Source organism: Aulonocara sp. 'chitande type north' Nkhata Bay, linkage group LG4 (genome assembly GCF_057382095.1).
Source record: "Aulonocara sp. 'chitande type north' Nkhata Bay isolate Kocher_YH1m ecotype deep benthic linkage group LG4, A_spYH_male_GT1.1, whole genome shotgun sequence".
Taxonomy (NCBI): Eukaryota; Metazoa; Chordata; class Actinopteri; order Cichliformes; family Cichlidae; genus Aulonocara; species Aulonocara sp. 'chitande type north' Nkhata Bay.
In genome coordinates, this window is record NC_141347.1 from 9040280 (window position 1) to 9184458 (window position 144179).

General features: G+C 40.6%; 3 protein-coding genes across 5 annotated transcripts; 2 read left to right on the forward strand and 1 right to left on the reverse strand.

The window, feature by feature from the left end:
- The first annotated feature begins 2802 nt into the window (after nt 1-2802).
- On the forward strand, nt 2803-24461 carry LOC147331928 (zeta-crystallin-like). 2 transcript variants are annotated; one of them, XM_086290534.1, is made up of 8 exons: nt 2803-3014; nt 8944-9096; nt 9327-9490; nt 9954-10005; nt 16347-16496; nt 16580-16681; nt 23762-23884; nt 24202-24461. In XM_086290534.1, exons 1-8 carry the CDS (start codon nt 2907-2909, stop codon nt 24361-24363), a joined length of 1014 nt encoding a protein of 337 aa, XP_086146660.1. In that variant the 5' UTR covers nt 2803-2906; the 3' UTR covers nt 24364-24461. The 2 variants fall into 2 exon arrangements, with proteins under 2 accessions (XP_086146660.1, XP_086146661.1); XM_086290535.1 differs by having other exon boundaries at nt 2804-3014; nt 23762-23857.
- A 4817-nt stretch (nt 24462-29278) lies between these two features.
- On the forward strand, nt 29279-37961 carry LOC147331929 (uncharacterized). The gene is made up of 8 exons (XM_086290536.1): nt 29279-31399; nt 31476-31604; nt 32938-33036; nt 33878-34053; nt 34638-34801; nt 34908-35097; nt 35191-35383; nt 35604-37961. Exons 1-8 carry the CDS (start codon nt 31393-31395, stop codon nt 37856-37858), a joined length of 3213 nt encoding a protein of 1070 aa, XP_086146662.1. The 5' UTR covers nt 29279-31392; the 3' UTR covers nt 37859-37961.
- An 8974-nt stretch (nt 37962-46935) lies between these two features.
- Nucleotides 46936-110173, reverse strand: LOC147331930 (thymocyte selection-associated high mobility group box protein TOX-like). 2 transcript variants are annotated; one of them, XM_086288260.1, is made up of 10 exons: nt 109555-110173; nt 80115-80180; nt 73821-73922; nt 66540-66824; nt 59079-59324; nt 56151-56375; nt 54331-54411; nt 53740-54228; nt 49569-49696; nt 46936-48259 (listed from the first exon to the last, which is right to left on the reverse strand). In XM_086288260.1, the coding sequence occupies exons 1-10, from the start codon at nt 109657-109659 to the stop codon at nt 48223-48225; spliced, it is 1764 nt and encodes a 587-aa protein (XP_086144386.1). In that variant the 5' UTR covers nt 109660-110173; the 3' UTR covers nt 46936-48222. The 2 variants fall into 2 exon arrangements, with proteins under 2 accessions (XP_086144386.1, XP_086144385.1); XM_086288259.1 differs by having other exon boundaries at nt 49569-49729; nt 109555-110171.
- Between the last annotated feature and the right edge of the window lie 34006 nt (nt 110174-144179).

The following is a 144179-nucleotide window of genomic DNA, read 5'->3' on the forward strand; positions in this document are numbered from 1 at the left end:
TAAAATAAATATACAATAAGATAAAAATAGAATACAAATACAAATACTATATACAACTGAGTAAAAATACAACGATGACAGAAAGGATTATTGCACTTAGTATTATTGCATATGTATGGATGTGTGTGCTTGATCAGTTAAAGTCTTTATTATGGAGTCTGACAGCAGTGGGGAGGAAAGACCTGCGAAATCTCTCCGTCCCACACCATGGGTGCCGCAGTCTCCCACTGAAGGAGCTGCTCAGTGCTGTCACAGTCTGCTGCATGGGGTGGGAGATGTTGTCCATCAGGGATGACAGCTTAGCCGCCATTCTCCTGTCACTCACCACCTCCACTGGGTCCAGAGGGCATCCTAGAACAGAGCTGGCCCTTCGGATCACCCTGTTCAGTCTCTTCCTGTCCCCAGCAGAGATGCTGCCGCCCCAGCAGACCACGCCATAAAAGATAGCAGAAGCCACAACAGAGTCATAGAATTTCTTCAGGAGTGGGCCCTCCACTCCAAATGGTTATGGTTATTTATGAAGTCAGATGACACAAATACGACATGTCTTATAGGCATAAAGGCCTGGACAAACTCTAATTTTCTGCTTCGAATTCAGACAAAACTAACCCTAAAATTCTTAAAAACATGGCATCTAACCAGATACTTACCATGGACGGCATTACCTTGGCCTGTAGTGACACTATGAAGATTTTTGATCAGCCAAAATGATTGACACCACACAAGGACTGTCACGGCGAGTGCGATGAGCCGTGTGGGAAATAAAGGAGGATCCAAAAGCAGGCACTTGTAAAGGGGTGAGGGTGGTTTATTAAATACAAAATAAATATAGACAAACAGCAAATAGAGCACGAACTAAACTAGACTGGAAACAACTAAACTACCGAGCACAAACCTGGACAAGAATGAGAACAAGCAGAGGAGAATGACGATGGACAGCAGGGAGAACACACGGGTGAGACATGGTGGATACACAGAGAAACACAGGGGAATTACACACAGGTGGTGGACACAGCTGGGAATAATCAACAAGACGAGACAGAGGTAAAACTGAACACACTCACATGAGACGCAGACCTTCACAATAAAACAGGAACAAGAAACCATCACACTAAGACGCAGACTCGACATAGAGAGAATGACACATGGAACTAAACTAAACCTGCAAAAACATGACAACTCAAAATACTGGGTCAAACTGACCCAGAACCGTGACAAGGACACCACAAAAGATGGACATCACACATTAGTTGCACAAAAAGCTAATTTATAAAAAAATAAATAAATAAAACAACAACAAAAAAAGCCCAACAAAAGTCAAATATGTTGTCAGTTCAGTGGTAATGCGTAGTGTGTGTTCCTGTGCTGTGTAAAGCAAACAACATTCAAATAAGCCCGAATGGCCTAAAGGCTGAGAGAGGCCAACTAATACTCCCCTAATCCAAGTAGCCAATGGTGGTCCTAGCCTGTTTGGTGCCCTGGGCGAACACCCCCTCTGGCTGAGCACCTGATGGCTTTGACCTTTTCTTGTCCACCTTCCATTGGTTTTAATTTTGCACTGTAGAACACCCATCCCCCAACACGAGGATCACCACAACATAACCTAACAGACCTACACCTTAGTTCACAGATTCGCTTTGTCTAGGGTTTATTTCTGGGATTTCGCACAGCCCAGGATTCAAATCATGAATACATAATGGGCTTGGATTTACAACATTATGAATGAAATGTGCTCTATTTGGAAGCAGCCGGCCCCTTCCCCTTTCAACAAGTTGAGTGAGACTTTAAATCATCAAACAGTAAATTATAAATGTTAAATTGTTATTGATCCCTTTACCCCGGTCCTAAATTGTATATTTATTTTCTTACTCTTCTTATATATAATGTTTGTTTACTTGCACTGCTGTAACTGGAGCCTCGTCGTCTCGTCTCTCTATATACTGGACTGTATGTAGCGGAGATGACAATAAAGTTTATTTTGACTTCAGCAGCGAGCAGGCGCACCGAGGGCTCTCGCGCTCACTTTTCACGTATAGAATTTCGAAAAAACATCGGTGCAAATTATAAGTCTGTATCATGTCTGGTGTTTTCGTGTTTGTTGGTTTGTTTATATTTTGTTTTATTTTGTGAGTTGGTTATTAGATGCTGCTCCAGCCAGCCAGAGAATCCCCCGCCGCCCCGCCCTCTCCTCCGCACCTCGCAAACGGAGGGCGCCCTTACTCCCAGCAAACGGGCGATGGAAAACCGATCGGTGCCCATAGTCATCGCCAAAATGCGCTGGCTGACGTCGGGGCAGCATGAGTACGAGCAACTTTTTTTTGTTGCCCGTGATGCCGCCCCCACCACGATGCGGCCCTGGGCAACCGCCCAGTATGTTCCTCTGACAGTGCTCCACTTTTACAGTTTCAAATCCGAAAATTTCAGATTTGAAAATGAGCAGAGTAAATTTTCCTGACACACATACAACACAGATGAATGCCACATTAAGAACTGGACTTACTGTGCTGACGTGCACTGAAATTAGTGGAAAAGGATCCAGCTAACAACTGTGATCAGTGTCGAGTATCAGACAGACTTTGCATAATAATTCCAGTGTGATGTGTAAATATTGTGTGGTATTTAAAAAAAAAAGTACTGCTAAATGTAACACATAATACTTGTGCAGCTGTGCTGGAGTATCCCACAGAATTACAAAGTAAAAGCCGTGTGCGCTCAGTGTTGGCCTGGACTGCAGATGTAGTCGACGGAGCACTTCCCCAGCCGCACAGGAGAGGGCGACAATACAGAAAACCTTCAACAAATGCCCCAAAACGTAGAAGAAGCAGCGCAATTTGACGCAGTGTGGAAGTCCTGAAGAGTACGACGTCCGAGTTTCAAGGTTGATTTATCTGAGCGCATGTGCGGGCATGTCAGGCAGCAGGTTGATGAGAGCCATTAGAGTGAGTGAGTTCGGAGCTCCGTCAGTCCTCAGACTGCGCTCTGACGTGACTGTCCCTCAGCCCGGGCGCACACAGGTGAGACCCACGCAGCTGGACTACGCCGTGCAAAGGGCACACAGCAGCAGCTGCACGTCACAGTAAAATCACGCGTGATGTTTGAAACACACTCACTGCTAATGCTTATGATCTGCGTATAGAGTTTCATGAAATCATAAACCTGCATTACGGTGTGTTTGATTTTGGTGCTTGGCCTTCTGCATTACTTCTTTATTGTCTGATCATTTCCTGATAACATTTAAATTTACAGCAATTGATTACAGAGCAGTGGGGAGTAGATTTCATCACAGTGGACGTCTTTCTGAATGTGCTGCAACTAAGTTTAAGAATATAATCCACCCACTGACCGTCTTCAATGCCCTGTACCAACACACAGCAGAGCCGCTACCTGAACGCTACTCCAACAGAGGTTGATTATCTTGTTAATAATTTAACCTCACTATGAGTGACTCTGGATACTGTAGCTCCTGTAGGCCTCAAATCAGAAGTACTTGACTCCCTGGTATAATTCTCAAACACGTAGCCTAAAGCAAATAACTCATAAGTTGGAGAGGAAGTGGTGTATCACACATTTAGAAGATCATCATTTAGCCTGGAGAAATAGTTTGCTGCTTTGTAAGAAAGCCCTGCTACTGCTAAGCAGAAGACACCAAACTTGCGTTTTATCTGGCTTCACAAATTTATCTGTTCATGAAGCCAGATAACACACACCAATTAGTTAAACTGCAGGAATGTCTTAAAGACATAAAGACCTGGATGGCCGCTAACTTTCTGCTTCTTAATTCAGATAAAACTGAGGTTATTGTACTCGGCCCTGAAAATCTTAGAAATATGGTATCTAACCAGATTCTTACTCTGGATGGCATTACCTTGGCCTCCAGTAACACTGCGCAATAGCTCTAAAAGTAGTAGTAGTCATTCATTATTATCAGGAAGTCCTAAAAACTCCCTGAAAAGCCTTCATTTAATCCAAAATGCTGCAGCAAGAGTCCTGACAGGGACTAGAAAGAGAGAGCAGATTTCTCCTGTGTTGGCTTCCTTTCATTGGCTCCCTGTTAAATCCAGAATTGAATTTAACAATCCTGCTCCTCACATTACAAGGTCTTAAATAATCAGGTCCCATCTTATCTTAATGACTTCCAGCTTCCAGTTTGGATTCAGGAGACAGACACTATCTCTACTTTTAAGATTAGGCTTCAAATTTTCCTTTTTGCTAAAGCATATAGTTAGGGCTGGACCAGGTGACCCTGGATCCTCCCTTAGTTATGCTGCAATAGGTGTAGGCTGCTGGGGGATTCCCATGATGCACTGAGTATTTCTTCTTCAGTCACCTTTCTCACTCACTATGGCTGTATCCCAATTCAGGGTCTGCAGCCTTAAAGTACGCAGCCTTAACGATCCACAAGGGCCGCGTACTCAAAGACCGCTAAGGCCAGAAGTGCGAGGCTCGTAAAATGGGACGGTCTAGCCTCCGTCGCGCTGCCCAGGTTGCCTAGCAACCATGATACTAACAGCTGGAAACGTTTCATACAGCTTTGTTTGACAGAAATGAAGGAGAAAATCTTTTGTTTGTTTCTTTCTACATGAGCTTTGATCATTCTCTGTAAGATTAAGGTCAGCTATTGAACGGTGTATATTTTAAAGTAAAGGCTTTAAAACCAAGTTAGTACAAACGTCACTAATGTCACATAACTTCGCCGACATGTTGCCAACAGTAATGTTTTAATGTTCTTCATTATTAAACATTCGCACATAAATAAGTGACATAATATTCAGTACTTACTTAAAGTTTACTCTTCGGGCGCCCCTCATCCGCCGTTTTTTTTCGGCAAAATTATCCACACCCACCACTGCGCTATGCATTCTGGGATATGTTGGGCCACGAAGTCTACACCGCCACATCCTTAAAATTCAAGAAAATGAAGGACGCATTTGAGGGCCGCATTTCGAGCAGCCTTTGAATTGGGACAGCCTTCGTCGCGTCGCTGTGACGCAATCGGCCTTAAAATGCGGCCTTTAAGGCTTCAGACCCTGAATTGGGATACAGCCATTGTGTTCATAGACCTCTTTGCACTGAATCATACTTGTTATTAATCTTTGGCTGTTCCACAGCATGTCTTCATCCTGTCTTCCTTCTCTCACCCCAACCGATCACAGCAGATGGCCCCGCCCCTCCTTGAGCCTGGTTCTGTTGGAGGTTTTTTCCTGTTAAAAGGGAGTTTTTCCTTCCCACTGTCACCTTGCTCATAGGGGGTCATATGATTGTTGGGTTTTTCTCTGTATGTATGTAGGGTCTACCTTACAATATAAAGCACCTTGAGACGACTGTTGTTGTGATTTGGTGCTGCACAAATAAAATTGAATTGAACTGAATATTTGTGGAAGTCAGATATTAAGAATACTACACTAACATTGAGATGTAAAGCTGCCTCTTTAATCATAGCCAAGTAACCACATGTGAACAATATCCGTGCTACAACTGGAAATGGTGGATCGAGCCAGATATCCATAGTATTGATACCAACGCTGGTATTGGTATCTGATTGATACATTGTAGTATGTAGCCCACTGAATTGTGTTAAATATTAATGAAAAATATGCCTCCTAACTTGAAAGACATGAAAATGTTTGAACCTTTTTGTGTTGACTGTAGGGCTGCCACGATTTGTCGACTAGTCACGATTACGTCGACTATCAAAATCGTCGACGACTGATTTAATAGTCGACGTGTTGTTTGAAGCTTTGTAAGATCGCAAAAGACGCAGGAATAATAGCAGGATTTAAGAGTGTAATAACGGACTGAAACAGAAGATGGCAGCACAGCATGTACAAGGATGCCAGCTGCCGTTAAACCCCGAAGAAGAAGAAGCAGCTGTGTCCCAGAATTCATAGCGCGGCCCAGCTTAGTTTCCAACAATGGCGGTAGCTAGTTAGTTTTAATATTACTCTTATTATTCTTTCTGGGTCACAAAATAAACGTTTAACATATTTTCAGGCGAGAATGTAGCTGTGTAAACCTCAAATATCGGCTCAGTTTAGCAGGACACCACATATTTTCAAAAGCGCTCCGACGTTTTCGGAGACGTCTGTTACCCACTAGCTCGATAGCTAGCCGGGGGCTAGGTCACTAGCGCCGTGAGAACACCGGACTCCCGGCAAATTGTTTTCAAACCCACCGCCGTCTTTCGCGACTCAGGTTAAATATATATGAGTCACTTAGATAAATTAAAAATGTTGTTGTTTGGCTTTTTTTTTTTTTTTGTATTTTATTTGTTCCTGAGTAAATCGGTTTGGCTGAGATTAAAGTTATAGTTTTTACACAGCTGAATAAACGTCAAGCAGACAGCTGATTATCAGAAGTGTGAGATGCTGGAGAATATACTCCGGTGTCCTGTTATATTTTAGATAGCAAGGAGTTTATTAAACTTCACCGAAACAATCTGCAAATTTCATTAAAATTGAATAAACTATCATCTTGTCTTTATTTTTAGTTAGCACCTTAAAAGCTTAAAGCTGTAAGCTAATGATAGTTATATAAGAGCAGATGCTGCTGGTGCAATAAGCTGTAGTTTTACGTCCAGTGGATGATGATCTGATTAGTCGACTAATCGCATAAATAATCGGTGACTAGTCGACTATCAAAATAATCGTTTGTGGCAGCCCTAGTTGACTGTCACGTGTATTTTATTTATACTAGGGATGCACCGATACCGAGTACGAGTACTTGCATTTCAGTACTCACCGATACAGAGTACTTAATAAAAACATGATTTAAATTTGCAGGTAACAGCTTTAGTCCTATAATTTAACAAAAAATAAACAAGGGACTAGTTTGGAATTAAGAACATTTATTTAAAATGAAAAGCATGTTGTATGTAACATATTAAAGAATAAATAATTATAAAAAAACAAAATTTAATTTTACATTTGTTCGTCTGTTTCTCTGTTTAGAAGTTTCATTAGCACAGTCACAGCTGGGATGACATCAGAGGCTAGTGCGTCGTAGCTGCTCACTTTTTTAGTTAAACTCTTTGTACTCGTTGTTGTGTTGGGATTTTAGGTGCTTGATTAAATTGCTTGTGTTAAATGCGCTACCTTTAGAGCCTCCTCTGGACAATTTCGCTGAGCACAATTTGCAGTCCACCTTTGTTTTCGCATCTTCATTCACTTTGAAATAGCTCCACTCAGCTGATATGTCTCGCCTCGCTTTCTCCCCGCTCTGAGCTGCAGCCGGGGTGGGCACTCGGGGCCTGGGGGCAGGCACTCGGCGCCTGTGATTAACCCCTTACATGCCGCTCAAACATAGACAGGTCTCAGACCGTGGTATCGGTCCTCGGTATCGGGGGACTTTTAACGAGTACGAGTACTTTAGAAAATGTGGTATCGAGGCCGATACTGGTATCGGTATCGGTGCATCCCTAATTTATATCCTACAGCACATTTAAATAACAGAGGTTCACCCAAGTGTTTTAGACACCATTACATTTACATTCCAGGTCTTCAAAAACAAAGTTTCAAAACACATGAAAAACTAAAACTGAGACACTTTGTCTCAAAACTCATGATACCCTGCTCTCCACTACATCCTTTTTTCAGTAAAAAGTATAAGTATTTGTAAAGTGGCACTGATACTTGGCATCAGATTAATACCAGATTCTGCAGTGTCGCAGAGCACTAGCTGCAAGCATAATAGAACAGAAAGGTATGACCATTAGGGAAGGGTGGAAAAGGAACGTGTACCAACAATGACCTGACAGCACTGCTACAAAACAAGTGCAAATTCATCTCCTGCTTCCTTTCAGTTAATAAAGCCCATAAAGTCATTTTTTAAATTGACTGTTGACAAAACAAATATACTTGCCTTTTTCTGAATGATGTTAATATTGAATTCTACATGTGAATGTAGAAGTCAAATCTAATTTAATTATTAGCAAACAGTAGTACAAGTAACACTTGTTCTGATGACAGATCCTGGATAGACTTCTGCACTGGTTATCCAGTTCTCAAAGAAATGTACTGAATCACACAGGAATAAATTGGCACTGAATGAGTGTTAAATTGTCAGTGCGCCCCAGGGCAGCTGTGGCTACAATGTAGCTTGCTATCGCCAGTGTGTGAATGTGTGTGTGAATGGGTGGATGACTGAATGTAGTGTAAAGCGCTTTGGGGTCCTATGGACTAGAAAAGCGCTATACAAATGCAGGCCATTTACCATTTAAATGTCTGTACAGTACTATCAAAGTGGCAAAAGGGTAAACCCCCACTTGCGTCAGAACATGCATCAAGTGTCATTGCAATTACATTTTTTTACTTGAAATAAAAAAGCTGTGAACATGTTTTAAAGTCAGAAATCTGATTTTGTTATAGTCAATAGCAAATAAATCAAGGGTAAAATCTGAGAAATGTATCCAGTAGTTGAAGTTTTGTAGTCAAGCAGCTGTTTCTTAAGCTTGAAATGACGGTCAAATTGAAACATTTAGAAATTTTAAAGATTGAAGTAGCTAAGATTAGAATTAATGGCCCGAGGTGGACAAACTTTTGTTGTTTAAATGGAAAATGGATTGGTTCTTATATGGCGCTTTTCTGAGCACTCTACACAACTTGTGCATTCACCCAAGCACATTTTTTTGTGCTTGTATGAATGCTTTCTAACTAACATTCACACATACACTCATACGGATGCAATTTGGGGTTAGTATCTTGCCCAAGGATATTTGGCATGCAGACTAGGGAAACCAGGAATTGAACCATCAACCTTCCGATCAGTAGATGACCTGCTCTGCCGCTTGAGCTACAGCCACCCCGAAACAGCCAGTGTTTTTAACCTGTGATTATTATTCAAGTTCAAGTGATTTAAATGAAATATTTGAGTAATAGTGTTTAAAATCTCCTAATCTCTCAGCCCACATGGCATAGTCCATCTGAAGTCTCTCTCTCTCTCATATAGGTGTTGATCCGTGTCCATGCCTGTGGAGTGAACCCTGTGGAAACTTACATCCGAGCTGGGACGTATGCAAGGAAACCCACCCTGCCTTACACACCTGGCTCTGATGTAGCAGGAGTGGTGGAATCAGTTGGAGAAGGAGTGACTGCAGTGAAGGTTAGAGTACAGACGACTGTATGGATGTGATAGCAGCTACATGTCAGTGCAGTTATATAATCATGTGGGATCAGTCCTCCATCTTCTGCTTAGCATCACTTAAAACTTGTGTAAATCCAAGTTCAAGTTCATCCTGTAGAAAATACACAGAGACAATGTGAGAAGGAACTCTTAAATAAGGAGATACAGGAGGTGTGCACAGTGTGTGAACATGTGTGTGTGTTTTCCAGGCAGGGGATCGTGTGTTCACCACAGCTACAGAGACTGGAGGCTATGCAGAGTACACTGTAGCAGCTGGCGACTCTGTTTACAAGCTGCCTGATGCTTTAGACTTCACACAGGGAGCAGCCATCGGGATCCCGTACTTCACCGCCTACAGAGCTCTGATCCACAAGTAAGACACACCTGTTCTAATCAGGGTGAGCTGTAGCAGGATTCCACCATCTGCAGATCTTAAAGAGCAAAGCAATGAAATTCAATATAATATTCAATTTAATATTTCTAATTCAAATTACAAGGTCCAGTAAAAATCTTTTAGTGGGCTTATATAACAATAGAAAGTGCTGAAAAAGTAATGTCAGCTAAAATATATTATAACAACAAGAAATACATGTATCTCTTCCTGCATATGACCAAGTCTACACAGCTGCGTGGTACTTATACTGCCCTCTGGTGGTCAAAACCTTGATCTTCTTCCTTCCACACTGACAAGTCCAGATATATGCATATCCCAACTCTGAACATACATCATGTTACAAAGGAAAGATCAATGTTTTTAATAGAGGGGGTGGTTAATTAGTAATGCAGCACCATACTGTTAACTTTCACCTTCTCTGTGGGTTTTTTGTGTTGTGCAGAGCGCACGCCAAGGCTGGAGAGACCGTTCTTATCCATGGAGCCAGTGGAGGGGTGAGACTCTTCTTCAGCTCTAGGAGATATAGCTCCAATTTCTAACAAGTCATCATTAGGCTGCCCTAGATCCCTAAAATATCCTGCAAGGATGCCAAAGTATAGTGACACCAATCCGATACATCTAAACATATTTTAGGAGCAGCTGTTGTATTAATCTGTTTTTAAAGCCCGAAAAAGATTTTGAACACTTGCAGTGCTTTCCTGATCTGTAGGTCACGCTAAAACTTGTTTTGCCTTTCTTTCCCTTCAAAAGTTGAAGTGTTATGTGTGTGAGTGGGTTAAGGGAGAGTATGATGGAGAATACAGTGGAACCCCGACTTACGAAATTCATTTGTTCCCGAGGGTCTTTCGTAAGTCGAAGATTTTCGTAAGTCGAAGCACCCATCGTGCCTTTTGAGTGAGGCGATGCTGAACGATAGACTATAGACTAATTGCTAACTAGAACAACAATACGTCGTTCAAGTGGAACAGCGAAGCGCAATTACGAAAGCCAAGGGGTTGTCACATGATTCGGAAGGCATTCTGGGCATTCTGGGCTCGGCCAATCAGAGCCAGCGGATTTCGTAAAATGGGCATTTTGCCGTAACACGGGCAGAAATATTGGCGTTCAGTGCCTTCGTAACTTGAATTTTTCGTTTAACAGGGTATTCGTAAGTCGGGATTCCACTGTATTACAAAGTTTGTCCTCGAGTCTAAATACTTCATTATGCATTATGAAAAATATTACAATATTGCACACAAAATACTAAAGGAATGAGCAAAATGTGTAGAAGGAAGAAAAGTAGTCCTGATACTGATCCCTGTGGGACCCCATATTTGATAGTTATACTTTGAGATTTTTACCATTTACACACACATATTGCTCCCTTTTCTTTAATTTAATTTGATTACAAATATCATTCACACCTAATGTAAGGGAGCTTGACTTCTGTTTTTATCTCTTGGTGTAAAAAGAAAGAGTTTTAAAAAATGGCTTTTGTTTATAAGTGACACACTGAAGAGGGCTAATAGTTATGGATAGATTTTCTTTTCTTGAGATAAAATATTTAATAAAACTGTTGGTAATATTTTCATGATGTGGAACATTTCTGGCATTTTACTCGACCCTGGTGTCATTGAGCATATTTGTAAGATGTGTGCTATACCTTCAAATCATACTGCCTGAAGGAAGCATGTACAGTAGGATGCAAAAGTTTGGGCAACCTTGTTAATAGTCATTATTCTCCTGTATAAATCGTTGGTTGTTACGATAAAAAAATTTCAGTTAAATATATCATATAGGAGACACACTCAGTGATATTTCAGAAGTGAAACGAAGTTTATTGGATTTACAGAAAGTGTGCAATAATTGTTTAAACAAAATCAGGCAGGTGCATTAATTTGGGGTCCACAAAAAAAGAAATGAAATCAATATTTAGTAGATCTGCCTTTTGCAGAAATTACAGCCTCGAAATGCTTCCTGTAGGTTCCAATGAGAGTCTGGATTGTGGTTGAAGGTATTTTGGACCATTCCTCTTTACAAAACATCTCTAGTTCATTCAGGTTTGATGGCTTCCGAGCATGGACAGCTCTTTAACTCACACCACAGATTTTCAATAATATTCAGGTCTGGGCTGAGATGGCCATTCCACAACGTTGTACTTGTTCCTCTGCATGAATGCCTTAGTGGATTTTGAGCAGTGTTTCGGGTCGTTGTCTTGTTGAAAGATCCAGCCCCGGCACAGTTTCAGCTTTGTCACTGATTCCTGGACATTGGTCTCCAGAATCTGCTGATACTGAGTGGAATCCATGTGTCCCTCAACTTTGACAAGATTCCCAGTCCCTGCACTGGCCACACAGCCCCACGGCATGATGAAACCACCACCATATTTCACTGTAGGTAGCAGGTGTTTTTCTTGGAATGCTGTGTTCTTTTTCCTCCATGCATAACGCCTCTTGTTATGCCCAAATAACTCAACTTTAGTTTCATCAGTCCACAGCACCTTATTCCGAATGAAGCTGGCTTGTCCAAATGTGCTTTAGCAAACCTCAAGCGTCTCTGTTTGTGCTGTGGGCGGAGAAAAGGCTTCCTCTGCATCACTCTCGCATACAGCATCTCCTTGTGTAAAGTGCACCGAATGGTAGAACGACGCACAGTGACTCCATCTGCTGCAAGATGATGTTGTAGGTCTTTGGTGCTGGTCTGTGGGTTGACTCTGACTGTTCTCACCATTCGTCGCTTCTGTCCATCCGAGATTTTTCTTGGTCTGCCACTTTGAGCCTTAACTTGAACTGAGCCTGTGGTCTATCATTTTCTCAATATGTTCCTACCTGTGGAAACAGATGGCTTAAATTTCTGAGACAGCTTTCTGTATCCTTCCCCTAAACCATGATGGTGAACAATCTTTGTCTTCGGGTCATTTGAGAGTTGTTTTGAGACCCCCATGTTGCTACTCTTCAGAGAAAATTAAAAGAGGAGGGAAACTTACAAGTGACCCCTTTAAATACTCTTACTCATTATTGGATTCACTTGTGTATGTAGGTCAGGGGTCACTGAGCTTACCAGGCCAATTTGAGTTCCAATAATTTGTTCTAAAGGTTTTGGAATCAATAAAATGACAACAGTGACCCAAATTATGCGCCTGCCTGATTGTGTTTAAACAATTATTGCACACTTTCTGTAAATCCAATAAACTTAGTTTCACTTCTCGAGTATCATTGTGTGTGTCTCCTATATGATATATTTAACTCACATTTTTTATTGTAACAACCAACGATTTATATAGCAAAATAATTGACTATTAACAAGGTTGCTCAAACTTTTGCATCCCACTGTATAATCTAAACAGAACTGGTCCTATCACAGAACCTTGTGGAACTCCATAATTAACTTTATTGTGGGAAAAGGATTCTCCATTTATATAAACAAATCGGAGTCTATTATATAGATATGATTCAAACCACTGCAGTATCTGATGTGTAAAAGATTTAAGACCATATTAGTAAACCTCCTGTCTAATAATCTTGACATCTAAAACCTAAGGATAAGGTAAAATACATAAATGCAGTACCTTATATATAGTATCTTGATTTAATGTACTTACTCTTATGGTAAAATTATGTTGTTTGACCTTTTCTGGCCTGATTGTGTATGTCACTGCTGTATAACTAACATGAAAACAACTAACCAGGGTAACTTTTTCCCCAGTTTTTTACACTTGTTTTTAATACAAGATTGTGTTAGTTTATGAACTAAAGAGTAGAGATGGACCGATCCGATATTACGTATCGGTATCGGTCCGATACTGACCTAAATTACTGGATCGGATATCGGAGAAAAATAAAAAATGTAATCCGATCCATTAAATATCACGAAAGCACCTCGCAAAACTTGCAACACGCCGTAACTCACCTCAGAACGTTAGCAGTCGGAGCAGTATGCATCACGTGATAGAGCGGCTGTGGCATGCCGGACCTGTCGGTGGTCTGGATAGCATGTGGAGCTTCGCTAGCAACCTGCCATTTCATCTCCGACAAAGTTATCCCCGAGAGAAGTAAAGCAAGTGTGTAAGTCCATCTCTGAATGTTTGTAAAGCATTCCCACGTTAAGCTTAACAAGCGACTGCCTCTCGCTCTCCGGCTGCTACTTCAATCGTGAAACTGCTTAAATGATCAGCTGATCGGCTTTTCTGTCTCTCGTTTGTTTTTGGTCCACTTTGCACCAGAAAGAGGAAACCAGCGGCTGAACAACAGCAGAACGTTTAAGCTTGATAAGCTGTTGTTAGAATTTATTTAATATTTCTTTCTACACCAGGATCTTTTTCTACGTAGCTGACGCTGGTAACTGTGCAGGGGCGGATCTAGCAAAGTTTAGCCAGGGGGGCCGATAGGGCATGAACAGGGAAAAGGGGGCACAAAGACATACTTTTCTTTCTTATTCTCATTTAAAATGTCGAGCTTTTAATAAATAATTATCTGACACCCAAAGTTTTAATTTGATGTAAAATGAATAGAAGTCAATTACTGTATATAGTAACTATTAAGTCTAATATATACCCTAGTAAGCTATAGTACTTTTTACTTTGGGAAGGTACCATCTGTGCAGTCTGCAATTTTGTTGAAGAAAGATGTTGAATCTATTTAATATTTCTTGAAAAATAATTGATTTCTGTGCATTTTTTTTCACACTGCATCAAATTAAGGTTGATTACGTCGATTAAGCATCATGAGGTGGCGCGTGAGGGGTGGTTCCTTATTTTTTATTTATTTATGTTTGTTGTTGCTGGGAGTTGGAACCCTATTAGTTAGGTTGCTTAATATTTACGCTAAGTACTCTTTAAAATACCAGAATAGGGAGGATGGTGTAGGTCTAAGTTTATTAGATTGATCAGTATTGCTGAACTATGAAATATTTTTTTTGTATACAGGTATAACAGAATAGCTTTAGTGTAGTTGTTGTTTTAAATGTGAGTATGAACTTGCAGACTTGCAAAATGCAGCAAGATATTTTAAAAAACAGTTTTGTTGATTAAAAAACACTATATCGGATTCATATCTGTATCGGCAGATATCCAAATTTATGATATCGGTATCGGTATCGGACATAAAAAAGTGGTATCGTGCCATCTCTACTAAAGAGATGCAGTTTTCTAGAACAAATTGTCTTTAATCAAATAATATAAACAGAAATGGAGTAAATAAATACTGTAAATGTGGGGCTTTTTGACTTTTTTACTGTTACATAAATACAGTGGCTTGCAAAAGTATTCGGCCCCTTGAACTTTTCCACATTTTGTCACATTACAGCCACAAACATGAATCAATTTTATTGGAATTCCACGTGAAAGACCAACACAACACGTGAGAAGTGGAACGAAAATCATACATGATTCCAAACATTTTTTACAAATAAATAACTGAAAAGTGGGGTGTGGGTAATTATTCAGCCCCCTGAGTCAATGCTTTGTAGAACCACCTTTTGCTGCAATTCCAGCTGCCAGTCTTTTAGGGTTTGTCTCTACCAGCTTTGCACATCTAGAGACTGAAATCCTTGCTCAGTCTTCTTTGCAAAACAGCTCCAGCTCAGTCAGATTAGATGGACAGCGTTTGTGAACAGCAGTTTCAGATCTTGCCACAGATTCTCGATTGGATTTAGACACCAGACAGGTCAGAGATAAAGTTATTGAGAAATTTAAAGCAGGCTTAGGCTACAAAAAGATTTCACAAGCCTTGAACATCCCACGGAGCACTGTTCAAGCGATCATTCAGAAATGGAAGGAGTATGGCACAACTGTAAACCTACCAAGACAAGGCCGTCCACCTAAACTCACAGGCCGAACAAGGAGAGCACTGAGAGGCCCATGGGGACTCTGGACGAGCTGCAGAGATCTACAGCTCAGGTGGGGGAATCTGTCCACAGGACAACTATTAGTCGTGCACTGCACAAAGTTGGCCTTTATGGAAGAGTGGCAAGAAGAAAGCCATTGTTAACAGAAAACCATAACAAGTCCCGTTTGCAGTTTGCCACAAGCCATGTGGGGGACACAGCAAACATGTGGAAGAAGGTGCTCTGGTCAGATGAGACCAACATGGAACTTTTTGGCCAAAATGCAAAACGCTATGTGTGGCAGAAAACTAACACTGCACATCACTCTGAACACACCATCCCCACTGTCCAAGAAAACCTCTTGGAGTCTGCAAAAGACTTGAGACCGGGGCGGAGGTTCACCTTCCAGCAGGACAACGACCCTAAACATAAAGCCAGGGCAACAATGGAATGGTTTAAAACAAAACATATCCATGTGTTAGAACGGCCCAGTCAAAGTCCAGATCTAAATCCAATCCAGAATCTGTGGCAAGATCTGAAACTGCTGTTCACAAACGCTGTCCATCTAATCTGACTGAGCTGGAGCTGTTTAGCAAAGAAGAATGAGCAAAGATTTCAGTCTCTAGATGTGCAAAGCTGGTAGAGACAGACCCTAAAAGACTGGCAGCTGGAATCGCAGCAAAAGGTGGTTCTACAAAGTATTGACTCAGGGGGCTGAATAATTACCCACACCCCACTTTGCAGTTATTTATTTGTAAAAAATGTTTGGAATCATGTATGATTTTCGTTCCACTTCTCACGTGTGCACCACTTTGTGTTGGTCTTTCACGTGGAATTCCAATAAAATTGATTCATGTTTGTGGCTGTAATGTGACAAAATGTGGAAAAGTTCAAGGGGCCGAATACTTTTGCAAGCCAGTGTATATTCTTGCATTACTTGTACTACCGTGGCTCATCAGCTTTAAATAAAAGTGACTAGAAATGTGTGTTAAATGAAATTTAGCTACAATCAAATACTTTCTTCATCCTATAGGTGGGCATTGCAGCCTGTCAGTTGTCCCGTGCTCTGGGTCTTCAGGTTTTTGGGACAGCAGGGACACCAGAGGGGATGAAGTTGGTCCTTAACAATGGAGCTCACCTGGCCTTTAATCACAGACAAGAAGAATACACAGACAAAATCACGGTATTCACTCACATAGAAGTCAAGTGGCAGGAAAAACTCGTTCTGACCTTCTGAAAAATGCTCTGTGTGTTTATGTATTCCAGGAAGCCACAAAGGGCCGAGGTGTAGATGTGATAGTGGAGATGCTGTCAAATGTCAACCTCAGTAAGGACCTCCAGATGCTGGCCTATGGAGGGCGAGTGATGGTAGGACTACAGTTTTTCTTTTTTTTTTATAGTATAGTCGTGGGATCTTTTACTGGTTTATCAGTTTACTACTCCTCAGAAATGTGTTGTTAACAATCCAGCTGTGGTGGACTAATAATAATTATAGTACAATATTAAAAACAGGACAGCTATAAGGAAACACTCACTTCACTCCACACAGGGAGTAGTCAGCTGTTGTTGACATATCAGGGTGTGATAAATACATCAGAGGGTTCCCCAGGCTAAAATGTCCTCTAGCAACAATCAACTACAAAGCAAGAGGTGAGAAGCAAATAACAGACAAAGCAAAATCTGTCCTATTTTTGACCTGAGTTGCTCACGTTCTGTTTCACTTAAGGAAGCCTCCCGCTGTACAGCCCGTGCTGCTTGTAACTGAACCGGTTGTAGGTTGTCAATGTAAAGTTGTTGATGCACCTCTATTACATCATTAACTGTACAAATGTCCATACCAACATAAGAAAAGCTGTCATGTTCTTCACGGCCCACAAGGAAGGTAGATTTCAGTACAGGAATGATATGAGTTGCAAAGTGACTTGAACCAGCCCAAAGGAAATCATCAACGTGACATGCAAGCACTCCTGTAACCTCAGATTGTTCATTCTGCCAATAGAACACTGCAGGATCAACCTGTGATATTTTACCACCAGTTTTGAGCATAATGTCTTTGACCTTATTGTACCAATAAAGTGAAGCATCTGCAAGTCCATAAACACACTTTTTCAGTTTCCATAGAACATTGTCCTTGCCAGCTTCAGGTGGGGGACGAAGATAGATGTCTCTTGACAGTTCCATTCCCTGCAAGAAGGCAGATTTAATGTCCATTGAATTTACTCTCCACTTGTTTTGACATATCACAGCTAGCACCAGTCTGAGGGACTCAGACGCACATGTTGGAGAGTCTTTCTGTAGTTCTTTAGTATTTGCCTCTTCAAACCCCCGTGCCACAAGTCGAGCCTTTGGGACAACACCATTAGTAGTTTCTTTGAGTGTACAGACCCATCTAGTAGACACACATTTTTGACCCAGGTCTTTCACTTCATCAAACACACCATTACTTTGCCAGCTCTCAATCTCCTGCTGCTTAGCAGAATCAAAGGAAATATCTTTTGTTATGAGTACATCTGCATCTCTGTTTTCAGCTTCAGTGCAAAGACCATCAACAAGTGACATGTCTACAGCTTTCTTTTCACCTTCACTACCATCATGCTCAAGATATTGCACATTGTACCAGTTTTTGTATTGCCCTTTTGCTTTTCCCGCTCTGCCTAGCACTCTGGCTGTGTGTTGAACACCGTTGTCTCTGTTGGTAAAAGCAATCAGCTGTCCTGATCTTAACTTTACATTTGCAGAGACGTGATCAGTGGGTGTAGAGGGCTCATTTGCAGTTTGTGTGACAGACATGTTTTCTGTAGTGTTGGTTTCTCTGTCAATAGTATTTAGTATTTATTTATTTATTGTCATTGTCAAGAACAATGAAATTGCGTTTGGGGCTTCCATACAACCCAAAAAAAAGAAGAAAATAATAAATACCCCTTAAAACCCAAGTGTACATATTTAACCCAGTGTGACTCCAATGCAATAAGACAATCCTTAGCAATAATGTTCGTAGAAATTCAGACAAAGACCTGAGAAACATGACAAAATACAACAATGCAACCCATTCAATATTATTGTACTGTGAGATATGATATCAGATATGATAGTTATCTATTTAAGAAAGAGGGGGGGGGGGCAGGAGGGGGAAGAGAATAAAGATATGATGCACCAATGCAGACCAGTTCATTGCTATTAAGAAGTTGGATATGGTTATTGTCCGTGAGAGGGGGGCAGAGAGTTCAGGAGCCTCACAGCCTGTGGATACAGGCTGTTGGCCAGTCTGGATGTTCTGGCCTGTATAGACCTGTACCTTCTCCCTGAGGGCAGCAGATGGAAAAGGTGGCGCGCAGGGTGATGTTGGTCCCGCAGGATACTGTGCACCCTCCTCAGACAGCGAGTGGGGAAGATATTACTGATCTCTGGCAGACTTGTTCCAATAATTCTGCCAGCTTCTTTCACCACCCGCTGGAGTGCTTGCTGATCGGCCTTGGTGCAGCTGGGGAACCACACTAGAAATCCATACGTCAGAACACTGCTGATGGCACAGTTGTAGAAGTTCAACATCAGAGATCTGGGAATGTGTGCGCTCCGCAGTCTCCTCAGGTAGTAGAGGCGCTGTTGGGCCTTCCGTGCAACTGAGGTGATATGGTTGCCCCAGGACAGGTCCTCGGTCACAGTTACCCCCAAGAATTTAAAACTGCTCACCCTCTCCACCGCCTCACTGCCAATGAAGAGAGGAAGATGGTTGTTATGACCCCTCTTCCGGAAATCTACAATGATCTCCTTGGTCTTTTTGGTGTTTAAGACCAAGTTATTGTCGTGGCACCATGACTCTAGTTGTTGCACCTCTGTCCTATAGTTTGTCTCATCATTGTTGGATATAAGTCCGAGCACTGTGGTGTCATCTGCAAACTTAACAATGAGATTGGACGCGCAGGAGGAAATACAGTCATGGGTGAAGAGAGTGTATAGCAGAGGGCTCAGAACACACCCCTGAGGGGCACCGGTGTTGACCACAAGGGTGGAAGAGGTGTTCTTACCCACTCTGACACTCTGTCTACGGTTAGTGAGGAAGTCCACAATCCAGTTGCACAGAGAGGAGTTAAGTCCCAGTTGGTGGAGTTTGGGACAGAGTTTGTATGGCCGGATGGTATTAAAAGCCGAGCTGTAGTCTACAAAGAGGAGCCGTGCATAGGTGTTCCTGTGTTCCAAGTGCTTCAGTAATGTGTGCAGCACTGTGGCGATCGCATCCTCGGTTGACCGGTTCTCCCTGTATGCAAACTGGTGCGAGTCCAGGGATGGTGGAAAAGCAGCTCTGATGTGTTTAATGACCAGTCTCTCCAGGCATTTGGCGGGAATGGGGGTGAGTGCCACAGGTCTGAAATCGTTCAGACATGTGACATTTGACTGTTTTGGGATGGGAACGATGGTTGCTGCTTTGAAACAGGATGGTACCAGTGAACAGGACAGCGAGGTGTTATATATAGAGGTGAAGACATCCGCCAGGTCCGCAGCACAGTCTTTTAGCACCCGGCCCAGCACTCCATCTGGCCCGGCCACCTTCCTGGTGTTAATGCTCCGGAACACACGCCTCAGCTCATGAGTGCTCAGGACCGGAGCAGGGTCGGTTGAGGGGAGAGGGGACAGGACAGGGTCGGTGTTCTCCCTATCAAAACGGGCATAAAAGAGATTTAGATCCTCAGCCAGAGTAGAACTGTCGGCTGAGGGTGATGGTGTTCTTCTTTTGTAGTCCGTGATAGCCCTGATGCCCTCCCAGACCTGCCTTGGGTTTGTGTTGTTCTCAAACCTGGCCTCGATACGCCTCCTGTGCTGCTGCTTGGCAGTCTTGATGCCTCTTCTCAGGTTGGCCCTGGCAGCACTGTATGCCTCCTGGTCCCCGGATTTGAAAGCGTTGTTCCTTGTTCGAATAAGTTGTTGAACTCCGTGTGTCATCCAGGGTGGATTATTAGGGAACACACGGAATCGTTTCCAAGTTGTTACATTGTCCACACAGAAACAGATGTAGTCCAAGACAGTGGAGGTGTAACTGTCCAATGCGACACGATTGTCAGTGTCCTGCACCTTGAATACATCCCAGTCTGTGCAGTGGAAACAGTCCTGAAGCATCGGAATAGCATCCTGCGGCCATGTTCTCACGGTTTTGGTTGTAATCCCAGTGCTCTTGATCTTTTGTGTGTATATTGGGTGTAGCAGAAGGGAGAGATGGTCTGACAGACCCAGGTGGGGATAAGCCTGGGCTCTGTACGCATTCGCCATGTTGGTGTACACCTGGTCCAACGTTCTATCTCCTCTGGTAGCACACTTCACATTACGGTGGAAATTGTGAAGTACAGATTTCAGGTCCGCGTGGTTAAAATCCCCAGCCGCAATAAAGACACTGTCCGGGTGTGCTACCAGGCTGTTATTGATGCTGCTGCTCAATTGTGCTAACGCTAGCTTAGCATTAGCATCTGGTGGAATGTAAACAGCGCAGATGTAAACGGCAGAAAATTCCCGAGGGAGATAGAATGGACGGCACTTTAACACCAACAGTTCTACCTCTGTACTTCACAGTCTTTCCGTTACCGTGACATTCGTGCACCAAAGGTTGTTAATATAGATGCACAGCCCCCCGCCAGTCTTCTTACCCGAGTCCGCAGACCTGTCGGCTCGATAGGCGGTGCGGCCTGCTAGATCGATAGCCGCATCGGGAATGGCGCTGTCCAGCCAGGTTTCAGTGAAAATCATGCACGAACAGTTATTAAAAGTCCGTCGAGTGGCGATCTGCAGTCGTATTTCATCCAGTTTGTAACGGATTGAACGGGCGTTGGAGAGGAATATGATCGGGAGTGGTGGTTTAAACGGACTAGTCTTTAGCCGTGCCCACAGGCCTCCCCGCTTGCCTCTCTTCTGCCTCCGATCGCAACGTCTCCTCCTGCGGCTTGCTGTTGCGGGTAGCCCAGCAAGCCGCAGGAGGAGACGTTGCGATCGGAGGCAGAAGAGAGTCAGTGTCATCATTTTCAACTGCGTCTTTGTTGTCATCATCAGTAGTACTGTGTGGTATTTGTTTATGTCCAGTCTGTGAATCCACTTTAGTCAATCTTGACTGGTGTACTCTTACAAGAGTCCCCCCATGTCTTACAAATACAACAGTTCCATCCTGCCCAATAACTACACCTCGACCCTTCCACTCTGTACAGTCGACTCATTTGTAGTATACTTTATCTCCTGCCTCATATTTGTCATCTGTAGGCCTAAGTTGTTTGCGTAGTGCTCTCCTGATCCTTTCTGAACACTCTGCCTCAGTAAATGCTTTCCTGGAAGCATGTAATCCTGAGATATGTTCAGCTACTCTTGCACTTACAGTTGTGCCCTCTAAGGCAGGTGGCTTATCCATCAACACAGAAGGAAGGTTGGGGTTTTGGCCAAACACAAGTTGATGTGGACTATAACCATGTACATTAAGCATACTGTTTTTGGCCATAAGGGCCCAGTCTAGCGCAGTGTGCCAGTCACATCCTCGTTCCTTTTTTACCTTCAGGAGGATTTCTGTAAGTGTCATGTTATGTCTCTCCAGTAGTCCGTTGCTCCAGGGACTATACCCCGCCGTTGTTTTTTCCTCAATGTTGAAGTTTTCCCGATTGTCTGTGTTGTTGAACTCTCCGCCGTTGTCTGTGTAGAGCCGTCTGGGGGCACCGTGAATGCTTATCCAGGTGTGAATGAAGGAGTTGACGATCTCTGCAGCTTTCTTTGTCTTTACTGTACTATGTAACTATCTAGCCACTTCTGACCACAAACTGTACGTGTACATGCAGTATCAATAATGGCTGACCCCAGTGCCTCAGTCAGGAAGATTTCAGAGTCTGTCATTGAGGCTTTAGTGTACAAAGTAATGTTACACTCCTCCACTTTCCCATCTTCAGTTAGCTTTACTTGGTCACCATTACGATGAGGACAGTCTTTCGCCCAGTGGTAAGTGCTCTGACAAATAGCACATCTTGTTCGCTTGCCAAACTTGTCAACTGGGTTGGTACCTTGTAGTGGTTGTCGCTGTCCACTCCATGACGAAGTACCGTTGTTTCGTTTGTATTTGGGACCTTTTTGTTCCGTAAGGAAAACTGCATCTTGGTTCAGTTGAATTCCGCTGAAAACTCCGGTTACTTTCCCTCCGAAAATCCGTTTCAGTGCAGACTTCATAGACGCAAACGTTAAGTCCGTGCACGCTGTCAGTGCAAGCTGTCGACTTTTCTCATCAAGACAAGCTGTATCTAGAAGCTTAAATGCTAGCACAGCGTCAGGCAGCGTCATGTTGTACTTTTTCATCCGGTTATAACGCTGTTCAAAGTCTTTAATGTAGTCTGCCATGGACACACTGTGGTTCTTTGCAATGGAGTCAAAACACGAGTAGGCTTCATAAGCGCGGTCTTTCTCTTCTCTCTGAAACACCGCGTCAAGTTTTGCAAGTAGTATTTCCATACCGTCATCTTTGTCCAAATCTTCCGCGGGTATCTCCATGGCCGTTTCTCTGGCTCTTCCCTCGAGCCCCAGCGCCACCGCGAGTGCCTGTTTCTTTTTATCCAGCTCCGTAACTCGTCTCCAGATATTGACTTCATTCTTCCAGCATTCGTATGGCCTGGCTTCATCAAACTTTGGTAGTACTTTGTAATTGGAAACCATCCTCTGCTACCAATGTTAACTCAAAAGACACGACGTCGTACTCTCATTCACAGCGCTTTATTCGTTCCGCCATTTTTCATACGGACCACAACAACAACACTTCGCGGGCAACAGTACTCTCGCGATAAAACAGAAAATAACAAGTTAACATTTCTTACCTTGGCCATGTCTCTGAGTATTGCACACCTTGTGCTTTTGGGCACTCCAGTGATGTTGCAGCTCTGAAATATGGCCAAACTGGTGGCAAGTGGCATCTTGGGGGCTGCACGCTTGACTTTTCTCAGTTCATGGGCAGTTATTTTGCGCCTTGGTTTTTCCACACGCTTCTTGCGACCCTGTTGACTATTTTGAATGAAACGCTTGATTGTTCGATGATCACGCTTCAGAAGCTTTGCAATTTTGAGACTGCTGCATCCCTCTGCAAGATATCTCACTATTTTTGACTTTTCTGAGCCTGTCAAGTCCTTCTTTTGACCCATTTTGCCAAAGGAAAGGACGTTGCCTAATAATTATGCACACCTGATATAGGGTGTTGATGTCATTAGACCACACCCCTTCTCATTACAGAGATGCACATCACCTAATATGCTTAATTGGTAGTAGGCTTTCAAGCCTATACAGCTTGGAGTAAGACAACATGCATGAAGAGGATGATGTGGACAAAATACTCATTTGCCTAATAATTCTGCACTCCCTGTATCTACCAGAAATGTTCTGATATACAGTTATATACAGTAGTTTACAAACACTCATTAATCATACCTCTACTTTGCTCTTTTTCTTTAGGTTGTTGGCTCCAGAGGATCTATAGAGATCAATCCCAGAGACACCATGATTAAAGAGAGCAGCATAGTGGGAGTGGCCCTTTTCTTTGCAACACCGGTACAAAATAACAGCATCACAAAATTTGTCAGTAATCTAATTTTTTTTAAATTTCATTTTAAAATTTTGTTTTTAATTCAGTTAAGCCTATTTTCCAGAGTAGGTTTGATTGTTATTATTTGAAAATGTTTAGTTTGTTAAGGTTAGTGTTCCGTGCTATTATTGTTATTATTTTTTATTTTATTTAGTTTTCCAAGTAAGCAAAATCATGCACATTGGTAATGCTACTGCCAAAACCTTTGGCTATGACTCCATACATGATACATGATAAATATGTACAGAATTCTTATTCCGTGCCCCACTTGGTGATTTGGACATCTTTCTTCTCCCCCTGCTCCTCTCAGGAGGAGTTGAAGGAGTGTGGAGCTCTACTGTATGCAGGGATGGAAGCTGGTTGGTTGCGTCCGGTCGTCGGTTCCCAGTATCCGCTTGAAAAAGCTGCCCAGGCCCACCATGATATCATTGAGTCTCCCGGGGCTGCTGGGAAGATGGTCCTGACTATGTGACGACCATGTAATGGGTCACAGGTCACCTTTACAGTTTTTACAGTTCAGGCTGTTTTTAAATGGGTGATACTTTAATAAAAATTTTCAGGAACAGTTAATGTTGTTGTTTGTTGCTTCTATGGCAAAAATCAGTTTGCTAGATCACAGAAAATAATGCAGAAAATCCTTAGGCTGGATTTGTTTTTACTTTACCATCATGGTGCGATTTACCAATTGGATGAAACCTTACTGTAGTGAAGTTATTTCTTTAGTTCGTGTTAATATACTTTTGTATTTCTAAAGCTGAATTTAATAGTTTTTTTTTTCCAGAATGATCAGAGTGTTTTTGCAGATCTCTTCATAAGGTCTGTTGTCACTGATTTTAGGTTTAGTTCTTGTGTAATTTGGCATATCTCACTCTTTTCTTCTTGTTACCCTTCCTTATGAAGGGCATCTTGACAGCCAGCCTTCGCCTGAGAGCATTTGTGATGAGGCTTCATTAAACAGTAGATGAATAAACTGAAGGACTCCATGCATATATCATGTCCTGTGTCACGTCTATTCTGGTGTCTTTCACCCTTTTACTTAAGGACATGACTGCTCATCTGCTGTAGATAGTTTTTTTTTTTTTAAGCCTCCCACTTTTCTTTTGTCCTTCACTTGTTCAGTTTCCTCACATTGTTTTAAGAACACACTACACACTGTGTCAAAATATGGGTTCAAGGTTCTTTATTATTTGTCACATGCATAGTTATACAAGTATAACACACAGTGAAATGTAGCCTGACACGCTCCTCGACATGTGCAAAAATTGGGGGGGGGGGGTGTATAGAGGAAGAACATTATATACATATATATATATATATATATATATATATATATATATATATATATATATATATATATATATAGTATATACACTGGGTGAATGTGCAGTAGTAGCAGCAAGCAGGTGAATTCTGTACATTTATATGAATAGATATCTGACTATTTTACAGGATAGACAATATAAACATATTTAAAATTAAAGGAATTGAAATGTACATTGTGCCTTGGTTTAGTGTCTGGAAGAGAGTCCTGTCTCAGTCAGTTATAGATGATGTGAGAGGGCGGGTGTGTGTGTTTAGGGCACGGATGGCTTGGGGATAGAAGCTCCTCTTGAGTCTCTCTGTCCTTGCCCGGAAGATGCGGAACCTTCTACCAGATTGCAGGTTTTGTCATCTACGGTTCATAACATCATCATAAGATAGACAGAAAATCTGGAGAAATCTCTGTGTGCAAGGGATAAGGCCAAAAATAAGTATTGTATATCTGTAATGTTTGGGCCCCTTGGTAAAATTACACGAAAAGCATGCATGATTCTGTCCTACCCTCAGGAACACTTCCTGAAATCATTGTCTGTGAACACAGTTCACCGTGCCTTCCACAAATGCAGATTAAAGCTCTGTTGTGCAAAAAGAAGCCATCCACCAAAAAAGCCACTGCCTTCTCTGGATTTAAGATAGCCTGTGACAAAGTGGAAAACACTTCTTTTTTAAGCCCTCAGTTCAAAAGCCTGAATCTCTAATGCCTACAGAACCGACAGCTTGCTCATCTGGAAAGGCACTATCAGTGCTGGAAGGTATAAGCATGTTGATGGGTTTGTCTAGCATAAACCTATTTGCTGGAACGTTCAAGACAATTCTACTACACAGCAAAGCAAGACACAAGTTGCCAAAGTTCTTTGTGTTACTCGTGCATGAGGGAGAGAACTGGACGAGCGCCGTTCCTTCACTTGACCCCAGTTGCTCTCGTCTGCTCCCTCGTAACACTGCACTTTATTGAGGTTACATGAATATGCGTAGGTTCATTACCATATGACATCTTACATCTTACATTTGTTTACATACATGTAAACAAAGAGTACCAGTCTGTGCATAGTGTAGGTGTGTTTGCCTGGAAGTCCAGCAGTTCATCTACACAAAAGGGACTTATACTAAAACAGATATAGAGTAGGTTTCCTATAGTATAAATCAGTAAGAGAAGGTATGACCTCTCTCATGACCTTAAGATGTGTGTGCATGCCAGAGTGCTGTGGAAGGCACACAGAGTCTTTGCAGACTGCTAAGGATCAGACATCCTGTAATTATGACCAACACCAACATATGCATGCAGATGACATCTTTTTAATGTTGTTACACCCCGGCCTAGGCAACCGGGGTGCAACGTAGAAAAAACAGAAATAAGGAAAATAAAACCACGAAGGCTCTCCACCAAAATCCCGAAACGAAAATATCCCATAACGAAAGTATTGACAAACCCATTCACAACTATTTACAACAAACTATTTATTTACAACACGGGGGGAGATCGCGACCATGACATACTGAAACACAAGGCTTAAATACATAGAAGGAGCAATAAGGGAAAGGACCACAGGAGGGAAACACAGCTGGGGCAAATTAGACCTGACGAGACAAGGAAACGTAACCTGAACACACTAAGATAACACAGACTTTCAAAGTAAAGCAGGAAATACATGACAGTCACGCAAAAACAAAACACTGACAACACCGAAACGTAACAATGTAAATAAACGAGATCAGCTGCATCTATTCCAATAGCACGGCTTTGTAGTAGGAGGATCCGGTGCTGAACTAGTCTGCCTACAGTTTGGATCTTTCCAGTTCAAAACATTCTATTTCTCATGAATGTAAAATATGGCAAATATTATATGGCAGACTCAGCACTTGAATCCAATATCAAACAAGAATGGGACAACAGTCCTCTCCCAGCAGCTGGTGTCTTCAGCTCCCAGATGTTTACATACTCTTCCTGTCCAAACTGTTTTAAAACATGTCATTGCCATCAAATTCAAAATCACCTTATTTTCTTTCTTAAAATAGCATGTTTTCTCAATTTAATTAGCCGATTGCTCATTTTGAAAAATGCACCATTTTTACCTCCTGGTAACTACTTTGTTTGCTGCTTAGCGACATTTAAAGAAAAAAAATCTGTATTTTTACTGGCATCACTTCCTGACATCAGTGAATGTCCTCCAGCTTTAAGTTGGTCTTTAGTTCCTAAATGGAAATTAGAGCATCTTTAAATGCAGTATAATGTAGCATATACATAGCAGAGAGAACCAGAATCTCAAGACTGGCTTTGATTCAGATGTAGCAGTTACAATGTGCTGAGTCCTGCGTTGTGAAAGTGTGCTGATCATGGAGCACTTATGCTTGCCATGGTCAAATTTGTGACATTCATTCCGGCAACCAACAGAAATGCAGAATGACAGGAAGAAGGTGCATATAGTACAAATAAAGACCATAAGTGGCCACACACAAAAAATGGTTAAACATCAATAGAAAATCCTCACTTTGAAAGCAAATAGTAATTATTATGTAAAACAATGCATCTTTTCAGTTGCAGTCACTCTAGACATCAGTGATACTTATACTTAGAATTAAGATAAACAAAACAAACAACGAAAAAACTAAGACAAAGTTTAAGGCTCTATTTCCAAGTCAGACATGACATCTGTTCCTCTCAGGTAACAGCCAGCTCTACTGAGCATGCTTCAGAGACGGCCAGGTAACCTGAGCTAGACCCACTCATATACACGGTACGTGTTGCAGCACTACAGCAACCAGTAAATGATGGCTCTACAGCAGACAAGCACTACAGGTCATTCTGATGGATCATGTGAGTGGAGTGCACCATATCAGGAGCAGGGTTAAAACACTTGGTTAGGAACAGGTAAGGAACCTGCTAATGTTTTTAATGGATTTCTATGATGACGATCTGACAATGATCTTTTTTAAAATTAATATTTAGATGTTCAGATTAAGAAACCAAGCTGTAGTAGATGACACTGGAATAAAGGTATACAATTTGGTATTTGGTAAATACCAAATTGTAATTGGGTCACTAATAAGCTCTGTTAAAAGCATATTTTCCAAATGTTGTAACTGTCTAGTGAGTTGCCGTGACGATGGTGGGTCAAACTTATCCAAGGAGTCAGTCAACTAATAAGATGGGAAAAGTTTGAACTGGACTGAAACCTAATATCCCATGGTTAACATGTGTGTACCCTGACCATCACACTATCATAAGGCCTGGCGTGCTTCAGTGAAAGTCTCACTAATGTAGTTTCCAGGCAAGTTCGTAGTTTCTTCCCAGCACTTCATTAACCAGTGCAGTTCATCAGGAAATCTAGGCTATATTACCAGCTGGTAATGCCATTTTCAACTTAAACCAGCATGAGGTTGGCTTTACCTCAGGAGGTAGAGCAAGTTAGGTACTAATTGTGACTTCCTAATAATGTACTAACTAATCCAAAGGTCAGTGGTTTGATCCCTGATTGTTTCAGTCTGCATGGTCAAATATCCTGGATAAGATACTAAACCCCAAATTGTGTTTGTTGAAGTGTGACTGTTGGATAGAAAGATGGTAAACAGTGCTTGTATGAATGGGTGAATGAGACATAGACTAGAAAAGTGCCACATAAGAACGAATCCATTCAGTATTACCACTGAAGCTATGTTTGGCTGCTCCCTTTAATCATAAGGAGCCACCACAGCAGGTAGCTGTTTTGACTTGGCTGATTTTTGTTCCTCACACAAACCCAAAGAGATCTGTGTGCCTCCTCGGGATTGAACTGAGGGACCTTCAGACTGTTTTGTGAATGTATGAACCACTACGCTGTGACGTTGCTCAGTGATGTTTTACTAACAGCAGGCAGAAAATCTCTAAAGCAGATATACTAGAAGCTGAACATCCTTAAAACAAAATAACACATCGACTTCAGGAGGCACAGACAGGCTCACTGCCCTCTCATTATAAATGGAGAATGAGTGGAATCTGTCTCCACCTTCAGGTTTCAGGGCGATCACATCTCCGCTGATCAAGTGCAGCAGCAGCTACACTTCCTCCTGAGGAAGAATAACATGGACCAGAAGCTGCTGCTGCTACTGTTCCTCAGTGTAGAGCAAGCTCTCCTACTGTGTGTTCTGATGTCTTATTATTTATATTTTGTTCCTGCACAGTAGATGTGGAGCATCCACAATTTCATTTTTTATGTACAAGGACAATAAAGGGCAGTTCTATTCTGTTCCACTACAAATGTATATTTGTCCTGGTCCTAGGTTCTTGCGTTTACTTATTATTACTGTTATTCTGTGCCTGAAGATTTAGATTACTATCTGATGATTGACTTTCTATCATACTGTTAATTCTGAGTGTCAGTTCTTGTTGTATTGTGTGAAGTCTGTTGGCTGTTTAGTTTCTATGAAATTTTGGCTACAAGTCTAGATTGCTTTACTGTTATGGTGTTCGGTCTGAGTTCTTTGTTTTCTGTCTCATCCACATGTGTCTTGTCAAGAGACAACAAAGAGACACAAAACAGCTTTAAAGAAATACAGTACACAAAAAAGAGATGCACCACAAAACAACTTTTTTTTTTGGCTGCTCCCTTTAAGTGTTGTCACAGCCGATCATCTGCCTCCATCTAACCCTATCCTCTATCAACAATTTCTGTTCCCCTTCACTACATCCATAAACTTTTTCAGAGGTCTTCCTCGTTTCCTCCTGCCTGGCATTTCCATCTTCAACATCCTTTGTCTAATATATCCACTTCCAACTCGAGTTTCTAACTCTGTCCCCAAACTGCTCACCCTGAGCTGTCCCTCTGATGATGTCCATCCTGGTCACTCTGTCACTTGCACGTCAGCCTCTTGTCTTTTTCTTAGAGCTACTGCCTCCAAACCCTGCATCATAGTAGGTCTCACTACTGTCTTGTAAACCTTCCCTTTCTTGCTGCTATCCTTTTGACACAAATCCCCCTGACACCATCTCCACCTACTCCACTCTGCCTACACTCTCTTCTTCACCTCTTGTGTACTGTCTGTTGCTGTGGATAGTTGACCCCAGATATTTAAAGTTGTCTACCCTCACTCCTCTATTCCTAGGAGCTTCACTGTTACACCTGTCTCCCAGGTGTCTACTGTCTCTTCAGTAGTATTAAGACGAACTATAATGTCAGTTAAAACAGTTCCCTACAAAAGAAAGCTATGCAAAAGAACAACAGTGTCGAGACTCACAAAAATGGGGCAACATGACAGAGACAAAAGAGATTAACGTGACACACAAAGATGCATGAAATGACAACAAAGAGACTTGATGTGATGAAAAACAGACACAAAACAACTACCAAGAAATTCAAAATCACTATGTAAAAATGCACGAGATCAGAGTGCAGCTGTACATTTACAACAGTGAAAAAAGAGCTTAGTGAAGATGGAAGCTCCACATTGAGTTCAGTGTTAATAAAACATAATGCTTAAATAGCTCTTAAATCAGGTTTAAGTGGTGCTTAGACATTATTGTTTCAACCAGCAGTGCTGTCTGCGCTAGGAATAAACTGCAAAATGCGTTTCTTGTATAGGAGATAAAAGTCTGCCGGGTTGAAATATAATTGCACTCTGTAATGAATGTGTTGTCTTGCTGGTCAATCTGATGAGCCATTCTGCTTTATGGTTATTGTGGAGTAGCTTACATTTGTTTATCACCAGAGAAAAGTCCATTAGTAAAAGAGCTTCAGCAGAAACATGATAGGCCTCATTTGGCTACAATGTCGAGCTGTTATCCATCAGTCAGCCTCCTCTGGGGACAAACTCTATCTCCCCAGTGCTGCCTAACACACAAGTACACATGGTGATGCATTACCATTTAGCTTTATTTGTTTGCTTAGCAACAGAGAGCAAACGTGTACTTGGTGATTATTTTCAGTCTGTGAAAACACCTATGAAGACGTCTGTATGTGTTTTATTCATGATGTCACTCATTCGTCTGCAGTACTTGTGTGTTGTTCTTTTCAGGAAGCTGCAGGCTAAGGTCCACACTCAGCCATGCAGGTCTGACTACACAAGATGGGTGATTATGGTGTTTTTACAGTGATACAATTACGTCTTTTTGTAGGACAAACGGATGATAATGGCGATACGGATAAAGCTGTATCAGGTTACGACCCTGTGGAAGAGAGGCCTCATCATCACTGCACTGTAACACAACATGTACAGTGAGTAGTACACATGGTTTTCTTGCATCGCAGAGGCCCACTGCAGGCAGTTAAGATTATGCAAATTTCTTTTCAGATATTTTGCTGATGTTGTTGCTGCTAGTCATCAGCGCCCAGCGCATGTCCCAAGTCCCGTTGTGTCCTGCTTCCTGTATGGTTTGTTCTGAGGATGCTGTCATCTGCCAAAGACTGACTAAAATTATAGGTAAAAAAAATATGCCCTCTATAACTGAAAGCTGAGCCTAAATAAGTGCATAGTCCTACTGTACGGTAGTCATATGAAAAACGTTATTTGTCAGTATTCAGAGCTGAAGACAGCAAAACACGAGAGAAAAGGAACTAACAAAATAAAGGAGAAAGTAACTAAACAGGTAAACACTGAACACAGACATGAAGGATTAACAATCGAATAAGAGGGTACTGGGATATGGAGGACTGGGAGAGTTACGTTACACTGAAATAAAGCATTTCATGCTTTAATAATCAATTGTAAATTAATAAAATAATTTGCTAATTACTTTTTGATTATGTTTGTTTTGTTTGTTTTTTTAAAAAAATATCCATTATATGGTAATTTAATGGACAAAAACACAAGGAAGTTTGATTAGTTTCCAAGTTTATTTGTGAAAGCAGACATTAGCTTACTAAAAACGGTAGAATTAAACCCGATTCTTTGATCCCCTTGATAGAACAGAGAAAACCCGACTCAGAGTGGTCAAAACATTTATAATTCTTTATTCAATCATCTTCCGGAAGAGAGAGCCCTGCACAGCCCATAGCCAGCTGCAGAATCTCTAACATTAGAAGCTCAGCCTGTGTCTCATATAGTGTTATTTTGGTACTTCACACGTCACACAGTTTCAATACAAACAACTCCTTATATGTCAGTAGCTTCCTCTTTTTCTGTCTAACTTCCTCTATTTATTAATATGCGTGTACAGCTGCACACGGACTTCCTGTTTTTCAGTCTGGCTGAGCACTTAGTTTGTGAGTCAAAAGTGCCCTTGGTTTACAAGCCTTCATTACTAAAATACATAAAACCATATAATCAGCAAATAAGCATTAAGAATATATATATATATATATTTATTTATTTCTTAACAGTAGCTAGCTAGTACCCCCATATCACAAACTAACACAAGCCTACAAGGGTGGGGCTACCTGGAGTGATGCTAATGTTACGTGCTACTTTCGTGTTACCTTCCGCAATTCGTAATTCATAATACTAATTTGCAAATGGATTGACTAATACATATTTTATTGCACAATGCATTATAAAATGACAAAATGTAATAATAATAAAATCAATCCTTAAAGCTCAAAGAAACACAAAAGCCAGTATTGCAAAATATAAACTAAAGAAAACCAACAGAATTTGACATTACTAAAAACTGTCATATATTACACTTTTTTATAAGCTTATGATGTAGCATAATGCAAAATGTACCACTTTAATGTGGTACATTTACTTCTTATGTATGTAACCGAAAGGCACTAATATGCTGATGATGTTGTGTGTTTTTGTATGCCTTGACCAGTTGCTCCGAATACCACACAGGCTCTGCTGCTAACAGAAGGCTCAATTTCTACAGTTCCGCCTGCCTCACTGTCTGAGCTGAGCAACATTACAGTCATTGGTGAGTAAACTGGTGAGTTCTGAGAATTGCAAAACAGCAACAATAGTGGTAAGACAAGTTGATTCTGTTCACGGGGGGCATGTTCTGATATGTTCTGATTTAGGACCTGGGTGGCTTGGGGATAGAAGCTCCTCTTGAGTCTCTCTGTTCTTGCCCGTATGGTATGGAACCTTCTGCCTGATTGCAGAAGTTTGAACAGTTTATTGAAGGATGGGACGGGTCCTTCAAAGTAAAGCAAAGTTAGTTTAACCCTGGAGAACCCATGGGGTCAGATCCGACACCACTGGTTTACTAGGGAACCCATGGGGTCAAATTTGACCCCATGGGTTCTCCAGGGTTAAATAGTGAATCAAAAAGCAGCCACAATGGTCAAGAGGGGTATTTGAAGGTAGCAAGCAAAAGCTTCTAATGCAGCTTTTCATATTCATTCTATGATAAATTTTGCCTCTCAAATTTACAAAAAATAAAGACTCGAGACTAACTACACACAAGCAAGGCAATTAGTCTTGCTTGTGTTACATGTTCCCTCTTAGTACAGCCTTTAACTTTTGATCCATAGAGGTCAGTGTGCCAAACCCTTTTGCTAGATGAAATAGAGTTACTTTTAAAACTTTGACCCACTAAACTTCAGAAGAAAGTCCTCTGCACCATAAAAATACTGCAAAGCAATGGCAGATGACAGACAGAAAAAGAACAAAAGAAGGGAAATTGTCCTTTTCTTTTTTTTAGAAACAATAGCATAGCCAGGCAACAGGACATCTTTCACTTTTTAGATGCATTAAAACATTTAGACTCCCGGTTTTATAGTGTTCAAATGTATTTCTCCCTGCTGATCATCCAGGTTTGAGTCATAACAACATCTCAGAACTTGGTAAAGAGTCCTTCAGAAATCTGCCCTTCCTCCGCACATTACTGCTGGACCACAACCTCCTGAACAGTGAGTCTCTACAGGGTGGAGCTCTGATGAATCTAACCCAGCTACAGGTCCTTACCTTGGGCCATAATATCATTAGCACGGTAGGTACCTTTGCTGGGGAAAATGCTACTATTTGCAACAGTAGCATTTTCAGTTGAGAGATTTTACAGTTAAGTGATTACTTCATTAATCAGGGATAGTAAGTCATGGAAAAGATGGATGTAGCCGTTGTCACTTTACCAGCTGAAGGCTCGAGCTGAACATCTTAGTTTTTTGAAGACCTGATGTGACTAACTCATCATATATGGTGAAGCATATCCTCCTTTTCTCCTTCTGGACACCTATGGGGACAGTAATGAGCAAAATGAGCATCATATTGTATTCAGCAAAAATTGAAACCAGAGATAGAAGTCACAAATGATGAGTAAAGTGTTTACTGAGGTAATAGAGCAAGGCTGCCCAGGGTAATCTTCCTATGGAAGCTGAACCTTTTTCTACCTGCTGGCATTTAGAAAGAAGATAACCTTTATATAAAACATAGACAGTAAAACCAAATACTATGTGCAGATGGTAGTAGATGTTTATCGTCTTCCACAACGTTTCTTGTGCATTTAAAGAACATACAGCATTTTAAGTTTTGGGACTAAATACATGAAGTAAGAATCAACTCTGTGTTGCTGTGTAGATCCAGGGTGGCTGGTTTAAAGGTGCCAAGGCTCTGCAGAGTCTTACACTGGAGGGAAACCTGCTCACCAGCTTAGATTCTCGTTCCTTCCCTCTAAATGACCTCAGAGAACTCAGGAATCTGGATCTGTCAGATAATCTGATTGAGCATGTGGAGAGAAACAGGTAAGAAGTTAATATTACAATGTTTATTTATTTCCTTCCTTTAAAAGAAATAAAGGACCTTCACCAAACCTAATGTAATATATATATAAAACCCTTTGTGTCTTAGTTTCCGTGGCTTGGTGAGCCTGACGACTCTGGATCTTTCCAGAAACCGCCTGAGTTCTGCTCCTGTGGATGCTTTTTCTTACCTCACCTGGCTGACAAATCTCAACCTGGACCTCAACTCATGGAACTGCTCCTGTCAGCTGCTGGAGCTCGCCAACTTCCTGTCCACCTTCATCCAACAACCTGACAAGGTACAGGAACTCCCCCCACTAAACCTACGTCCACTCACCAGTACAACCTGAACTGACTTAAATCTTTTCTCTTTCTATTTGTGCTGATCTCAGATCCTCTACAATGGCCGTAGGATGGTTTGTGCGAGCGCTGACAACCCAGCTGTAACCACAGTGCTGGAGCTGACCGATGCCAATTGTGTCCCGTCCAATCAGAACATCACAGTGCATATAGAGCCAAGAGCCAGCGTAACGCCTCAGTTGTATGCTCGAGATCTAGCCATCACTGCAGTCATCTGCTTTATTGGTGAGAATGATAAACAACACAGGATAAAAGAACAATGATTTAACTCTTAGACGTTAATGAAAGAATAAGAAAAGAGGAGTATTAGATGGAGAATCATAAGCACAGAACACCCAGCTGAAGCAACACAGTTCTAAATGATCAACATTCGAAAATAAAAACAGGAGAAAAATACACTGCAGAACCTTTAATACCCAATCATACTCATTCTCCTGTGCTTCAGGTGGCGTTGGCTTGACTCTGCTGATAGTTCTGATTTACTATCAAGTGTCTCGAAAGAAAAAAATGAAAGAAATTAAAAGACTGAAAGAGCAAGAAGGAGGAAGCAGCAGCACAGCTAACCACCGTGTTAATCACCTCGATGTTAGAGAGAGGAGGAGGGATGTTTTCTTGCAAGAAAACAGCAGGCAGCAGTGGAACAAGGACGCCGTGACTTTGGACACATGGGCAAATGAACCCAGAGACCAGTTTAGATTTAGAACTGATGAGAACGGTGGCTGTTTCAGCTGTGCTGACTGCAGCAGTGATGCACCACAGCTGAACCCAATGAGAAGAGAAAACAGGATGAATGGAGGGATTGAGGCAGAGGTGGACAGAGAAAGGAGAAAAATAAGAAGGATACCCGACGAGGAGGGGAAAAGGACAGAAGTTCAGCATAGAATCTTGAACAGGGACACCCCTAACAAGTCTGTTTTTCAAGAAAATACAAATTCATCTTCTTATCCACAGAGTGAAGCCTTTAATCAGAGAGCAGAGATCCTGCCAGCCCGGAAGAACGGCAGAAATGTGAACAATCACAGGACACACGCAGAAGTAAAGATTAAAGGATATGAGAGTTTACGCTGTGAAAGTTGTCACAGGACATACAGAGCAGAGCAGGACATGAGACAACGGAAGATTGGGACCAATCCAGGAGACTTTGCTTTCCCTAATGGCTTCTCTTCTCAGTACAGGCTGAATGAAAGCGGAAGGAATGCTCATAACCACTCTGACATGATGAAGAACACAGAGTTGAGAAAAGTAATCAGAAATGTGTCGTTTGATCTGCAGAGTTCAAGAACCCTGGAGGAAGGAAACAGTCAAATTGAGGACAAGAGAGAGGAGGACGTAATAAGAGACAAAAGAAAGAGAAGAGAAAAGAGGCAGAAAGTTCAGTCCAGCCGGTTGGTGAAGGTCAAACTAAACTTGAATCCACTAAGAAAAAGCAAAGTCCATCCAAGGAAGAAAAATGAGCAGGGTCCTTTGGAGAAAAGCAGCTCCAAGAAAAGCAAAGAAAAAAGAAAGGATGGAAAAGAACGTGAGGAGAAGGAAGAAAAAGGAAAGTCTAGCAAGAAAAAAATTGGAAAATCCTCCAAGATTGAGACATCGGCTGAGGTTGGAATCAAGGAAGAAGAGGTCGGAGGAGAGGAAGGACAGAAAAGCCAAACACCCTCTGAAAAAACAACTTCCAAAAGTGATAACAATGACCAGAAAAGTACAGAAGACAGTAGATACCCAGAGAACAACCAGTCTGTGCAAAGCAGCAGTGCTGCTGACCAATCAGGGTCCACTATTGTTAGTGGACATGGGCAAAGTCTGCTGGGTAATAAGTATCAAGGAACTGGCCTGACTCTGGGTAGTGCTCAGCATTCGTCTACCAACCTCTCACTGCTTGGCTCAGCTGGCTCACAGCTAAGCGGCAGCAGCCTCTCTCTTCCAGGGGGGAACTTTCTGCTCAGCACCTTGGCCTCAGGATCAAATTTGCTGTTCCCCAGAGGTCCAGCTCCTAGTATAGCATTCAGTGGGCCTAACGTGGCTCCAAGCAGTGCTCCAGACATGCTTATTAGAGAAGCTGCAGGGGGAGTTCTGTCTGCTGCTAACCCTTTACATGCAAGTGCAACACCTCAGACCGGAGGAGCTCCCTTGAACTTAGCAGCAAACCCAGGTGTTAATCCTGCAGTTGTCCAGTCCCCCTCTCAGAGCCAAATGCTTCCTGACAGTGCTCCTCTTGTAGCCATGCCAAAACCTGAACTAGTGCAGGGACAAGTCATTCAGAATGCAGGACTGCATGAGCTATCTGTTGAACCTCAAACATCCATGACCAAAGAGAACCTCCCTGCCTCGCAGGATTGTATGTCTGAGGTTGCCCCCAAAAGACTCGAACCAGCGAGCACAGTGGAGAATATATCAATTAGTAACAGTCAGGCAGAGACTGGGAATGTATCTGTTGGTACAATAGCTGATATATCAGTAGGGGGTGTGGCTCAAACTGAGGTGCCTGCAGTGGAAAGGTCTGGAGCCAGCATGCAGGAGGCAGGCGTATCAGGTGTGCCCGGTATATCCACAGAGAGTGAATCCTCCACAGCAGGTGCTCTGCTGCAGCAAGAGTACCTGCCTGAGGAAGGAGGCTCCCCTTCCCTCAGGAGGAAGCTGAGACTGGTGCTTCCTGAGAAGACATCCAGCCGTCCTCTCACTGCTCTGGAGAGGAAAATACGTTAGAAGCTAACTCAGTATTTAAACTACTTTTTATCTGAGTAAAAGGAGCTAATGTTACTACTGAATCATTTTGAGATTTAGAGGATTTCATATTGTTTATTTTTTATCAATTAGTATTTTTGCATTTTAAAATCATTCATGGCCTTTGAAGCAGCATTTGAATAAAATTACATCACATGAAAACCATTTAGTGGCTTTGCTGCAGCTTTCTGTCGTTCCTCACAATCTTCATCTACAGATGGTATTTCCTTGTGTGTTGTGACAGTATAGTTAAAAATGACGACATTTATTCGTGGACATGAAGCACAGTTTCATGTAAGGCGGAGCTGTTGCTTAGTTCAGCTGCTAACTTACAACAGCCATTCACACATTTGAGGTTATAATTGCTCGAGTAGTACAGTAAGTTCTACGGTAAATACAGTAGTGAAATAAAGACAACATCTTTCAGTGATCTGAGGACTAAAACACTGTAACTTTGACCTTTATGCAGATTGCAGCAGGTTTCTGGGGTTTTGGTGTGCATGCAGGATTGGGTTTCAGTTTTGGCCCTAGGGTGGCTGTTTGCAGAGGATTAGGTTTCCTGGTCACACTGCAGAGCTCTACATGCTACCTACACAGGGGTCCATTTACTGTCTGAGCTTTCCTCCTCCCGTGAGTCACTGTGATACATTATACTGTCGAACGTCACTATCTTGTTAATGTTGTTCATGGATATGATCACAGAGAAGGTGTCTGTGGTCCTGATTCTTAGACGGCATTGCATTTCTAAGAACAATAACTTTATTTGTATATCTGTTTTTAAAACACACAGTTTTAAAAAAAGTGCTTCACAGATTGGATAGAAGCACGTGTTAATAATAAGTGTACATTTAAACACACAAATACTTACATTAACTGCTGCATGCACACTTCAACACATATATAAGAAGAATGAGAGCCAAAAATTAAAGATGAGGGTAAAGGTAACTTATAAAAACACTTTTTTAATACAAACCAAACATTGAGCTGACCTGATAAGGCAGAGGAGGGCTGTTCCGAAGTTTTGGAGCTCCAACCTAAAAATTGTGGTCACAAAAAATTCATTTCACTTCAGTTTTATTTATATAGTACCAAAGAGAAAAAATGGCAACAATCAAACAACCCCCTCTGAGCAAGCACTTGGTGATAGCGGGGAGAAAAAAAACTCCTTTTTAAAAAGAAGAAATCAGACTCAGGGAGGGGCAGCTTTGGGTGAGGAAAAGAAGACAGGGCAAAAGACATACTGTGGAATAATATCTAACGATTAAATGCAGAGTGGTGAATAAACACACAATGAATTAAAACAAAGTGAGTGAAGAAAGCCTAGACCTAGTGCAGTTTAAGTAAGGGAAGATTCAGGGTTACCTAATACAGTATAAGCTTCATCAAAAAGGAAAGTTTGATCTTAGAAGCAGATCCAAACTAGGAGCTGGTTCCACACAGCGCTGCTTCCCATTATACTTAAAAACCCAGAGCGGGAACCACAAGTAAGCCTGTAGTCTGTTAGCAAAGTGGGGTGATATGGTACTATGAGGTCTTTAAGATAAGATGGGGCCTGATTATTAGATTAACACGGAGCCAATGAAGAGAAGTTATCATGGGACAACTATCTTTCTAGTCCGTGTCAGTACACTTGTTGTAGCACTTTGGATCAATTGAAAGCTTTTCTGGGAGTTTATAGGACACCCTGATAATAATGAACTAGAGTAGTCCAGCTTAGAAGTAATAAATACAATTAGTAGCATTTTAGCATCTGTTGTTTGTAATGTGTTTGTAATTTTAGAGATACTGCAAAATGCAAGAAAGCAGTCCTACATATTTGCTTAATTCAAAGGTATTGAAAGACAAAAACCTCAAAGATTTCTCACAGTGTTTCTGGAGGCCAAGTAATGCCACCCAGAGTAAGTATTTGGTTTCTAAGATTTCTAGGGCTGAGTACAAATACCTCAGTTTGATCTGAATTTAGGAGCAGCTTGTTAATTTGTAACACACCTAGATGGAGAAAGATTTTTACAAAGGTAAGGACTTTTCAGCAAGCAAACTTTATAAACAGGCTATAAAAAGCCTATTTTAATGTCCTAATTCTTTGTAGAGCTTTCAAAACAGATATTGGATTGATATATGATGTGTTGCTGAATTATATATATTGCATAAAAACATACTACTACTACAAAGTTTGGTATGGTTTTGTACAGGCTAAACTGGTTAGCTGGCAGTAGCAGTGTAGTTTGCAGTGATGCACTATGGTGGGCTGATGCATAGCATGCTGTGGTGTTTAATGTAATCATTACATCAAGAGTAAAACATGTATATTTGAGGTCATGATGCTGATTAGATTCACTCACAGACTCCCTTTCATACTAGCTTCCTTAGTGTCCAGGGGATGGAAATCAGCCATAGAGCTTGTGAAACATCGGCTTATATGTTGTTGAATTCAGTGGGGTTGATCCTCAAAACACAGTGAATATCAGAGTAGCAGCACAGGCCAGCTGATTGCAGCCTTACACAAAGGAAAATTGACTGAAAGTCACAAAACAACTCATGAAACATTTTTCTATGCATGTCTTCTCTCCCAGCTGCACCACAACACCTGACTTTAGGGCTCCCCCTTAGGGATACACCCTGGACAGGTTGCCAGGATGTTGCAGCATATAACTATATAATGTATAAGTAACATGAAGCTATGCACCAATAGATTTTTTTTTTCTTCAAAAATCATCTCTTTTCTTACATTGGTCTGTTTCCCATTACATCCCATGTAACTCTTTTACTTTCCAAAAGTAGAGTAACACACTGCAGCCCCCCCCCCCCCCCAAACCCCCCCCCCTACCATTCAACATATTTCTAGTTGTATGCACACTATTTTATTCACTCCATTACTTCACAGCTAAATCTGGTGCTTTTCCAACAAAATCAGCTTAGATGACGTGACGATGATGGATTTAGGGATAGTGTAATAACACCGGGAAATGTATGACATATAAGAAGTGGTTGCAGTCCTTGCCTGTGGTTGTTAGGGGGCAGTGTGTACCTGCACACACAAACGGAGGCACCCTTTCAGCAGCTGCACTTTTGATTTATGACTCACTTTGGAGACATAATTATAACAGAGGGGAAAATACCTAATTTGCTAGAGTTAGGGGCCTGAGTATTGAATTTGAACTCATTTTACCAAAAAGACAAAGGCTGACAGGAGAGAATGAAACCATTTAACATTTGATATGATCTTCTAAAATATCAAAATGTCAAATGTACACAGGTTTATATTCTGTGGAGGGGGAGGTTTCCCTCAGTATAAAGGTTTAACACTTATGATAGACCAAAGATGGTTTTGTGGGCAAAAATTATTCTTTTTCAAGGTACCAAAACAGATCTGGACTGGACTCCAGATACCCCCCAAACAGGTAACCTGTTTGGTTTTCTCTTCACCACTTTCTCTCTTTAGAAACCATGATGGCTTCGCCATAGAGTACAGAATAAGTCCAGAACAAATCAAAAACCCAGAACACTACCACAGTAAAACGCTATACAAATACAGGCCATTTACCATTTACAGTAAGTGCAATGATCTAGCAACAACTGAGGACCTAGTAGCAGGAGAGTAATCAAATTGCACTCAGGTAGATCATTACTTAACTGTTTCCAGGTGCATCAACAAGGAAGGTAGGAGAGCCAGCAAGACCTTGCCGCTGAAACAAACAAGCAGAGTTACAACAAACACACATGCACACCACAGAAGAGAGAAGCGTTCGAGCATAAGGTGGAGAAACGGTAGAAAACGATGGTAAACACAGGAGGACAAGGAGACCATGACGTACCCCCTACCCCACCCCTCAACAATAAGAGGCTCCAGATGACCTAACCTGGCTTGTTGGAATGCCTACGTTGAAAATCTCTAACCAAGGAGGCATCCTTGACTGTGGAACCAAAGTCCTCTCCTCTGGCAGATATCCTTTCCAATCAACTATCCGGTCTTTAAGTGATGACATGACAAATCCTGCTTCCGGGCCCAAACTACCCTGTGTTTAATAAGGCCTTTGTGTTTTTAATATGTTTTAATGCTTTGTATCTTGTTCTATTTAATCTCAACAGTGATCACAGTCAGTGATCACTGTCGGCCTCTCTCGGTTTTTATTACCTCTATTCATTTTAAAGCTCAGTTTTTAAAATCTTATGATGTAACTACAGCCCATGCAGCAGTATATTAATGACTAACCTCGTATTGTGGATGGATTATCTCAGTTGTTCTCGTGACTCAAGTTCGGTCCGTTTACAGCATCCTGTCATGCGATTGCATTTGTTTGTAACCATCGGGAACCCTCGCGTTAACTTTTATCGGGTGGGAAAAAGTTAGCGTTCATCCTCCAGCTTCACTGTTTTAATTATGCTAACATAGCTGTGTCACTAGCGATCATGTACTAGCTAGCCTAACTTCAGTAACTCTACAAATGTCACTGCTGTTTACTTTACTGTCTTCATTTATGTTGAAAGTGATAGCAGAGCTACAGTATACGTCTTAATTTGTTTCGAAAATCCCTCAGTCAGAACATGGTATATTATATTTAGATGGAAACTAGCGAGCTAACTATATTTTGTTGTTCAGTTGCTGTGAGAGGGCAACTCTTGGCCCAATCAAAACTGAAGTTGGGGAAACCGTCCTTTGAGAGTGTTAAATGCTTTTGATGGGCTGCAGCATTCCATGACTCGTGAGAGGTAGGGCAAGTCTACCGAAATCTCTGAACTTCCAGTAAGTTAGGAAACCCTATGAAGTGTTGCAACTGTTTGACTTGTGGGGTCTGGCCACTCCATCACTGCTTGAACCTTGGCTGAGTACACCTTGACCTTCAACATGAAACTTCAATTTTTTACCCTTAACATAGTGTCTGCTCTCAAGTAATCTTTGGAGTACCTGATAAACATGGCGTTAATGGTCCAAAATAGTGTGAGACAAGATGGGAATATTATCCAGACAGATTAGTATGGAGCGGTTGAGGAACTCTCAAGGCACATCATTCACCAACACCTGGATAACAGCTGGAGCATTGGTAAATCCGATGGTCCTTGAAGTGACCCAAATGAGTTAAATGTTGTCTTCCAGTATTTTCCTTCCTTGACGTGGACCAGGTGGTAGGAAGTCTAACCTTGGAAAGACAGTGGCTCCTTGCAATATTTTAAAACAGTTGGAAAAGATAAAAGAGATTTTTCTTTTAACAGTGATCTGGTTCAGACCTTGGAAATTAATGCCGAAGAAGAGTCTTGTCAAGTTGATACAGAGTTTTGTCTTGAAGGCCGGATGATACATACCAGCAGCAAGGGAGTAATGGATATATTTTCCCATTACATCATGTCCTGGTGTGATGAGGCTGTGGCGATAATTCGTGGGGAGCAGTTTACCAAATCTTTAAGGAAAACTTTCTCCAAATCATGATATTCTGCAGGATTGATTGAAAGATATGTAGAATCTGTGCTGGAGGATGCAGCACACTCAAACCTGGAGGGGAAGCAGACTGTAGACAAAATTCATGGCAATGAAGGCTCTACCCAATAATCTTATTTGAATCCCAGTTAATTTTGGGGGGTCACAACCTTTCAGCCAAGTGTGACTCAGAACAAGCAGCCTACCAGGAGCATTAAAAATCTATAAACTGATATACCTTTGGCAAATACTTTTGGCAATATAATTATTGCCAAAAGTATTTGCTCATCTGCCTTCACATGAGCATATGAACTTCAGTGACATCCCATTTTAATCCATAGGGTTTGATATGATGTTGGCCAACCTTTTGCAGCTTCAACACTTCTGGGAAGGCTTTTCACAAGGTTTAGGAAGTAATTTTTATGGGTTTATGGGAATTTTTGACCATTCTTCCAGAAGCACATTTGTGAGGTCAGACACTGATGTTGGACAAGAAGAACTGAGGTGGATTGAGGTCAGGACTGAGGCCAGTGAGGTGCTTCTACACCGAACTCACTCATCCATGTGTTTATGGACTTTGCTTCATGCACTCGTTCAGAGTCATGTTGGCACAGGAAGGGGCCATCCCTAAAGTGTTCCCACAAATTTCACAGCATGAAATTATCCAAAATAATATGGTATGCTGAAACATTAAGAGTCCCTTCATTGGAAATATGAAACTCCTACAACAACTCCTGAAAAACAGTCCCACACACCTCACCCCTCCAACAAACTTTACAGTTGGCACAATGCAGTCAGAGTAGTGCTGTTCCCCTGGCAAAAACCAAACCATCGGATTGCCAGATGAAGAAGTGTGATTTTTCACGCAGAGAACACATCTGCACTGCTCTAGACCACTGGCAGCGTGCTTTACACCACTTTATCTATGCTTTGCATTGCGCATGGTGATATAAGGCTGCTGCTTGGTGATGCAGCTGCTCTGCCATGGAAACTCATTCCATAAAGCTCTCTATGCACGGTTCTTGAGCTAACCTGAAGGCCACATGAAGTTTGGAGGACCTACCACTTTGTTGGTAGGCCACAAACAGTTGACTGTGGAATATATGGTAGTGAGGAAGTTTCAGGGCTGGTCTTGTTTTGTTGTTGGCATCCTGTCACGATACCACAGTGGAATTCACTGAGCTCCTGAGAGCGACTCATTCTTTCACAAAAGTTTGTAGAGACAATTTGCATGCTAGGTGCTTGATTTTTATACACCTGTGGTCATGAAATGATTGGAACACCTGAAATCAATGATTTAGTTGAGTGAGTGATGTTTGGCAATACCCATCTGAGTACAATGGATCCATCTAGACACAAGACAGCTTTAGGTGACAATGTATCGATATTTGTCCACTGGGGAAGACTTCAGGTGACAGAAGAGATATTTTTGTTGAGACAACCTACAACAAAGCCTGGTGACGGTGCTGCAGACATACAGACGGTGCTGTGCTTTTTTGGAAACCGAATTTCCCAGAGGAACCCACTCGAGGGATTAATAAAGTTTTATCTTATCTTATCTTATCTCTTATATGGACAGGCACTTGGGGGAGGTAGGCAGAGCAGGGAAACTGGATGCAAGCGATAATAGTAAAAAAAAAAGACAATGAGACAGGCGAAGAAATAAAACTAAACTTAAGACATTAAAGACAAGACTATATCAAAATAAAACAGGAAGTGACTAAACTTAACTAAAAAGGGAAATGCAGACACATATATGCAAACTCTAGAAGTGTGACTAAATTATAACAGGACCTAAGGACTCCAAATATTCAGTAACATGGATATAATAAAATTATGAACACTAAAAAAAGAATACAGCCTAAAAGGCTCAAAACCACAGTCAGATCCAGGTCATGACAAAAAGTCCACAGCAAAAACAGCTCTAATCAGGAACCAAGGAACCTGAACATCAGTCCAACAATTTAGCAACAACGAGGGATTTTTTTCAGCCTTAAGTAGCAGGTAATTATTGATTAGATTGCACATAGGTGGGTACCTACCAAACTGTTTGCAGATGCGCCAACAAGGAAGGAAGGCGAGCTAGCAAGACCTCACCTCTGAAACACACAGAGTAACACCAAACTCCTCCGCACCCACACCAACAGAGGAGAAAGAAAGAAAGCAGAAGGTGGAGAAATAGGTAGAAAAGGTATGCCAATGCAGAAGGACAAGAAAACCGTAATATTCTTATTACATATGAGCAATCCAAAAACAGTAAGATAAGACTATTGTGCAGTAACTTCACCCTGTGCTGCCACCTTGTACACCTTGGTACAAATGTAACTGTGTCTGCAAGCATCTACATGAAATGCAAATGTTGAATGCAAGAGAAGTAATGTCTAGTGGGCTCCGTTGTGGCTCTGACTCTTCCCACACCCATGGTAGATGTTCCCACGCACATGTATAGAAATAGTTTAACAAAAATAGCACGAAATAAATAAAATATGAAGCATATGGTAAGTTCAGTAAGAAAGATCTGCAATCACTCATCTTCCTGCTTTTCTGTTCTTTACATGACTACTGCTTTACCACACTGTTCATCTCAATGCTGATATCATAACTCTAGTCCAATCATTTTCTCACCTGCCTTTTTTTAAGCCAATCAGCCTCCACTTTGCATGGTTTAAATCTTTCCTCTACATCTATTTTAGCTTGTTATCATTAAAGAGTAGATAGAAAAAAATGGATGTAGAAACCAGGACATCATGAAGTGCCAAAAACTGCAGTTCCTCATCTGGCCACATGAGGCTGGCACCATGTGTGAGTCATACTCCCATAACTTTATAGCATTAAAAAGCCCGTTTACAACCTGGTACAAAATGTGCTTTAGTGTTTAAATGTAGATTTTCTTGTGGCTTAATGTTAAAGCCCACACCTCAATTAAAGCCAAATAACTGGATTCCTACAGAACATTTAAAAACAAAATAAGCTTTTATACTTCACTTTTGATGAGCACTAATTGCACTTATCCATGTTTATGCTAATTATGAATTTGCTCTCATACAGTTTGCTAAACACGCTTGCACTTAGCCCTTCATTCTGTTGCACCACTGTGAACAATTCTTGGCTCCAAACACCACCAACAACATGCTGGACTTGAAAACTAATTGGTGACATCATAGTGGATATCTTTCACATATAGACTCTGTATGGGGTGGCTTTTGGAATCAGCCTCAAGAGTCCATTAGTTTTTGGCTAATCAGTGCTGGTTTTATTTTTAACCCTATAATATTAATGGCATCCAAAAATCTGAAATTCAATACTAAACACAATGTGACAAGCCAATACATTAGACCATTTAAAAAATATTAACATTTTCACTGACGTCTCCATCTAAGAAACTAAAGCTGTGTGGCTACAAAAGAAAAGAAACACTAAAGTAGGATTTTCTGTTTGACCTAACAAAGGTTAAAAATACTTATTTTGCGAGACTTCAAAGGTATTTGTTTTGCACTTGCAAACTACTTTGAATAAATGAAGGGGCAGGATACAGACAAAGGTGTATTGTGTCAAAGGAGTTGTAAAGGGCTGTGCTATTATGTGCAGTTAATTAAAACAGCTGTCACAAAGCACTCAGAAATAACATGAAAGAGGCAGGTTTGGAGTAATGACTGCATGTCAATGCAGCGTTGACTTTATTCTCAAACACATTATTAGAATCTAAAAATAAGGAAATGGGTGCTGTTGCCCAGCGTGCTTTCATCTGCCAAAAAAACCAAACAAAAAACACATTAATACAAAGAGATACAGAACGAGAGCGATATGTCTCGTTATCATTAACACTAGAACAAAAGCTGATTTAAAAAAAACAAAACAAAAACAAATTTAAACACAGCCAACCCAGCAACAGTTAAAGTTTCTTAAATAGCCTCTGTGAACAGAGAGATAGAGATGACAAAGGAGACCATGCAACCCACTTGTGCGTTCTCATTAACACTTCACACACTCACACAGTTTGGATCCAAATCAATATTATCAACAGACATATGCCAGGAGGAGGAGCTGTCATCATACAAAGGGATGTTTTTTTTCAGCAGACAATTGTTTGACATTTTATTATTTCATGGACTAAAATACAGTGGATTTCATCAGGAGAACAACAAACGTTCTTTAATCGTACACAATTATTCACAGTCGGTGCCTGGTTAAACAAACAGCTTCAGGTGCTCTTCCAGATCTTTTTCCAATTTGTCTTGAGCCGAACGAAGCGGTGGGATTTCAGTCATTATCGCAGTGTTCCACACTCACAGTAACCATATGTTCTCTGTCTCTGCAGACACCGAGTGGGACTTCAGACCAGACGGCATCAAACTGAGGGCTAACGTTCATGTGATTAAAGAACCAGTTATCAAACACAATTTGTGTCGTATTTGGTTAATAACATTTTGTTTTTTTTGCCGTTCCTCTGACTTTGGCTATAGAAGGAGACCGCAAGTATGAGTTAAAGAAAAAAGAAACGAGTAATTGTCCTTATATGGACAACTGAAAAGATTATGTTACAGCAATTTACAGCAACTAATTGTAAACACCATCCTTGCAAAAGAGGAACTGGGGCAGATGGGAAATCAGACAAAGGTTGGAGTATATACACCAATATACCTCTCCATGCTGGTGTACACATTTTCAGTTCAATGGTGGTACAATGCAGTAAACAGACAGTAGAAAGCGCCAAATGCAGATGTTTTGTCAGCATTCTCGAGAAATGTTCCATTCTTCTGTTGCTGGAACTATTATTTTAAGAGATAAACTAATTTATTACGGATTTAGACGATCCACTGTGAGTCTGATTTTTGGCTCTCGCTGTGTTTAAGGATGGAGAGAACAAGCTGGAGGTTCTGTGGTGTGGCAGTAGAAGGGCTTGGCAGAAGGTTGATGCCATTTGGTCCTGAGATTAGCTCAGATACAGAGGTTTGTCTCTCTGGAGAGCCCTGGAAGCAGAGAGGAGAATCAATAAGGACATGTTTGACACGCTTCATTGTTTCAATGATGACCACGAGTTTTTCCCCTTTTGTTTCCTAACGAGCCTCAAGAAAAATCAAGTCTGTTATAAGATTATATGAACTGGTTTTGGTCATTTCTACTCTAGATTAATTTACGTTAATCCAAATCTTTTGTATGCCGAGGTGATATGCATTTAAAGTGATTAATGTAGACTGCAGAGTACACATTGGTTAATATTACAGGTAATACAGTTGTATTTCATTTTAATAGGTGTAATCCCACGCATCTGCTTTTAGGCATTTTTCTACATTCATATGGAAACTGAGAACTACTGCTAAAAGGTTTTTATATTTAGCTAAGATAGAAAAGCTTCTGCTTCACTGGATGGCTATCAAGAGCAGTGGGTAAATGTTCCTCACATTATTATATATGAAAGACTAATAGAAACACCACATTCCCATCATGTTTTCAACACCAACTTTCCTTTGTCTTTCATTGACATCGTCTCACTGTATTCTCTTATCCTTTAACAGTTTAGCAGCACCATCTGGACAGGTAACATTTTCTTTCTGTTATTTTGTTTAAATATATGCTGCACCTAGAAACCCATCTAATAATAGTGCAGTTGAATCAGTGAGCAATGACAGACAGGCTGGTTGTTCCATGGTGGAAGTATTTGCATTATTTTGTGTCAGCCAATGATAAGTGTCTATCAGCTGCTAAGGAGCTCTGCTTTGCATTTGGAAGAGTTACCTTAATGCTAACTACAGCTCCACAACACTAGTGGTTAGGCTCACTGGGCAGGACAGCCCTGAAATCACAGTTAGCTAACTTTTACTTTGGCTAAAGCTGTTAATTCAATAGAAATTACCAAGCTTTTTGCTGGTTATGTGGTGGTAGAGATGCTAAATGCAAAAGTGAAAGTTAAACGCAAACTTTGACTAACAATCTCTCTTCTTACAGTATGGAATATAATGTTACATGCCAACTTTTTAAATGGTACTAATACTGCTATGTTACAAGTTACTTTTAAAAGTTTTGTTATCCAGGATTATAATAACATGTCACAGACTTCCACACAGGAAAGGTGTAGTCAGAAAGGGGTTGTTGCTGCTCTTGAAATGTATCTTTGATGTTACTTTTTTTCCCCCTCCATGAACCATGTTTTCTTGATCGGATGTGGCCACTGCCATCTGTAACCACACATCATCTAACATCACTGCAGACAACAACACGTCTGTCGAGTATTGGGTTTCTTTTTAAACACCTGCAATCCAGTGCAGTGTTAGTACACACCCGTTGCCATGGTAATCAGTGCTCCAGTCCAGAGAGGGGTGATGATTCGGTGTATGCCGACCCATCTGGTGGTAATCCACCGATGATGACATCACTGCTCCACTGTTCATGATACCTCCACCTATTGGCTGGTAGTCAGATTGGAGGGAGGGAAGGTAGCCCTAAACAAACAAACAAACAAACAAACAAACAAACAAACAAACAAACAACCCCAAACAATTAAATTCAAATTCTATTTATAATGTGCCAAATCACAACAACAACAACTGCCTCAAGGTGTAAACAAACAAAACGATTATAACTTATTTAAAATAAATAAATAAATTCAAGAGGGAGCACCATTAACAATAAGTTAGTGATTTCAAATATGCATTTGACAAAAAAGGAGACCTTGAAAATATTCATTCTTTAACTAAATCACAATTACAAGCCCACTTTGTTCTGAGTGGCCACTTTCAAAGCTTGCAACAGGACAGGATTTGTGAGCGCCGCAGTGGAGAGTTCTAAAACAGTAACATATTGTGGCCCCAGGTATAAATGTATGTGTCAGATCACATTAGCTGGTGAAATAATTTAGCAAGCTAGCCAACTAGTATTTCCACTTAGATGAAAGCAATAATGTTAGCAAGAAGGTTAGTATGTACGGAGCCCCTCTGATGACATGGTCCAAAAAATAAATAAATTGTGGCCACAAAATACTACTTCGTGGGCACGAAATAGTATTTCAAGGGCACGAAATAGGTATAACGTGCGCACGAAATGCTAATTTGTGGGCACGAATTGGGTATAACGTGGCAACGAATTACGCATTTGTGGCCACAAAATAGATGTGTGCACATCATATTGATACAATTCCTGGACAGCTGCGTAGAGACATAAGCATGAGAGTAGGCTAAACCTATAAACCATGGACAGAGACGGTATGATTGATTTTTATTTTAGGCTGGGAATGAGCTACAAATGCATTTTGAAAAGCCTGGCAATGCAAGGAACCATTATTACGGAGAGACATTTAAACAGGATATTGAGAGCCCAGTTGCTTTACAGACGTAAGTACGACCTGGACGCCGGGATCGATTTTATTGTCAACCAACTGCAAGGGGCTGGGAAAGATCACAGTTATCGGTCAAGTGTTTCGTGGCTACAAATTAGCATTTCGTGTGCATGTTATACATATTTCATGCCCACAAAATAACATTTTGTGGCCACAAATAAGTATTTCGTGGGCACGTTATACTCATTACGTATATTTTGTGGCCACAATTTATTTATTTTTTGGACCATGTCATCAGAGGGGCTCCGTAAGTATGCAATGTTAAATGAAATTTTATTTTAAGAGATAGTTTGTAGTTTGTCCATTGTAACAACCCTTATTATGACATAGCACCGCTAGGGAGTGTCGTCCTATTATTGTAGTAGTTTGAGAGTCTCCTAGTGTGAGTGCAGAGGCCGTCATTACAGCCAAGCATCTGTTTAGAGAGACCGTACCACTGTAATGGGCTGGCGCCGGCGACTACCTACCCCCGGCACATGCATGTACGAATAGAGTAGAGCCGTGGACACCTAGCTTGTATGGTCTTGTTCTGCTAATATAACCAACTAAAGGTCTTTTGTTCTATTTAAGTGACTCGCCTCCGAGTTGTCCGGCTAACCTCCACACCACATGCCCGCTGGACCTACTAGCCGCTCCTTCCTCGCCAGACCGCCGTTAGCATGTTAGCAAACATGGTAGCGTTAACACAAGCCAAAAGTTTATGTTAAACCCAAACTTAAACTTCTTAAACCCAAGCCCCACGTTTCAAATTCCCTGCTGATGACCGATAGTTAAATACAATACTGGTGCTATCTATACTGGTTGATGAGATGGTTTGATTTCATAGATAAAATTAGTTTTTATCTGGCAAAAAGTTAGCTTACCTGCTAGTGCTAACAAACCGCTTGAGACCCAGTGCGACAACCATACAGTACATTTTTACACTTATGTAGCGATGCCATGCATTTATGATTCCTAGCATGCACAGCAACAACAATCCGATGACAATTAAATAAATAAATAAATAAATAAATATTATTTTAACAACCTGTAACACAAAACAGTTCCTGCTAAAGGTGGAAAAAGATTAACTTATTTCACCTATTTCCCCACTTAGGTCACAAATGCACTGTGACTTGCTTGCCTGCTAATATTGCTGCTAGTAAAATAATAATGAAGTGTTTTTGTCCTTATGTGGAGTTTGTGTCATAGAACGAGTCTATGTCACAGCTGCTCATTGTTGATGGTGAGACAGGAAAAGTAGCATTGAAGAAAAATACTGGGGTCTCTCTTTTGTTACACTAGATGCATTCAGACAATAGCAATAAAAGTGTTTAACAAGAAAAAAATGAAAGGTTTAAAGGAGAAGTTGTCCTGAATAGTCTGAGAGGGTTCACTGTGCCAAACATAACTTTAGTGAAAATTTAGTCACAGTACTTGAAAAAAGCAGGTAAAAAGTAAAATCTTTTTTTCTTGCATTAAAGTGTCATTAAGGAAAGTTTTAATGATATACTGTTTATTTCCCCCTTCAACTTGAATTAGTCCATGGACAGCTGATGGGTTCTGAAAGCCATCTATTAGCACATCTTTGGCAGAATGGTTTCAGATGAACAGAGATAGGAATGAAGTTCTGAATGAAACTCGCATGAAAAGGAGAGGGATGGGTCGCAGGTTCATGAGCAGTAATTACAGAATTTGAGAGCTTTTCTGATTCTATCTCCCAGGAGGAGGGAGGGAAAAAAGTGAAAATGTAAAGTTAGGAGGAAGAGGAAAAAAAACATCAGCAAGCATGTCTCTAACCATAGGATACTCGAGGGAGGAGAGAGATGGAAAAATGAGTGTGTAAAATGACAAAAGTGTGTATGTGGGGGAGGGGGGACTGAAAGGGAAGTTAATCTGAGTGTTGTGAGTGAAAGAGGAGAAAGAGGAGGACAGCAGGTGGTTTGGTTCCCCCTGCTCTCCTCTCCCCCTCCTCCTCTACCTCACCTATTCATCTATTGTTGAGCAAATTCTTCTCCTTCACTCCTTCACAAAGACCCCATCTGCCTCTTTTGTCTCTCTCTCTCTCCTCTCTCCCTTCCCCCATCAGTTCTCACTCTTGACTCAGTAAAAAAAAATAAAACTTTTAGCGCTCTGTAGCTGTGTCCTCTCATTTTTGCCTTCTCTTTTACTTTTCTGTGTTTTCGGGTCTCTCTTTTTCTAAAAATATGCAAAATGGAGGAGAGAAAGGGATTATGGGAGTTGGGGATTAAAAAGTGTACCATAAAAAGGAAGGGGGATCAAATGGGAAGTGAGGCTCAGTGGTAATCTTTGGATTTTAACTATTCTGGAGGAAACCGTCTTCCATGAATTCATATCATAGCTGTTCATCTTTTCTTTTTCCCCTCTGTTCGCAGAAATACTAAATGAGCAGCTAACACTGACAGTAAAGGCAGAGAGGCTGACTGACAGACTGATTGACTCTGTTACAGTCGAGGTAAGTCCTTTTTCAGCTGTGTAACATTGTCGGTTTAACTAATCTTAAAGTGACAACATTCTGCCATTTAGACATTTAATCACTAACATTCAGGCAAATCCACATCAGTGATGGAGAAAGCCATGGTACCTGTGCCAAAAGACTTCAAACACCTGCCAGCAACACCATTAGTGATGGGTAACCACATGTTCTTACATGTAGTTAAACAGCAGTATCTGTGTGTTGTAGCTGTCCTCACCCCTCACACCATCTCAAAGTATTACTAGCAAAAATGACTTTTGCCAATTATGCAGCAAATGTGGTTGGTGCATTGCACTTTTTTCCTACTTCCACATCAAACCGATATCAAACGCACAAACACAACGGTTGCTCAGCGGGTTCTTGGAGTTGTCCACACTTATTTAAGATTTATGCTAAAACAGATACATATAATTAAGACATGGAATCATTCTAAGTGAACAAAATCTTGTAGTAAACTGAATCAAATGCTGCGTCACCATTACGGTCCAACACACACATAAATGACCTTATGACCCACATCTGATGGAAACAGGGCAGCGACTTGTCCCTGCAGATTGATTGTAGGAGAAATTAGGAAACACACATACATACACACGCATGTGTCATTATCATCATAGTAAGATTTATCAAGTGCAACTGACCTGTGTCATAGCAGGGGAGTGTGCCATTCCCATTGAGTGGCCACTGAGCTGCTGGTGCTGATGGTGTGGATTGTGCAGCCCTCCCAGGTGTGCCTGGCTGTGGAGCGGAGGGCTGATCTGGAGAGGAGGGGTGGATGCGGCCGCTACAGTGCCAAGAGACATGGCTCCCTGATGGGGGACGCTGGCTCGTGGCACCGTCCCTCTGGAGGACAAAGCCTGGAGCTGGGGATGTATCTGAGGGTGGGGAGGGGGAAGATGGGGGCTGAGGCCAGGGCTCGAAGTGTGGGAAGGGTGTGAGGGGTGAGGGTAGGGCATGTACATGCCTTGATGGTGATGAGGAGGGAGAGGGTGGCTGAGTGGGCTGGAGGAAGGGTGCTGCCCTGGGTGACCAGGGTACACTGAATGTTTGGGTGTAATCATGGAGGTAGAAGAGGGGGAAGATGAGGAGGAAGAGTGGGTTTGCTTCATTTCAGATGGGTCATTGTAACTCTGTAGAAGAAGAAAAAGGAAAACTGAAAATCAGGAATTTTCTGACCCTTCACTCTTATAATCCGTAACTTAACTTGGCGTGTATCAGTGTGTGTAGCGCACCTGTGAAACCAGACTGGCTCTGTAGGCAGCCAGCTGTTTGAGATACTCCTTCTTAGCTGTCTCAGTCTTCTTCTTGTACACCTGAAACGCAAACATTTAACTCTGAAAGTGTGAACCTTCATCACAGCATTTGATAAACAAAAGGCACAACTACAAAAATTAGGTTGGATTTAATCAGAATAATAATAATATCACTCTAGTGCTGAGCTAATGCCTTTTTCTAATAACACAAATTTATCAATTCCCAAAGCATGTGCCAATACTCTCTGAAGCCCAGCAGCGATCAGTCCAGCTGACATGCCACTTGTATAACTGTTAGGTTCACATTAATGACTGTGAATCTCATTGGTATTGTTAGAGCTCACATTCCCCTAATAAACGGTTGATTCCTGTCACAAACATGATGCTGACACTTATCGCCTTTTTCACGCACTCTGCATTTGCTTCCTTCATGATGTCACAGAATAAAATGAGCATGTTATGCCTCAAGGCCAAGAGTGCAGTAATGCTAGTGCTTCTCTGAAGCTATATCTGCACTCCACACTGTATATAAATGCCACTTGTTTTGCACATGTTCAACTACCAACCTCTGTATATTTTATATATTTTATTTTATTGTTTACTCTATTTAATTTGTAAAATATGTATATACACACACACACGTAGAAAAACATATTTAGTATACACATCCAGTAATGCACACACTCTTATATTGTACATATATTTATTACTCTCAGATTTAGCCTTTCTTATATTTTGCTTGTTTTATGTTATTGTATTTTTTTTTTTGCACACCTCTGTTGCTTGTGAAGCTCGCACACAAGAATTTCACTCGCATATACTGTACCAGTGTACCTGCACACGTGATGTGACAATAAAAGTGATTTGATTTGATTTATTTAGACAGTGGTGATATAAACAAATCACTAATGTCAACATTCTCTCACAAATATAAAAATAGTGTTTGCCATCATCCCAACCTCAATTTTGCATCCTAATTTTGGATTTTACTGTAAACTGATACCAAATACAAAAGACAGATGAGAGGAATGAGAATCAGTTCTGTATATTATGCAAGTACCAGAAAAAACGACTTACTGTTAAATTTGAGTACACCTGTTTTAGCTTCATTTCACTGTTGGTACTCAGCTTTTAAAATGCTACTGCTGATTTTTAAGGATCTTCGTGGCATCCGTCCTCTATATGACCTGCTAGTCAGACATGAGCTTCGATAGAGCCTGAGATCTTTGAACAGAGGACATCTGTTAAAACTGCAGCTGGCAGACATTTGCTGTCAGAGCCCTAAGCTGTGGGATGAACTGCCTGAGTATTCAGGTTAAGTCGGTCACTCACAGACCAACGAAGACTAACTTATCGGTAAGCCTTTTCTGATTTGATTTTGATCTGTTTTAATATGTTTTCTCTCTCTGCTTAATCATTTTTAGTGTGTGTTATGCTCATGTTCTTAGCAGTATTTGATTTTCTGATGTTCTTGCTTTGGGCCGTGTTAATCATTTTGTTTCAAAATGAGCTCTATAAAAGTGAAGAGCCTGCCTTCACAGTATCAGTTTTAACTAGAACTTTGCAGAATTACTATCAGTTTGGTTGCAATTTTGTGCAGCAAACCACCAATAAGCAGTGACACTCATCGGAATCAATATGAGTCATGGGGGTGGGGTGGTGCTAATGACATTTTTGGAAATGTTTCACATATGAAGGGAGATGTCACAAAAAACTGAACTACTGAGATACAGTGAAATTTGTCTTTTCCTATTTATTATCCCTTATTCCTACTTTAGTACAGCCTTCCCTCCCCTTACCTGTTTCTCTTCTTCTGCCAGACCATCCCACATGGAGGCCACAATTTTTGACACCTCCCCAAAGGTGGCATTGGGGTTCTGTGCCTTGATATTAGCCTGGGTGTCCCTGAAGAACAACGCGTAGGCAGACACTGGCTTCACTGGTTCATTGGGGTCCTTTCGTTTCTTTTTCTTTGGCGTTTTCGGTTTCTTGGAGATGTCCGCTGCTGCTGGCCTCTTCTCTCCCTGCCGAAACAGAATAAAGGTTAACACTGTATATAGAGAAAATGTGAATGGATGAATATATAGATCCTAGGTCACCAATAGGTGGACTGCGACTATTACTAGATTTTGACAGACTGTTTTTATTTTTCAGCTTTTCTCTTGTTTACGGTAAGGTTATTTTAACCTCCTTTGCCTTTACAGTTGTCAGTGTAATTAATTATTAAGGAAAAACATAGAACAATCTCAGCCAATAAAAAAGCGCATGTGAAAACAGTAATTCAGAGAAACAGACAGAGGGAAAAGGAGTGTTAACACCGAGATGGTTTGCATGTGAAGTGTAGTTAAGGAAAAAGAAGAAAAAAGGAAACTTAAATGAAACCTTTTCATTTCTCAAAATTAAACATTTTATTTGAAGACACCTTTTTAAAAAAAAAAAAAAAAAAAAAACTCCAAATCCTGTTTTACTTGAAATGAGAAAAGAACATTTTATTATTATTTTATTGTTAGAGTACCTGCCAGTCCATTGTAAAAGTTAATTGCAAACGTTAAAATACTGTTAAATTGTACTTTCTTTTACAACTGTCAGTCTACTTGAAAACATATTTTACATATATATAATTATGTGGAACTTTATGATTTTCTGGACCAATGTTTGAGGGAATTTTCTCTAACTGGACCTCCTTAAATTTTACTTGGATACCCCCGATATAGACTGACAAAGAGAAATTTGTATATAACACGTAAAGCATAAAATGTTAGAATGTAAATTAAATATATCCTTAAAAACTGTAGAGTGAGTGATTTTCTTTCTGTTGTCAGCAAGTTTGCATTTGAACAATTCACACCAAAACTGTTTTTAAAACATGTCCTCAGCTAATCTTTGATGTTAAGCAATAAGTAAACCGCAGAGATGGTCTTAGGGAAAGTCCCCACCAGCAGAAGAGCCTCTCGGTAGAGTGGTTACAGTCATTGCTGCGCTAAACGGGTGAAGTCGCCATAATACCTCAGCAAAAGCAGCACATCTGCTCAAACGTTATTGTCTATATGGTTCTAAGTTATTCTTCTGAGAAACTTTCACTAATTACTGATTATCATTTAACAGTGTTCAGATCATATACTTTATGTCATAACAACATAAGCCCAGCTGAGGAAGAAGAATTTTCTATACTGTTAAAGAAATCCTTGTATAAATGTGTGCTTGAGGTGCACATGACGTCGGGGGCTGATGTGCAGTTTGCTCACATGTTTAAAGGGCACACTGCATACCATGCTGAGATGCGTCAAGTTATTGGCTAATAGCTTTTTGGAAACCACCTTGTTAGTGCAAAAATGCCTGTCAAATTGTGTCATCTTTGACAATTTTCATGGATTTACCTAAAGAAGTAGTATGTAGTCATATGTTTTTGCAACATGCTAGTAACGATGTGCCTAGAGGTACAATATAGAGTTGTGTCATTGCTATGTTATCTAATATGTTTAAACACAACACTGGTTTATCACTTGAGGTCAGTGTTATTAAGTGGCTTAGTGAACAATTCTCTGAAAATGAGTGAAAAAGCAGCCAATGTCCAAACCATAACTTTGAAAGACATTCAGAAAGCTGGAAAACTAGTGCTCAATAACACTTTAAAAATGACAAGAAATGATATAAAGAAATGTTGAGAAAGGGTGTGAAAACATAATTAAGTAATTAATGTTTGACTGAAAACAGCAAGTCTGAAAATAATACTACACACAAACTGGAAAGTGAAGGAAAGTACTGGACCCAGGGTGCAAAGTTATGACATCATAATGTCACGATTGGTCAAGCTGCAATAATGACCCTTGAGCAACATTATTGTGTCTACAAATTATATTAAAGTGGTATCAGTTGTGCTGCTTTCTCTATGATTTGATGGCTGCTAGCTGTTGCAGTGATTTTCTGTAGAGAAATACATTTTCACTTAACCAAAACAAACTCATCTAAGCTGCTTCATCAGCACAGTATGTGCTTGAATCAAATTCATCTGTCTGCAGCCTTACATCATAGGAAAAAAAATCCTCCTGCTGTTATCTGATTCACGTAACATCACCATCTGGCCAATGGCATAACCAAAATCTTTGGATCCTTCACTTGGATTATGAAGAAGGTCATATTTAGCCTGTAATGCTGCACCACAACTGCACTTTCTTTATCATAGTAAATTAATGCCTTTAATATTGCTCTTATGAATAATTTTTCTTCCTTAAAGCACTCTAAACCATCTGTGAGTAAAAGCCGCCAGATAAATTAATCTGCATTGTCTAATAAGCACGCTGGGTTTTCCTGAGCTTGCATACGGCTCAATAAAGGGGTGCCCCTGTTATGATGTGTATGAGTATCAGACTCATTTTTGCTCTTTTATTTTCCACCCTTCCCTTCCTGAAGAAAAAATTACCTGCACAGTGGCTTATACCGTTTCCTATCTATAGTGTGTGACCAAGTTGGTAAATATTATTCAGCAACACAGTAATAGTTTCATTTCCCCAGAAAACGAGCAGTTAGTTTGGAGCGGTGTGAGACAGCCAACGACGAGAGAGCTGATTTCTGTCTAGTTGATATGCATGGAGAATGCCTCCATGATGACACATAACATTATTAAAATAGCTCTCTCACAAAAGAAAACACAACTGGGTGTTACAGCCCAACAAGATGTGAGTCATTTGAACAGAAGATGCTGCGTCCATGTGTCTGTGTGTTGTTACCCTGAGTCCATCATCATTGTCGTCCTCGTGTGCTGAACTGGAGGGAGATGGTGTGGCAGATTTACTTCCAGGAGGTGAAGGGGAATTATGGGTAGCAGAGTTCCCACTCAGTCCCAGCTGGGATTGGTTGATGGTGGACAACTGGTTTTGCTGGCTCATGCCTGATTGGCTCTTGGGCCCAAGCGCTGCTTCGATTGGCTGTTGGCTGCTGGTAAACCGAGAATCTGAATTCACCATCTGCTGCATCTGTGTAAACAAAACAAGTGATTATGGCAGTGAAAAAAGTGGATGACTTCCCTTTATTGCATTTATGTTTAAAATATTCCAATCTGCTGTTAGCTCTCTTAGCTTTTCATTATTGTACATTATTGTAGAATCTTTGTTACAAAAAGGCAAAACACATTATGTAATGCACTACAGCCTGGGATGCAAAATCCAATCAGTATTAGTTGATTTGGATAAGAATAAAAATTTTAAAAAATGAAGCATCCTTGATCTGGGCCTCTGTGTGTGGACATTCTACCCCTCATTTGATCAGGTTTTGTCTCTGCTATGTAGCAGTCCGGGATTAACTGATAATGAAATCTCACAGTAATGGTGGTAACAACTGACAGGTCTGAGGAAAGATGGTATCAGAAGCCCAAAAGTATTCTCTACAGATCTTAAACTCCACTGCTACTCCCATGAGAAGCTAGTGCAAAACTTCACATGTGGGAGAGGATGAGTGCAAAGTAAATAATAACGTACTACCTTACTGCGTGAGTGCCTTAATTATTAGACTGCAATGTCTGTCAAATCCCGGGCTTACGTTTATAACAATGGTATGGCAGATACCAACACTTTCCACTGAGTTTTCTCTTATTTATTCCCCCTTACAAACAAAGAATTATTTAATATAACTAAAAAAAAGAGCAAACTTTAAACTTGAAAACTTTCTTTACCTTACAAAATAAACTGATGTGAGCCATTTGTTGTTGTGAGTTTATATAAATAAAAGTCAATTGATTAACTGTATGAACACAATGAAGGGTTGAACAATGCTGAACAAATCCCACAAAAAACTCAAAACATAATATTTCATCTTTTTTGTTAATGTTATTAAGTAGATGTCAAAACATATTTATTAAATATAGAAAATCATTTACTTAAAGAAATGAATGACTTGATACAAAGATATCTCCTTGTGTCCCGTTTTTGTGTGAACACTTGTAATAGTTGAGTTTTTACTGCCATTCCTAAGGTTGAGCTCTTCTTGCAGTGAGCCAGTCATCAGCGATATTCAGTCCACTTCTCAGGAAAACAAAAGTTATCACTGCTAACACCACAGATGTGGGGACTTTGACACCTATGATCACAAATATGAAGACGGGACTCCGATGATGGCTTGTATTTAGAGTTTCCTCTTAGTAAGCATGTGAATAATAACGGATGTGGTCTAGTGTGATGTGTCCCTGTTGGGAACATGTTACCTCAACTCGGCTTCTGTGTCTCGGCAGCGGTCTCTGCTTTGGCGTTTCGATAGAACTGTGAGTGACATTTCTCTTACATGGGAACAGGTTTCAGAACGATGTGTATGTGCTGATGGAAATGCTGAAAATACGAGCTGTGGTTTGACATTGCCTGGGTTGGGACTTTAATAAATGTCATAGTAATAAACTGTCAAAACACCCTATCGCCATAACTTTCCACAAATGCTTTTGCTCTTTGCCAGATTTATTTGACAGCAAAACTATAAAAAGAGGAAATGATATTAGAGCTTCATTAAAAATCTAATATTTTCTTACTATACCTACTGAAATAAAATTACAAATCAATATTTAGTTATTTTATTTGATTACAATCTTACTATGCTCAACTCTATTACAAATTTTAAACTGCCTGGTTCTGAATAACAAAGAAAAGGAGCAAAGGTACCAATGGAAAATTCAGAGCAAGATATGTAACAAATGCCCGTAACATCACGAGTAGCAACAGTTAACTGGAAATAAAGGTCGCAAGGTTATACCAGAGGCTGTAGGCACAAAATAACAAAACTGTTTCACAGATAAAAACATTATCGATGGAGAAAAAAAAAAATCTGATTTTCCTTTGCGGGGGTCATTTCTGATGATGGCCTAAGACAGCCACAGAGGGGAAACCCCCGAAGGCTGAGTAATGACTGACTCATGCCATGAAACAAGTGCTGTATGCGGTATTTTCACACCTTCACACAGGTGTGGTTATTACTGGATTTCATTATGAAAAGTAGAGGTGAAAAATTCTAAATATGTTCCTGTTTTTAGTCAAATACAATCTGTATCACTCCTTTGCATGCAATCTCAAAACTGCCAGCAAGAGCTGCCATCATGCCTGAACAAACAGAAAAGCCATTTACCTACATGACATTTTACAACAAGCATGCCAAATAAAGGATTTATAAAGTTGTTTTTTCCTGGTCAATTAAACAACAAAATGTCAGCTTAGTAAACATAGATGAACATACAATATGTTTAATGTGTAAACAAGACTGCATATAACATTCAGGATACTATAACAAATAAACTGGTCCTTGGTTTGGTCCTAAAATGATTTAAATACAACTTCAGATGAGCTAGAAAGCATATTATATATTACAGCCTGCCATTATTTATTTAACGATTTAGTCAAAATGCAGAAGCACCATGTGAAAAACTAACCATACCCTTTGCTTCCATAGAGGTTAAGACACTAAGCAGCAAACATCAGGAAGTGTGAGCACCTTAATGTTTTGGCATTTTACAGGTTTGGAGCATTCAGGTGAGTGTTAACGCAATGCCAAGGAAGAAAGATCTCAACGTGATTGGAATGCCGCTGGTTAAGAAAGCTGCGTATAAACAAAGTGAAGCATCAATATAAAGATGAATGGACCAAAATTCTTCCAAAAAAATGCGAGAGACGAATACTTGTACTTAGTTTTTCACAATCTGCATTTTGGCTTTGTTTGACTAAATAATGATGTGGTGCAATACACCATGAGTCATTGGTCTGATGTTGTATTTACCCAAGTGTAAGACCTGCTATGGACAAGATAATTTTTTATTTCGTCCTGAAATGTAAAATCATAGAAATGATAGAAGGTGTACTTTCTTTTAACCTTGATTGTATTTAAAAAGTTATTTTCCAAAGATCAATTTGATCTTTGATTGTGTTGTTTATCACTATACATCTATATCTAAGGGGTTTCATAGCTAAATGGGCTTAAATGGGAGTGAATGCATAGTGACAATGACTGACATATTTAATTAAAGCAAAGAGTCTGTGTTACCCAATTTAATATGCATTTTCTTGTCATTTTATACTCTGGTTAATTAAACCCCAGTTAAGAAATATTTTTAAAATGGCACAAGTGATATTCCCTTTGTTTGGCATCAAGACTGTTTTTATATGGAAGTAAAACCCTGTTGAAGCCAGCACCATTGCTTGTGGTTACTGACACTGGGACTCAAGGACAAGTAGATGCGCGAAACATTCACATTTAATGTGGAAAGTTTTCAGATTTTAAATGTTTTATCAATAAAAAAACTTGATATTTTTACTACTGATATTTTTTTTTTGGGGGGGGGGGCTTGGAATTCAACCCACAACTGCTTTCATTAAGGCTTCACCTAAACGTTGCCTTCATTGTTATTCATGTTTTTAATAAGTAACCGCAAAATCCCCAGATAATATCCTAGAGCTCACTTGTTACCAAAATGAAAGACCAGAAGAAGAACAACTAACTCTCATCTTTAAGACTTAAGTCATCAAATATTTTTCCTTTTTGCACAAACAATTTTCACACATCCATCAGCTATAATCGATTAATCAACTAATTGCTGCAGCTTCAATTAGAACAGTGACTTACAACTGAGCAGTTGTAAGTTGTGTCTAACAGATTTTAAATTTAGAAATCTTGCTGCGTGTCTGCAACTGAAATATTAGGATAAGCAATAATTACATTGCACCACATCATATGAAATGTGTATAATAATATGGATGGCAGCACATCTTCTGGATTTCCAATTAAAAAGCTGAGATGGAAATATCTGTTCAGGCGACAGGTGTTCAGGAAAATATATCATAGTACTTCCCAACACCGCATAAAGCAGATGTACGAAGCGCTCCACAATGAACTCGAAATACTAGAGGGTTTGTAAACTTGTAAATGTCATCATGCAATCTGTATTATCATTTATGATTTGTTTGTATTTATTCATAATGCCCAATTTTGGGGCGACACATTTCTGCAGAGTGGTGCTCATTCCTGCGTTCATACATTTGAGTTCACAGCTTGTTCCTTCACTATACAATAGACAAAAGGAAAAATGCTGTTTCGTAAAGATAAATATCACAGAATGAGTTGGAACCAAGTTCCACCAAAATCACCATTCAGAGCAACAACTTCCAATCAGACTGCAGCCAAACATAAAAACAGAGCCATCCACATCTGAATGTTAACTGCATCTGAGTAGTCCTGCCCGTCCTAGGAATCTCTCACACACACACACACACACACACACACACACACACACACACACACACACACACACACACACACACACTCACACGCACACACACTCACACGCACACACACTCACACACGCACACACCTTCTTGCTACCACCCTCCCAACATTAGGCTGAGCCAGGCACGGTTGCTAGGCAACCATAATTCATGGACTGGCAATAAATGTATGTTAGCATGAAAATATAAAACTGAGGTACAGAGAAGGGAGAAACTGAGACAGACAGCGACTGAGAAATAAGAGCTTACCTTTATTCCCTTCAGCCCATTAAAATAATTATCTGTATTGTTCCGCATTTAACAAGCAGGTTAATCACAATCAAAGAGTCTGAATCTGAAAAAAAACTGAATATATTTAAAAGTTATTTACAACAGTCTATTCACCTAAAGTCAAAGCTGACAGCTTTCTGTGTTTCTTCAAAATGATACTTAATATTACAGCAGGTACACTTCATATGGAGACAAGAGACAAAAAGGCTGAAAGATCAAGAGTGGGAGATGAGAAAGTTTCATTCTTAACAAACACTGGAGCAATCTTTATTACTGAGACTGACAAGTACTGATACTGTTTCCTCTGAACAACCTTTTTTTTTTTGACAGTTCAAATAACTATGAGTCTCGAGTCTGGCTTTCATTTTTTTACTGTATCACAGTGAGCCACATGTGAATGTCACCGCTAAAAGCAAGAGTTTCACTTTACTGTGAAACGAAGATTGAACATAAGAAGAAAATGTCAGCTCAACCAGCTGCCATGATTGGCCTTCAAATAACACTGCCCTGGGCAATATCCTCTTTCACACAGTTAAGCTGAATAAACCATTAAAGAGTACAGTTAAAAACATATAAAGCTGTCAGTTTCACTCTCTTGGAGTCTCCATTTCCTTGAAATAAGTACATTTGTACTTTTTGTACCTAATTGAAAAGATAATTTTGCAATCATGTGTTTTTGTTTATAGATTTCCATCCATCTTCTTCCACTTATCCGATTTAGGGTTGTGTTGGGGCTGGAGCCAATCCCAACTGTTACAGGTTGAGAGTCAGGGCACCAGTCTGTGGCAGTGCTAACACAAAGAGAGAGAGAGCTATTCGCCCCTACAGCCAGTCTACCAGTTAACCTAACATACAGGACCCAGAGAGAACCCACACACACGCATAGATTCCACACAGAAAGGCCCCATCTTGCCAGTGGATTTGAACCCTTGGACCCTTTTGGTATAAGGGTCCAAGGCTGTGCACAAGACTGTGTGCAAGTCTTTTCAAAACCTAAAGAGTAAATTTTCTTTCCAGTATGTCATTGTTTTTCTTGAGTGGGATATGATTTCATCGTTGTAATAGGGCTATAAAAATACACACACTGATCTTGGGCTACATTTAGGCCTAACGCAGCTGAGTTTACGATGATTATTTTTTAGGCTAATTATAAGCCATTGAAGACCAGACATATTTAGCCCAGAAAAGAACATCCACAGATGCTGATATTTAGGACTTGGCAACAACTCCGTGTATGAAGGGTATGTAGTTAGATTATTAAAGAGGTTTTTAGAGGGAAATAAATGCAAAACCCTTTATTGCGATGGTCAAATCTCCTCCATCTAAATGTACATGTGAATGACCAAAATATGGCTAAATACAAAAACCAAAACTGATTTAAAGACTTAAAAATATCAACAAATGTCTCTGAGATCATCCATGGAAACACATTTGTCACAACAAGTTTATCTTGACTAACACAATAAATAAAGAAAAGCTTGGCAGTGGATTTCAAGTTTCACATTGTCACACAAACAGCAGTTCAGATTGTGGCTGCCGTATGCGTCGTGTTCCTGTAAACTCTGATCACCCAACCCAATCAACCGCACATTACCGAATTTAGTCACCCACACAACATATTTTGTTCATTAAGTGCTGTCAAACCCGGTATCGAACTATACGTGAATGAAAAGAGAATCTACATCTGAGTGTGTGCATATACTTTTCAACATCAAACATGGTAATGTGACCTCATTGTGTGCTTTTTAAACATTTTCAGCACATTACACACACACACACACACACATATATAGTAACATAAAATTTAAATATCCAAAATCCATTTTCTTATCATTTAATTGATTTTAATCATGTGAATTATGTTTATGCTTTTAATCAAGCATGATTTGATGGTAAGTGGAACGAGATGATGACTGTTCATCTAGGGCAAATGTAGTGTGTACCTCACTTTTAATGTGAGATGTTGTTGGAACAAAAGTTCAGTCAGTTTTTCCAAGGTAAATACATAACAACTAACAAGGGAACTGTTGTATCCATGCTGAGGATTATATGTTTTACAGTAAAATACCATCTAACATGTCAAAAGAAAAAAAAGATTTTGTATCAGAGAGAAAAAAATAAAAATCTACAAAAATGCAATTGAATTGAAAAATAACTTAAATACACTACACAAGGACATAAAATTGGAAAGAGTAAAAAACAAACACTAAATTCTTTAATTCAAATAGGTTCCTATCATCGTACTAAGGCCAATGTTACAGCAAATTGTGACTTTCCTTTAACATTGACTCCCTGCTTTGTGTGTGCAGAACCCTCAGTGTAAAGTCACAGAACTCAGACTTCAGCCAAAAAAAGAAAAAGAAAAAAAAAGTCTACTCAGACTCATTTTGCGTAGGTCTGCATTTTTTGATTCCATCTGAACTTGTGTGTACAAACCACAAGAAGAGCCATACAAACCTTGTGTTTGTGAGTAGACACCAATTAGAACAAAACTGGCTTAAAGTGCCTGCACCAAGGTCTCGCATCAAATGTAAAGGGGCGATTTTGAAATGAATCATGTAAAGCTACTCTGGTATTTATATTCGTAAATCCATCTTTGAAATTGTATTTCCCTACTAGTAAAGCATAAATGCCAGGTGTATACACAGTGACTTATTTGGAACCACTTACCACAGACAGAGTGCTAGTCATTGGGCCACCATCCCGGCTGAATGTGCTTCCATCTTGGCTCAACATAGTGGCCCCATCCTGGTTACCAGGCATGCTGGGCAAATCCATGCCCTGCAACTGGTAGGGGTGGTGTGGAGCTGAATTGGAGGGAGGGTCCAGAGAGTGATACGGTCCAGACGGGGAGTTGTGGGGGAGGTGAGGGGGTACCATGTGATCTGGCAGGGTAGGAGGAGTGATGGGTGGAATGTTGAAATCATCATCGCCCAAACCACTGACTGGGTATGACTAAAGACAGACAGGACAATGAAAATAAACAAATACAGTTTAGTCAGGGTCACTGTATTCAATAAAATATTGAGTCATCATTAGCAACATGGTTCTGCTCAGGGATTCCTTGTTCTGTCACACATGGAAAGTACGAGACGGAAAGAGCAGCTGCAAGATCCCAGCACAGAACAGAGCAGGTATCCGTGACAACAGACATGACAAAGATCGCATCAAAATAGAAGCTGCAGTGGAGGTGGGTTGCAAAGAAGCTTGCATGTATGCAGTAACATTGGGCAGGGTAAAGTAGCTTAAACAGCACACCTTACATGTGTAAAAGCTAAATCACCATCAGCTCATGACTGCTGGTATGATATCAGATTTTGACTTCATGGCTGACCTGAACTAACAAGCGTCCTGCCCCTTTGCTCGTAGGGGGCAAGAAGCCCCCCTACGAAAAAGCTATTGGCATCAGCAGGAAGGAAAACCTCACTTTTTCCGATCGCGGCTCAAGAGTTGGTAGTTCGTCTTGTAATCGGAAGGTTGCCGGTTCAAACCCCCGGCTCGGACAGTCTCAGTCGTTGTGTCCATGGGCAAGACACTTCACCTGCCGCCTACTGATGTTGGCCAGAGGGGCCGATGGCGCGATATGGCAGCCTCAGTCTGCCCCAGGGCAGCTGTGGCTACAACTGTAGCTTGCCTTCACCAGTGTGTGAATGAATAGTGGAATTGTAAAGCGCTTTGGGGGTCTCGAAAAGCGCTGTATAAATGCAACCCATTATTATTATTATTATTACTTTTAATAGGAATCAGCCTCTGACAGAACCAGGCTCAGAGGCTGGGGTGATGGGAAGTAGGCATTTATTTAATGCCAACTAGACTTCTAATTTTATTAAGCCAATGTACATTGCTGTTGCCTCATGGGCACTTCATTGGTGTTGGAAAAAGTCCAACCATCCATCGTTGTTTCCTTAGAGTGTTGAATCTACACTGTACTTTGAACAGATGTGGGCATCCATGTGGCTTGCAAATACGGGATATGATCGCTGGAGGGTATAAACTAAACCATCAGCTATTGTGGGCTGGCGCTGAGATCAGCTGATTTACCAGAAATGCTGAAATTCATGGTTTTAGTGCTTCTTAATATTATCTTATTAAACAAACAAACATTGCTATGAGCTTTCTGAAATGTTATGGATGTTAAAGTCAGGTGTGGAGTAGCTGACATAACATGATGGGCAACACTTAAAACTTGAAGTGACTGGGCTATGTTGCTTTTAGCAGAGTGCACAACTTAAAGAAAATCAATAATAATTGCATAGAGGTCTATAGGAGTACAAGAGTCATAAAACATTACTGTCAGAGTTATTAAATGACTGCGAGTGGAAAAACTACACACCATTGTTTCCTCAGACTCCAGTCTACAGCTACGTATTGTGTCATGCAGTCTGTCTTCGTCAGCCACAGCTTGTATCATAGACTAATTATCGCTAATGATATTCCCCGTCTTGAAAGAAAAGCCTCGTGAACAAATACTTGCTCATTCAGTGACACAACAATACAGTAATTAAGCCCATTTTGCCTGAGAGAATAGACACAGGCAGGTTTTTGTGTGTAAAAAATACAAAGGTGCTAATCTGACATACCAAAAAACAAAACAAAAACAGGAGCAGTCCCCATATCATAACAAATTATGCTGAGAGCAAAGACACATGAGAGGGAGACATGAAGAGGGAAATGAGTGAGAGAATCATGCAAGAGGAGTGAGAGACAAAGAGAGGGAGAGAGGCAGTGTTAGAGAAGCCCTCTCATACTAATCTGACAGAGGAGATCTTTTATAGAGACTGACAGTCTTTTCTGCTTGGCTAGCCACACCAGTCTCTCCATCTCTTACTTTTTTGCTCTTCATCTCTCACCATCCCTCTCCTTCCACCCCTCTTTTGCTCTCTCTCCTAATCTCATCCTCAATTTCCATTTCATCTCTCACTCTTTTCTGCTGTATCTCAAACCCCATGCAGTGTTGAGTTACAAGTTGCATGACTTGTGAACTAAACGATGAGTTATACAGTATAGGTTCACTGTGGAACTCACTGCCACTGTGCTAAAACACGGTTCCACTTATAAGTTTCCGCTTCAATTTAATATTTAGGAAACAAGATATAAAAATAAAACAAAATGATCAACAAATTGAAAAAAATACTTTCATTTCCCTTCATTTTGTGCTCATGTTCTCTATATTTTATTAATAACCAACAACTGATATTATATGCCATGAAGCTTGTTGTGCAGACTAACAAAAGCTAACTCACATCAGTGAGTCAAACTGCTGCACTGGGTCACAGAACACAGCAGATATGCATCGCTCCCTCTCACATCTTTCAGTTTTAGGCAAATTTAAAACTACTTTGATTTGGCTGCAATTCAACAGTCAATCTACAAAACAGGTTTGTTAAATAAGTCTTTATGGGTGTGTCATGTAATCCCAGTATCAGCTTAGAAGGGCTACGAGGTAGCACCAGCACTGGCATTACCAACGCTGTCTTGACTGTGTCTTTTCATAACTTCACAGCCTGAGTACTTATCAACTTCTTACACGAGTAGCAAAGTTTGAGGTGCCAGGGGCATATTTTAAGATGCTTTTGCACATTCTAAACAGTGCAAAAGCAATTAAGTCAAGCAATGTGTCATACGGTGGAAGCGAAATAGATAAATGCTGCATATAGAAAGAGTGTTTTATTAATCCCAAAGGGGAATTGCACTTTAAAGGAGCATCAAAATGTTGAATATGGATTGAAGATTTGCATGATTGAATAGAGACGCCATTTATTCTCTGATACTTATTTTGGCTCTGTCCTGTTGCTGTAAATACAATCTAGAGCACAACTCTGAATAGTCCCAAAATAAATGCAATTCAGTTTTCAGTAAACTGTACTAAAACAACAAACACAGTCGCTAGCCATACTGAAATGTTACCAAGCTATTTCATTAAATAAAATTATGGACAACAATGTTTTAATTGACCAAAATCTGGTCAGAAACAGTAAATCTGTGAAGCCAAAATGAAAATAATCGGGCTCTATAGACGAGAGACAATTGGAAGATAATTTAGGGAAATGTGAAAATGAAAATAAATGATAAATAACTGAATAAATGAAAGATCATTAATGACATATAACAGGATACAGTACCTCACATAATGCAAATCAACTGCACTGTTAATGTTCTGTGACTTAGTAATTTAATCTGAAATGTTAGCCTTTAATTATTGTTAAAGAGGATCAACAACCAACATGTAACTTTAGCATCTAATTAAAGAAATGTACCACTCATTTTCACTGTTGTACTCATCCATCTGTTTCTCTGCAACTTTTCAAACTATTCATGGTTCTCCACAGCTTACACTCTGCTTACGATGAATATCATTATATTCTATGTTTTAACAACATTTCACAAATAGTACATTTCCCACATCTTGTCTGTGATCAGCCCCACACCCATTTTATTGTTTACAGTGCATGTGTGGTCAAGTGCAGTTCAACTATAGCTTAATTATAAATGGCACAACTATAACAGTTTCGGGAGGCATTATGTTATCATTTTATCATCAGTCTCACCTGACTAAGGTGTGTCTCGATTTCTGAAAGCAGTTCTTGCCTATGCTGTCTGTGGACTTTTGTGAGGTGATTTCTTTTTAAAAATAACCCACAAGGGAAAAATAGCTAAATCTTGCAAGAATGTTGTTAAAGTTGCGAGAGTACGTGACACTTCTACATTAAAATAAAACAAAACTTTACATACCAAACCATTAAGTAAAACTTGATCTAGTGCAGTAATTTTACTAAAACCTGTGTGACCAACTACATAGCCCTACAAGCGTATTGGGTTTATCGGGCAACCATCAAGCCGAATGGTCCGTTTTCTTGGATCACTGTTACACTGTTGAGCTCTGAGCTGTGCATAAATTATACTGCTTGTCTGTCTGCCTCTCTCCCTCCCTCTCCAACTGTCATTCCTTCAACTTCTGCATAAATTATTCTTCTCCTTCTCTCTTCCATTCATGTTGGTAGTACAATAGACTGTTCCTTGTGCAATGGGAGCTCCTAGAAAGACTAATGTAGTCAGGATTAAGTCCTTTCCCACATGTAGTGTTCGTGTTACAAATGCATGTCTCACAACTCCATGTCGATTTCATAAAATTAAAAAAAAGCACATATGATTGTGAGTAATATGTTGCCAGCATTTACAGAAGGAGGTTATCAAATACATCTGCTGCAGACAGGTTGCTGATTTGTGAAGTATCCAATGGGCATTCAGTTAGAAATTTCTTAAATTTACAATACTGTGAGTTGCTTAAAAGTCAATATTCAGTATGACCACTTTTATTCTTCAGCACAGATTCTGATCTTAGGCAAGCTTTCTTTCCAAAAGCTCTTCTTTGGCTGTTCTGTTCTCCGTCAAGATAATGTTATACATGTTATATCAATAATGTTAAGGTCTGGTTCCAGGGGATGTCAGTTCTTAACTGATGGTAATCTATCCAGGTACGCTTTTATTCCATTGGCTGTGTGTTTTTTCAGATCATTGTCCTGCTGAAAAATGAAGTTGTTGTCAATCAGACACTTTCCAGATTGTATTCCATGGTGCATCCAAATCTGATGGTACATGCAATCATTATTTCATCAATATTGACAAGATCTGCAAAAGCACTCGCTGGAATGAAGCCCCAAACCACAACTATGTTTTACAGACGACTGTAGACACTCAGTGTTGTCTCTGTCCTTTGATGATAGTTTGAACCAAAAGTTTTAAAAACGGGATTTATCCTTCATAAGACCTGTTCTAGGACTGATGGATTATAGCAAAATAAAAATATAATCATGATTATTTTACTACAGTTATTCATTTACTTAACAATCATGTCGTTAATGAACTTTACAAAATGTGCCTTTTAACAGTTGATTGCCTTGAACTTTAAATGTAGCCTAATTAACATGAAAAACAAATAAATGGTAGAAATAGAAGGTGAAGGTGGTGGGGGACACAAGGTCATATATCAAGGTCTCATAAGAAATCAGACTCCGATTAATGGCTGTTTCACTGTAAAGCCAATTATGCAGCTGGAGCAGTTGCTTCCTGCAAGTCTTTGGTGGCCTACAGTCTCTAGAGTGGGGTGATTAGGGCCATGGTGGATTACCTGTTGCCCTTGCATACATGCACAGTAGTCACACAGGTAGTCGGTCAACAGCCAACCAACACCTCAAACACATACAGCCAAAACTGGACCAGACAAGACCCTTGATGATCCGGAGACAAACAGTGAGTGAATTTGGGCTTTTAGATAGAGGTGAAAGTGCACCAGGTTTAAAATGAAAATCTAATTTTATCCCTTATTCATTATCACTGAAGGCCAAAAATCATAGAATTAAAATTCTACTGACACATGGTGGGGTGGTAATTAGAGTTTTTTAATGTCCACTAGTGGCCAGCTGTTACAGCAGCTATACAGCAGTGTGCGATGCATAAAGCCCTGGTGTACGTGGGTGGGGATTTACAGAAAATGATTCCACTGTGCTGTGATTCTTTCCTGTGTCTTCATAAAAAAAAATAGTGCTTGTAGAAAGATGATGTTTAAATTGATTGTGCAGAGTAAACTGAAGAGATACACATACACTGACTGTATCCTCTGAGAGCTGGATGTAAACACACTCACACAGAAGCTACAGTATGGTTTTATGAATGCTGAATTTCTCAGTCAGTTGTCTTCCTGATAAAACGTGGGAGCTTGTTTAAGAGAAAGAGAAACAGACAAAGCAAAGAACATCGAAACAAAAGTGTTTTTTAGATTTTGGAAGACTTGGTGCCCCGACATATCTTCCACTGACATATTAAATTTGTAATTCACTGATACATCATGATTTTCCACACTGCAAAACACAGACTGAAGAGAAATGTTGCATGAAGATATGTTGACGAGTTTTACTGGAAACAAACTGATATCTTAAAATAAAATGTAATAAATAAATAAATAAATGAATAAAACCATGAACTAACAAAGGTAAAAAAGACAAGAAAACAAATCTGTCAGACTCTTTGATTATAGTGTTTGTTGTGTAAACTGAACAGACAAAACCTAAAGGTCAAGGTTAAAGCTATCTAATAATAAACATCAAACCTCTTTTGTATGATACACAGCTCAGATTTTCATGAAAGCACATGAAAGCTAAATTATACGAGATGTACAGAGACTGTTTTTGTTGTTTTTGTCTCAGATGCACTCACTAAACCATATCTTGCTGCATCAGTAAATATATATTATGACTATATACCTCATATGATGAATAAAAGCTGATTTTTCCTTAAACCAGGTCAAAATACGCACAATACAACGTACAAAGTGCATGGTTTAACCACAATTAATGACCTTTGACTAATACTATGATTAGAGGCTGTTAAGTCATACTTAACTGCACCACCATCAGACATGGAAAATAAAAATAAGCAGCATCAATGTACAACTGTAGGTGCAAACATATTGATCCCAGAGATCAGGTGTGCATTAAGGTTTAAATGATTAGAATGACTTTTCCCACAAGGTTGGCTAGTGTAAGCCAAAGCGTCACAGTTTGGGAACTCACCAATTTCTGGTCAGTCTGTTCGTTTAATAAAATAAATATCATGTACAAGTGAAGTCTAAAAATTCAAACTGACTTCAATCTGGGCGTGAGTTTACTAGAAATTGGGGCAAATGCCTTCCACCTAACTTAGTTGCTGTAAGCATAATGTGCAACTCCAGTTGAATTCTGGGTATTGCAGGCTTTGACAAAGAGATAGTGCTGCAATGATACCAACACTTCAGCTGCATAAATTCTCATCTGATTTTGCGCAAGCGTTACAGATGTGAAATGCTAAATTCCAAATAATCTGCAGTCAATGCTTTTACTTGGTACAGTTTTCTGTGGACACCTGGAAGTGTTTGGTTTTGTGCATGTAGAGGTGTGTGTCTGTATGAACATTCACCCAGGGCAGGCGATGTGTTTCGGCCATGTGTGCGTCTCTCCTCCAGTGCTGTGAGGGTGGTGTCACCTTGCTGAGAGGGTGAGGGGGATGTGGCACACGAAACTGTGGGAAGAATCACAAAGACAAATACAAATTCAAATGGGCCCAGAGGTCAGAGGGAGGTCAGAGGTCAAATCAAAAGGTCATGAAAAGCAGCAAGGAGAAAGCAAGAGACACACACAGAGACAGAGAGAGAGAGAGAGAGAGATCAAGTTTTCACTCATACAGAGGAAAACACAAGTAAAGTTCTGTCTTTATAAATGGCTAATATTGCTTTGCTTTATGTGAAAGTTGGGCTGCAATGATACCGAGGTGATAGAAGGAGCAGAAAGAGAGAAAGAGAAGCTGTAAATAAATTGCTTGTTTGTTTCCTCCACAGCTAATCCCCGATAAGAAAAGGTTACCCGGTGCTGCACAGCTGCAATGAGACCGAGACAAACACATAAAAACATCATTGTGACACAGTGCTACAAACAGGCTAGTCACTTTGAGTAAATGTGGCGATCACCACGTTCTTTTTAACACCACTGTGCTGCTGTGATTCATTTCTATGCACTCACATTTCAAACTCTCCTGCTAACACAACAACCACCGACCAAAAACTAATTTGTTATTGGATAAAAACATGTTCACATTATCACATACTGTAAAGAAAGTTATTTTCATGATATAAATCCATCTTTTCTCGAATACATCCTCCATACTCTTGGATTTGCAGGTCAGTTTTTCTATAAATTGTACTTCTTGTATCATACTGGTACATTTACTTCACTCAGCAGTTTAGTTTTTCCCACCCTTTTATTTGCCTCTGTGCTGTTATGCTTGATATTCTGTATCAGCCCACGAATCTTCATGACTTTGCTGATGCCCTGACTTTTCCTCTAGCACTACCATGAGGTTTAAAGTGAGTTTTCTTTTGTTTTGTTTTGGGGGGGGGTTTTAACACCTAGCACCATTATCAGATGATATATATATAATCATCTGTTCCATGATGTTGTAAACCAGCAACATGGAAAAGAGGGTCAGATGACTTCTCATAAAATTCTGCTGCACTGCGTGGAAGTATTAACAGCATGTATGTGAACTTTAACCTGCATCAAAAGAAGACAATGTACATGTGAAAGGTCATAGAGAGCACAAAGTTCCACACATGTCAGAGGCATTTAAAATACCATTTGGTTACTGAGACAGCTTCAAATGGCTCGCAGCTACATTAAGATAGAACAGATAATGTTTGACCAGTGCGTGTTTTCTGAGTGTTTTGTTCCTGTTAGACTAACTACTGTAGGAATCAGAATGTAACTCTTAAATCAGTGCTGGGTGCATTTGTCTGTAAAGCAGTAATGTGAAGATTTCTAAATTCAGAAATCAAGTTGCAGTTACTAATCATTATACAGCTACTCTCTTACACAAAAACGTTTTGTATACGCATGAATGATGTACAAAAAAAAATTCCCATGGGCATGAGATTCCAGACCAATTAATGTTTGAAGAGTGTCAATTTTCACATTATTTAAAGTTTTCTACAATAAATATAAGCATGTGATGGTAAACACCATCCTCGCTTTCCTCATCACTGCAGTGTCCATAATTAGATGGCATCACATTACAGTGATTTTGTAAAGCGGAACAGGAAGCCAACGCATTATATTTCTGCATCGATGTCTTGTCTTACCCATACTAGTTGATTAGTCTATGAATTTATTTCATAGGCTAATCAGTGAAATGAATTCAACAATTAGTCACCTTTACTTTTTTTTACCGTTACCAATTCTTTACATTACCAATTCTTTCATGTAGAATTTTCTGTAGAAAAAAAAAAAAATCACAATACCTTTAGACTGCAAACCTACACGTATTATTTTTATGCCTTCCAAAGCACTGATTCACCTGTCTTTCTCCCTGTTTCTGCATTAATACACTAACATTACTACCACTCCATTAACATTTCCAAAAATGACAAGGATGAGGGTCAGACTTGACTGAAATTGGTTCCATTCATCACAACAACCTGCCTTTATAAAGGCAGTGGTGATTCAATAATAAAGCCATAAATTCTTATTCCACACACACAACTCCCCATCTTCTTATGGCAAAACACTATGAATAAAACATCAAATCATGTATTTCTTTACTGCACAATATTCTCTATATTGTACTCTATGAATAATGTATCTATAGTAGTGCATCTTATTAATATAGGCTTTGCTTGGTGGTGAGGTAATTCTGCACTAACAAACACACATCCTAGGCTTCCCTTAGAAGCTTGAAGTGTACTTTCAAAAGCAGCAACACCCACTTGCTGTGTAGTCTGTGCAGTGTACTGTTCTAGGGCTGTTGCTAAGTTATCTTGTAACAGCTGATGTTTACTATGTTGATCTCACTTTATATAATGAACAATTGTTCTCTAGTGGAAATTTTCCCATTTTTCATGACCATATTTTCAGGTAAGTTGAAATTTAAATGAAAGCAGACCCTTCATAGCGCTTTTTCCCCCCACAAATCTAAAACTCAAGGATTTGAAGTTTGTATCACAGAAGACAAAGAAAAACAATTATTCCCACATTTAAGATTACCAGCAAATACTTCTGATTGACAGTGACAATTAGTTGATTAAAATAATTTTTCTATAGGGGTGCTGTGCCAGTGCAATTTGGGTTTTGGCGTAAAGAAACATACCGTTGGTATTTACAAAGAGAGCGTAGTGAGAAAACTGCATATGTATATATATACAGTGGGGCAAAAAAGTATTTAGTCAGCCACCGATTGTGCAAGTTCCCCCACCTAAAATGATGACAGAGGTCAGTAATTTGCACCAGAGGTACACTTCAACTGTGAGAGACAGAATGTGAAAAAAAAATCCATGAATCCACATGGTAGGATTTGTAAAGAATTTATTCGTAAATCAGGGTGGAAAATAAGTATTTGGTCAATAACAAAAATACAACTCAATACTTTGTAACATAATCTTTGTTGGCAATAACAGAGGTCAAACGTTTACTATAGGTCTTTACCAGGTTTGCACACACAGTAGCTGGTATTTTGGCCCATTCCTCCATGCAGATCTTCTCGAGAGCAGTGATGTTTTGGGGCTGTCGCCGAGGAACACGGACTTTCAACTCCCGCCACAGATTTTCTATGGGGTTGAGGTCTGGAGACTGGCTAGGCCACTCCAGGACTTTCAAATGCTTCTTACGGAGCCACTCCTTTGTTGCCCGGGCGGTGTGTTTTGGATCATTGTCATGTTGGAAGACCCAGCCTCGTTTCATCTTCAAAGTTCTCACTGATGGAAGGAGGTTTTGGCTCAAAATCTCACGATACATGGCCCCATTCATTCTGTCCTTAACAGGGGTCAGTCGTCCTGTCCCCTTGGCAGAAAAACAGCCCCATAGCATGATGTTTCCACCCCCATGCTTCACAGTAGGTATGGTGTTCTTGGGATGCAACTCAGTATTCTTCGTCCTCCAAACACGACGAGTTGAGTTTATACCAAAAAGTTCTACTTTGGTTTCATCTGACCACATGACATTCTCCCAATCCTCTGCTGTATCATCCATGTGCTCTCTGGCAAACTTCAGACGGGCCTGGACATGCACTGGCTTCAGCAGCGGAACACGTCTGGCACTGCGGGATTTGATTCCCTGCCGTTGTAGTGTGTTACTGATGGTGACCTTTGTTACTTTGGTCCCAGCTCTCTGCAGGTCATTCACCAGGTCCCCCCGTGTGGTTCTGGGATCTTTGCTCACCGTTCTCATGATCATTTTGACCCCACGGGATGAGATCTTGCGTGGAGCCCCAGATCGAGGGAGATTATCAGTGGTCTTGTATGTCTTCCATTTTCTGATGATTGCTCCCACAGTTGATTTTTTCACACCAAGCTGCTTGCCTATTGTAGATTCACTCTTCCCAGTCTGGTGCAGGTCTACAATACTTTTCCTGATGTCCTTCGAAAGCTCTTTGGTCTTGGCCATGGCGGAGTTTGGAGTCTGACTGTTTGAGGCTGTGGACAGGTGTCTTTTATACAGATGATGAGTTCAAACAGGTGCCATTCATACAGGTAACGAGTGGGGGACAGAAAAGCGTCTTACAGAAGACGTTACAGGTCTGTGGGAGCCAGAGATTTTCCTTGTTTGAGGTGACCAAATACTTATTTTCCACCCTGATTTACGAATAAATTCTTTACAAATCCTACCATGTGAATTCATGGATTTTTTTTTCACATTCTGTCTCTCACAGTTGAAGTGTACCTCTGGTGCAAATTACTGACCTCTGTCATCATTTTAAGTGGGGGAACTTGCACAATCGGTGGCTGACTAAATACTTTTTTGCCCCACTGTGTGTGTGTGTGTGTGTATATATATATATATATATATATATATATATATATGAGGCCTTTTTCTCTTCTCCCGTGATGCCCTGCTGTGTAAAGTGCAGCTGTTTACAAAGTAGTCTGCATCACGAGTTCCCTTATAACAACTTTGAATACAGGTGATACGGCTTGCTTTGTCTCATTGGTTTTTCAAACTAATCCCTAAATCTCTACTTCCCCCTCTTAGTAAACTAATCTACCCAACTTATGTATATTCAAACAGTGACACACACACACGAGCACACATGCACGCACTCCTCCTATTAATGTCAGAAAACCTTCCAAGATCACATAGTAAAGCTACATTTCTGCATGCTGCAGTTTAGATTGCATTTATCTTATTTTATTTAAATCTGATCTTTTAATGTACTTGAGATTATTTACATATTTTTGAAGTAAAAAAATTATTTTGATACATTAATAAATGTAAAATGATAAATACAATGAAAGTGTTGTTTTTGTTTGTTTGTTTGTTTTTACACGTTGTATACAATTATAAAACACTGTAATCTCTAAAATGGAAACCAATGAGCAGTTCATTCTGAAACACCAGTGTTTCTTCTCTTTTGAATATTTATTATTGCTCATTAATAAGACAATTGATAGATTACTCGATTACTTAAATAATCGATAGCTGCAACCCTGACTCACAATGCAGTATTATTGGGATTTTTAAAATTTGTGATATGGTAAGTATTGCAATAACATGTATTGCAATCTATCACCATTTTTCAACTGCAAATTATGTCCTGAAAGTTAAACTTAGACAAATCTGACTTACATAACAACATAAAGTTATCTCACTTCATTTTTTTTAAATTCCAAAATAGTATTCTCAGACACCGTCAATAAAATCTGCCATAAATGTCGTCATAAGACAGTTAGTTTGATGTCAGTGAGAAACTGAATGGGGTCAAGTTGGCAAGTACATGCAGTCCATTTCTGATAATACAGCAATTAACTGTGATAAACTGTCTAAAATCACATATATGAATTTGAGTTTTCAGTGGAGTCAAATTAATGTAAGTTTGCTTGTCTAACGTTATCTCAGGATTTTGGTATGTAAGATTAGCGCATTTGTTATATTCCCAGATCATTTTTATTTATTTAATAAAATATCAATATTTGATATCCCTGCATTGCTACATACATTGTAATACTATGCTGTATCGAACTCCCCCAATACACACACACACACACACACACACACACACACACACACACACACGTGTGTGTAGTCGTATCCTTGTGGGGACATCTCATTGACATAATGCTTTTCCTAGCCCCTTACCCTAACCATCAAAAATGAATGCCTAACCCTAACCCTTACCCTAAACTTATCCATAACCTTATGGTAACCCTGACACTAAAACCATATTTAGAGTCTCAAAAATGCCTTCCAACTTGTGTGTACCGGGATTTTGGTCTCCATAAAGGCTGTTGGTCCCCACAAGTATAGTAAACTTCCCATTTTTGATCCCCACAACGATGTCTAAACCGGTACACACACACCTGCTGCCTTTGTTTACTCCAGATAAATGACAACCACACTGCATGATTTTAGAAAAAAGGGAACACTCATCCCATGAAGTCACCATGTTACACTGATCCATGGTGCAAGATATCCCCAAGATAATTTGGCTGCACGTCAGAGAAGCTGCAACTTTCTCAAAATGCACTCTATGCGTTCTGATTACGGTTTCTCATTAGTAACCATATTCAATAAAATATGGAACATCCAACATTACTGCTGACATACTTTTAAAAGGAATTTAGAGAACAGCTCAGTGTGATTTGAAAGCAGAAAGTCAAACAAACAACTTCACAGGGCACACTCTGTCTCTACACACAAATGAACGCACACACACAGTCTCATAAACACACACCTGATTGGTTGAGGCGAAGTCAAGGCCTGGTTCTGGCATACCCAGGAACATGGTGTCCCCATCCAGCTGGAGAGAACAAAAAGCAAGAGCAACAATGTCAACAAACCATAATCAAACACAGCAAACACATAACGGAAAGCCGGCAAGGACACAATAAGTAAAGATGGAGGTAGCAGATTGCTAGCTGGCTGCCAGTCAACTATCTGTTTGCCATCTTCTTCAGACATTGAAAATCCTGCAACCTGCCTGAGTAAGAGGGCCGTAAACACACTTCTGTTTTATTACTGTCCATGTCCATCATACACAAGCAGAGATGAGGTGATTTAACAGTGACTGTCTTTGCCAGTCACCATAAAACAACCCTATTATTTCAGAATTTGACATTTTCAGAATGACAGATATTAGTATTTGTTGTTTGCAAATTTGATATGCTGAATCTAGAATTTTGATCCTGCCATTTTAAGTCACTGTGTGACTGACATTTGTTAAAGCACGTTACATAACTTTCACAACAGGAAATATTACTCTATACTTTATATCAGGGCAACTCATATACTATGAGAATAAAACATTATATTTACACAGAGCATCCTATTTGTATGCAGGGCCTTTTACTTCCTTATTTCTCTCTCTTATCTGCACAACACTTCCTCCTGTGAAGCCCTTTCTTTCACAATAGCTTTTATTTGTCCTACATCACAGACAGCAGTAAAGAACAAAGGGTTTTAATGTCACTGCATGTCACAGGCAAGCCACTAGAAGAAAAACAGTCTACAAGATGGTTTTTACATTTCAGTATTCTATTTGTTTTTCATTTTAACTGCATTTAATGTTCAAAGACATTCATAGTGAAGAAGATAATTATAATTGCTCATTAAATACATGTTTCTGGCAGTGTATTTATAGACTAGGTTGACTCCCCCAGCAGGTCTATTCATGTGATAAAAAACTAAATTCATTAACTGCTATGGTCTCTATTAGCCTACTGTTCCAGTTAACCTTTTTTTTATCAACATGCAAAATAATGATTTATATGAAATTTTCTCTTGTATTTTGTTTATCTGCTTCATCTGTTCATTTGATATCTAAACACTTAAGTCGGCAAGTTAACAGTCATTCACTGTTCCATGTAAATAAGGTTAAATATGATTTCTGTTCTCCTGCTGCTATATATACAGATTAGTTTGTCTTCATGTTGGAAGCGGGTAATAAACTCCATGGTGCCTCTCTCTTCCTGTGTGCAGAGCTACATACAAATAGCTCAGCTGCTCTAAACGTGCAACTACACTTAACAACTAGCAATATAGCACGTGGATGGTGCTACATTAATTGTGCCCCAAAATGTATTTTGTAACGTATTCAGAATACGTTACTCAATGAGAGTAACGTATTCTGAATACTTTAGATTACTTAATATTAGAGCTGGGCGATAGAACGATAACGATATGTATCGCGATATAACTTTTACTCGATAGAGAAATTAAGCTATCGCGATAGACCTCGCCGCTCTTGTCCTCTAAATTAAGTAGCGCAGAGCCGAACCAATCACAGCTGCAGCGTCACGTCGCGTGACTTGTTACATACAGCACAAGTGCCAAGCCGCACGTGGGTTTGTTTGGGAAGCAGCCAGCGGGTAATGGAGCCAGCGCGTAATGGAGGAAATGAGTGTGCCGACTAGAAAAATCAACCGAGCGTGACCGAAGAGAAAACAGATGATGGTTCCAACGCCGGAGAGATTGTCGAACGGAAGAGCCATAGAAGTTCCGTAGTGTGAAGGTATTTCAGCTATTTCAAGTCTGACAAAAAATAGAGTAGCGTGCACTGTAAATTGTGCCGAAAGCAAGTCTGGAAATACAATAAACTGGTGCATGCGTCACACTGTGCGCCACGTTATTGTTTCGGTGAAATGAATTTCTACAATACTGTTACTGTTAATTCTACTCTCTGCAGTGTTTAAATGCTTACATATACACACAGTTACTGTCCGTCCACACATACGACTCGGTTCTGCTTCTATGCCCCAGCTTTGTTTACTTTTTCCCACCGAGGCTTCTAGACTTCTGATTGGCCAACATTTCTGCACGGTTAGGAATCTAGCGCCACCTGCTGCTTTGGCATGTTCATAGCAGCGTTTTCCTTCATTTCTGCCTTTATGTGTGGACGGGATTATTTTTTAAAACGAAAACGGAAAATCTCCGTTTTCAAAAATACCCGTGTACGCGTGGACGTAGCCTCAGTCTCTGACTGGAAGCGCAAATTCGTCATTCGGCTTTTGTCAGACTAAAGTAACTGTTAAAACTGTTTGAAAAGCTCAGCTATACAACAAGGAGAGATTGAGAATTTCCTTTTAGTTCTCAGTTTATTTGATACTGACAAAAGTTAGTCAGTTTTGTCTGTTCTTCTGTAAAACAAACTAAGATTTATTTTTAGAATTAATATTTTGTTTCTAAGTGGAATTGACAATTTAGTCTGTTTCGTTTGTTCTATTTTGAAACTTAAACGCTTTAGCGGCTGCCTTTTGTGTAGTTTGCAATATTTGCCTTTATTTATCTGAAAAAGTCTCATGTTCCTTAAGTACATCTACCCTGTTGAACTTATTATGGGAAATAAATATTTAAATAAAAACAAGCTGCTGATTATTTCACATTTTACTTGTGAGCAACAGCACATTTAAATCTTACAAATATAGTTATTTGGCTTATATCGTGATATATATCGTTATCGCCTGAAATGAAAAAAACATATCGTGATTTGAAAAAATCTCATATCGCCCAGCTCTACTTAATATATTGTCAAGCTTTTTACAACTACATGAATGTACTATTGCTGTGTGATTTATTACTATTACTGAAGGCTACTTGCGATACCAATACAAACTAGATTTTTTAATTTTAATATAAAATGAGTAACAGTAGGGTGGACATTAGGTAAGGCTGCACTTTTTGCAGCAATCCCTGAAAACTATTCCAGGCGTATATAAAACAGGTCCGCGGCTCCAAACTGTAGTAAAGGGACCTCTGGCTAATACGTTGGGTTCTGTGTCGGGCTCGTAGCCGAAAACTAGCTTTACTTTGTTGTCTGGGTCAACTTTGCTAGCACGAGACAGAGAGAGGCGTTGAAAGGCTGCTGCAACGGAGCTTATTGTTTCGGAGGAAAACACGAACAGTCGAGTCTTAATAGCTGACTTACAACTGGGCTCGTCAGGCACTCTTTTTGGCTGCAGTGGTTATTGTTATATTTACATGCTTCCACTTCCCGTTTCTGGTCGGTGACAATTCGTACTTTTCCACTCTCCTTTTTCTCCCACCTCGCGCTCACAGACACATAACGGGTATGGCAGTCCATTCTCCCCGCAGCACAGACTACACTGCCCATGAAGCTACATTATTTAGTTGACACTAGACAAAATACTTTACAACTCCACAACTTTATGAAAACAAAGGCACTGCGCATGTGCGTTTTACCCATATTCTATCACGATATTTCATTTTTTTATTGTTGCCCAACATTATACTGGTATTACCGTGGACGGTATGATATGGCCCAGCCCTACTAAGAGGGAAGAAATTTCACAAACTGACAACAGTGGCCTCCTATTTAAAATACTACACTTCAATTCTTTGAGCTCTTTAGAACAACACATTTGTTCACACATTTTTGTAAAGCCAGACTAGGCTAGGTGTGCTGTACTTTTATTATGGTATAAAGGTACTGACTGCTACTGCTTTAGTGTAAAACAGCAGTGACTATTACTAATAAAAGCCTACACAACTCATGGGACTAAACAAAACAGTATTTGAATCCAGAAACCATATTCAAATCAATCATGGTATCCTTGGTAGATAATCATTGTCTTGGTTGACAAACACAAACAGAAGAACAACATTTGAACAGGTGGGTAAAAGCAAAGCACTGTTTCTTGTAGACTAACACACACGCACACACATACACACACAGGTGACAGGTGGACAGACAGGTGTAGCTGCTCTATCCATTTGCCAGCTGCTGGGTATTATGCAAATGAGGTGTAGGTTTACAGAGTCAACAGAAAGTCAAAGAACAGTGTTGCTTGTTGCCTGGTAGAATTAACAGTTAATTTTTAATGCCTTACAAGGAACACATCCTCAAAAAAACATAACAATTACAGGAAAGGTGAGATTTGCATCTCTCTCCTCGCCATTCTCTCTCTGTGTGGGTTTCCCAGAAAAATCAGAGGACAAAAAGAAACAAGCAGACCTGCTGACTTCACTGCTAACCTAGCTTCTTCCATTTACCTTTGACCTGAATATATGACATCTCACAGGCACACACACAAAAACTACAGGGAAGCCCTTCAGAAATATACACAAATAGCAACATGCAAAAAACCATCATGGATCAAGACTGATGACTGACAAGTTTACCATTTGTTACTACATTTGATTCTTTCTTTATCTCATTAAACACAGTGGAAAACAAACTAATATAGGTTAAAATATATCTGCATACAAAATAGTTTAAGGAGGAGTATGGCTGCTATTTCAAACCGCTATTATTAGCCAAGTATTAGTAAATATATTTACTCTGATAACAAAAACAATTGTTAGTTAACCATAACTGATGTATGTTGCCAAGTGTGTAAGGATACAAATACTTAAAAAACAAAAATACTTTTTCGCATCAGTATAATTTATTATTGGGAGGATGTATAGCAACAGCTTGACAATACAGTCTGCGCTACTTTCCACTGATCAGCTGACAAATTCATCCACGTTTATAATTTCCACTTCAGGTGCCGCTTGCATTCATTTAAGAAGGTTCCTCTAGTCTTGCGGCAGCGTAATATCCCTCACACAAGCACAACCAATGTGAGCACCTGCCTCAGCTCTTATCTTAACCACCTGCTTTGACGTATGATCTAACCTCAGCCTGATGCTGGTGCCTTAAGACTGTAAATTGTGGTGTTAATGCCATGCACACTTACCCTCTGCAAATCATAAATAACAATTTATCAATTCCTGAACTTTACATAAAAAACATGAAAAATTTCAAGACCCACATTTACAAACCAGGGTACAAATACTCATTTATACATGCTAAGCCAAGTGGCTAATGTGTTCTTGCTATCTAAAGGACAAATACAGCTCTCAACCTACAGTGAGAGAGAGGTGAAAAAAAGCGAAATGGTGATGATTTCTTTTCAACGGGCGCTCAGTCTGGGAGGCAGAGTGGAATCTATTAGGCTTTTCATTAAGTCAGAAGGACCGACAGAGATCTCAGTTGCTTTCAATGACTTGAATTTGTGCTTATTCGCTCAGCAACCGTGTTGAAAAGATGCAGCCTCAACCTAAACACTAACATTTATTTGACCAAGGTACCATTAGGTGGTGGTTTGCCGTCGACATTACCAAGGACAAATATTTCTTGATTTCACTAGTATCATTACGTTTGTAGAGACTATTACTGATTGCACATTTCAATTCATTAACCACAATAAGGCTGCGGCTGTGGACTATTTAAGTAATTGAGTAATCTACTGATTATTCCATTGATTAATCGAGTAATTGTGTAAAAAATACTTTTGTCTTATTAATGAGCAATAATAAATATTCAAAAGAGAAAAAAACACTGTTTTTTCAGAATGAACTGCTCATTGCAATTTCTAAAATGAAAACCAATGTTTACAAGTTTAACTGCATATAACATCTGTCAAAAAAAAAAATCCAACCTTTTGATTATATGTTGAAATTAAATTTTTAAAGAAAACATTTTCTTACAAGCAAAAATATATAAATAATTTCAAGTACATTAAAAGATCAAAGTCAAATTTAAAAAAAGATAATCATCTAAAGCAAGACATAAAAATGTTACCCTTACTCTGTCTTCTTGGAAGGCTTTCTGAAATTAATAGGTGGCATGTTTTTGTGCTGCTGAAAACAGATCGTATGATGGTGTAGGCAATATTTAATATTAATAATCATTCAGTGGCCTACTTAACAACCTTCAGGTTGTTGGCTCATTTTTATTGGCTTGTGAATTTTTTATATTTTTAAATATTAATGCAGTTGAATTATTACAGTATTTTATATGATTTCACTTTCAATCTAAAAAAGTTACGAAAGCCTTGAAATTAATAAGGTCTAGTACACCCCATCCCCCCCTTTAGACGCACCCGTTTGCTGCAGGTACGGCTTCCATGTAAGATAGGACGGCTGCTGCCGGCCGTCATTAGGCTGTATAATTTAAACATGTATCAGACTAAGATAACAGTTCATCTGCATATTTTATTACAACTTCTGGAGGCTTACTGCCAATTTTTTCTGTGTAAAACAAACGGTGGTGGATGGAGCAGCTACAAAGTTTGCTTTTATTCACGCCTGAGTTTGTTGATCAGGTGCTTTGATGAAGGACTCCCACCAGCTTTTTCCCAGTAAAGGTTTTAATGCTGATCACAGGAACAGCGCTGCTGTTTTGGAAGCTAGAAACATATTTTCTTTCATTCAATAATGGCTCCGCCTCTTAGTCGTCAAATGAGGGTGAAACGCTCTTTGTTTACATCATTTAAAACATCTGCTGCAGAATCGTGCCTTAAAAGAAACATTGAGGCAAAGAATGTGTGTCGAGAATTTTTTACAATCAAATTATTCAAATTACTTGATGAATTGTTACAACCCTAAACCACAATTATGTTTGAGGGCAAAAAGTCACAAATGCTGATTAGCAGTGCAACATACTCAATCTCAGCAAAAACAAAGCTCATCTGTTTAGGTTACTAATGAGCTGGTTGATAGCTGGGCTGCCATTTATGGTTAATTTCCTAAAGACATTATGTCAGAGAGTTGACATCATCCCCACTGCAGATGGCTACAGTTTACAGTACTGTTGTATGACCATTGTAAACATTCATATAAATTAAAAGAAAAAAGTCACAACTTGAAACCATTACTTTTTTGGGCAACAAGCTGGTTACTGGATTTTCTCCAACAAAATTAACATACAGTCAGTTGGGTTATATTCTCTATAAACCAACCGACCTTATATCATCCTTTTCAGTTGATGATGTGAGATACGATCGCTCTGTTCCTCTCTCCATCCATATACAGTCTGTGTTTATGCACCACATACACACAGGGTGAAACATGGAGCAGAGGGGAGAAACTAGTGTCTCTGCAAACAAAATTACTTTAAGCTCTATATTAAAAATCCATCCATCAATTTTCTTAACTACTTAGCCAGTTTAGGGTGGGGGGTACGGGTATTATAGCAGCTAATTTGTAGCAAATTAGGTGTCAGGTTGGCAAAGTTTAAGTCATAAGTTTGAGACAAGCTTGAGACAAAAGTCTGTGTTTCTTATTATTAGCATTGCAATAGTGTTTTTGTTTAAAGAAAACTTACTACTTCCCCAATCCAAGGTCACGGTGGGGCTACAGCCCAGGGCAAGAGGCAGGGTACATTTTGAGACGGATGCTAGAGAGATAGACAACCAGTCACACTCACAACCACATCTACAGCCAATTAACCTAACATGCATTTCTATGAACTTTAGAAGAAAGCTAGTGTACCAACAGAGAACCCATGCAGGCACAGAGAGGCCAGTGGATTCAGATCAGGAACCATCTTGCTGTGCTAACCACTTAATCACAGCAAGCTCTGTTTCTCTGTTTTCTGCTACTTTCTAAAGGATCGCTTTTTGTGATCCTCACACACACATTCATTTCAATATATTGCGAGAAAAGAAAGAAAAGGGGTGAAAAAAAGAGCAAAAATAGTCCCAACTAGCAAGATACTGGCAATTCTGGAGATGGTGTTCTGCTGGCGCAGACCTAATGTGCTGTACAATGAATGGTCTATATGTCCTGTGACCTTCTCTGGGCGGCATTTCTGTAACCAACCAACCTAGTGTAATGTATTATACCCTGTAGATATAAAATCATCAGTTTTATAAACCCTGTCGACCGTAAGTACCTGATTAAGACTAGCTAGCTAGGTTTAATTTAGTATTTAAAACTAATTTGGGGTTTAGTAGTTCACGGCTGAGGCAGCAGCTCTGCGTCAGTCTGATTGGGAAGCACCCTCATTAGCACGGTGTGGCTTTTATGTGGAAATGTGTTGTTTGGGGTGTTTTGTCTTCGATTTCACTCTGCTGTTAAAAATCAGACATTCTTACACTTATAGGCTTATCAGTAGTCGTACCACAAAACAGGAATGATTGTAAAAGTTATCAGTGTGCATCTCAAACCTACCACTGAGAGAACAAAAAAGGATGGCAAGGTTTGTAGTCGAACCAAATTCCTATCTCTTACTCTCTCCCCTCTCATGCCTCTCTCTCTCTCTCTCTCTCTCTCTCTCTCTCTCTCACACTCTCTCATCTCTGCTGCTCCCTTTCTTCATTTCTGTGTATGTGAGTCTGTATTTGTGTGGGTAAAGCAAAGGTTTGAATAACAAGCAGCCAGCTAAGTGGGTCAGGGTCGGAGGAAGGGGGAGAAATGGGAGAGAGAGACTATTAGGATGACAGACAAGGACAAAGGAAAAGAATACAGTGGAATACAGTGGATCAAGAAAAAGGGGAGCAGAATGTGGAAGAGAAAGGGGGAGAGGTTAGAAATAAAATGTGTAGTAAACGAGATCAAAAGAAGTCATTTGTGAGGGTTACAGAAATTCATTCAGGGGTTTTTTACATTAATTCGCACTCAATATTGTAATCTACTTGAGTCTGAAAATCAAATGAAAAACATCTTAAGTGTGAGGAATCATCAATCCCCAATCATAAAACCAAAAAAAGCTTAATTTTTAGGATAAAGTAAAATTTTAGCTTAAAGAGATCACGGCATAGCTTTAGGTGTTAGAACAGCAATAAAAACTGCAGATGCGTGTACAACAAACGATCTGTGCTCAGCGTGTTTGCAGCGTTGGATTCGACTTACTCTTTGCACAGAGCTCAAGCTGGAGTGGGAAACATGACATGTCCTCTTCTTGTGAAGATCTTTGACTAAATGTGTCACAAAGACAAAGTAACCATATTTATCACTCATGGTTTTGGGTGGAGGTTGAAACTACTTGGCTGGACCAGAGTGAATAGATTTAAGCTCACTCTGAACTGCATCAGGAGACATAAATCAAAATACAAGTGTGTACAGAGAGATAGATGGAGAAGGACAGGAAGACTTATTTTGTGTGTGTGTGTGTACGTGCTTGTGTGGGGAGCTATGATAGTTCAGCTCTGCAATTGTTTATCTGTCTTTTCTTTGTCACCCCGACAACAATATAAACCAAATTTTATTGGCTAAATGTATTCACCCTGACTGTAAATTTAGACTGTGTGTGTGCACTTTTATGTAAATATCGTTCAAATATGCGTGCCTGAGTGTGAAGAGAAATTTTACATTCTTGAAACAGCTGTTTAATCATATTCTTCTGTGTGTTTATGCTGGCTCTGTGGTGGCCATTTCCCCATTATGCTGCCAGTAAATAGCAGCAATCTTTTTTTAAATTTGGAGCTAAGAGTAATCCAAGTATAAAATCTGAATAAATCTCATGAGACAAACTGTCTTATTCAAGAATTACTTGTTTCGACTAGCAAAACACAGGCAAGTAGGTCTACGAAGGCAACGCAGTCAAATAAAAGGCTATTAACACATTTGGCAAATTTGGTGTTAAACAAGGGGACAAATCTTTTGCTATACACTTTATATATAACCCCAAATCCCCAAAATGTTGGGGTGCTGTCTAAAATGTAAATACAGACAAAATGCAATGATTTTCCAATCTCATAATCCCATATTTTATGAACATAGAAAACAAACTGTTTAAAGTGAGAAAATGTACTTTTTAAAGAAAAAACAAGGTTATTTTCACTTGGATAGCAAAAAAAGTTGGGAGAGGGCCATGTTTACCACTGTAGCATTTCCTCTTCATCTAATAACAGTCTGAACTTCCAGAACAGAAGAGACTAGTTGAGAGGAGTATTGTCCTATTCTTGTCTGATGCAGGATTCTAGCTCCTCAACAGTCCCAGGTCTTCTTTGTCGGATTTTTCATTAATGTTTTCTTTATTTTTGTGAATACAATATATGAGTTTAAAAGATTTACAAGTCACGCATTCTGTTATACACATTTCATTTAAATCTGCTCCATGTTGTGTTCAACAAGACTTCAAAACAGACTATCCAGTCTTTAGGAAAATATTTGCTGAGCCCACAGATCAAGTGAGCTAAAGAGTCACTCTTATTTAGACTTCTATAACATCAGACCAGGACATTTGCACACCACTGGCAATTACAAAGGATGCTTGTTTAACAAAACTTCTGCATCAGTTTCATATTTCAGATCTGAAAACCATCCTTTAAATACAGTCTATGATTTTACACCATCTAGCACGATCATAAAAAAGTTAGTTTAGCGTTAAAGTGTAGTTCAAGCCTTTGCCAAAATTACTCAATACACCAACACAACTGGCTATCACTTTGACATAATGAGATTAATGTGCTTGTGTACACATCCAGCAGTTAGCCAGCAACACAAACTTTCAACTGCAAGTGTGCTGGTGGTTACCTGTTAATTTGTCAGCCCAATATGCACTCTCTTTTTGTTCTGTTTCTGGTCCACCGTAACTCCAGAAGGCCTCTGACTCTTTACCTCCTTAATGTTAATCAGCTACTGTAGTGATAATGGTATGTGTTATTATCCTAGAAGATCTGGCGGACCTGTTTGATAACAAACGTTCAGCTCAGCAGACCCTGTGATCAAAAAACGCACTTACAGAGGTCTATTGTGTCTAATAGCTATGTGTCATTACTAATGACCAAAAGAGAAGAAGATATTGAGAAATGTTTTTTTATTCACTGTTAAAAAAAAACAAAAAAACACTGCTGTTTGGTGCTGAGCAGAGAATGCATAGTGGCCTTTAGTAGTCTGCTGTTTTTACAGAGCAAGAGCAAAAGGCTGTAAGTTGGACTCGAACTCTGGCCACTGTATTTAAGCCATCCACCTGCTCAACCAGTGAGTTAAACTAATGTCCAACAGTGATGCATAAAAACAACTTTTTTTTAATGCATCAAATGCTGGGAGAATAAACCATGTGAAGTTTTGCCTTTTGTAAGATGGAGCATTAGATGATGTCCTCGCTGCTGGAAATACTGTGGTTTAGGTGAAGGAGATGCCATGATAGAACATGCAGGAGGCAGGACGCGGGACAACCACAGCACGAATAGCAGACCCACTGATATTCCAGACAGGTTTTCTTTTTTACCCTACTGGTTTTGTATGATGTTATAGAAAGTGGATGTTTCTAAGCTGTTCATCTCAGGGACACAGGTATAACTGTAAGAGGCAGAAGTAACAACAAATGCCGTCGGACTAAGGGCCTGCTCCAAGTGTGTCAATGTAACAGATGTCAGTAATTGTGTTGGGCAGCAGTAAACAGTAAACTGCTAAACTATGAAGTGAAAGTCACTCTAGAGCTGTGGGGGGCTGTAAATCAGATCACACCTAAATGTCTGCAGTTTTATCACCAGAAAGCTTCCACAGTTACACAGCTTTAACTTGTTACACAACTAATTATACAATGATGTTATGCACAATTTCCTCATGGCATGACCAGCATTTCCTATATAACTGCAAGAAATTTTAATACCTGAAAGAACTTCAGAGCGTGCATTCACTTTTGCTATGTTTTCGTTTACTGTCTTGCAGCAGGACTTGAGGTTTACATTGTGATAGTAACATTTATGAAAATCCATCATAAACAAGCACCTTTGTGAAAAAAGTCTGACCTTTCCTGAGAGAATTAAATTGACACTGACACGTCACACTCCATGCACTGAGACGAGCAGCAGAATCACAGAAAAGTTTGTTTGAAGTCTCAGATAGTTTATAAGAGAAGAGGAAACAGGGTCAAAGCAGATACAAGTTTACACATTTCTAATGTGACAAAGTTATTTCAATCTATCCATGGTAATTAGCAGTTCACTGCAACAGTTATGATTGTATGATCAGGAACAAAAGCTGAGTGCTAAAAAAAATTAAAAAAATAAATACGGGCCGCAACAGCTCTTGAATAATGCCTCGGGAACTGATCCAATCTCTTCCACGACAATTGATCCAAGTCATTGTCACTAATACAGTACACACACACACAGAACAATGCAGCAACGAATGCAGTATGTGATTTGATTGCAATATGTTTGTTTTGGAAATGAAATCCTGATAATTAGTCCCTTCTGGCAGCGCACTGTCTCTGCCCGTCTGTTCCGTTTGGCATCCCTCCACCAACCAGGAGTCCCTCGCCACCCTGTCCCCATGATTCCACCAACTGAAACACTTTCAGACACACCGGCACACAAGCAACAGTGCTGAAACTCACCCAATCGTGCGGGGCCCCCCCCCCCGCACGGTTGGCATGATGTTCAGTAGCGTGTATGACAGCCAACTTGGACAGACGGACGGACAGATTGATTGGTTGTGTTCTGATAGATAATTAGATGAAATGCCGACACTTTGGAGAGTGCTATAGGAGTAAGACTATTGTAGAGGTACTGTACAACTTTTTAAATACCCAGCACTGCTGATATATGACAAGAGCATTCTAGCAGTCCAGCATAGCACTTTGTTACTCAAAGAGCAGGTTAGTTCTCACTCACTGTTCTCACTCACTGTGCACAGAAGCACATTTTCATACTGCTGATATGTCATTTTAAAGTCACTGCCAAATCCCTATTAATTCATTTTTTGTAATCCTGAGTGACAGCGATTGTTCTTTAAAAATGCTAATACTTCCATCAGGGTTTGGTGAGGAGTGCATTCTTTTTCACAGTGGAGAGGATCGTCTGTTTATGACATGGCTGTGAGCCAGCAATTACAATATACAGTAAGCTAAGTCAGCCAGCTCATGTGGAGCAGATTTATTATTACATGAACACAGAGCATGTTCCCTGCAGGCGTACCCTGAGCCTGAGGAGAACAGGGTGTGATGATGATGATAATGTAAAGTCCCCCAAGGTGACTTAGAATGCTTTAACAAATAACCTGTCGGCTTTGGTAAAAGCCGGCATGTTTGTTGGGTTAATTTGGGGTTGTATGAAAACCTGCAGTCGACATCTAAGAGTCTGTTAACTGGTGATGTTGTATTATTAAGCCTTGGCTCACCCCAAGGATTTGACGCTCCCAAGTTTGTCAATTCACTGTTTTCATGGTATGTCCTGGACCCCTAGATTGGTCGGATACTTCCTCAGAAGGAAGCTGAAAGCCAGTTTTAGGAAGCAATAGCAGAGGCTGTGACCCAGTTCTTGAAAAACTCATACTTGTGGTGAAATGGGGAGTCCACATAACCACCTGCACATAAACCATCTCAAAAGCTACTGATCTGGGATGCCAGCAGCCTTTAAGTAAGCACTCTTAAGACATCTGTTGGATGAAGATGGTTAATGCCAAAATGGTGCATATGAAGGTAAAGAAGCAAATTAAACTTATTCTACTTTAAAATAGCCCGGATCTGAACCAGAGGCAGTAAGACCATTGATGGACATTGATGTCAAAGTGTCAGATAAAGTGATATGGAGAGGCAGCTGATTATTGCTATGTGGTTTCTTTGTCACCAAACAATCCAGCATCACCTGCCATAACACAATACTTACTAACAACCTACAGAAAGTAAAGAGAGCCAAACCTATAGTTCAGTTACCATGTTCAGTAAGAGAAAATAATCATGATACAGTACATTATATGCACTAAACTAAAATATGTGCAAGATGTGACAAGTTCAGTTCTCTATTTTCGCTTATTCCATCTTTTTTTTTCTTTAAAAAAATAAAATAAAAAATCTCTGTGTTTCACAAATCCTCGTCTTTCCCCTTGCTGTCTACTAGGACTGCAACAATTCATCGAGTAACTTGAATAACTCAATTAGAAAAAGTCCTCAACGCAAATTTTTTTGCTCCAATGCTTCAGTTGTCACTATGGAAGGAGTTTAACATGAAGCCAGAGTCGGTCTATACACACACGCGTTCACACACACACACACACACACACACACGCGCGCGCGCGCGCGTTAAGAGCAAAGAGGCGAATGAAGAGACGGCAAAAAGAGCAGTGTTTGTTACTGTAACTGCCATTAAAACCTTTACTGACAACAGCTGGCAGAAATCAAACCCCCTGTTCAATAAGATCCAAGTGAAGAAAAGCAAACTTTGTAGCTGCGCCCATCCATGGCTGTTTGTTTTACACAGCAGGGTGTATGAGGCCATATTTATGTAGATTAATATAAAATATAAGTATTAACTCATTCACTGCCAGCCATTGGCAGTGAATGACTTAAACCCATTGACTCATTCACTGCCATTGACGGCTATAGACGTCAATGGCAGTGAATGAGTTAAGATTAATTAAAAATATAAAAACAAGAGCTTTTTTCACCCCCTTCTTCTACAGGACAGTAAAAATATACCTCGACCGGTAAAACGCTGTTAGGTTGGACACTGAATGATTATTAACATTAAATATTAACATCTACACCATCATCAAGTCCTTTTTTTTCTGGACCAGGAAACATTGCATCAAAATACAGGGCAAAGAAGACTGCTCGCCATTCTTCATTGCAGGCACCACGTATTCTTTTTACAGGCTTAAAGGCACACACACTCACCCCTTCACTTGCACACTTAAACATGTAAACACACTCACAGGAACACACACCAAATCTCCCTCATATCCAGGAGACACAAAACTGTCAGAACTCCTTTGCTACATATTAATGTAAGAAAGCCTTCCACAGTAAAGGCAGTTTGATTTTACGCCTTACTTTAGGTTGCATGTACACCTTGACATGACTGTACTTGTGATTATTTTACATTTAAGAACATGTTTTCTTTAAGATTATGATATTGCATGTAAACACAATGCGAGGGTTTAGGTTTTTCACAGATGTTGTATGCAGTTAAACAATTAAAACACTGCAATTTTTAAACACATGAACAGTTTGATTTGAACAACCTGTATTTTTTCTTTAGAATATTTATTGCTGCTCATTAACAACACAAAATAATCCATAGAATACTGAAATAACTAGATTACTCGATAGCTACAGCTTACTGTCTATCCCCCATGTTTTTCTGTTCTTGTCTCATGCCCTGCTTTTTCCGCCATGTCCACTTTTTCCTCAGTATTTGCTTTAGAAATACCTCACCCAGCTTACCCAATCATCATGTTTACATTAGGCTCTCTCTCTTTCTCTCAGTGAGTCTTTATTCATTCCTTTCTCACTTGCATACAGTTTCACCACAAATACTTGTGTTGACATATATGCACTTATGTTACTTCACGGTACTTCAGATTTACAGTGAATTCACTTTTGGATCAAATTACCTTCTCCTTTTCACATCTGTTCAGAGTCACTATGAGCGCTGTCAGCCAATCACAGTTCAGCACAACTCACTTCTGTATATACTTTCATTAAAACTAGCAGCTGGCCACAGGGATGACGAGCCTGATGCTCTTTACCTTCTGTTTCTTTGTTAACAAAAAGTACAAAACCCAGAAATGAACTAGAAGAATGAAGCACACATTGTTGCTCCAATTAAAAATACACCATGCCATCTGGCAGCGAGAGCACAGTCCAGCTGATGTCAATCAATGTTACGTGCAACACAAATGACGCCCTACAAATAAGACAGGGGGTGTGAAACATTTAGTGAATTCTAAGATTTACAAAAATAACACATTGACAATAACTTCTATATTTTCACAGCTGGATGTGGGGATGAGCACTACATTGTGTAACTAAATAACCTGCAACTGTACATAAGTCATTGGCCCTGATGCAATGTTGGTTAAACTTACAAGTTTAATGATCAATCACAGAGCGTGCCAGAACATGTCTGTTGTTTTTCTACCACAACGCATAAACTTTGGGTGCCTACTAACTCTCCAACAGAGGGTGAGAAAGAAGGAGTGCCTCACTAGCGGCACAGAGGTACAGGGAGGAGAGGGAGACCAAAATCTAAAAAGCAGATCTGCCCACAGATTTTTTTGTTAGGTACTTTTTGGGGGAAAATAAATCAAAACAAACTACATCTGAACATCTACATTCAATTCAATTCAATTTTATTTATATAGCGCCAAATCACAACAAAAGTTGCCTCAAGGCACTTCATAGATACAGAGGAAAAACCCAACAATCATATGACCCCCTATGAGCAAGCAGTTTGGCGACAGCGGGAAGGAAAAACTCCCTTTTAACAGGAAGAAACCTCCGGCAGAACCAGGCTCATCTGCTGCGACCGGTTGGGGTGAGAGAAGGAAGACAGGATAAAAGACATGCTGTGGATGCGAGACAGAGATTAATAATAACAGATATGATTCAATGCAGAGACTATTAACACATAGTGAGTGAGAAAGGTGACTGGAAAGGAAAAACTCAATGCATCATGGGAATCTCCGGCAGCCTATGTCTATTGCAGCATAACTAAGGGAGGATTCAGGGTCACCTGGTCCAGCCCTAACTTTAGCAAAAAGGAAAGTTTTAAGCCTGATCTTGAAAGTAGAGATAGTGTCTGTCTCCTGAATCCAAACTGGAAGCTGGTTCCACAGAAGAGGGGCCTGAAAACTGAAGGCTCTGCCTCCCATTCTACTTTTAAATACTCTAGGAACAACAAGTAGGCCTGCAGTGCGAGAGCGAAGTGCTCTAATAGGGTGATATGAATCTGGTTAGATACCATATTTCTAAGATTTTCAGGGCCAAGTACAATAACCTCAGTTTTATCTGAATTAAGAAGCAGAAAGTTAGCGGCCATCCAGGTCTTTACGTCTTTAAGACATTCCTGCAGTTTAACTAATTGGTGTGTGTTATCTGGCTTCATGGACAGATAGAGCTGGGTGTCATCTGCATAGCAGTGAAAATTTATGCTATGTCTTAAAATGATACTGCCTAAGGGAAGCATGTATAATGTAAACAGAATTGGTCCTAGCACTGAACCCTGTGGAACTCCATAATTAACCTCAGTGTGTGAAGAGGACTCTCCATTTATATGTACAAATTGGAGTCTATTAGATATGATACAAACCACTGCAGTGCAGTACCTGTAATACCTACAGCGTGCTCTAATCGCTCTAATAGGATATTATGGTCAACAGTATCGAACGCTGCACTAAGGTCTAGCAGGACAAGCACAGAGATGAGTCCACTGTCAGAGGCCATAAGAAGATCATTTGTAACCTTCACTAAAGCTGTTTCTGTGCTGTGATGAGCTCTGAAACCTGACTGAAACTCTTCAAATAAACCATTCCTCTGCAGATGATCTGTTAGCTGTTTGACAACTACTCTTTCAAGGATTTTTGATATTAAAGGAAGGTTGGAGATTGGCCTATAATTAGCTAAGACTGCTGGGTCTAGAGATGGCTTTTTGAGTAAAGGTTTAACTACAGCCAGCTTGAAGGCCTGTGGTACATAGCCGATCATTAGAGATAGGTTGATCATATTTAAGATCGAAGAATTAATTAATGGCAGGACTTCTTTGAGCAGTTTTGTACGAATGGGGTCTAAAAGACACGTTGATGGTTTGGAGGAAGTAATTATTGAAGTTAACTCAGAAAGATCAATTGGAGAAAAAGAGTCTAACTTAACATCAATGGTACTAAGAGTAGCTGTAGATAATATTACATCTGTGGGATGATTATTGGTAATTTTTTCTCTAATGATAAAAATTTTATTTGTGAAGAAGTTCATGAAGTCATTACTAGTTAACGTTAAAGGGATGGTTGGCTCAAAAGAGCTCTGACTTTTTGTCAGCCTGGCTACAGTGCTGAAGAGAAACCTGGGGTTGTTCTTATTTTCTTCAATCAGTGATGAATAGTAAGATGTTCTGGCTTTGCGGAGGGCAGCAAACTATTTCTCCAGGCTAAATGATGATCCTCTAAATTTGTGACATTCCATTTCCTCTCCAGCTTACGAGTCATCTGCTTTAGGGTACATGTTTGAGAATTATACCACGGAGTCAGGTACTTCTGATTTGAGACCTTAGTTTTCACAGGAGCTACAGTATCCAGAGTCGTACGTAGTGAGGAGGTAAAATTATTAACAAGATAATCGACCTCTGTTGGGGTAGCGTTCAGATAGCTGCTCTGCTCTGTGTTGGTACAGGGCATTGAAGATGATAACAGTAGGTGGATTATATTCTTAAACTTAGTTACAGCGCTTTCAGAAAGACATCTACTTTGATAAAGTCTACTCTCCACCGCTGTGTAATCAATTATTGTAAATGTAAATGCTATCAGGAAATGATCAGACAGGAGAGGGTTTTCAGGAAACACTGTTAAATGTTCAGTTTCTATGCCATATGTTAAAACAAGATCTAGAGTGTGATTAAAGTGGTGGGTGGGTTCTTTTACATTTTGAGAGAAACCAATTGAGTCTAATAACAGATTAAATGCCATGTTGAGGCTGTCATTTTTAGCATCTACATGGATGTTAAAATCACCCACAATAATTATTTTATCTGAGCTGAGCACTAAATAAGATAAAAAGTCTGAGAAATCAGACAGAAACTCTGTGTAAGGCCCAGGTGGACGATAGATGGTAACAAGTAAGACTGGTTTCTGAGTTTCACAGCTGGGGTGGACGAGGCTAAGCATCAGGCTTTCAAATGAATTAAAAGTCTGTCTTGGTCTTTTGTTAATTAATAGGCTGGTGTGAAAAATTGCTGCCACACCGCCCCCTCGGCCTGTGCTTCGAGATTTCTGGTAGTTAGAATGACTCGGGGGTGTTGATTCGTTGAAACTATTGAACTATTGAAATCGCGTTTGAATTTGCACTTGTTTTTTGCTTTGACTTTGCGATCGCGCGAACTGTGTATAGAGAGCGGCAGCACTGATTGGTAAGTCACAGATTAATTGCGCAACAATTCCTCTGGCATCGTCTTATCAACTATCAAACATGACAAGTGAAATCTCCTGCAGCAAGCTTGAACATGTGAGAGAGGTTGATTGCGCAGAGAATTGCTGATCGTTATGTAAGTATGTGTGTAAAAGCAGATGGATTTACGCAGGTATTTTAGTTCTGCAGAGCCAAACAAGACAGGTCAGGGTGAAGAAGGGGCAGCCAAAGAAAAGCCTACCACAAAACGGAAAAGTCATGACAAATCAGACTATGAGGCAAAAGGAAAGCGCAGCTTTTTTGGTTTCATGGACAAAAGAATTTATGTGGCTGGAATATGACGAGCTAAATAACATAATGTTCTGCCGGGTGTGTTGTGAGTTTCCCTCGATTTCTGAGTCGACAAGCGCCTTTGTTACTGGGACCAGTCATTTTAAGAAAGACCCCATCAGAACCCATGAGAAATGCAAGAAATGCATTATTGCTCAGTCTGCAGTATCTTTCCCAGAACAAACACCAATTGCAAAAAACATACTAAAAATAAACCAAGTACAACAAGAAGTCCTGAAAAAGCTGTTTAGAACAGCGTACTATGTTGTAGAGTGAACTACCACTGGCAAGATTTAGCAGTCTTTGCAAACTTCAAAAAGCAAATGTCCTAGATCTTGGTTCCACTTGCCTCTTACTGAACACTGATTCATGTTCTACACAGTTCTTGCAAGTTCATAGAAATTTCTGTTCAATTAGAACCAAATATTTGAGTTGATGATTGTAATTTGTTGTAATTTGTGTTTGAAAATTTTTTAGATTGATGTTTTGTTTCCTTTACAATATTATACATTAAAGTATAACAAGGAAACAAAACATTAATGAAAAAATTGTCCTTTTTTTTTTTTCTTTTTTTTTTTTTATTCGGGCTACTTAAATTTATTTTGGGCTACCAAAAACTGAATAGTGCCTGCCCGAAGGGCTAACAGGGATTTTGACATTTTGCGAGCCCTGCTTTTAGCCATAAACAAGCACAGTTTCAGAAGCTAGAAGATGTTACCTTACATATCAAGTCTTCAGGCATCTGGCCTTCTGTGATAACACTTCCATTAGCATACAGGGAGAATTTCTGTGAGAAGAGCTAGTTGTAAAACAAACTCTAAACAGGATACTGGCGACCTGTGGACATGAACACTTTAAATTTGCCCTCCTGTTCACTGAGAGGATCTCTGAGTAGAACAAGAACTGCTAGCTGAAAGCCCTCCGAGAGGCAGATGAAACATTCAGGAACACAACGACAACAGCAACTGAACTTTTAAAATGAGACAGAGGGGAATTGTTTATTACTAAATTAATTGCAAATGGCAATCAATTTACCAATGGACAAATGCCCAAGTAAAGTGGAGAACAGTGTATATGCAGATGAAATAGAAAGTTGTATATTAAAATAGAGCTGGACGATAGAATGATAACGATATGTATTGCGAAATAACTTTTTCTCAATAGAAAAGTTAAACTATTGCGATAGGCCTCATTAGGGCTGGGCCATATTATACCGTTCACGGTAATACCGGTATAATGTTAGGCAACGATAGGGAAATGAAACATCGCGATAGAATGGGAGTAAAACGCGCATGCGCAGTGCCTTTGTTTTCATATGCACATGGCCGCTTGTTGAGTGAAACAGATGAACCAGAATTGGTTTGTAAAAATGGTGCAACTTCAGTGATGTGGAACTGGTTTGGTGTTTGTCCGTCAGATACACGACAAAGCACATTTTTTTGCAGAACATGCAAGCGGCCGTTGTTATTGTCGTATTTGTCGGACTAAGATGCTCTTAAATCTGGGAGTAATCTGGGTCCTAAACTCCGTATTCTTCAGGTCAAACAACACTGCAGCATCACTGAGAGTTCAAAACTGTCTAAATTCTTTCATCTTTAATAAAACGATCAGCATTGCTGCTTTACCAGGTGTAACTATAAAGTTTAACTTCCAGGCATCCATGAAAACAAAATGTATTACATTTAACGGAGTTAGAAGTTAGCAGGAAGCTAGCGGAAGTTAGCTCGCTAGTTTCGCTAGTTACCTAAGCATGATATTGCATGTTCTGACTGAGAGATTTCTGAAAAAATTCAAACGTACAGCTCTGCTATCACTTCCAACATGAATGAAGACAGGAAACTAAACAGCAGTGATGTTTGTAGGGTTACTGAAGTTGGGCTAGCTGGTATATAATGATGTGCTACGTGATCGCTAGCGACACAGCTATGTTAGCATAACATAAACAGTGAAGCTGGAGGACGAACACTAACACTTTTCCACTTATAAAAGTTAACGTTAAAGTTCCTGATAGTTAGAGACAAACGCAATCGCATGGCAGGATGCTGTAAACGGACCAAACTTCAGTCAGGAGAACAACTGAGATAATCCATCCACAATACGAGGTTAGTCATTAGTATACTGCAACAACATGGGAATAGAGCAGCTGCCAGAGAATTCAACATTAATGAATCAATGGTACAGAAGTGGAGGAAGCAAGAAGAATGAGTTTAATAAAGTTTGATTTATCTGACTGCTTTGTTTCGCTTAATGTGCCTTATAATCCCGTGCACCTTATGGTCCAAAAAATACGTACTGCACACTGCAGTTTAATGTTGCAAAGCACCTCTTTTTAACTTCAGTGGATATTATACATGGTTATGCTCAGGATATGTCAGCCCATTTCTACTGGAAATGCCTTTTGGTTAAACTTTCAGCAAGGAATTTGCATTTGCACTGTTACATTTTTATAAAGCTTTAATGTACATAAAAACCAGCTTCTTGTTTAAGTGAAAATAAATGGAAGGTTGTCTTTTTGCGCTATTAATGTTGTGGAGTTGTATTTTTCTCGCATCAAATATATCGTCAGTTATATCGTTATCGCAAATTGTCAAATATATATCGTGATAAATATTTTTGGCCATATCGCCCTGCTCTAGGCCTCATCTCTCCTGTCCTCTTAAAAAAAAAAAAAGAAGAAGAACAGCCAATTAGGGCTGGGCAATATGGACTAAAATTCATATCGCGATATAATTTAAAGCATGTGCAGTAACAATATATATCACGTAGAGCTGGGCGATAGAACGATAACGATATGTATCGCGATATAACTTTTACTCGATAGAGAAATTAAGCTATCGCGATAGACCTCGCCGCTCTTGTCCTATTAAAAAAAAAAAAAAAAAAAAAAAAAGGTCAGCCAATCCAAATTAAGTAGCCCAGAGCCGAACCAATCACAGCCGCAGCGTCACGTCGTGTGACTTGTTACCTACAGCACAAGTGCCAAGCTGCACGTGTGTTTGTTTGGGAAGCAGCCAGCAGGTAATGGAGCCAGCGCGTAATGGAGGAAATGAGTGTGCCGACTAGAAAAATCAACCGAGCGTGACCGAAGAGAAAACAGATGATGGTTCCAATGCCGGAGAGATTGTCGAACGGAAGAGCCATAGAAGTTCCATAGTGTGAAGGTATTTCGGCTATTTCAAGTCTGACAAAAAACAGAGTAGCGTGCGCTGTAAATTGTGCCGAAAGCAAGTCTGGAAATACAATAAACTGGTGCATGCGTCACACTGTGCGCCACGTTATTGTTTCGGTGAAATGAATTTCTACAATACTGTTACTGTTAATTCTACTCTCTGCAGTGTTTAAATGCTTACATATACACACAGTTACTGTCCCTCCACACATACGACTCGGTTCTGCTTCTATGCCCCAGCTTTGTTTACTTTTTCCCACCGAGGCTTCTAGACTTCTGATTGGCCAACATTTCTGCACGGTTAGGAATCTAGCGCCACCTGCTGCTTTGGCATGTTCATAGCAGCGTTTTCCTTCATTTCTGCCTTTATGTGTGGACGGGATTATTTTTTAAAACGAAAACGGAAAATCTCCGTTTTCAAAAATACCCGTGTACGTGTGGACGTAGCCTCAGTCTCTGACTGGAAGCGCTAATTCGTCATTCGGCTTTTGTCAGACTAAAGTAACTGTTAAAACTGTTTGAAAAGCTCAGCTATACAACAAGGAGAGATTGAGAATTTCCTTTTAGTTCTCAGTTTATTTGATATTGACAAAAGTTAGTCAGTTTTGTCTGTTCTTCTGTAAAACAAACTAAGATTTATTTTTAGAATTAATATTTTGTTTCTAAGTGGAATTGACAATTTAGTCTGTTTCGTTTGTTCTATTTTGAAACTTAAACGCTTTAGCGGCTGCCTTTTGTGTAGTTTGCAATATTTGCCTTTATTTATCTGAAAAAGTCTCATGTTCCTTAAGTACATCTACCCTGTTGAACTTATTATGAGAAATAAATATTTAAATCAAAACAAGCTGCTGATTATTTCACATTTTACTTGTGAGCAACGGCACATTTAAATCTTACAAATATAGTTATTTGGCTTATATCGTGATAGATATCGTTATCGACTGAAATGAAAAAAACATATCGTGATATGAAAAAATCTCATATCGCCCAGCTCTAATATCACGATATATTCTTTTCTTCTGTATAACGCATTTTCCACACTGTAAGGCACACTTAAAATCCTTTAATTTTCTCAAAAATTGAGAGTGTGCCTTATGTATGAATTCTGGTTGTGCTTACTGACCTCGAACTGATTTTGGCTGCAGAAATCTGTTAAAAAATGTTTTAGTACAACTTTGGTAAGCCGCACTGCTTGATGGATTGTCAGGTCCCAAAGTCAAACGAACACTAAGCGTTAAAAACGGTCTAAATTATTTCATCTTTAATAAAATCATCAGCGTTGCTGCTTTATCGGGTGTAACAATTAAGTTTAATATCCATGCATCCATGAAAACAGAATTTATTAAATTTAACGGAGTTAGAAGTTAACAGGAAGTTAGCTCGCTAGTTTACACCTAAACATTTCATACCATGTTCTGACTGAGAGATTTTTGAAACTAATTAAAACGTACAGCTCTGCTACCACTTCCAACATAAATGAAGACAGAAAACTAAACAGCAGTGACGTTTGCAGGGTTACTGAAGTTGGACTACCTGGTATATAATGTTGTGCTACGTGATTGCTAGCAATACAGCTATGTTAGCATAACATTAGCACAGTGAAGCTGGAGGATAAACGCCAACTTTTTTTCCACTCGATAAAAGTTAATGTGTGGGATTCTGGTGGTCAGGGACAAATGCAATCGTATAGCAGGATGCTATACACGGGCCAAACTTCAGCTAGGAGAACAACTGAGATTATTCATCCACAATACGAGGTTAGTTATTAATATACTGCAACAACATGGGAATAGAGCAGCTGCGAGAGAATTCAACATTAATGAATCAATGTTACGGAAGTGGAGGAAGCGCAGTTTTTGGCTTTCCCCATATTTCAAGAGTGAGAGACGAGATCTCTTTGCTATGACTGTAGCCCGCCATAATTTGCAGATGAGAATGGTTTTAGCCGCTGCGATGCTTTCGACCAAAACAGGCACAGCTTGATGACATCATCAACATGCGCTATCACGATAGAGTCAAAATCTCTGTCGTTGGCTAAATTTATATCGTTTCTATCGTATATCGTTTATGTCGCCCACCCCTACAACCAATCCAAATTAACTAGCGCAGAGCCGAACCAATCACAGCCACAGCGTCACGTGACTTGTTACGTACAGCACAAGTGCCAAGCCGCACATGTGTATTTGTTTGGGAAGCAGCCAGCCGCCGTGCCGCCCGGGTAATGGAGGAAATGAGTGTGCTGACTAGAGAAAAATCAAACGAGAGTGTGACCGAAGGTTACCGAAGAGAAAACAGATGATGGTTCCAATGCCGGAGAGATTGTCGAACAGAAGAGCCACAGAAGTTCCGTAGTGTGAAGGTATTTCGGCTATTTCAAGTCTGACAAAAAAACAGAGTAGCGCGCACTGTAAATTGTGCTGAAAGCAAGTCTGAAAATACAATAAACCGGTGCATGCTCAATGACTGAAAACGCTAATTCGTCATTCGGGTTTTGGCAGACTAAAGTAACTGTTAAAACTGTTTGAAAAGCTAAGCTATACAACAAGGAGAGATTGAGAATTTCCTTTTAGTTCTCAGTTTATTTGATATTGACAAAAGTTAGTCAATTTTGTCTGTTCTTCTGTAAAACAAACTAAGATTTATTTTTAGAATTAATATTTTGTTTCTAAGTGGAATTGACAATTTAGTCTGTTTTGTTTGTTCTATTTTGAAACTTAAACACTTTAGCGGCTGCCTTTTATGTAGTTTGCAATATTTGCCTTTATTTATCTGAAAAAGTCTCATGTTCCTTAAGTACATCTACCCTGTTGAACTTATTATGGGAAATAAATATTTAAATAAAAACAAGCTGCTGATTATTTCACATTTTACTTGTGAGCAAAGGCACATTTAAATCTTACAAATATAGTTATTTGGCTTATATCGTGATATATATCGTTATCGCCTGAAATGAAAAAACATACCGTGATATGAAAAAATCTTATATCGCCCAGCTCTATATTAAAAGCACAAGCAATGTTGGACAGAGGTGGAAGAATCATGTGACAACAGAGTTGGGCGATGTATAAAAATTTTCCAATCGTCAGTCCAACAATCACCGATGGGCATTTGCGCATGCGCAGACTTTTTGATGGGCAGGGCAATGTTATCATATATATATATATATATATATATATATATATATATGTATAGTCACCAATTTGGGATTTCTTTGGCTTTAAACCAGATGAAAGAGGTATACCTAAGGATGTGACCAAAGCGGCATGCCACTTGTGCAGATGTACAAATTGTTTGAGTACTTTGCCAGCAAAATACTCAAACACGACTAACTTGCATGAGCATGTACGTGTCCACCATCCACCTGAGTATGCTAGGCTATCACCAGCTTCTGCAGCTCCAACAACAAGCATTTGGGCGCACTCTGAGGAGGGTGCATTTGCTCGCAGATGAAAGAGGGTGCTGTTAAAACAGTGCTATTTTTTTCTGTTCGACTGCATCTATTAGCTCCATCATTATTAGCAAACTTACTCACTGGTAAATAAAGAAATAAATCGCCCTTGTAAAAACTATCGATATATTCGTCCAATCACCCAACCCTATGTGACAACAACCTCTTATTGAACTTTACACCCATTAACATGTAGCAACGCATCTGTAAAATTCTGACTGTATTCAGATATGCTGCACAGTTTACTTGCAATTCTTCAAGGTTTTTATTTGCAGCCAATTGCATGCCAGAAGGCTCGGCTGTAAACTATCTCTTTATATTTATTTTTGTTTTTTTATTACATTTCTCCACACAACCAAGCTACTCATTATTTTTGCACCAACATTTTTCTTTTTATTAAACACCCTACATTATCAGTAGCTGTCATACTCAACCTTGAGAAATAGGTTGTTATGAATTGGCTATAAAGCAGCCTTAATGCAGAGCTCTAATCAGAATGGATTATTTTGGATTGATGGATAATTTAGCTTGTTTAATCCATTTGTTGATGAAGTGAGGATTCTAAGACCACATTCTGCCAAAGATATACAAACAGACACAGACAGTAACACAGAGAGACTCACAAGCTAAAAGTAGCATGGGCCTCACCGTGAAGCTATTCAATGCAGTGTATTTTAAGGGTGTAAATGGTAAATGGCCTGCATTACACCCTTTGGTGTAAGAGCAAAGGGTGCAATCAGACTTATTTTGCCACTTTAGAAAAGTAAAACTGCTCTGTATTTGAGGTTGAATTCCTGAAAACAGTCACTCATTTCAGATTCAGAGCCAACCAAGAAGCTCAAGTACGTCTTTAAAAGAACTGAATTAATGTTTAATCAACTCTCCTACTTTTGGCCTCTCTCCCTTTTCTTCAGTTTTTCTCTGCCTCTCTATGCAGTAATATGATCTCTTCTATCAGGCCGACAGGGCCGTGAATCAAGACACAGAGGAAAAAAAAAATATAGTACAAACCTTGGTGGCCCCACCCCCACTACACACACTCTACCTCCTCTGTGTGTGTGTGTGTGTGTGTGCGCGCGTCTCCCTCTCCCTCACTCGCATTCTCTCTCTCTCTCTCATCAACAACATCCCTACCCCCAACAACTCTCTCTCTCTTTCTCTTTCCAATCCCTACCCCCAACCACACAGGCTTGCTCTCTCTCCACATCCTCCGAGCTCTTATCTTCTATCTCTCCTTCCCTCTTTCTGAAACAAATACACACTAGCAACAACATGGCGCAGTGCTATATGGGGCCTTTCCACACTTGATGTGATTATGAGCTTAAAAACACAGCCCAGTATACACCACAGTGAGTTTGGTCATTACGGTAACAAATAAATAAATCAAAAAAAAAAAAAAATGGGGGAATAACTAACATATGTGCTGCTTACGCCCAATAACCACAGATTAAGGTCAGAGGTCACAACAGCTTTGTCATCACTTCTGCTCCATGACCTACAAACTGCATATAGTTTAGAAGTTCTCCAAATCTGCTATTTTTGTACTTTATTCAAAGAAAAATTACATTTATGCACCATCAGAGATCACACAGCACAGTCATGTCAGAGTCAAGAAATAGTCTCCCCACTTTTACCAAACTGCTTCATAATCCAAACAGAGCGGTGGCATACACAGACTCCATCAGCCGAGCATATTTCTTATTCCAGCACATATACACGTATATCAGCATATTTTATTATTGAACAAGAACTTAACAATGAGCATACTAATTTAAATATGTCTATCATTGGTTAACCACTTCAAGCAACTCAAGAAGTCTTGAACTCAAAATGGGCTTCACCAAAGGAAATATGGGTTCTCACTGATTTTAATCAACTTCCACTTTACAGCCCCATCCCATAATTTGTGATTTGTAAGTAAGTTCTCTCCATTTGAAGTGTCATTCTCTGATATATAATATTTTCTAACATCTGTCTTGTCAGCGAGCTCAACAGCACCGTAGCTGGTGTGACTGTTTCATTAGATGGTCTCCAGTTGTTCATGTGGCCAACAATGAAGGAACTATCCTGACGGTGGCATTTTTGGGGTTCCAGAGCTTCGGAAATAATCAGGTCTGAACTGTCGGGCAAAGACGCAATGGGACAGACCCAACCGTATGAGAAAGAGTTCAGTTAAACTCATCAGTGGAAACAAAGAAAAGGTGGAGTCAAAAGTTATGACATCAGGCTACAGGCCTGCCTTTGTTGGTTCCCCCAGTGCGCATTACATTTTACCCTCTGAAGTAGGTTACTAGCGACCAATCTAGGATTACGAGTAGAGTCTGGGTTAGGTTAACCTCCAACCTTTTTTCCAGCACTAGCTGAAAAGTTTCTACAGGAAAAAAAATGAAATGCAAACTTGAATGTATATAACCTGCTTTGGAAACTTAGTTCTTCTAGTTTCTGAACATTTGCATGTTTAGCTTGTGGCTAGAATGAAATCCAACCCTTACACTAATCCTACATGCTTTGTCAGTGACCTGATGGATATTTTGATGTTAAAAGGCCTTCATCCGATCATGAAAACTACTGCACGGGTTTGTTAGGAGAATTTCATATGACATGAGTATTTAATTTGAACTTCCAGTTGCTGTTGTTTGCATGGTATGTCAATAAAACAAATTGAAGTATAAAAGAAAATAGAGAGAAAGGGTTCAACACACCTTAACTACAGGTGCACAATTGACTTAGAATGATTTATTGATTAATAGTTCATTAAAGTCAGTATTTTCTTGTAATGAACTCATTATTACTATTTTTTTTTACTTCTATTTAAAAGTACCAAACTACAAAATGAACCAGTCTATTTGAGACAGAGGATAATCGAGGTTAATAGTAGCAGTCAATTCACCTGGATGCAGTCATTAGCTAAACCTAATTAAATAATTAGGCAATTTTTCACTGTCAAATGGGCATGATTTGATTGAACCAAGACAATTTACTCTGACAAACATCCCCATACACTGGATGGGGATGGATTGTCCTTAACTGCAATCTACCTATAAGCTAAGCATCCACATCCACCCATCCTGGATCCCTATCAGGTCCAGGTTTCTACTGTAAATCTAACCCTGACCTTTGCTTCCCAAACTCCATTCACCTTGACCAAGATAGAATCAGAAACGAGTACTGCAAATTCTACACAAGATCACCTCTGTAAGCATACTACAAAAAGAGATCCTGGTTTCCTGTTTTCCTCCCTCATGCTTGCCATCTCTTTCATTCCAAACATACATCTTCTGTTTGGACTTCAAATATGCAGCATATTTAAACCCGATGGCCTTTCTATTACCGGTGGGCGTCTTTTTAATTATAGGTGTCATCACATCACAGACGACAAAGCCGGAATAAAATTACAGGCTCTGCACCCTCTAGTGAGTGAAAAATATAAAAAGAAGCACTCAAATGTAGTTACCTTCAGTAACTACGATAATTAACTGGAGCCTAACAAGCCAATTAATTACCCCTTAATTGGCAGGGCGCGGAACATGAACACGGAGAGGGGAGACAGCTGAGTGGGACTAATAAGTCAGAATAAGACAACACAAAAGTGTATTTTATCTGCTAACAGAAGAAGCCTATGTGCGGTAGTTTGCTTTCTTTCCCCCACTTACCTTGTTGGTCCCAAAGGCCGGGTCAGGGTAGGAAATCTGTCCCAATCTATTGTGGTCTGGCGCGGCTAGAGACTGAGGAGGAGGCGGGTAAACTGTTACATCCATGGCTGGAAATACATCCACTTCTCTTCCGAGTTTCTTTCCTTGCTTTTGTAATTTCAAAATTAAAGAGATTTAACAAAAACCTGAGCTTACTCTAAAAAAACAACTTTTTCAAAGACAAAACTAACTGGTGAAATAATTCTTAAACCAAGCTGTGAGAGGCAGCGAAGTTTTAGGCTGACGCTGTTCTCCACACACCGGCTTTCCTGCCCAAGAAACTGCTGCTCTGGGGAGCAAAGTTCCCTGTTCACGTACTTCTCACGTTAAAAACAAACGTTAAAATGAAGTAGTGCTTTTAAAAAGCACCGTTTCCTCTAGTGCGTCCGTTAGCCCTGTGTATGGTTCGGACAGGGGACGTCGTGGACCCTGTCTGTCCCTGCTTGGGACTCTGTTTGAATTTTCCTCCACTGCTGATGCTGCTGCTGCTGCTGATGCCGCCGCTGCGCGTGTGCTCAGTGCTGCGGTGCCTCGCGGACCAGTCATACAAAGAGCTTTTCTGTCAAGTTAGCGAGAGTTAGCCACAACGAAGCCGGAAGTACGTTTCACCTCACAAAGCCCGGGTTCTGTCAGGAGAAAAAAATAAGAGCTTAGCGATGACAATACAAATATTACCTTTTTCAGGCTTTTCGTAGAATTAACACGCTGACTAAAATAATGATGAATGATTTAAAAGAATATACTATTCCCCAGAGAGTGACTTTATTTTGGTGGTAACTGACTGTATGAGGCGTTTGCAGCTACCTTAGCAAAAAAAGATGGAGCTTATGGCAGCACGTGCTCCATCTAGAGGGGGGGAGAGTGTTATAAGGTCCAGCCAGTGCTGTACAGTTAGCTGTTGTCTATGTATTAATTTTGACTGTCATCACCTTGAACAGCTTGTTGGCTTATCTGTTAAACTTTGGCTAATCATTATAGTTTAGTCTTACCAGGACATAGGTTTGCCAGAGACAACAAGGCAGGAATATTGTTGTTTCCCACTTTCTATGAAATGAACCTGTTCCAGAACACTCCAGAATTGTACATGCTTAATGACTCAGTCTGCTGAGGTATACTGAAATGTTGTTATGTATGAAAAACAAGTACACAAAACTACACAGGTTACCAATGTTTAGCATGTACAGGACTTTTATTTATTAATATTAATATTATTATAATTAATAATACTAATATTTTTATTCAACTTTCCACACTCCTTTTCTGAGTAAATACAATACACCTGAAAGCTAAGCAAAAACTGAGAATTGCCTTCTACCAGCTTCACCCATGTGATAAGAATATTTCCAGTCTTTGTTGTAGCTGCAGTTCCCTTTCTTTGTGGTAGTTTCCATCGTGTCTGCTGAAATATGCATAGTGTGACTTGGCCCATAATGGCAGCCCTTCCTGCTCTCTTCACAGCCACTGGATAAAAGGCAGTCTTTAGAGATGTCTGACAGGGGCAGAAAAGATGGAAATGCTGTGCAATGTTTCATAAAGTAGGACACCTGGTCACCCTATCAGTGACTGACTGGTAAATTTAATTACACTTCTGCATTCTCTTCTGAATTCGGTGGTTACACTGGTGGTAGCTACAGTGAACCTATAGCAGAATGTAGCCTAATGCAAATTTTCAGGCTACAGGTTCACTGTACAAAAAAACAGGTTAGGCCAGCCAGGCCTGATACCGTCTTTCACATTTCTTTTGATGCTACACAAGTAAGCTAAATTTTACTTTCATTTCTCTTGTCTGAGCTGGCTCTGGTAGCAGTGGAGCCATGATCATCAATCTGGTGGTCCATATTTCTCCTTGGATCTCCAAAGAGTTTCTGAGAGCTAGTTCAGAAATAAAGCCTGAACTGGCAGCAGATCAATCTATCGAACTAAGGTGGTATGTGGAACCTTTAAAATACATTCTCCTGACATTCAAGTAATGTTTCCACCAGAGTTTAAAGGGCCTGTGATAACTGCACTTAATTTTTAATTTTTCAGTTTGAGCAATGCAGTCTAACTGGTGTTGGCAGAGTACACCATCTCTCTTTATTCCTCTGTCAGAATGCCTTTACGTAAATGGAAACTGATGTCACTTCAACAGACAAAGGTTTTCTCTTCAAAAGTACAAGCTGTGCAATGTCAAATTTTGACTACACACGATGAATATGCACCAGAATATGCACTTGTAGAAACAAGAATGTAAAGAAACAAGAAAGGAAAGCAGTGGGTGGACCTGTCTGGAGAAGCTGAGCCAGAGTCTGTTTGTCCTTTAGCTCATTTTTTTGTTTTTGATCAGCATCATAGCACATTCTATGAAACTGTCAGAAAATCGATGGAAAGGTTCAGATACTGGGTTAAAACTCTTTTTGTTGATGCAGCATCTACTTTATTACAGATCAGAATACAGTTCAGCCCAGCCGTCATTTTTCAGTCTGTTATCAGGTCAGTATGGTGTGACAGTTTTTGTTTGCTGTTTTGTCTACAGATGTCCCAAACAGCATTCCTAAAAGGTGGATTGAAGTCCCAAAACGCTGCCACAGAGAAAATAATGGGGTGGGGAGGACTTCAAAAGCAGAAATAATGACACTAATTTTCAGTCTGGGAGGTATACTCTGGGACAGTGTTAGGTTTAGTTGTAGACGGGAAAACAAATAAATGAGTGTGAACTTTGGTAGGCAGGGAGGGGGGGGGGGGGGGGGCATCAGGGGTTGCATTGGGGTTGGGGTCCCCCTCCTCCCAGAAAGGTCTCCAGTCCATCAAAGGGCAAGTTTATTATGTGGTTATTCTAAATTTACCATATTATAGATGTTGATGTGAGAAAGTGTGATGGTCTGTCTCTCTGTGAAAATCATTTACTTTCATTTAAAAACAGCAAATGGAAAAACTGCAATGTTGTCTCTAATTTCAGATGTGGTGGTAGAAAAGTAATGCATTTAAATTTGTTTGTGTATGGATATAAACAAGACTTATTTTTATAGTCTCCTGTGCTCATTTTAAATCAGATAATTGATAGTGTAGCCCTTAATTTAGGTTTGGGCAAAGTATAAATAGTGTCAAATTCAAAAGTCATGTAAATCATGGAGATGAAACAAGATAATCATAGGGTAGGGATATTGTAAAAGAAACAAGGAAGCAGGCTGTGTGTTTTAGAGTGAAAGAAAGAGACCATTCAATATAAACGAAAGAGGAATGATTCCTTTCATGTTTTCATGATATTTAATGACAAAACATATAGCCAGTATCTGCAATTACACATGTGTACACAGTTGCACATAAACAAAGAAAAGCTCTCCCCCTACGCTAAAATACACACACACACAATATATTCATCTTGCAGATTCACACACAGTGAACTTAAACAGATGGTCACACATGCACATCAAATATAAAAAAAACTGCTCACACAAAAAGTATGTGCAGAACCCCACATAATTATACCCTATATGGAATAATTATGCCACAGCCACATATAAGCATTTGTGTGCAGTCCAAATACACACACTCTTAGGAAACATGTCTATGCTCATACCAGAACACTCACGAACATACTGCACACACAAGCAGGTATCATAAAATACATTTTCTTATTTTTATACATCCCTGATACTCTCACATCACACAAACACACACAGCACAGACCAGCCCACACATACTTAGCGAACATACAGTGTTTGAGTTGCCCATCCCCCCAAATACACACATACATATATGCACCCCTCCCCTCTGAAAAAGGCATAATTCACTTCCACATTCTCCTCCCCCACACACAGTTCCTCTCTATAAAACTCCACACATACATAGACTGTATACACACACGATGTGCACATGAACTGAGCCAGTCAACACACACACACATACATACACACTCACACACCTATAAGAGTAGATGCAAGGACAGAACTGCAAACATACACACATGCCTGTGCTGCAACACACATGCTAATGCATGTCAAGACACACACAAATATGTGCACAAACAAAAGACCGCACTCTCTCTCTCTCCATGACTCACTCTGCCTCATACAGTGTTAAGATTGCCATGCATGAACTTTCCAACATATTTTGGGTTAAAATTGCAGTGTACTATAGCATATGAATGATGTGTGTCCCTTCATGTTGGGGGATTACATTATAGATTCATGGCACAGCCATGCACTCCTGAATGAAAACAGCCAGTGCTATATGTGTTACAGCTTTCTAGTGGGAAAGAGACAATGCAAAAGAGGAAGGAAATCAGAAAAAAAAAGAGTTTATTAAGGCAACTGTTGCATAGAAAAGAACACAGTGCGATATTGCTAATGTGTTGTTTTTTTATGTATTGTGGCTGATCGGACACACCCCTCTCACACACTCTTCACACTCCTGCCATCTGGAAAAAGGTACCGAAGCATTCGGGCACACACATCCAGCTTTTTTCCACAAGCCACCCGTCTCCTCAGCAAAAAGGAACTGGACTGATAAACACACACACACACACACACACACACACACACAAACATTATCACTCAGCTTGACTCAACTACCTCAAAACATTGAGACTGGACTGTCTAATCAACACAAGCGCAAACACACTGACCTACACCACCAAACTATCGTACACACCAACCTGTAAATGCACAATATTATTACTGGTCTTTTTGCACTAACTTCTTTACTTCCTAATTTTTGCTGCTACACTAAGGAATGTTTACTGTTCCTCCACTACTTCAACTCATCATCGCAAAACCTTATTATTATGTTACGTTGTGTTTTTTTTGTCACATTGTCACTATGTTGCTCTTGTTTGCACATTTGCATGTACACTTTGTTGTCTGCTGTCTGTTAACAAAAAAAAAACAGTCTTCCTTAGATAGTTAGATAGTTAGTTTTTGTTAATTTATGTTGTAATTTATGTTAGGTCAGTCTGTCTTGTCTCTGCTAGCCAGCTAACTAGGCCTCTTAGTTAGCTAGTTTAGTGTTTTCTGTTAATTTATGTTGTAAATTTATGTAGCACCTTGTTTCGCTTCACTGTGTACTAACTGTATATGGTTGAAGTGACAATAAAGCCAACTTGACTTGACTTGACTTGACTTGGTAAGAAGAAGACCTAAATACAAGTAACTACAAAAATAAGGGCAATAAAGGGCAAAAGCAATCACATGAATGAATTTAACATGAGGGAGCTGACACAAAAGGCTGGCCCAAGAAATACTGAAGGAAAGAAATTCTAAATTCTAAAAGCTGAATTTAGGAACTTAGGACTAAAAAGACCCAGGAAATATACAAAGATGAAAAGATAAACATTAAGGAAACTAAGAGTTAAAATAAATAAAAATTTAATAATAAACAGAACTTGAAAGTCTGAATAATTGGTCATAACCTGAGCTATGGTTCACTTTTTCTATTGGAGTAAGTACATTCAGATACTGCTATGCATTCTTTCTAATGGCAGCTAGGGAACTCCTGCTGTTGGAAAAACACTTCCAGCTGTAACATCTATTGGAAAATACTTTGATTCGGAACTTCCAGATGAGCTTATGGCATCAGTCAGATGTTTGCACAGTGCTCCCATCTACTGGGCACTTGTTTCTGTTTTTGTGTTTTTTATGTCTTTTCGTTGCATCTTTCTGCAACGCACTAATCACTTCCTGCAGAAACTGATAGACATTGGCCTCAGCCTGAACCCAGACTTTACTTCGGATTGGACCGACAGTATTGATTCCAGATTGCGAGACCAATCTCAGGTGGTGTTTGATTGGATAATGGACGTAAATAGTTGAACCATATCCACATACATAGAGCAATTTTAGATTCATATGTAAAATATGTGTTAGACTGTGTAGTCAATGTTGAAAAAAACAAAAAAACTTTAAAATATTATTATCAGCATACTGTATGGGGTGAGTCGTAATGCTGTGGCACAACAAACAGAGGCAGTGCAGCATATGCAGAACTGTACATGTGTTTAAATAAAGCATTTCATTAATCACCAGAAATACCAATGAATAATAAAATATGTATAGCAGACTTTTCAGAATGACCAACTACGGCAGTAAGCATGATTCATATTTGTGTACTGTAAACCCATCAGAGTCAGATGTTTGAATCTTTGAATGAGGTACACACAGCCTCTGATCACAGAAAATGAAATGAAAATGTAATGGTTGTTAATGCAAGTCAAATAAATGATTTGATTTTTATTGAGAACTTAACCATTATTTAGTTAAACTCAATTTGTGTTTGTTTCTTTTTATATTCCACAAAATTGGTGTATCACTATAATTCCATTACAGTAGACAAGAAAAAGTAAGCAATTATCTTGTCCAAATAAACTGAGAAGAAATGAAAAGGAATAACTAGTGGTACTCAAAACTGATTGTAATGGCAAATTGTAAGTTTGGCTTGAATTCATTCTTATTAGCAAGACAGCCTGAGGTTAGTTTTTCCTTAAAAACCAATAAATAAATATGAAGAAAGGTTGAGTATAACTAATTTCCCTTTCAAAAAGAGTCGGCTAACCTAGAATTTTGCAAAATGATTACTTGGCACTGCTTTGGTCTGCAACATTTCAACAATTAACCGATTACAGCTGTTATTATGAAATACAATTGCAATCGAATCTATTTTGATAGATATAAAAAGACAGATATAAAAAGAACAAAGGTCTTTTTATATCTGTCTTTGGTCAAAATAGATATGCACAAAATAGATTCTTGAAGGTAAAGTTCTATATTCTGTCTCCTTAATTTTTTTCATGATTAAAAAACTTGGGTTTTTTTTCATGCCTGACTGTTTCTTGGCCAGTAACACCAACTTCCTGCTCTGTTGTTACTGTGGGGTTGGCAAAGACCCAGTAGAGACTCAGAGAAATAACTATACTCAACCAGGAAACACTCCAATTATATTTTATTTAGTAGAGTAACAAGAAGGGTACAGTGGGGCAAAAAAGTATTTAGTCAGCCACCGATTGTGCAAGTTCCCCCACTTAAAATGATGACAGAGGTCAGTAATTTGCACCAGAGGTACACTTCAACTGTGAGAGACAGAATGTGAAAGAAAAATCCATGAATCCACATGGTAGGATTTGTAAAGAATTTATTGGTAAATCAGGGTGGAAAATAAGTATTTGGTCAATAACAAAAATACAACTCAATACTTTGTAACATAACCTTTGTTGGCAATAACAGAGGTCAAACGTTTACTATAGGTCTTTACCAGGTTTGCACACACAGTAGCTGGTATTTTGGCCCATTCCTCCATGCAGATCTTCTCGAGAGCAGTGATGTTTTGGGGCTGTCGCCGAGAAACACGGACTTTCAACTCCCGCCACAGATTTTCTATGGGGTTGAGGTCTGGAGACTGGCTAGGCCACTCCAGGACTTTCAAATGCTTCTTACGGAGCCACTCCTTTGTTGCCCGGGCGGTGTGTTTTGGATCATTGTCATGTTGGAAGACCCAGCCTCGTTTCATCTTCAAAGTTCTCACTGATGGAAGGAGGTTTTGGCTCAAAATCTCACGATACATGGCCCCATTCATTCTGTCCTTAACACGGATCAGTCGTCCTGTCCCCCCTGGCAGAAAAACAGCCCCATAGCATGATGTTTCCATCCCCATGCTTCACAGTAGGTATGGTGTTCTTGGGATGCAACTCAGTATTCTTCTTCCTCCAAACACGACGAGTTGAGTTTATACCACAAAGTTCTACTTTGGTTTCATCTGACCACATGACATTCTCCCAATCCTCTGCTGTATCATCCATGTGCTCTCTGGCAAACTTCAGACGGGCCTGGACATGCACTGGCTTCAGCAGCGGAACACGTCTGGCACTGCGGGATTTGATTCCCTGCCGTTGTAGTGTGTTACTGATGGTGACCTTTGTTACTTTGGTCCCAGCTCTCTGCAGGTCATTCACCAGGTCCCCCCGTGTGGTTCTGGGATCTTTGCTCACCGTTCTCATGATCATTTTGACCCCACGGGATGAGATCTTGCGTGGAGCCCCAGATCGAGGGAGATTATCAGTGGTCTTGTATGTCTTCCATTTTCTGATGATTGCTCCCACAGTTGATTTTTTCACACCAAGCTGCTTGCCTATTGTAGATTCACTCTTCCCAGTCTGGTGCAGGTCTACAATACTTTTCCTGGTGTCCTTCGAAAGCTCTTTGGTCTTGGCCATGGCGGAGTTTGGAGTCTGACTGTTTGAGGCTGTGGACAGGTGTCTTTTATACAGATGATGAGTTCAAACAGGTGCCATTCATACAGGTAACGAGTGGGGGACAGAAAAGCTTCTTACAGAAGACGTTACAGGTCTGTGAGAGCCAGAGATTTTCCTTGTTTGAGGTGACCAAATACTTATTTTCCACCCTGATTTACGAATAAATTCTTTACAAATCCTACCATGTGGATTCATGGATTTTTTTTTCACATTCTGTCTCTCACAGTTGAAGTGTACCTCTGGTGCAAATTACTGACCTCTGTCATCATTTTAAGTGGGGGAACTTGCACAATCGGTGGCTGACTAAATACTTTTTTGCCCCACTGTAGAAACAGATATAGATCCAAGTTCCTCAGCTAGACATGACAGAAAATATACTAAATGTGCAATTTTCCTACACACAAAAAAAAAATACAAAAGGATACACTGTATAAATAGTTTATTGAATGTATTGGTTCTTAAATAGCACTTTTGTACTCTGAGCACTCAAAGTACTTTATACAACTTGTCTCGTTCACCCATTCACACAAGCGCTTTTGTGTAGTTTACTAGGTTTTCCCTCTGCTGATCAGCTCTGTTGGTCAAGAGTAGAGAGCCTTCTGACCTTCTGGAGAGAACAGAAACAGACTTGCAACAGGTGGTGAGGACAGCACAGCGTGTCATTGGTGCAACTCTAGCCTTTCTCAGTCATATTCACACTAACCGACTACAAAAGAAAGCTAGTTGTGTTATAATGGAGCACAATCAGACCAGATATTGTCTTTCCCCTGTATTATGTATATACAAGCTTTCTTAAGTTTACTTTAATTTATGCTGCTGTCTTTTTTTCTTTTCTTTTTTTTTTTCCTGTCAAACGTAGAGCTGTTATTTTTTTTCTCAAAATGATAGACTACCCATTGCTGGACAGTCAGGGAAGGAGGTGCTAGCTAGCCACTTGCAGGATGGGAAAATAAACACACAGCACTGTATTATAGTTTTCTTTCTTGTGTGACGCCCTGTGTTTCACAGTTAACCTTTGGAACACCTGCAACAGCTCTGTGGTCTCACAAAAGTGACAGAACCTTTGTGCAAGACCAAAAACATCTCACTTGTTCTTCTGCCTAAACTTTGTGAAGTTTGCCAGATGCGTTCCCACTTTTTGTCTAGTATGACAGAAGACAAAATCATACATGACACCTATTCTCATTCTCATCTTCAACGAGGCCTTTTGATGTCAGGATTAGACCATACTTGTTCTGACATTATGCAGTCCAAATCCAGCACTACTCAAATATGTCTTCATCTTAATATTTAGGTACTTGCTTTGTTGCCATAATGTGAGAAATACCTGGACACACACACACACACAGGCAGTCTCCTCTGATCTGACAGTCTCATATTCGATGAATGCCCACTGAATTCATTTGCACATTTTTAGCTGAAGGTTGATGCATCATTCAGACCTATTTTTCCCCGCAGTCACTGTTTTACACCCCATCTCATCATTATTTCATACAAGGCTATTTATTATGCTACTGTATAGCACATACACACACACACACACACACACACACACACACACACGCACACACACTAGAATAAACCCTCTGTATGGCTTCATATACACCGCATGAATACAGATTAGATGTGCATAAATACAGAAGCAGCCTGTTTGGAACTGAAATCAAAGGCAAATCAATCAGTTGCTCTTAAGCTTATACAGTTTTATATACTACTTTAACTGCTGGTAGATTTCACATGACGTGACGTGAGGTTTGTATTTGGGAAAACCTAAATAGATTTCCAGAGAAATGATGTAGCTTTATATATTGACCCTACCTCACAGTGACAATACTTCCAAGTAAGGGAACACACACACACACACACACACACACATATAAAATTAAAGCTAACACAAAGGGGCGGGGCGGGGGGGGGGGGTGTATGTGTATGTGTGTGTCTCTAATACTGGACTATGTTTTAGCTGTGTCAGCTTCAGTGTGTCGATGTGTACAGAGAAAAAGCCCTGTGTTTGTACTGTACTTAACAGCTGTGAGTGCAGGCAAAATAAATGTAACTCAGATTAAGATCTCTTAATAATTCAACCAATCACACGTCTTCCAGGGTATACATTTCAGTGTTATGGGGTAACTTCCTCTTTCTGCCTCACGCTGTTTGGGCCTGTTTGGTTACATAACTGATGGCTGCTGACTCTACTAAGCAGTGGTATAAAAGAAGTAGTTAATTTTTTAGTTTGTTGAGGTTTTAAAATTGTGATGGTGGTGGTATTATTTCTTTTATAGTATATAACAGACTTACTGATGTTAAATGGGAAATTACATCATTACTAAACAAGCCATTTTGTCTGAAGACTTTTGTAGCTGTCATATGATTTTTATTATATAATATAATGACTGATTGTTATCAGTCACTTCTAACTGTTCCCCCTGATCAATTTCAGGTTAATTTTTGTATGGTGAAAATACTGCAGCAGGTTGTCTTCAAATTCACTTTTGTTATCTTAGCATTTAAGTGATTAGCTTATTCGTCATTTATACTCTGTGTCTATCATTTAGATTTTCTTTAAAATCTAGCAAATCTACATACAAGTCCTTTGCTACATTAGGACGCATTTTCTCCTGAGTCCAGAGTTAGCATCAAATTTGAATCCACAACTCACCAACAGCTCATCTGCTAAAGAATGCAAATAAAATAACTGCAGCCTCAGTTCATGATTTATTCATAGAGATTTTAAAAAAGATGACAAGACAAAAGTGGAACTTTTTTTGAAGGTTTGGGTGAAAGTCAGGTGTCACAGGACTGAATTTCATAAAAGGAACATTTTACCAGCAAACACCGTGGTAGCCTGAATATTTAGCCATCAATTTATGCCCTGAATCTCAAGCTTGCTTAGTATATGTAACAGGACAATGATCTGAAACACACCAGCACACCCACCTCCGTATGACTCAATATAGCGGGGCGGCTGTAACTCAGCTGGTAGAGCAGGTCACCTGCTAACCTGAAGGTTGGTGGTTCAATCCCAGTTTGCTCCAGGCTGCGAGCAAAGTATCCTTGAGCAAGAAGTAGATGCTAATTCTTGAACACTGTTCTTGCTGGCAAGGGTGCAAAAAAAACCAGTACAAAGGTGTTTACCCCATAGATCCAGTCTTTAGGGGGACTGGACACAGACGGTTACTTTTGGATAGTTTTTTTCCCTGTAATAATTAAAATCACCGTTTAAACACTGCATTTTGCTTTTACTCGAATTATCTTACCCTAATCTTAAACTATTTAAACCTGAACCATTAAATTAAAAAAATGGAGTTTAGTGAACATTTAGTGATGACATTAGAAAATAAATGAAATATTAATTTGCATTTACAACTTTTAATTTGTACCATATTTGCTGCATCAGGGATTGATTGGTTTTTTTATTGATTGATTTTTGCAATGTATTCATTAAATATTTATTCTTCAACTTATTTCAGTTTTTCAGAGGAGAAAGAAAAATCCCACTGATGTAGAAGTTCTAAAAACTCACAAAAACCCACGTATCAAATATGATACACTCGGCGTTAAAAGGTTAAAATTTATTTGATGATCTGAAACATTTCAGTGTGGCAAAAATGCAAAAAATAAAAAACAAGAAAGAATGGCGACAAATACCTTTTTACTGTACTGTATAAAACTTTACTTATCAAATTCTCTCCAGTTTTAATCATGAAGCTTCCTTGAACCTTCCTTCCTTGAATCACAAAGCTAGGTCTTCCTTGAAATGATATTTCTGTAAGACTGGATTATCTTCCCAATTATTACTGGTGCAACACCACATTTATATCACTTAAGTCCACTCGGCAGGAGATTGTTTGGGGTAATTTCATCTGCAGAGAGTCAAGCAAGTAGTTTTGTCAAAGCTATTTATTGGTGTCTTAGAGATAAGAAAAGGTGTCTGGCTGAAGCAACATTGGACACTGTGAACAAACAATCCTGTTTTGGGGAAAAACTATTTTAACATTTGCATACGCAGGTAGGAGCAGGAGGAGTGGCTCAACTCACAAGTATGCATTTACTATAAGTGAAAATTGTACTGTGAGATGGGATGCTGTGGGAGAAAACAATGGTCTGTCAGTGAGAGCATTTCTGATCATTTCAGTAAGAATTTATCTCTGACTTCATTACATTAAGATAAAATGTGCACTTACACTTCCTTCTCAAACTATTATTGTTTCGGTTTGCAGAAACACTCCCCTCAGTTTTTGCTGTACATCATATCATGCCCAGACTGTCATTCGCCATTTCCATCTTCACTCAGATAGCTGACAGGGAATATGTGTGACAGGAAATTAGTTGAGGTTTGCAGTGAAGCATTTTGAGATAATCTGAATGGAAAATGACCCGACTCCAGCTCTGACCTGTGCTTCTTTGAAGGTAAAACTCAGTCAGTATGACAGGGCGGCACTGACGCTTCTATTTTAAAATGTATGTAGAGATAGCGACTGGTAGCATTTCCATGTGTTCATCTTACTCAGCATAGCAAAGCACAGTGCAGCAAATTCAATTCAATTCAATTTTATTTATTCAGCACCAAATCACAACAACAGTCAAGGCACTGTATTTTGTAAGGTAGATCCTACAATAATACATACAGAGAAAAACCCAACAATCATATGACCCCCTATGAGCAAGCACTTTGACAACAGTGGGAAGAAAAGACTCAATTTTAACAGGAAAACCAGGCTCAGGGAGGGGCGGCCAAATAGATACAATTTGATGTATTCATTTTATTTATTCACTGATTTCAAATATCAAACTGAGGTTTGCATCTACTTAAGTAATTCCAGGATAACTCAACATTTATTGTGCATCTCTGTGGTCTCTGTTCATCAGAATCTGTTAGCACTAACACAAAAATTTTATGTACTCCAAAAACTGTAAATAAAAGAGGTCACCACAGTGACAAGTTGGCCAGTCTTTTATTTATTTTAAAAAAAATTTAATTTAATTTGATTAAATTTTTTTTTGCCAGAAGTCAGCAGGCCTAGTTATCGGCTAACAAGTGCTAGTTATCAGCTAACGCTAGCAAACTTAGTTAGCATTTGTTATGCCTAACAGGGCTCTAGAGTGCGACCAATTTGGTCGCAAATGCGACCAAATTTTTCAGTGGTGCGACTAAAAATAAATATTTGGTCGCACAGGTGCGACCAACTGTTCCGGTAACAAAAAAAAAATCTCTGTAACTCTCCGTGTGGTCAACAACAGACACACATTATGCCCCTATCGTGGACTAAACCAATCAGAGATAGTCAGGGGCGGGACCTCTCTGATTGGCCGTGGTCCAGTTGAAAGTGCAGGTGGAAGAGAGAGGTGAGTAGCTTGAATAAAGCGATATCAATTCATTAACGGATTCCACACAAAGACCTAAACACGGAGCGGACCCAACACATCAGAATCAGCTTCGTCTTTCTCGGCTTTCTCACCCGACGGCCTGAACACGGACACGCTGTCGGAGCTTAGCGATTCTTTGGGTCCGCGCTGTGTTTACGTCTTTTTGCGCTGATTCTGAGCTGCAGGTTTTGCCTCTCTCCAACCAAAATTCACCGAGCCTGCAGCAAAAGAAGCAGCAAACTGCGCTTCACATTTGATCAATGTCGTCATGAATTCCCTCTGACTTTTGCTGTTTTGCTTCCACCACGATAAAAATCACACTTCCTGCACAGCTCTCTCTCTCTCTGTACTTCAGGAACAGTTTCCCGTCTCAAATCTGTTTTCTGCATTATTCATTCGCTTATTACCCACCAGTCTAGCGTTGTTTACAGCGCTTTTTCTTTTTTCACTTAAATGACCTCGGACAAGAAAGCCTAATTTCTGCTGTTCAGTACTGAAGAAATTTAAATTTCTTAAAATTATGCAAAATTGCAGAATATTTTTAAGGTTATCTGCTATAAAAAGCCAGACCAGGAAAATCTCCTTCATGTTTTCCTGTGTTTTATTCTCAGTTACTTTCACACAAAGGCATCTGCTGTGATTTTCACAATTCTGATGAAGTCTCATGTGTATCAGTACTGATAAATGATCAGAATTATAATATTTCTGACTGTCTGAGGCTAAATTGAATCAAATCAGGACTTTGAGAACCGGAATTGAATGGATTATAGAAATCAGTGATGATACTCAGCCCTAGTGAGCAGCCTAGGCCTGAGAGAAGTGGATGTACTGTAGCTGTGGGTAATAAGAAAAGATGAAAAGAACTATTGATAACTTTTTTGTTAAGTTAAGGCCTGATCTGTCTGAAATTCATAGCCAGTGCTCTGACACGGTGCCATCAATATTTGAATGCTGAAAAAGCACAGTGTATCCAGAAAACACATTATATGCTGCAGTAAATGCACTGCCCAAGTGTCCCCTCTCCCCACGGCCTTTCAGCAGCAGACAGCAGCAAACAGGTTGTCAGAGGAGGCCAAGATGATGATTAAGTTTTTAACATTTTCTACAATATTGACAAAGCACTTTAAGCACAAGTTTGTTAGTTAATAATTTAGAAATTAATATTGTCTGTATGGACTTCCCCCCCCCCAAAGAAAGTGCACATGTAAAACTGCGGTGTTAAGCGATGCGGTTGAAAAATTTGAGTGCGCCTAACTTTTGTGCCGGTACGCCGAAATTTTTAAAGTTAGGCGTACCGGTGCGCCCATGTCAAAAAGTTAGTCTAGAGCCCTGCCTAATTTGTGCTAATATACCAATGAAACGCTCAAATTTTACTCACAAAAATGGAAGCAAGAACATGCTGGACTGTGCTACAGAGAAAGTGACACTGTTATCAGATAAGTCCATTAAAATGCTCCAAAAGGGGGCAACAGCACAAACACAGTGCTGAGGTCCAGTTGTGAGATTTGAATTAGTGGAGGTAAGGTCTATCAGATCACTGTCACTGGCAGTCCTGAAGAAAATCATGAACTTGTTTAGTTTAGTATAAATATTACATTAATTGCAGTACAATAATTGACCCTCTAATACAGCGGTCTCCAACCTTTTTTGGGCCACGGACCGGTTTAGTGTCAGACAATATTTTCATGGACCGGCCTTTAAGGTGTCGCGGATAAATACAACAAAATAAAATGATACGACCAAGACAAAAACTGTGGTATTTTGTGAATATATATATATAATAGTAAATGCAAAATTCACTTTGTAATTGTGTAACTTTATTAGCAGCGTCCTCCTGAAATGCACCAACAACATTGAGAGTAACATCCTCCTCTCTGCCCCTTAATGCTCTCTGGTCGCTGTGGTAACGAACAAATATTTCTTTCAAAATAAGACACACAACTACAACACGGGAAAAGACCCAGGGAAACCGAGTTAATGATAAAAACCATGAAAACCATAGATTTAATATCCGAGTATCAACTCTCGCAGCCCGGTACCAAACGACTGGTACCAGTCTGTGGCCTGGGGGTTGGGGACTGCTGCTCTAATAGACTTAAAACTATAGGACTACTCTGTTTCATTCATTTGTGTTTCGTGGGGGAAAGCAGCAAGAAGCACAACAAATGAATAAATGAATATTTACCCTTTTTTTAACAAATAGCTCACTGTCTTCATCCATCTCTTCAGATAAGTTCTTCAACATTGATCATAAGGAGCTAAAAACTTTCTTTCAAATGACATGATGGCATGATTCTCAAGTATCAACAACCCACCTCGTCTTTATGTGGCCCATTGACAAATTTTCGTTAATTTTTAGTATTTACACAAGACAGCAGGTATCATTCATGGCTTTTTTTCCATTTTGCTTACACTCTTGTTTCCTGTAATTTTTTTCGGGATCCAAATTTCCAGCGAACCCAAGCAGATCATAAAAGACATAAGCTGAGATCGGTTGTGATCAGGCCAAGTCACGGCTAAAATTTATGAGTTTGTATTGCTCTGTTTTATCTGAAAATTCCCTTAGCACAAGTTAACCTACAGGATTTTCCCAAGGTATGTTAATTGTTCCGCTGCCATGGCAGAAATAAAATCATTACTAGTGAACATGTCGAAAGTGTGTCCCAGCATCTTCACTACTGTGCAGATGATGGTAAGCTTAAAATGACAGAAAATGCTGAAAAATGTGAACTGTCAGAAAAAGTAGCCTTGACCTGTTTCCAAGAGACAGACTGGAGAGCAAGTATGTGTCTTCGCCCATATACCTGATAAAGTTTGGATAGAATGGGGGGGGGGGTTTAATAAATGTTTCAGCTTTAACCAAGATAAATCTGAAGCCACTGAACCCTGAGTCACTCCTCATGTGTTCTTTATGAATGCATACATGAATGAGTGTGGGTTTTCATGTTAAATTGCTTAAAGTGAGGTCAATAAGACTTGAAAAGTGTTGAAAAAATCCAATACCAGCTCACTGTGCATTAATATGTATTTGCAGAGAGACTCAAGCTTCTATTTGGCTGCTGTCTATATGTGATCACCACACACCACGGGGCTTGGAGAGAGAAAGTAAGAGAGAGGGAGAAGGGATAGTGTTGGTGACAGCCCGTCAGTTTGCATTGACAACAATGTGACGATGAGGTCTACTCCGTTTTGACAGGTTGCCCTATTCGCGCACACTTGCACACACGCCGATATAACAAGAGTGTGTGTATGTTGCAGAAAGGGAATAATAAATTGGACCACATGATTTTAAAGTAATTGCTAGTTGTCAAGGTGACAGAGAGGTGAGGCAAAGAACTATAGATACTATGGCACTGAACTGATTAGTAGTAAACAAAAAACTAATCAGAACAAGAATATGCACACTGATATAAGAGGGTCCTACAACTTCAGGCTTTTTTGTGTGTTCCCTTTCATATCTAATGCATTTCTGTAATTCACTGTAATTCAAACTTTTTTCTAAATTTTTTTGTCGAATTTAGTTACAGCTCCTAGAAGATATTTTAAATGCCCTTCAATACGCTTTGCATTCAGTTATTATTTCATAATATTATGCTAGACTCAGTAAACCCTTCACCGGTGACATTTTATTTGGGCTAGGATAAAGGGATGGAATTTACACTTATACACAGTGTTGGGAAGGTTACTTTTAAAATGTATTCCACTACAGATTACAGAATTCATGCCCCAAAATGTATTTTGTAACATATTCCATGAGAGTAACGTATTCTGAATACTTTGGATTACTTTATATATTGTCAAACTTTTTACAACTACATGAATGTACTATTGCTGTGTGATTTATTACTATTACTGAAGGTTATTCGCCATACCAATACAAACTAGATTTTTAAATTTTAATATATGAGTAACAGTAGGTGCACATTAGGTAAGGCTGCACTTTTTGAAGCGATCTCATATAGAAAACTATTCCGGGCGTATATAAAACAGGTCCTCGGCTCCGAACTGTAGTAAAGGGACCTCTGGCCAATACGTCAGGTTCCGTGTCGGGCTCGTAGCCGAAAAAACTAGCTTTACTTTGTTGTCTGGGTGAACTTTGCTAGCGAGAGACAGAGAGAAGCGTTGAAAGGCTGCTCCAACGGTACTTATTGTTTTGGAGAAAAACACGAACACAGTGTACAGTTGAGTCTTAGCAGCTTACTTACAACTGGGCTACACTGCCCAATACAGTTACTCATATTTTGTATTTTAAATATGTAACGCCAGTACATGTATTCCTTTACTCCCCAACATTGCTTATACAGCATACCTAAAAACAACCCAACTCCAACCTACCAACAACCTGGTAGATGTTAACAAGTGAAACCCTAAAGTAGTTGTTTTTTTATGCTTCCTTATTTGTCTTACCAAACATTAAAACCACATTCATTAGCCTCGTCTTCCTTCAAGACAATGAAGATCAGACTCAGTCCAGTGTTTCCCATGGATGATTAAATTAACTTGATCGTGGAAATTGGAAGACCATTCCAATGTTTTGTTGTCCTGCTAAGACTGTGGCCACTGGGAAAATGCAGTTGCCTGTGGGGCAGCACTTGGTCTGTGTCAATCTCTCTCTACTGATAAAGATCATGTTGTTAACTGGTAATACTGGTAATACTGGTAACGGTTGCTTGGGCACAACACTATGTCACTATACCCTGCTAGCACTATAGCATAATAGCATTTTTCAATAGCATTTTTAATGACCTGCTGAATCTAACTATGCACATTTTCTGACCTACAAGATAGATTTTTGTCTTCTCTTTCTCCTGAACTACCAACTCCTCACCAAGCGTGGTTCTGCTTGAGGGGATCATCAAATTTGTGGAGTTTTCTCTCTAGAACTGAAGGTGTTAAAAAAATAAAGAGCCTTGAGGCAGTTATTGTTGTGAATTTGAACTACATAAGTAAAACTCAATTACCATATTTTTCGGACCATAATGCGTATTAAGTGAAACTAAAGAGTCAGATAAGTCAAACTTTATTCAACTCATTCACAATAACTCTCAACATTGTTCAGTTGTAACACATAAAATTCAGAACAATACGCTTACTTTTTCGGTTCATTCCTCTTCCACAAATCCAAATCTTCGTCTTCTCAGCTGCTTTATTCCCATGTTTTACTGACTGATTGAATTTGAAATCTGCTTCGTAAGCATGTCTCTTAACAGGTGCTATTTTTGGGGTCCTCATACACACACGATACAGTAATATTATGTTGAAGCATAGTATGTATTACTCTACAAGGCTCCTGACTACAGTAGCCGTAATGCTCCGACAATCCATCAAGCGGTGCAGCTTCGTAGCTTACCAAAGTTGAACTAAAACATTTTTTGCCAGATTTATGAGGGCTGTGTACCACATAAAATCCGTTCGAGGTTAGTAACCACAACCAGAATTCATACATAAGGTGCACCGGATTATAAGGCACACTGTCGAGAAAATTAGAGAAACATTTCGAGCAAATTAAAGGATTTTTAGTGCGCCTTATAGTCTGAAAAATAAGCTAATACATAAATATGCTTAATGATTCTTTTCTTTAAAAAATACACCATCAAAACTGGCAGTCAAAGAAATAAATTGCATACGTCAAATCAAAAAGACAGAAAGGAACAGAAAAGGTGAAACAAATAATAAAAAGACTTTTCTTTTAAACTTCATATTTCATATCCAAAGTATATCCAAGGTTTATTAAAAGCAACAAAAACAAATTCAATGGGAAGCTTGTCACAGTACTGGGTCCCAGTATTTTGTGTGTTTTAGGTTTATTCTTTGATTATTGTTATTTTCTCAGTGTTTCCTGGTTTATTTTGAAAGAGCCTTGTGTGTCTTTGTCATAGTGTTTAGTTTCACTTCCCCTGTGGCGTCATTATGTTGATTCTAGTCAGCTGTTTCCCCATGTGTTTCCCTTCCCCTGTCACCTCCTGTGTGTATTTAAGTGTCTTTGTCTTCCTATGTTCATTGTCAGGTCATCTGTTTACCTTCCACATCTTGTCTTAGTCTTCATAGTCTTCGTAATTGATTCATAGTTATCACCGTTAGCTGTTAGTTTTAGGTTTTTTTTCCAGTTTAGGTGTTAGTTGAGTTCTCGTTACTGTTCATGTTGTTTGCACTTGTCGTCATCAGCCCTAATAAAGGCTCGCCTTTGTTTAAAGACTACAGTTCTTCTCTCGGTGTGTGCATTTGAGTCTGTTTACAAAACACACTGGCGTACCCTGTCATGACAAAGCTGAATGGGTGATGTGTGAACAGAAGAGAACCACCAGTAAAATCATGGACTAAAATGAATAAGGCACAAGAACTGAATGTTCAGGTTAATGTTCTGGAGATAGCAAACAGTTCAAACAGCATTGCAGTGAAACACACAACAGGCTGCTTTTGTGAAGAAGAACAGTTTAAGATCTCCATATTATAATCCTCCACTGACTCATGAGATGGAAGCGGACATGGAGGGTGTCTTACCAAAACAATGTTGTAATACTGTTGGAAAAAATGTCAGCCATCTGTAAAATTGTACATATTTTACATCTAGACAAGATTTCCAGCTCCATGTTTTTCCATTATTAATTACTGGATTATATTTTCATATTTTCAAACTGTCTTTCCTATTGGCTTCCCCTTTGAAAGCCAATAGCAAAGACCTAACAGACAGTTTGAACAGGAGGTAGGTGGGATTTGCTTCTGCTTATAGCCAGAGTCGTGTGCCGCACATGTCCATATTAGGTATATCCCTTCTTGCTGACATCATGTAAAGGCAAAATTAGGAAAAAAAATCTGAAATGTAGCATTCATAGCAGTCTAAAATCTGAGCTGTGACTCACAGGGATTACTTGTGCACTAACCTCTGACTTTCCCTCTGTCTAATGTAGCCACCAGTGTACATATCTGCAGGAAAAGAAGAAGCACAAGCAAATTCCTTTTAACATTTTTGAATTTCTCATTTATGTTGTAAAGTGAGATTTTTATGACAGAAAGTCCGTGCCAGCACCTCTACCAGGGTGCAGGTAGAGGTGCTACCCCCTTCTACCCCCAAGCCATAAAAAGATGTCATCACATATAAAAGACCTCATATTCAAAAGGCCAAAATAAAAGAGTAACAGATTCACCAAGAGACGTACACTTTTTTCAGTTTAGTTCAAATCAAACGGCTGGATACAGACAGGCTAGTAAAGTAATCCATTTCAACATTTATGGAGCAATTTGTGCATAGTATATTGCAGGGCTATCTATTATGACACTGTATACACCCACCCAGCCACCCACAGACAGACACAACGCCTGAATGGTCTAATGCAATGACACAGAGGGATTGATTCAAGCTCCTAAACAGGCCACATCATATTAAATACTCTTCTCTTCTCTTCTACATTATTCATGGCAGTACAAAAGCAGAAAATGTGTTTTAACAAAGGTGCATTTTGTAAAATGACAATTTCTCCTTGTTCCGCCAAGATTTTAATGAGCATCAGTTTGTTTGTGTTTGCTTATTTGTTCATTAGCACATGAGCATTTATCATGTTATAATGCATGGATGCAGAAAAACAAGACACAAAGTCTTTGACACACAGACAGACACAGACAGGCAGACAAAATGAAAAAAAGTAAAACAGAGAGAGAGGGAGAGAGTCCAAACAGGGAGAAATGGAGCGCAGCACATCAATCATTAGGAAGATTATTATGGCAGTTGTCATGGCAACGCACACCCTTCCCTCTCTCCCTCCTCTCCCTCTATTTCTTTCTCTTTCGCTCTCAAATCAATTCAAATGCACTTAAATGCCACAGCGGGTGTAGCCATGTCGCTGTACCTGTAGAAAACAAGACAGTAAGAGAAGAACATGAATGAGGTAGCATGACAAAAAGGACAACATTTTAAAGTCGCTTTATATTGTTTAATTAAGGAACCGTACATTTCTCATTTACCTAAAGCTTTACATGAGGACCATAAACAGCTGGAAGCCACTACTGGCAGCCATATTGTGCAGATATGACTTTATCTACCTTTTATCTCCCCATCCCCCACCACACCACTAATCAACACACACACACACAAAATAACCTGCTGTGGGTGGGGCGGGGGTGGGATGGTTACTACAAACTGCAGGAAGAGGGAGCTGCTCTTCCATAAGCATAAGATAGTGGTGACGCTGTGTGGAGATCGGTTGATCATTTTTTTCAGAATTTCACGACTGCCTGCTGGTTTTCACTATTTAGTTATGAGGTTAAAATGTAAATATTTCTTATTTTTAATGCCTAAATTACACTCATTGAATTAAGTCTGCACTTCAATCTGTGGTGGTGTACAAAGGCAACATCACAAAAAATATCTAACATAAACATAATATAAAAACCTAACCTGGACTTAACTGTGTCTAAACATCCACAGATGTATAAACACATTTTTTCCTGGTATGTGATGCATCACAGGCAGCTCATTTTGTCTATAAAAAGCTAAATGTGCTGAAACATATATAACACATGTAGTGTTGGTCAAGTTACTTGAAAAAAGTAATTAATTACTGATTATTATTTACTTCTCAAAAAAGAAATCCCGTTACTTTACTGATTACTTATTTTCAAAAGTAATTAGTTACTGTAAAGTATGCGTCACACACGGTGATTGTATTTGTATTTGTATTTTATTGACAGCTCAGGGGCCCGTTCTTCGTACCTCGCTAAGTAGGTTAGCCGGATTAGATTGTTGACGATTTCGCGTGATCCTGGATCAGTCGGTTCCCCGAAGCTCATCCGGGACTTGCTGTCATAGCAACAGAGCCGTAAGCGTAAACCTGCTCGGGAGCAGGTTTACTTTATGTAAACAGGATTAGATCGCGGCCACGCAGGTATGTCCGCTTCATTTATACGAAAGCAACAGCGATATTTTTCCACTGTTTCACCATAAATAAATATTATCAATGTAACTAAAGATAATGCAGCACTTGATCCTTTTATTGATGTCACACAGATACATACAGGTCATTTCCTAAAAAAGGGAAATGTACTATTAACATTCTATTACATGTATGTGATTATTACAGATGTAATTCATATTTCAGAGTAGTAATTGTAAATTACTTCGTGTAATCAAGATGAGAGACCACAGCTATAAAAGCGAAGGTGGATTTGGGAAGCCTGTCGCAGCCATGTCCTGTCCGTATACGCGACCAACCCATTGCGGAAGGTGCAAGATTGATAAGGAGAGTCCTCAGAATTCAGCGTATATTGCGGGACAGACAGGATCCTTTAGCTCAGCGCGACAGTGTGCTCATAGAGAGATATCGATATTCCCGTGAGGGTATTATTTACTTAACCAACTTGTTGACGAGGGGGTGCAGGACCACCACCTGTCTTTTTTTCCTCTGCCCTTTTCTTGGTTGCTGTTATGAACAAACTAACAGAGTATTACAGGCCAGTATTACCTTGCCAAGAGACGCAAAGCAATCTAAGAGATAAATATTACCATTCTGTAGAATACTCCTGTATTCCACTTTTACTTGTTCCCATGTTCTTGTGGGTCCTGTTGTGGCTCTAATGTGAAAGGGGATATAATATAACATATTATAATATAATATAATGCCATATGATATTGGACAATATAGTGTCATATGATAGATCTACCCTACCGCCTACTGGTGTTGGCCAGAGGGGCCGATGGCGTGATATGGCAGCCTGGCTACAACCGTAGCTGCCTCCACCAGTGTGTGAATGTGGGAGTGAATGAATAGTGGTATCGTAAAGCGCTTTGGGTGCCTTGGAAAGCGCTATATAAACCCAATCCATTATTATTATTATTATTAAATTACCTACGAGTTTGATTTGTCAGCAACTTTCTGCCAGCCCTCTCTCCTTGCTTTTGCAGCCTTTGCAGTGTTCTCTTGCGTTTTAATTAAACTCTGAAACTCCTGAAATCCCTCACTCATGAGTTCTTGCTCTGCTGCCGGAAAATACCGAGCACGCCCCTTGGACATTTTCGCCGACCAATCAGCGGGTTGCCGATCAATGTTTCTACTATCGATGCGTAGCCCCTTTTACGACACCCAGTGATGTCACATTCCTGCGTCCAGCTGTAGTAATCGTCAACAGCAGGTGTGTTCGGGGAACCGGATTAGCGAGCTCACGGTTAGCGCGATGATTTGATCTTGGATGTGTCATTTGATCTTGGATGTAGTAAGCGACGTACGAAGAACGGGCCCCAGGTCTCAAGGGAAACAGTCCATTCCAGTCCAGCTCTCTCTCCCCGCTCGACTCTGCCATCACTATATAGGGAAACGGAAAGAAACACCGTCATCAGTCATTCGCCAACATCTGTGGCTCACCTGCCTCCCGGTATCGCCCCCTTGACCTCACTCCTCCCCTGCAGCTGAGCCAGGGACCACACCTCTGCCACACACCCACAGTGCCCGACTGAGGCCAGGGAGCCATCCGGCCCAACAGAGAGCTTTCTTTACCTGCACAAACACTGCCTGGCACGGCCGTGTCCAATGGACCAGATCTGGAGCACCCGGTCAAGGGGCTGGTCAGCTCTGCAAACCCTGGCACGAAACAGCGGTAGTAACCCACCAGCCCCAGGAACCACTTCGCCTCCTATTTCATCTTGGGGCATGGGCAGGATGCAATAGCCGCTGTCTTCTCCACCTTTGGATGCACTTGCCTGCCCCCCAAGTGGTACCCCAGATACTGTAGCTCCCTCCATCCAACCGCACAGCCCCGCCTGCCTCAGAGACTCCAGGACCGCGGCCAACCGCTGCAAATGCTTCGCCCAGGTGTCACTATGGATGATCACGTCATCCAGGTAGGCGGCAGCTTGTGCAGCGTGTGGACACAGCACCCGGTCCATTAGGCACTGAAAGGGGGCTACGAACAAGCCAAATAGAAGCGTAACGAACTGGTAAAAACTGTACGGGAAAAAAAGTGGAGAAGGCCGTTTTTTCCTTGGACTCCGCAGACAAGGAAATCTGCCAGTAGCCCTTGGTTAAATCCGGTGTCGTGAAAAAATGGGCCGTACCTAACCGGTCCAGGAGCTTGTCGACCCGGGGCATGGGATAAGCATCAAAGCGTGACACTTCATTCACCTTGCGATAGTCGACACAGAACCATATAGACCCATCCTTCTTCACCACGAAAACAATGGGGGCTCTGTGTGACTCTTCTATTACTCCCATTTTCAGCATTTCGGCAAATTCCCTCTGAACGATTTGCCTTTTGTGTTTAGGAAGCCTGTAGGGCTGTGGATGCACCGCCACACCAGGCTGCGCTTCAAAATGATGCTCAATGAGAGACATTCGGCTGGGCAGGGGGGAGAACACGCGGCAACATCTGCTCTCTTGGCCAAAGTGAGACGGTCATCACAAAGGAGGGAGGTGGGAATGATGGAATTTTGCACCTCCGGCCCCAACTCATCTCACTCCTTAACCAGGCTCACCAGAGAAGCGGTCTCAGCCTCCCTCCACATTTTCAGGAGTCTGAGGTGATAAATCTGTGTGGCCCCTCCCCTGTCTGACCATGCGACCTCATAGTCAATGTCCCACACTCGCCATGTGACCACGAAGGGTCCTTGCCACTTGGTTAGTAACTTTGAGCTAGAAGAAAATAGTAATACAAGCACTTTGTCTCCCGGTGAAAACTGCCTGAGTTTAGCCCCTCTGTTATACAGGTGTTGCTGACACTGCTGAGCCTGGAGCAAATTCTCCCGTGATAACCTCCACAAAGGGTAGTGTTAGATTTGTATTGTTGATTGTCATTTATGCTTAGAAATATTTACTTATATATGCTTAGAGTTTTGTAATTAGTTGTAGATTGGTAGAGGTTTTGATCCTTGATAGTCTGCAAACTTTGTGTGTATTAGACAGCACTTTGGGAGCATGAGAGGTCATACCGTGTCTTATTATTTTATGGTAGGATTAACGTAGTTGCGTCTGTTCTAGTCTAAGTGCTCTTTGTTTAGATGAACTGCAGGACTTCCTCACCGTGTTATCTAGGATGAACCATCTAGGGTGAGGGGGAGGCTACCCTCTTCCTGACCAAGGATGTTTGACCCTTTGATCAGCAGTCCCCACACACACACACACACACACAGGCAAGGTACTCTTTGTTTGTATGTAGACGTCGTATGTTAATGAACCTATGCATATTCATGTAACCTCAATAAAAGGACAGTGTATGGGAGAACGGACGAGACCAACTGGAGTCAAGCGGTTGTCCGGTTCTCTCCCGTGCACGAGTAACATGAAGAACTCTGCCTATTTGTGTCTTGCTTAGCAGTGTAATTATATTGTCTTAACGTTCCAGCGAATAGGTTTATGCTACAAACCTAACAGGTAGAGTTTTGTTCTCAGGTTCAACACGTACTGAATTGGATTCTTTGCAGGGCTCGGACCATCCTCCCGCCTTTTTTTAATCCCGCAGTGTGCGAGACCTGAACGAAGTGCCCTGGTCAGTCAGTATCTCCTTGTGGATACCGACTCGGGAGATGACCTGAAACAATCCCTGTGCCACGCTCTTTGCAGAGATGGTGCGCAGTGGCACTGCTTCCAGGTATCGCATTGCATAATCCACCAGAACTAATACAAAGCGATAGCCGCGTCATGACTCACTCAATTGACCCTGTGCACGAGAAAATGCTAACTTCCTGGTTTGAGACCGGATGTGGGGTTTTACATTTCCGGTAGCTTTACTTTGCGGTCAATCGCTACTGCGAAGATATACTCCAAAATCATGTCCAAAACTCGAAAACGGAAAGATCGCGTTAAGTTACAAAGAGCAGAAGGTGGGAACTCTCACCACTGTTGTGTCATAAAAAATCTAATGATCAATTTTGACGTTTAAAGAGTTTAGATCAATCAGTTGTTTACATCACTCAACACAAGCAGAACTGCATTACTGCATGCAGAAGACACATCGTTCACATTCAGAAGCACATCTCTGTATAGTGACTGGTCTTATGATTTAAACAGGCAAATGTTCAGCATTCAAACTACAGGTGATCGATCGCTAGCAGTGTGACTCTGAAGTGCAGTACTGTATGTCCACAATGTCCACGAAACGTTTTGCACCGTCAAAAAATAAAATTGGCTACTTGATTTCACCTATCGCTGCTTATTTTTAGAACATAACACCCTCGATAAACGAGGGACAGCTGAGAAACATAACATTTGAATCCCTTTTCTCTTTTGCTCTGAGGCGCAGGGAAAAAATATCGACAATCGCGTATTGTCGATGAACATCATTTACAGATATATTGGGTAAATACCCAAGACATCTATAGAAATGTAAGTCGCCGCTTGATTCATTCATTTGCTTAACTTGTTTTGGACTCCTCCTTGAATCGCTACCTTATCGTGGTGGAGGGGTTTGTGTGTCCCAGGGATCCCAGGGGTTATGTTGTCTGGGGACTTTTGCCCCCTGATAGGGTCTCCCATGGCAAATTGGTCCTGGGTGAGGGACCAGACAAAGAGCGATTCAGAAGACCCTTATGAAAAGAATATCGAGGGAACAGTTTACCCTGCCCGGGATGGGGTTACCGGGGCCCCGCCCTGGAGCCAGGCCCGGGGAGGGTGCCTGAGGGCGAGCGTCTGGTGGCCGGGCCTTAGTCCATGGGGCCCGGCCGGGCACAGCCCGAAGAAGAGACATGGGCCCATCCTCCCGCAGGCCCACAGGAGGTGCCATAGGGGTCGGGTGCATTGTGTGCCGGGTGGCGGCCAGGAGTGGAGGCCCTGGCGGACTGACCCCCGGCTGCCAAGACTGGCAATAGGGACATGGAATGTCACCTCTCTGGTGGGGAAGGAGCCTGAGTTAGTGCGTGAGGTTGGGAGGTACCGGCTAGATATAGTCGGGCTCACCTCTACGCATGGCTTGGGCTCTGGAACCAGTCTCCTGGAGAGGGGCTGGACTCTGTCTCAGTCTGGAGTTGCCCCTGGTGAGAGGCGGCGGGCTGGGGTGGGTATTCTAATATCTCCTCGGCTTGCTGCCGGTACGTTGGGGTTTTTCCCGGTGGACGAGAGGGTTTGTTCTCTGCGCCTTAGGGTCGGGGAACGGGTCCTGACTATCATCTGCACTTATGCGCCAAGTGGCATTTCGTAGTACCCAGCCTTCTTAGAGTCCCTGGGGGGGGGGGGGGGGGGGGGTGCTGGAAGGTGCTCCACCTGGAGACTCTGTTGTCCTGCTGGGAGACTTCAATGCTCACGTGGGTAACGACAGCAAGACCTGGAGGGGCGTGATTGGGAGGAACGGCCTCCCTGATCTGAACCCGAGCGGTGCTTTGTTATTGGACTTCTGTGCTAATCACAGTTTGGCCATAACGAACACCCTGTTCGAACATAAGAGTGTCCATAAGTGCACGTGGCACCAGGACGCTCTAGGCCATAGGTCGATGATCGATTTTGTAATCATATCACCAGACCTGCGACCATATGTTCTGGACACTCGGGTAAAGAGAGGGGCTGAGCTGTCAACTGATCACCACCTGGTGGTGAGTTGGATCAGGTGGCGGGGGAGGACGCTGGACAGACCTGGTGCACCTAAACGCGTAGTGAGGGTGTGCTGGGAACGTCTAGCAGAGGCCCCAGTCCGCGAGATCTTCAACGCACACCTCCGGCAGAGCTTCAACAGCATTCCGAGGGAGACTGGGGACATTGAGTCCGAATGGACCATGTTCAGCGTCTCCATTGCCGAAGCTGCTGCATTGAGCTGCGGCCGCAAGGTGGTTGGTGCCTGCCGTGGTGGTAATCTCCGAACCAAATGGTGGACACCAGAGGTGAAGGGAGCCACCAGGCTGAAGAAGGAGTCCTATCGGGCTTGGTTAGCCTGTGGGACTCCGGAGGCAGCCGACAGGTATCGACAGGCCAAGCGGAATGCGGCTCGGGCAGTGGCTGAAGCAAAAACTCGGGTGTGGGAGGAGTTCGGAGAGGCCATGGAAAAAGACTTTCGGACTGCCTCAAAGAGATTCTGGCAAACCGTCAGGCGTCTCAGGAGGGGAAAGTGGTGCTCTACCTGCACTGTGTATAGTGCTGGCGGAGCGCTGCTGACGTCGACTGAGAAAATTGTCAGGCGGTGGAAGGAATACTTCGAGGACCTCCTTAATCCCACTGACACGTCTTCCGAGGAGGAAGCAGAGTCTGGGGATGAGGGGAATGACCCGCCAATTTCCGGGGGCGAGGTCACTGAGGCAGTTAAACAACTCCTTGGTGGCAGAGCCCCTGGTGTTGATGAGGTCCGCCCCGAGTTCCTGAAGGCTCTGGACGTTGTAGGGCTGTCCTGGTTGACACGCCTCTACAATGTTGCGTGGAGATCAGGGGCAGTACCTGTGGACTGGCAGACCGGGGTGGTGGTCCCCATCTTTAAGAAGAGGGACCGGAGGGTGTGTTCCAACTACAGGGGGATCACACTCCTCAGCCTCCCTGGGAAAGTCTATGCCAGGGTGCTGGAAAGGAGAGTTCGTCCGCTAGTCGAACCTCGGATACAGGAGGAACAATGCGGTTTTCGTCCTGGTCGCGGAACACTGGACCAGCTCTTTATCCTCTCGAGGATACTTGAGGGTGCATGGGAGTTTGCCCAACCAGTCTACATGTGTTTTGTGGACTTGGAGAAGGCATTCGACCGTGTCCCTCGGGGTGTCCTGTGGGAGGTGTTGCGGGAATATGGGGTGTCTGGCCCATTGCTACGGGCCATTCGATCCCTATACAACCATTGCAAGAGTTTGGTTCGCATTGCCGGCAATAAGTCGGACTCATTCCCGGTGGGTGATGGGCTCCGCCAGGGCTGCCCTTTGTCTCCGGTTCTGTTCATAAATTTTATGGACAGGATTTCTAGGCGCAGCCAAGTGGCGGAGGGCTTTCGCTTTGGTGGCCTTAGAATCTCATCTCTGATTTTTGCGGATGATGTGGTTCTGTTGGCTTCATCGGGTGAGGGCCTCCAGCTCGCACTGGAACAGTTCGCAGCCGAGTGTGAAGCAGCGGGAATGAGGATCAGCACCTCCAAATCTGAGGCCATGGTTCTCAGCCGGAAAAGGGTGGAGTGCCCACTCCGGGTCGGGGATGAGTTCCTGCCCCAAGTGGAGGAGTTCAAGTATCTTGGGGTCTTGTTCGCGAGTGATAATAATAATAATAATAATGGATTGGATTTATATAGCGCTTTTCAAGGCACCCAAAGCGCTTTACAATGCCACTATTCATTCACTCTCACATTCATACACTGGTGGAGGCAAGCTACAGTTGTAGCCACAGCTGCCCTGGGGCAGACTGACAGAAGCGAGGCTGCCATATCGCGCCATCGGCCCCTCTGATGGGAGAAGGTAGCCGGAGATCGACAGACTGGGGCTGCAGCTGCAGTAATGCAGACACTGCACCGGTCCATCGTGGTGAAGGGGGAGCTGAGTGTAAAAGCGAAGCTCTCAATTTACCGGTCGATCTACGTCCCTACCCTCACCTATGGCCACGAGCTGTGGGTAGTGACCAAAAGAACGAGATCGCGGATACAAGCGGTAGAAATGAGCTTCCTCCGAAGGGTGGCTGGCCTCTCCCTTAGAGATAGGGTGAGAAGTTCGGCCATCCGGGAGGGGCTCAGAGTAGAGCAGCTGCTGCTCCACATCGAAAGGAGCCAGCTGAGGTGGTTCAGCCATCTGATAAGGATGCCCCCTGGGCACCTCCTGGGTGAGGTGTTCCAGGCATGCCCCACCGGGAGGAGGCCCCGGGGCAGACCCAGGACACGCTGGAGAGATTATATCTCTCGGCTGGCCTGGGAACGCCTTGGTATTCCCCCTGATAAGCTGGAGGAGGTGGCTGGGGAGAGGGAGGTCTGGGCCTCTTTGCTTAGGCTGCTGCCCCCGCGACCCAGCCTCGGATAAAGCGGATGAAGATGGATGGATGGATGTTTTGGACCGTAAACAGGGCGTGAATAGGACACCGGAAACAAAGCTCCCCACAGGAGTTTCTGCACCGGAAGTAGAATATGCTAACATGCACATAGTCAATACAACCTATCTTTCAGGGCGCACCACGTGACCATCAATCTCAATCACTTGTTCAAAGGCTGAGCGTAGGGTGCCATCACGAGACTGCTCCAGTGGGAAATCTCCCGTGGGGGTAATTTCCAGAGCCGGCGGGTCCTCCCTTGAAGGGCCCGCTGTCTCCCCCTCCCCGGAGTCAGTGTCGGACGACCCTGCATCAGTGCTGAGTGCCACGCAGACACTACACGCTACTAATGGTCATGATTGCATCCCCGCGTATTGCCCCAACAGCTGATGAAACCCCGGCCAATTCATGCCCAAGATAAGGGGATGTAACAGGCGCGGGCTAACCGCAGCCTTAACTATATGCGTTTTGCCCTTATATTTTAACAACTGTGGCACTATCGCAGGGGTGGGCAACTCCAGGTCTCGAGGGCTGGTGTCCAGCAGGTTTTAGATGTGTCCTTGAACCAACACAGCTGATTTAAATGGCTAAATGACCTCCTCAACATGTCTCCAGAGGTCTGGTAGTGAACTAATCATGTGATTCAGGTGTGCTGCCCCAGGGTGATATCTAAAACCTGCAGAACACCGACCCTTGAGGCCTGGAGTTGCCCACCCCTGCACTATGGGATACTTGTGCACATCACCATGAACACAATTCACCTCCACCCACTCTGCCTCCAGCAATGCCCCAGGTCGAACCAAGCTTTGGTGCACGAGGGTCTGCGTACAACCCGTGTCCACCAAAGCATGGCCTATGCCCCCTAGAGTCTGTATGTCCCTCCTCGACCAGGGGAGGGTGCTGGGGCACCGGCGACGCAGGACACCTGCCCCACTTCCATCAGAGTGGGGCAGGACAATCTCTTCTCAGGTGTCCTGGCTGCCCACACTTCCAGCACTCCTGTGGCTCAGGGGCAGCGCTGGTTGTCTCTGATCCCTGGGGAGGCAAGGCAGAAGAGAACGGGTTAGTAGGAATCCAAACCGGGGCCTGTTCTCCCGGTGCAGGCGCTGGAGCCCGTCGCCTGGGTGCCGGCACTGGGGCTTGCTTGCTCAGTGGCCGGCTGGCTCCCCCCGGCTCCTCTGCTTTGGCGGCCAGGTGATCCTCCGCCAGCATGACCGCCACCTCTAGGCTCCCTGGTCTATGGCACCGGACCCATCTAGCTGTCTCTGCCGGCACCCCCTCCACAAACTGCTCAAGCACGACTTTGTCCACCAGCTTGGCTTGTCCTGCCAACTGCCCCAGCTGCAGCCACCACTCCGCCCATGCGAACGGCCGATCCTCCCAAGTCAGCCTGCGGGCGCGGAACCACCGGCGATGATCTTCCGGGGCGAGGCCCATCCGGTCTAACACAGCCCGGCTCACCTCAGCAAAGTTGGCCCGTGAGGGCGGCGGTAGGCTTAGGGTTGCCGTTTGAGCCTCCACCAACAGTAGTGGAATCAGGCACGGGGCCCACTCCGCTTGTGGCCACTGCCACGCCTCCTCCGTTGCACGGAATGCCTCCAAAAGAATCTGGGGATCGTCACCATCCCCCCATCCAGTGCATCGCTACCGGCAGAGGCGGGGACTTCAGCGGTGCAACGGCCCCAACCAGTTGCTCCAGGACCTGGGTGTTCCTGCAGCTTAATCAGGCGTTTCTGCTGGGCCACCGCCTGGTCTCGGCACACTGTTGCCAACCCTGCCAGCATCTGTGCCAACAACTGCACAGGCTGAGGGGGTGATGCATTGTGTGGGTCAGACATCCCACTTCCTGGGTTTCGGCACCACTTATAAAGTATGTGACACGAGTATTTGTATTTTACTGACAGCTCTGTGCTCAAGGCAAACAGTCCATTCCAGTCCAGCTCTCTCTCTCCCCACTCGACTCTGCCGTACTAGGGAAACTGAAAGGAACACCATCATCAGTCAATCGCCAACACCGGTTACTCACCTGCCTCCCGGTACCGCCCCCTTGACCTCACTGCACCACTCCTCCCCTGCAGCTGAGCCATGGACTACACCTCCGCAACAGGCTTTTTAGCTTTTAACTTTATGCACATTGCATCAAGCAAAAATTAAATTATATGCAACAGTCACTGACTGGAAGAAATTTGTTTAAGATTTATATTTTCTGCATATTCCAGCATATAAAATAAAATAATTTGTGTTTACACTCATTCTTTCAAATAGATGCAAGTAAAACACAGCAAAGAATAAGAATAAATAAAATCAAAGACTCAGTGGTACTGAGTCCTGTCGCTTTTAAAACTCTAGTCACCTGTTTAGCAGGAGCGGAGCAGTCGGAGATTTGCCCGGTGCTGCAGCGGTCATGTCAGTGGGGGGATCCCGGTGTTTCTCTGTGAATTTCACATTCCCGTGGCAACGTGCTTATTGCTTGCTCAGATTTGAGGTTTAATTTTTCACTTTAGATAGATGTTTTCTTCCCACACAGAGTGTACAGCGGACGCTAATGTTTTTGTCACTTTTCACAGAATCAAACTCAAAGTAAGGTCAGTACTTTCACAAACTCTATATTATCTATTGTTGATCTACTCAAGTCTGTTACCATGGACGTCGCATGCGCTTACGTCATTGTCATGAGACACTCTCGCAAAAAAATCACGGTTTTAGTAACGCAATAACGCAGTGTGCTTACAGGAAAGTAACAATAATCTAATTACTTTTTTGCAACAGTAATCTCTTACTTTACTCATTACGCTAAAAAAGTAATCAGATTACAGTAACACGTTATTTGTAATGCGTTACTGCCCATCTCTGTAGATGTCATTATATTTCTATAAAAATGTGAAATAGGTACAACAACTTGTTGAAACATCAAACTTAAATGAAAACACACAGTAACGAGCAGTGCAATCCATGAATACATAAGAATACATAAATAAAATAGATATAAAATAAAATAGAATACAAATGTAATAAATAACACTGTCCTTTTTTCCAGAGGTCTTCCCCTCTCTGCATGCTTTCCTGGCAGTAGAACTGTACAGGGAGTGCAGAATTATTAGGCAAGTTGTATTTTTGAGGAATAATTTTATTATTGAACAACAACCATGTTCTCAATGAACCCAAAAAACTCATTAATATCAAAGCTGAATGTTTTTGGAAGTAGTTTTTAGTTTTAGCTATTTTAGGGGGATATCTGTGTGTGCAGGTGACTATTACTGTGCATAATTATTAGGCAACTTAACAAAAAACAAATATATACCCATTTCAATTATTTATTTTTACCAGTGACACCAATATAACATCTCCACATTCACAAATATACGTTTCTGACATTCAAAAACAAACCAAAACCAAATCAGCAACCAATATAGCCACCTTTCTTTGCAAGGACACTCAAAAGCCTGCCATCCATGGATCCTGTCAGTGTTTTGATCTGTTCACCATCAACATTGCGTGCAGCAGCAACCACAGCCTCCCAGACACTGTTCAGAGAGGTGTACTGTTTTCCCTCCTTGTAAATCTCACATTTGATGATGGACCACAGGTTCTCAACGGGGTTCAGATCAGGTGAACAAGGAGGCCATGTCATTAGTTTTTCTTCTTTTATACCCTTTCTTTCCAGCCACGCTGTGGAGTACTTGGACGCGTGTGACGGAGCATTGTCCTGCATGAAAATCATGTTTTTCTTGAAGGATGCAGACTTCTTCCTGTACCACTGCTTGAAGAAGGTGTCTTCCAGAAACTGGCAGTAGGACTGGGAGTTGAGCTTGACTCCATCCGCAACCCGAAAAGGCCCCACAAGCTCATCTTTGGTGATACCAGCCCAAACCAGTACTCCACCTCCACCTAGCTGGCGTCTGAGTCGGACTGGAGCTCTCTGCCCTTTACCAATCCAGCCACGGGCCCATCCATCTGGCCCATCAAGACTCACTCTCATTTCATCAGTCCATAAAACCTTAGAAAAACCAGTCTTGAGATATTTCTTGGCCCAGTCTTGACGTTTCAGCTTGTGTGTCTTGTTCAGTGGTGGTCGTCTTTCAGCCTTTCTTACCTTGGCCATGTCTCTGAGTATT

What these genes read in the sequence shown, in the direction of transcription:
- LOC147331928 (XM_086290534.1), top strand. Translation starts at nt 2,907, where the DNA reads ATGTCAGGCAGCAGGTTGATGAGAGCCATTAGAGTGAGTGAGTTCGGA. An exon ending in CTCAGCCCGGGCGCACACAG is followed by an intron (nt 3,015 to 8,943) that starts GTGAGACCCACG and finishes TCTCTCATATAG; the next exon opens with GTGTTGATCCGTGTCCATGC. An exon ending in CCTATGGAGGGCGAGTGATG is followed by an intron (nt 16,682 to 23,761) that starts GTAGGACTACAG and finishes CTTTTTCTTTAG; the next exon opens with GTTGTTGGCTCCAGAGGATC.
- LOC147331929 (XM_086290536.1), top strand. An exon ending in GCCATAATATCATTAGCACG is followed by an intron (nt 34,054 to 34,637) that starts GTAGGTACCTTT and finishes GTTGCTGTGTAG; the next exon opens with ATCCAGGGTGGCTGGTTTAA. An exon ending in TCATCCAACAACCTGACAAG is followed by an intron (nt 35,098 to 35,190) that starts GTACAGGAACTC and finishes TGCTGATCTCAG; the next exon opens with ATCCTCTACAATGGCCGTAG.
- LOC147331930 (XM_086288259.1), bottom strand. Translation starts at nt 109,659, where the DNA reads ATGGATGTAACAGTTTACCCGCCTCCTCCTCAGTCTCTAGCCGCGCCA. An exon ending in ACTTCGCCTCAACCAATCAG is followed by an intron (nt 73,923 to 80,114) that starts GTGTGTGTTTAT and finishes TTCTTCCCACAG; the next exon opens with TTTCGTGTGCCACATCCCCC. An exon ending in ACAATGATGATGGACTCAGG is followed by an intron (nt 56,376 to 59,078) that starts GTAACAACACAC and finishes CTGTTTCGGCAG; the next exon opens with GGAGAGAAGAGGCCAGCAGC.